The sequence below is a fragment of the Pipistrellus kuhlii genome, unplaced genomic scaffold (assembly GCF_014108245.1).
Source record: "Pipistrellus kuhlii isolate mPipKuh1 unplaced genomic scaffold, mPipKuh1.p scaffold_m20_p_13, whole genome shotgun sequence".
Lineage (NCBI taxonomy): Eukaryota > Metazoa > Chordata > Mammalia > Chiroptera > Vespertilionidae > Pipistrellus > Pipistrellus kuhlii.
This window is the reverse complement of record NW_023425438.1, coordinates 30,104,448-30,222,964: the sequence shown is the minus strand read 5'-3', so window position 1 is coordinate 30,222,964 and position 118,517 is coordinate 30,104,448. Positions and strand designations below refer to the sequence as shown.

The 118,517-nt window shown below is 40.4% G+C and overlaps 3 protein-coding genes and 1 pseudogene across 6 annotated transcripts in view; 3 read left to right on the top strand and 1 right to left on the bottom strand.

The window, feature by feature from the left end:
* Positions 1-34,548: 34,548 nt before the first annotated feature.
* Positions 34,549-71,568, bottom strand: COMMD1 (copper metabolism domain containing 1). Its single transcript, XM_036436116.2, has 2 exons — positions 71,286-71,568; positions 34,549-34,767 (listed from the first exon to the last, which is right to left on the bottom strand). The coding sequence occupies exons 1-2, from the start codon at positions 71,547-71,549 to the stop codon at positions 34,660-34,662; spliced, it is 372 nt and encodes a 123-aa protein (XP_036292009.2). The 5' UTR covers positions 71,550-71,568; the 3' UTR covers positions 34,549-34,659.
* Positions 71,569-74,955: 3,387 nt separating this feature from the next.
* On the top strand, positions 74,956-77,871 carry LOC118717722 (annotated as a pseudogene).
* Positions 77,872-89,006: 11,135 nt separating this feature from the next.
* Positions 89,007-103,837, top strand: CCT4 (chaperonin containing TCP1 subunit 4). 2 transcript variants are annotated; one of them, XM_036435462.2, is made up of 14 exons: positions 89,008-89,272; positions 92,737-92,789; positions 93,570-93,659; positions 95,530-95,638; positions 96,537-96,679; positions 97,683-97,804; positions 98,154-98,286; positions 99,028-99,167; positions 99,751-99,847; positions 99,935-100,045; positions 100,141-100,271; positions 100,408-100,642; positions 103,299-103,412; positions 103,643-103,837. In XM_036435462.2, the coding sequence occupies exons 1-14, from the start codon at positions 89,146-89,148 to the stop codon at positions 103,655-103,657; spliced, it is 1,620 nt and encodes a 539-aa protein (XP_036291355.1). In that variant the 5' UTR covers positions 89,008-89,145; the 3' UTR covers positions 103,658-103,837. The 2 variants fall into 2 exon arrangements, with proteins under 2 accessions (XP_045436745.1, XP_036291355.1); XM_045580789.1 differs by lacking the exon at positions 103,299-103,412 and having other exon boundaries at positions 89,007-89,272.
* Positions 103,838-111,672: 7,835 nt separating this feature from the next.
* Positions 111,673-118,517, top strand: part of FAM161A (FAM161 centrosomal protein A) — a 24,183-nt gene continuing 17,338 nt past the window's right edge. For 2 of the 3 annotated variants that reach the window (XM_036435459.2, XM_045580787.1), the window contains exon 1: positions 111,673-111,942. In XM_036435459.2, coding sequence (XP_036291352.1) covers positions 111,748-111,942 — 195 coding nt within the window. In that variant the 5' untranslated portion in view covers positions 111,673-111,747. The remainder of the gene's footprint in view (positions 111,943-118,517) is intronic. The other variant, XM_045580788.1, reaches the window with a different exon arrangement.

Here is a 118,517-nt window from a genome sequence, read left to right as displayed (position 1 = left end):
CCCCAAAAGCAGACCCTCCAGGAAAAGGGGGGGCAGCTGGAAGTTCAACAGAACTATCGTCCATGTCCTGTCCGACCCAAACCCCCCCAGCGGCAGGGCGCCCCTCCTGGAGTGTGTCTGTCTGATTTGGGGAACTAAACCCATGGCCCGTTTGGGCTGCAGGAACCTTTTTTGGCTAAAACCGGTTTGTGACCCGACCTACGCCGGGCCCGGCCGTACCCCAAGTGCTTGGACGGCTGCGTCCCCGCAAAACGCGAGGTCCCACCGGGGAAGGTGGGGAAAAGGGGGAGCCAGGGCCAAAGCGGGGCTGGACCACCGCTCTCTGCCCACGTTCTTAGGTTCCCAGAGGATGCCCTAGATTCCCAGGCCTGCGGGCGGTGCCCTATTTGCCGCTGCCACCCTATCTTCAGATTTGTGAAGCTGCTTAGGGCATGGTGAGGGAGGAGGGTGGGGAGGGTTTACTTCCCCTTGCAGGTTTCCTCGAGGATTCCCGGGTGTCTCTGGGAATGGTAACACAAAGTTACCCAAGGGGCAGGGCGTACACCTCGGTGCAACCTAAATGGCTGAACTCTAACACACACACACACACACACACACACACACACGCACGCACGCACGCACACGCACGCACACACATGCACACACAGGCTCCCCGCGGATGGTCGGGGCTTGGCGCCAAAGACACTCAGAACTCTGGGGACCGCCAGCGCCCCCGCGGGCTTGCCGGAGCACTGCAGTCTAAACCGAGTCCGAGCCGCTGCTGACACAACCTTGGGGACCCCAGGTGGGCGCAGAGCGATCAGGAGAGGTGGCCCTGGTTTGAAAGGCCCGGAGCAGCCAGCTTGTCCCGAGTGGCCCAGTCGCAAGCGTATTGGAAGGCCGCCTCACCTCCTTTGGTCCTTATCTCTCCGGGAAAAGAGCGGCGTTCCCCTTTTAGATAATGAGACTGAGGAATTAAGGACACTCCACCCTCGACTATTTGCATTTTATAGGAGCCTTTCTGAGGCGGAATTCGCCCAAAATTGCTTCTGTAGGAATCTCAGGCACCTGTGAGCTCAGCAAAAGAAGAGCGTGTGGCTGGATGCGCTGAGCCACGCGGTTCCACTAGAAACAGGAATTCTCAGTCAGATCTAGGGAAGTTTTTATTTGCAGCCTTTTTGCTTTTATGTGGATCACATGATTCTCCTAAGAGTACAGCATGATATCCAAGAAACAAGCTAGATTTTTGCATATTCATAGAAAAAAACATCTTAGGTAACTTGGGGTAATGGTAACCCTCATTAACCCCAGTGTGGGATAGGGGTGTTGGAGGAGGAGAAATGAATTTTATACCTTCGCTGACCTAAAATGTTGTATTTTTCCAGTATGTTAACTGTCATAATTTAGAAAGCTAATACACATTTTAGAGAAATTAAGAGTATCTGTAAGAACTCTACAGAAAGTATTAATATATGAATAAACAAAGTCTAGATCTTTCACTTTGTGTTAAGATAATTAATTCTGAGTCCATGTGCCTTGGTTTAAATAAAGTCTCTGTAAGCTGTTCTTTAATTGCTATGGTTGAACCCCAACATTTGAAGACTTTCTGTGCCATCGGGTTGGTGATATTGTTTCTGTGCATATATGTCTCCCCTTTAACTGTACTCCCACTAGCCACAGACAGACTTTCAGGAACTGCTAGCCAAGGAGTTTTTAGTTAAGGAACTGCTACACTGTCAGCTGGCAGCCAACAAGGAAATCAGCTTGTATCCTTTGCAGCTGCCAAAAGCTGCGCAGGCCCTGAAATTTAAAAAAATAAGGGCATTCTCTCCATTGAGCTATTAATTAATGCGGCCGAAAGTGTACCTGTAACAATTATGCTGTCTTTGGGGACTAAATCCCGCAACCAATTGGCTGTAGTCTTTGCTCTTGAGTTGGGGCTTAAGTCCATCATCATTAGGTATAGATGTGTTATTTAGTTATTTAAATTAAATATTCATATATTTAACAAGTATGTGTTGACCATCTACTAGGTACACAGCGCAGGGCTAGGCACTGGAGTGGTGAACATGGCAGGCAAACCCTTCCTTCTTGGCACTCACAGTCTAGCTGGAGAGAGAGGGCTTAACAAGTAAATGCACTATCAATTATATACCGTATTTTCTGGCATATAAGACGACCCCCTAATTTTGCAGTTAAAACATAGGTTTGGGCCTATATTCGCTGTATAAGACTACCCCCCACTTCCGAGGCAACACCAGTTCTTTTTTTAATAGACCGCCTCTCTGACTCTGGCCAATCTGAGCAGGCTTTTTAAAAACTAGAACACAGCGTAGCTTCGGGAACAGAACATGTATAATTTGCATGCATAAAAAGCCTGCTTGGATTGGCTGAGTTAGAGAGGCAGTCCGAGCAGCCTTGCAGTGATTGGTGTGGGATCGAGTTGGAAAATTCGTTTAGCAGCATATCGAGACGTTTTTCGGGATATACTTGGCGTATAAGACAACCCCAGATTTTCGGTTGACTTTTTTTTGTTTCAAAAGTCGTCTTATTTGCCGGAAAATACGGTAATTACAGCTGTGATGTGGGCCAAAGGGAGTATAAGGTCCCATTTGTCTGAAAAATCCAAGAGGAGGTGACATTTGAGCTGGGTTCTGAAGGCAGCATCAGCAGCACAGATTCCCAAATCTCATATCCTAGTATGCTATGGACTTAGGTTGCTCCAGAAGGATAGCAGTGTTGTGTTAGTCTGTTAATCAGTCTCAGGGGAGGCCATGAAAACTACAGGAAAAAACAGCCACCTCTGTTGATGGTTGAAATATTAATTACTAATGGAAAGATGGAATCATTCTTAGAATCTCAGTCCAAATCCTTTGGAACTTGCAAATGAGAAAAAGAAGGCCCCCAAAGTAGCTTTCTAGAGGCCAAATACCTGATAGTAGAGATAATATCATGAATGTTGAGCAATTGAGTTACAGGCTAAAAATTATCTGGCTCCTACAGCAAACCCTTCCCCTCCCCGGCAAGATTGCTTTGACTTTACAACAAGAGAGAAACATAAAACCTTATTATCAGATGAAGATACCAGAAACCAATATCATGATTCCAAGGGATTTGCTCCATATCCCATGGAGTCTCGATGCTAGAAAAATTCAGAATTCCCAGGTTAATAAAGTCCAGCTTGTGTATGACATTGTGATGGGATATAAGGTCAGCGATTTGAAGGGAACAGTCATCTCTAATTAGGATCATCATGTTATTTTGGTGAATGGAACTTTCATGAAGGAGAAATGCAAAATCATACTCCTAATTGTTATCAAACTGCAAAATTGCATGCTAGCGGAGAGGCCCATAATTGTAGCATCAAGCATGAGACAATGCCATTAATATGATTATCAAGGCATAAGCCTATTAGAGAATCTAATGCCTCTTTGCAAGCATCATCCTTTGTAAAGCTTTCCTGGGTCTGGAAACCATCTCAGTGGTAAACACAACTGTTAAAAAGCAGAGCTTTCCAAAGGGCATAACAAAGATCTGCTGGCCTTCACCAGAGGTCAAAGTTGTCCAACCAAGGAGAGCACAGACTATTTCCGAAAAATTAAGACTTTATCTGCCAGCTCTAGTTGGCTCTAATTGAGAAAGGAAGTACCTCTCGTTCCAAGTCCTCTTTAACCCCTGCAGCAATCCAGTCGTGGTAATGACTGTGAGGTCTAGTGGTCACCAGGAGATGTGCATGAGCCACCTCAGGTGGACACAGTGGGTTAGGTCTTGGCTGCTGTGGTGAAAAATCATGTTATGGAAGTCTACAAACTCAGATTCAAATCCCACTCTAGGAATTAGCCCTGTGTGTGTCCTCATGAGTATAGTAACACCTACTCAAAGAGTTCCCAGGAAGGAGAAATGAGGTCATATGTGACCAAGTGCCTATAGATACTTGGTGCTTAATAAATGTTTGTTTTGCCAAAACTGGTTTGGCTCAGTGGATAGAGCGTCGGCCTGTGGACTGAATGGTCCCGGGTTCGATTCCAGTCAAGGGCATGTACCTGGGTTTCGGGCACATCCCCAGTAGGAGGTGTGCAGGAGGCAGCTGATCGATGATTCTCTCTCATCGATGTTTCTAACTCTCTATCCCTTTCCTTTCCTAAAACATCAATAAAATATATATTTTTTTAAATTTAAAAATAAAAAAATAAATGTTTGTTTCTTCCTTGGCCATGGCAGCAGGACCAAGTCTTCACCAGGATAAAGTACAGGTGGTATCTTGGCATAGAATTTGGGGCATTTGACCTGGCAGTTTATAGGAGGAACTGTTATTCTCTCCTCAGTCCAAAGAGCTCAGACATCATCATCCTCATCATCATCACCACCACGTAGAATGGAAGGATCAGTTGGCTGTCCCTGGGAGAAGCCACTTGCTTGGTCTTTAGGACCCAGTGACTTATAGGAAGGACACTTGCTTAGCAAGTTGTCTCACAGCAAAGCAATCACCAGGATGGGCAGGCTCTCCTCGTCTGTAATAATAAAAGCACAATATGCTAATCAGACTGGACAGCCGAACAACCTTCCAGACAACCTTCTGGATGAAGCCAGGGCTTCGAGGACTGAGGCAAGCCTCCATGACTGCAAGGGCTTAAGCCCCTTGCACGAATTTCATGCATCAAGTCTCTAAACATAACAGTCAGATGACGTCAGAGGGCAACGGACCCCATGATAATCTTAAAAGGGAAGCAGGATAAATGTAATAACATGGATGAATCTCAAAACATGTTGAGTGAAATAAGTCAAACACAAAAGAATATACATGAAGTTCAAGAACAGGTTAAAACTGGTCTATGGTTATAGAAGTCAGAAAAACTGGTCTATGGTTATAGAAGTCAGAACACTAGTGGCTTTGAGGATAATAAGAGAATTAACTGGAAAGAGAAGCATGAAGGAACTTTCTGAGATGAGTGAAACATTACTTCTGTTGACTAGAATGATGGTTACATAAGAGCATACCATTGTCAAAACTTATCACGCTGTGTACTTTGGATTAGTACATTTTATTGTTTATAAGTTAGGGAGCACAGTCTGTAGACAGAGGGGAGTGCTGGCATATGGAAGGAAGAAGTAGGCTCCCCACTACCACGCCAGGCAGTTTCTTCTGCACCAGGCTCTGGGGCAGCTATGAACTGACATTTCAAAACAAACTACAGATAGGAAAGAATGCATTTTTCTAAAAATAAATATTCTATTCTGGGCCAAACAAGAGGTTCAAGACCTTGTTCCTCCATAGTTTGCAAGCCTCTTCATTACCATTTCTTTCTTTTCTTATCTAAAACCATCCCAGAACATGGTTTTCCAAAGTCAGCATCCTTTGGGAGTCACTCTCCCTCCACCCTCAGCTGCGGGTATTATTGCATAACATTAACTCTATAAACTTCCTGCCCATATTGTCCTAGTGTGCTTCCTTCCCATAAGGCCTAGAAAAAGGAAGCAGAGTTTAATTGACAAACCAAAGTCAAATTAATGGTCATAAAATTTCAGAAAAAAGAAAAAGAGAAATTGGGTCACCAAAAAATTTTCAAGAAAAAATCCTGGCAATTAAACATTTCAGAAAGTGTGTACCTCCAGCTTGGCCAGGGTAGCTAAGTGGTTGAGCATTGGCCTATGAACCAGGAGGTCATAATTTGATTCCCGGTAAGGGCACATGCCCAGATTTCAGGCTCCATCCTCAGTGTAGGGTGTGCAGGAGGCAGCCTATCCGTGATTCTCTCTCATCATTAATGTTTCTATCTTTCTCCCCTTCTCCCTTCCTCTCTGAAATCACTATATATATATAAAATAATTTTTTTAAATATATATTTTATTGATTTTACACAGAGAAGAATTGAGAGGGATAGAGAGTTAGAAACGTCGATGAGAGAGAAACATTGACCAGCTGCCTCCTGCACACCCCCCACTGGGATGTGCCTGCAACCAATGTACATGCCCTTGACCGGAATCGAACCCGGGACCCTTCAGTCCCCAGGCTGACGCTCTTCCACTGAGCCAAACCGGCTTTGGCTATAATAATTTTTTTTTTAAGTACAGACTTCCAAAGGGTGGGAAAATGGAATGGGCAACTGGAATTGGAACAAAAATCAGAGATTGTAGATCTGACTCCATCATTAAGGACCCCTGTGACAAACCCCTTCTGTACTGTCAAAGGGGAATTGTCCGATATGACAAAAAGATCACAGGCAAGGTAGGTACTGCTTCCGTTTGATTCCTCTGCTATTCTCTTTGCTCCAGCTTCTTCCCACCTCCGTCCTTTTTTATAGCTATTTCAGGGATCTCAACAGGGCTAACATCGACAGGAAGAGAACTCTTTTCTCCCTTGTCTCTTTCATGACGCAGGAAACCTTTCCTGCAGTTCCCTACCAGATTTCCCTTCCTAGCTCATTGGGGTCACATGACCCCTCCAAAACCAATCACTGGCTAAGTGAATGAGCCCACCTGACTAACTTATAAGCCTTAGACCAATTATGGTTTATTCCTGGGTCATCACATGAAGGTGTGGGCCCCCAAACACAGTCGGTGCAGCACCAACCAGGATAAAGGAAGTTGTTGCAGGTAGGGTTTCCCCAGCCTGAGACAGAGGTTTGCATGTGGGGCTTTTATGGGGAGTACTCAGCACCAGCACCTGGGAGTAGTGAAGTAAGCGGGAATGGATAGAGAAGGTGAACTGCAATGCAGTCACGATAAATGCGAGGATAGCTCAGAGTTGTCCTAAATCAGTGTGGAAGAGCTGAGCTTTTTTAAAAATATATTTTATTGATTTTTCACAGAGAGGAAGAGAGAGGGATAGAGAGTTAGAAACATCGATGAGAGAGAATCATCGATCAGCTGCCTCTTGCACATCCCCTACTGGGGATGTGCCCGCAACGAAGGTACATGCCCTTGCCCGGAATCGAACCAAGGACGTTTCAGTCCGCAGGCCAACGCTCTATCCACTGAGCCAAACCGGTCCCGGCAAGCTGAGCCTTTTTACTCTTGCATCAACCAGATAGTATTTGTGGGTTGCTCTATGGAAAGGAGCATAACCATCAATGAAGTGGCTGCTGTCAGCAGAGGAGAAATCTCAGAGAGGGACAGTCGCTGCTGTTCATATTCCCAGCAGATTGGGAAATGAGTGCTTCCATTTTGGAGGGGGTGTCTGGGGGGCCAGACATGCCATCCCCAATAGGGGGAGGTGATGTTGCTTGGGCAACCCCTAGCTCAATTCACATCTCATAGAAACCACACTCATGTCCCCAGAAAACATGTCAGCCTTTACCAGGACCAGCTCTGGAACCCAATTAAATCACTACTCTTCCACCTAGGAAGAAGTGACAGGAGAGCTGCTATCCTGGTTTGTAAGAGTGAGACAGCTGGGCCCTGGCCGGGTGGCTCAGTTGGTTGAAGCTTCCTCCAATTCACCAGAAGGCGGGGGGTTCCATTTGCCGTCAAGACACACACCTAGGTTTCGAGTTTTGATCCCTGGTTGGGGTGCAAATGGAGGCAACCTATCCATGTTTCTCTCTCACATCAGTATTTCTCCTCCCCTTCTCTTTTTCATCTCTCTCTCTCCCCCCTCCTCTCTCTAATTAAAAAAAAAAAAAGATTTAGACAGCTGGGAGATGGCTGTGTAGACTGAGTTTGGGTGGGACCCAAGCCCTCAGACTTAAGGGGCATGATGCCTACAAGAATGAAAATCCACAGGATTAGTCTTGAACAAGCCGGGAGCCTGCTAAGCCCTGGCATGTGCTGAACTTCCCAAATTACATTAAGCTGTTCAGGTTGGAGTCCAGCTGAGTCTCCAGATGAATGAGTCTCCGGAGGACTTGACAATTTGGTCTGAAAAGATGTACTATGTCGAAAGTGCCAGTTGCCCCTGCAAGGAAAATGGTTGCCTCAGAGATCCCAGGCCAGCCCTAGCTGGTTTGGCTCAGTGGATAGAGCGTTGGTCTGCGGACTCAAGGGTCCCGGGTTCAATTCCGGTCAAGGGAATGTACTTTGGTTGCCGGCAGTAGAGGGTGTGCAGGAGGCAGATAATCGATGTTTCTCTCTCATTGATGTTTCTAACTCTCCCCTCTTCTCTGTAAAAAATCAATAATATATATATATATATATATATATATATATATATATATATATATATATATTTTTATTTTTTTTTTTTTTTTTTTTTAAGAGATCCTAGACCAGAAATGAGCCAGACAGTTCTGCTGGCCACTTGGACTGTAGCTCATATCTTGAGTTTTTAACCAAAAGAATTCTATCCCTCAGACCCACCCAGGAAGAACACATCTCTAGGATACACAGCATGGAGTCCTACGCTCAACATCAGAAAGGCCAGCTCTGCTCTGGGAAGTATCGATGGTGTCAGTCTCCCTGCAATGTCAACACGCTCCTATCACCGACGCGGAATAAGAGAGTTACCGTAGCGGAAAAGCTGTGCCTCCCTTGCTCTCTTGCTACTCACTGTGAGAGGTTTCTTAGTGCAGGAACTGAGCCTAGACCTGGCTTGGCCACATACAGCTGGGAGGCTTTTCCAGGAAAAGGGAGCCATTGTCCCCAGCAGGATGCACACTTTGCCAGCATGTCTCTCCATCGGCCCAACACAGGCTGGCTTCTCTGCCTGTGGACCAACAAAGTCCTTCTCAACAAATGTCCAAGGTCTTTGTGTTTTAAAAGATGCCCAGGAACGGATGTGGTTGAGGTAGATAATTGTTACTTAAGGGTTATTTTACCCGGTCTGATTTGGTAAGTATCAACCCAGTAGGATGCCATGAAAGAAAGGATGGCACTTGCTACTGGAAAGCCACGGTAAGACCCTGGCCCCTGACGCCAGAGCTTATCATCTAGCAGTCGGGGCCAGAGACATGTCGGCTGTGGGCTCTGCCACACCAATTGTCTGCTGTAGAGGAGAACCTGCCTGGAGTTCCCGGCTCAGAGCTGTTCCATGTCCAGGACTTGGCCACTGATTGGGCCAGGACCAAGGACTAGCCTAAGGGTCAACCCCTTCTCCTCAATAGACTATGGGGTGCTCCATGCTCTGGGAGGCTGACCTATCATTACTACCTTCAGGAGTCTCTTTGTCCTCTGGCTTATAGTGGGGTTCAGGCAAGTAAGGAACCCTAGCCAGAGATTAGGAGGAAAGAGGCAAGTGATATTGAGATATCCACTTCTCCACGGAAGGCGACATTCTTATAAGGCGTCCCTCTCCCTATCTCCCCTCCACCTCCTGATTCTCTCACTTCTTCAGGCCTAGACCTGGTAATGACTCCCAACCCAAAGCAACACCAACCTTTGTCAATAATCCCTCCATTAACAGTCCTCGAAGCACCCAGGGTGAACGTACCATCTGTGCCCTGCTGAGACCCTGGCTGATAGAGGTTACAGAGCTCACGTGTGCCCTCTCTGCTGTCTGCCTTTCTCTCTGTGCTGGTACATTCTGCTCAGCCCTGTCAGCGAACACTCATTGCTTCACGGAGACAAGGTGGCCGGGAGGACATTTGCTCAAACTGGCATAATGTGAGGTGAGGTGGGGTGGGGTGGCAGAAGGGGGGCAAGGAGTGCCCTGCCTCAATGCCACCCAATACGTTGCATGAACGCTAAGGGAGAAAGACAGCATGGTAACCTCCTCCCCCAGGGTGAAGTCTGGGTCCGACCTTCCTCTTGGGCAGGAAAGTTTTCCTTTTCAGATCAAATTAGTCTCTTTAGGTAAAAATGCTTTGTGTGTGTTTTTTTGTTACATTTTATTGCACAACCACAAAATAATAACCAAGAAGGTTCTCTTGGTGAGAAGGTCATTGCTCTGCTCTAACCACGCAGTTAATTTACCCAAATTAACGCAGCTAACGGAGGGAAAGGATGAAATCTTCTGTGCCATTTTTGCCTTTTAAATATTGCCACGCTCTCAAAAAGCAAAGGTTCCTTGAGCATATCGAGCTGTATTCCTCGTTCAGCCTTCAGTGTGAGATGAGGGAGAGTGGGTAGGCTTTAGGCAGTAGGGCTGTTTTTATGACAATTTACCTTCTCTGAACTCACTAATGGGGCAAATCACATTGCCAATGTTCTAAAAGAGAGAGAGAGAGAGAGAGGGAGGGAGGGAGGGAGGGAGGGAGAGAGAGGGAGAGAGAGAGAGAGAGAGAGAGAGAGAGAGAGAGAGAGAGAGAGACTAAAAGGAGCTCAAATGATCCAAAGCTGTCTCTCACCTCTAACAAAAATATTCTCTCTCGACTCTTTGGTGCCTATTATCTTGTCTCCTTGGGATCTGGCTTTTCAAGCAGGCCTCCTCCCTGGGCAGACTCGACAGCCGTCTACGATGGAAATGCCTTATTTCCTACCTAAGACTCCAATGGAAAAAACACAGGGTCTGAATTTGTCTGTTTCCTTCCTTGCTCCATCCCTTTCAAAAGGGATATCCTGGTTTCTCGAGTCTCCCGCCTTTCGCCAACAGGCATGTAGAAGAAAGAATCACGCGGCGATTATTAATTTTGCATGGGACCAACGCTGGCCTCGGCTTTCATCTGAGATGCGGTTACATGAAAAACAGACTGCGTTAATTTCATCCCCTCTGGGGTTGCCTGGCAACAAGGCCTTGCTCCAGATCATCTCTTCTCCTTGGCCCAGAGTGATCTCTTCGGGGCATTGCTCATGCTAAGGCAATCATCGCACTGTTGCTATAGCTTCTGAGTGTGTCCCTGCGGTCCTGCTGGCACAGGGGGTTGGTGGCTTTGCTCCAGTCATACTTTCTGGGGTCTCTCTAAGCCCTGAGCTTGTCATCACAGAGAATGAGTTATGACTGGGGAATTTGGAACCTGAGCCATGGAGGTTTGACGAGAGAGAGCGTAAGCAACGTCTGAGGTGTTGCCGGAAGGCAGTGGGACTGAGATGGGATAAATACTGATGTCCCTTTAAAAAAAGAAGAAAAAAAACATAACTATGTTCTGATTTGGAAATTTTTCTAAGCTATACTGCTAAATGATAAATGCAAAGTCCAGAACAGTATAGGATGTTAGCGTTTGGGGGTGGTGGAGAGAGGGGGAGGTATGAAAATATTGTGTTTATGTTTGCATAAAGAAAAATACAGGTGGCCACCCATGGGTGTTTGTGGGGAGTGAGAGAGATGGAGTAGAAAGAGCAGAGGTCAGAACAAGATTTTCACCTGCGGACCTCTTTATGCTGTTTTGCGTTATAAACTAAAAGAATGTGTTACCTAGTAAAAGAAAAAATAAATTTAAAAAAGAAACATTAAACAATTTTTGGCAGTGTTGAGAAAGCCGAGGAAGAGTATATGGGAATTTACTTTTGTAACTTTTTGTAACTTTTTTTTATAAAATTAATTTGTTTTATTTTTTAAACATATTTTATTGTTTTTTTAACATAGAGGAAGGGAGAAGGATAGAGAGTTAGAAACTTCAATGAGAGAGAATCATCGATCAGCTGCCTCTTGCACACATCCTACTGGAGATGTGCCCGCAACCAAGGTACATGCCCTTGACCGGAATCAAACCTGGGGTCCTTCAGTCCGCAGGCAAACGCTTTATCCACTGAGCCAAGCCGGTTTGGGCCTTTTTGTAACTTTTATAGTGAGTCTAGAATGATTTCAAAATTAAAGTTAAAAGAAATGTTTACAATATTAGCAATCCCAACAAATTTTCCAGGCTTTCCTTCATTGTAACATCATGCTTGCTACCTTTACGGAAGGCAGTCAGTCTGCACATTTTGAACATTCTGAGTGAGTTGGTAGGAGATGGGGCATCTTCTTTGAGCATTTTGAGCTGCAGAGAAAAGCCCTCAGCTGGGACCACTGGCCCCCATCAGAGTGTTCTAAATGGCTTCAGCTGCGGTCCCTGCAGATCTGGGAGAAATAAGTGACAGCCTCCTTCGGGACTAGCCTCTCTGAGTATGGAACTCCCATAAGGAGAGCATCATTCTTCAATGCACATAAGTCCTCAGTGGTGTCTTCCTGGCTTTCCTTGGAAACCTTCAGTGTTTTCTCTCATCTCTGCAGCAGCAGCCTTCTCTTCATCTTCTGGATCACTTTATTTGCATTTCTCTAGGGAACTAAGCTCCTTGAGGGTAAGTACAGTGGTTGAGTCATAGACATACACAGCTTCCTAGCATAGCACAGACATACCTTCTTCTTAAGTTTGTTTTATTTTATTATTGATTTTTGGAGAGAGAGAGAGAGAGAGAGAGATAGAGAGAGAGAGAGAGAGAGAGAGAGAGAGAGAGAGAGAGAGAGAGAGAGAGAAAGAGAGAGAAAGAAAGAGAAACATCTATGCATGTCCCCTACCAGGGATCCCACAACCCAGGCATGTGCTGGGGATTGCACTAACACAGTGTTTTTCAACCTTTTTTGGGCAAAGGCACACTTGTTTCATGAAAAAAATCACGAGGCACACCACCATTAGAAAATGTTAAAAAATTTAACTCTGTGCCTATATTGACTATATATAAAGTAATTCTCTTGAATAGGAATCAAATAAACACAAAGAAAGTATTTTATAATTACTTTATTATGAAATATTAAGTAAACAAAATAGTGAAAAATTACAAAATTCTTGTCTTGTCTGCACCTACGGCACACCAGGCAATATCTCGCGGCACACTAGTGTGCCGCGGAACAGCGGTTGAAAAACGCTGCACTAACAACATCCAACCAACTGAGCCACACCATTTAGGACTTAAGTTTTTAAAAAAAATAATTATAGATTCACAGAAAGGTGGAAAAAATATATAGAGAAGCTATGAGTGCTTATACTTTAAAAGAAGAAAAGTCTTAAAATCAATAACCCAACTTTTTACCTGAAGTAACTAGAGAAAGAAGAGCAAACTAAATCCACAGCAAGTAGAAGAAAGGAGGAGATGGGAAAAATTAGAAAGGAAATAAATGAAATAGAGAATAGAAGAAAAAGAAAAAAAAAACAATAGATAAAATCAATAAAACCAAAAGTTGGTTCTTTGAAAAGATCAACAAAATTGACAAGCAGAGGTGGAGAACGGACCTAAACTGGCAGGGGACATCCTTGGCACTGCATGGAGGCGGGAGCAGCTCCCACCACTGCCACTGTGCTCGCCAGCTGTGAGCCCAGCTCAAGGTTTCTGGGTGAGCAGTGCTCCCCTGTGGGAGTGCGCTGACCACCAGGGAGCAGCTCCTGCATTGAGCATCTGCCCCCTGGTGGTCAGTGCATGTCATAGCAACCAGTTGTTCTGCTGTTCAGTCAATTTGCATATTAGCCTTTTATTATATACTATTGGCCTGATACACAAAATTCATGCAAGGGGCTCGGCCCTCACAGCCCTGGCTTCATCATGAAGGTCATCTGGATGGTCATCCGGACGGTCATTCTGCTGTTTAGTCTAATTAGCATATTAGCTCTTTACTATATAGGAGGATAAATTTTTATTTGTAGAACAGCTTGTGATTAACAGAATTACTGTGAAGATAGTACAGAGAGTGCTTATAACACATCATAACCTATTTTCACTGTCATTAGCATTTCACATTAGTATGCTACATTTGACACAATGTACTAATTTTGAAATATTTGTATTAATTAAAGTTCATAACTTAAGATTTCCTGTTTTCACTTGCTGTTCCTTTTCTGTATCAGGAATTCATCTAAGATACCCTATTATGTTTGTAGTTGTATCTCCTTAGGCTCCTCTTGACTGCAGATGACCCTTGAGAATTTTTGAGGAGACCTGGTCTGATATTTTATAGAAGGTCTTTCAATTGTGATCTCTCTGGTGCTTTCCTCATGGTTATACTGGGGTAATGCGTTTTTGGGAAGGAAAATCAGAGAGGTGAAGTCCCATCCTCCTCACATCAAAGGAACATACTACCAATATGACATTATTGCTGATGTCACCTTTGATCAGGGTGAAACAGTGTTGTCAGATTTCTCTACTGTAAAGTTACTACTTTTTATTTTTTTTGCTCTTTCCATACTGTGCTCACATTTAAGGAGTAGGAATTATGCTTCACCCTCTTAAGAGCAGAATGTCTACATCAATTATTTGCAATTCTTCTGCATGGGAGGTATATCTAAAATCCCCGATCTATTGATTTATTCAATCATTTATTAATATCAGTATAGATTCGTGAATATTTATTTTATACTTAGGGTAACAATACAATGCTACTTTATTCATTTTATTGCTCAAATTATTCCAACTTTGGCCATTAGGAGCTCTTCATTTGACTCTTATATCCCTTTGACATATGACCACCATTGTGGGTGTTTTTGAATTTTTTACTTTTACTTTTGCATTTGTTCACTTACTGGCACTAGGAAATAGGCTCAAACCGTATCTTTTCCATCCTATTCCCAGAATCAGCCTTTCTCCATGAAGCCTTGGCTCCTTTTCCTGGATAATGGTATTAGAAACCAAGAGCTGGGCTCTAGGTGTGCTTATTGCTACTCGGGTCTCATTTCTTTTAGGCCCTCCCAGTTGACAGAGAAAATATAAATATATTTATATTTCTATCTTGTACCTAAAGTAACCACTTGTACTTATATTAAGGTAAACATAAGTTCATACTGATATTTCCAACTCTAATCCACTACAACATGGATAATTCTAGCATCTTCCCCTTGCTTAGCCGTTAACTTCCCACTCCAACAACAACCTGGCTCCCATCACCCATAATTCATTTATTTAGTTCTTCAATTCCAGTAAGGTACATGTGTAGTGGTTTCAGAATTGCTAACCATACCCCAGTTGTTCATTGCTGGTATATACCGTGTTTCCCCGAAAATAAGACATCCTCCGAAAATAAGATCTAGCACATGGAAAGATAAGACATCTCCTGAAAATAAGATCTAGCTCAACTTTGGGAGAAAAAATTTATATAAGACACTGTCTTATTTTAGGGGAAACAGGGTAGGAAAGTAATTGACTTTTACATATTAACTTGTTATCCTATGACTTTGCTTTCCTTACAATTAGTTTCAGGAAGGTTTTTGTTTTGTTTGGGATTTTCATGTCATCCTGAGAATAAAGTTCTAGTTCTTCCTTTCTAATCTACATGTGATTTATTTCCTTTTCTTGTCATAATTCACTAGCTAGGAATTTCAGTACAATGTTCAAACAGAAGTAGTGACAGAGACACTCTTGCCTTGTTCTTAATCACAGAGGGAAAGCATTCGGGTTCTCACCGTTAAGTATGATGTTAGCTGTAGGTCTTATGCGGGTGCTCTTTGAGGAACTTCCCTCTACGCCCAGTCTTCTGAGTTGTAATCATGAATGTCTTGACATTTTACTTAACTGTAGCTGTATATGCAGTTGTGAGAAAGACTACAAAGAGATCCACGTATGGTTTACACAGTACCCCCAATGCTAACAGCTTGAAAAACAATATTATAACCAGAATTTTGACATTAATACAATTCACCAAATTTATTCATATTTCTCCAGTTTAATTTATACTTATTTCTATGTGTTTATACAATTTAATCATACGATTAGATATATCCACCACCACAGTCAAAATACACAACAGCCTTACCTGTTTTGGCTCAGTGTCTCTCCAGGCCTGTAGACTGAAGGGTCCTGGGTTCAATTCCGGTCAAGGGCACATGCCTGGATTATGGGTTCGATCCCCAGTGTGGGGCGTGCAGAAAGCAGCCAATCAATGATTCTCCCTCATCATTAATGTTTTTTCTCTTTCTCCCTCTCCCTTCCTCTCTCAAAACAATAAAAATATGTAAAATATATATATATATATATATATATATATTTTTTTTTTTTATTTTTTTTTTTTACAAAATATATATATTTTTTTAATTATTTTTTTTAATACAGAACAGTTACCTAAGTATGAGGATCTCTCTTATGGACTTTTATAACCACATCCATCTCTATCCTGTCCCTTCCTCCTTCATCCCTAGTCCCTGGTATCCACTAATCTGTTCTCCATTTCTACAAATTTGTTATTTTATGAATATTATGTAAATTGAATCATATAGTGTGTATCCTTTGGATGGACTTGAGCTTTTTGGACTCAGATAATTTGAGTTCCATCCAGGCTGTTCTGTGTATCAATAGTTCATTCCTGCCCAGATGGTGTGGCTCAGTGGTTGAGCATCAACCAGTAAGTCATGGTTTGATTCCCCATCAGGATACATGCCTGGGTTGTGGGCTCGATCCCCAGTGGAAGGTGGGGTGCAGGAGGCAGCCAATCAATAATTCTCTCCCATCATTGATGTTTCCATCTCTCTCCCCCTCTCCCTTCCTTTCTGAAAACAATTTTTTAAAAAGTTCATTCCTTTTTATTGTTGCATAACATTCTAGAGCACAGATGTACCAAAGTTTGTTTAACCATTCACCTGTAAAAGGACATCTGGGTTATTTCTGCTTTCTGGCTATTATGAATAAAACTGCTATAAACATTCATGTACAAGTTTTTTTTTTTCCATATAGGTTTTTATTACTCTTTGGTAAATATCCAAGTTGCACGATGGCTGGATCATGTGATAAGTGAGTGTTTAGGTTTGTCAGAAACTACCAAACTGTTTTCCAGAGTGGCTATACCAGTTTGCGTTCTCACCAGCAGTGTAAGAGTGGTTCAGTTTCCCGCATCCTTGTCAGCATTGGGTGTTGTCCCTGATTTGTTTTAGCCAATCTGATAGATGTGTGCATACTTTCTTTTGGAAAGCCACAAATACCTGGTGTGCCTGGCTCCGAGTCAGGCGCTTTGAGTGCAGAGGAGCCCGGCGCCTGCATGCATGAGACGGAAGAGGGAAGACGTGAGAGGAAGCCCGTTCCTCCGGAGTCATCACTGTAAACCCTACGGACTGAACAGCAACAGCATGATGAGCTCTCAGCCCCTATCAGGAACATGTGTCAGGGACCTCTCTGTGGCACCCAGAGGGTGAAAAACAAAACAAAAACCAACAGCTCTGTGGAAGGGATAGGAAGGAAATCATGGACTGGATCCAGCAGAGGCTCAAAGTCAGCCTCAGGTCATAGAAACGGCATTTACTTTCTGGATCTCCAAAAATGGATTCAGATTCTGCCTACGTTTTGCAAAGAAATAGGACAAAGCTAACAACCACCACCACCACCACCCCACCCCACCCCCGACCTACCTCTCCCCTCTGCCCCCTCCCTTGTGGCAAAACGGGATTGATTTTCAACCTGAGAAAGTACCCTACCCTTTTCTAGTTGGTTCTGTTAAAGTAGATTCCTGGGTTATTATCCAAGTTTGGTTCTCTCACTTTTCTCAATTTCTGTTGCATTCAGCCCAGGGAATTTTTGAATCCTATTCACTGACAGTTGTGAATATAGATGAAACCATGCTACTATAGAGTTCCATTGGATCTCAATGACCTAAGGAGGAGGGGCCTTGATGTATCAAAAATATTTGGTTTTTAAAAAAATAACTCTTTTAGACAAAAGTCAGTTGTGTCTGGAGGGACAGAACATTGTGTTCAGGAACTCACAGAGGCACAATGCTCTCAGGGGACTTTCTGTCCTTCCTGGCAGACTTTCTCCACCCGGTCCTCTCTGACCTTCACCACAGGGGACACCTATTGTCTCCACTCAGGTCTCATTTTTCCAAAAACAAAAAACCTACTTATTTACACCCCACCCTACTCCAAGAAAAAGCTTTGAAGAAATTAAAAAATATATATATTATCCTGGATAGAACAAAAAGGAAAATAAAACCAAAACTAGTTAAAAAGGAACTGAAAAATAGATTAACCCAAATTAGCATTTATCATCCTCAATAATTATATTTTGCTTTCAAGAATGTTCTTCACTTCCCATACTCAAATGCAACTACTCTTTTAAAAAGCCATCATTGAAATGTCCCATGTGATATCTTCCAAGTTTTATGTTCAATTTATACATATACAGTTCAATCCATATATTTTCTATTTCACTATTTTGTTCAATTACTGAGCTTTTAGAGGTGTATCCACTTAAACAGGCATCTCAAGACAGGTTTTCCAATAGTCTAAGACTCAAGCTGGTGGCTGTTAACCCTGCTAGAAAATCCAACAGTTGGTCCCTCTGGTGTTCCCATGGACAAACATTGATCTTGAAAACTCTGATGATAATGAACAAGGATAGGATAAAACCACTTCTTCAGAGAGAAACGTCAAATGGTGATTAAATGCACATTAAGGTGTTCCTGTTATATATGAGACCTAAGGTTAAGGACCTTTTCTCTCTTGTCCACTGATATGCCTCATACAGTGCCTGGGATATAATACAGATTCTACTATTTACAGAAATTGCTGAGTGTCCTCTCTGAGCAGGACACTTTCCTCAGACATCCTGGGATTATGCAGAAATAAAAGATTCAGGAGTTCATAATCAGCATCCTACACCCACCAAGACCCATCACGACACATATAACAAATGGTGGGTGGAAGCTCCAACTTCCTATGCAAAGGAAGTTGAGACTCTCAGAAGAGCCCAGACCCCGTGGTTCACCTGCACAGTCCCAGGTGTGAGACTGGGAAGGGCATGTCCACTGAAAGCCTCGACTAGTTGGATGTAGAGATATACTTGTGGCCCCACCCTGCTGAGCTAGGGCTCCTGGCAGAATCTTGGACAGACTAAATGTGTGGCTCTAGGACAGGGGCCATTTTCCTCACACACTGGACTGGTACAGGGCCCTCTCTTCGCACAGCCAAAACTTGATCAATTTGGGCCTGACAAAGTCTTCCAGCCGCATCCTGACCACGCCCTGAGATCCTGCCCCACACAAAGGTCTGCTGGCCCCTGGTGGGTGGCACCTAGCCTTGGTATATACCCTGGGACATTTCTTGAGTTGCCTCAGATCCAGCACTGACATTGGGTTTGAGAACATGGTTCAACTGGTGAACACCACTTGCCTCACCTTGTGACTCACTGAAAACCTACCTCATGCAACTCGAGACTCACCAGAGGCTCTTTCAGGAGCTGAGTCTATCAGGCAGCCAGCAAGCAGTGGCAGGCCAAGGCGGATCTCCGGGTGCCTTAGGACTTTTGCTGACCTGCCCCTGGTACCAGCGCAGGAAAAAGCCAGTCCTCGTGCACAGTTTGGTCCTTGCCACTCGCACCCAGGCCCAGCAGAGGCAGCCACAAACTGTAGATGGCTTTGTAGCTCCAAACAGGTTACTCAGGGCCAGTCACAGGCAGCATCTGACATTGGCCTGCATCTGAGTCCCTCTCCCAAGAAGCTCCAGAACCAACACCCCTCATGGCCAGCTTCAGAAAACACCAAAGCAGGATCTAATTAGCTTTACGAGTGGCATATTCAAAGGGAGATCCCGGCAGGCACCAGACCCTGCCAAGGCAAATTCTGCTCTGTGTGGTCAGCACCTGCACAGCAGCTCATAAACTGTGTTTGGGGGTCGATCCTCACAGTTATCCAGCCTAAGAGCTGACCCCACCCACAACTAGGCCAATAGCAAACAAGACTCGATGACAACAGGAGGGTCTACATAATCCACCCAGGGACGTTCCTGGAGCACCCCACTCAAGTGATCAGGACACCTCCTAATAAGGCCACCCTACCAGGACTGGGAGTCATAGCAGTTTTACCTAATTCATAGAAACAAACACAAAGAGACAGCCAAAAAGGGAAGACAGAGAAACATGGCCCAAATGAAAGAGTATGAGAAATTTCAAAAATAAATAAATAAATAAACAAACAAATTAATTAATTAAAAAAAAAACAAACAAAAAAAAAAACACCACGAGCTAAATGAAAGAGGCAAACAATTTACCAGATATAGAGTAAAAAAATAAATTGTTTTAAGGATGTTCGAGGAACTTAGTGAGAACAAAGAGATAGCAAGCATTAAAAATTATATACAAACCAAAAAAAGAACTAGTCAGAAATTAAGAATCCAATATGCACTCTATGTTCATTGCAATGTCATTTACAATGGCCACGATTTGGAAGCAGCCCAAGTGCCCACCAGTAGATGATTATATGAAAAAGCTATGGCATATTTATACAATGGAATACTACTTGGCTGTAAAAAAAAAAAAGAAGGAAGTCTTATCTTTTGCAACAGTATGGATGGACCTGGAGAGTCTTATTCTAAGTGAAATAAGCCAGTCAAAGAAAGACAAATGCCACATGATTTCACTTATATGTGGAATCCAATGAACAAAACAAACAAACAAATAAAACAGAAACAGACTCATAGATACAGAAATCAGAGTGAAAAAAGTGGAAGGGATTAAGCAAAAACAACAAGAAAAATTCATAGGCCCAGACAACAGTATGGTGATTGCCACATGGGAAGGGGGTTGGGGGGAGGTAGAAGAGAATAAAGGGATAAATGGTGATGAAGAGACCTGACTTTGAATGGTGAGCACGTAATCCAGATAATGTACTATAGAATTGTACACCTGAAACCTATATTTTACTAACCAATGTCACCCCAATAAATTAAGTAAAATTTTTAAAATAAAAATAAATAAAGAGATATCCCACATATAGTAATTCCTTCAACCACTAAGCCTCCAGGAATGGCCACAGTGCACCCAATTCATGGGAAAAGCACACCAGCAAGAAGTTACATGTGAAATGGCCTATTGGAGCCTTTAAGTTCTGTGATTGTGGTCTATCCGTGCCATGACAGGCAGGGCTGCCTCAAACTGGGACCAGATCTCCCCCAGCCACAAGCTTTAATGCCCGCTCCTAGGCTATGTTAATGCTGCCCTCTGATTCCCCAGCTGCTGCCCTATCCTTGTTTCCAAATACTAAGTGCCCTTCAGTTTGCAGCACTGCCAGGATGCTCTAGCACTTTACTTTTGGCTCCTGCCCTCTTAGGCAGCAGGCAGATGTTTAGGGTGGGAGAACCAACCGAAAGACCAACCAATAAATAGCCATATGAGATAAACTCACTCCATGATCCCAAACCCTAATTTAAGAGTAAAATCCCCATCTTGGCCCAGCTGGTGTGGCTCAGTGGTTAAGCATGAACCTATGAACCAGGAGGTCTCTGTTATATGCCTGGGTTGCAGGCTTGATCCCCAATATGGGGCCTGCAGAAGGCAGCTGATCAATGATTCGCTCTCATCATTGATGTTTCTATCTCCCTCTCCCTTCCTCTCTGAAATCAGTAAAAAAAATTTTTAAAACAATGAGAAAATATCTCAGGTGAGGATTAACCAGAAAAAAAAAAAAAATAGGCCTAATTGTCAGTAATTGGGGAACATTACAACTTTCTGTGAACTTGATTTAAAATGTTTTCTGAATAAAGATTTTAAAAATACAAAAGGAAGAGATAGCTTGGATTCAAGCTTGACTCTCTTTTTTTAAAGTCTTTATTGAGATATAATTCATATGCCAGCTACTTACCCAGATAAAAGATAAAAGTCGGTGCTCTTTAGTGAATTTACAGTGTTCTGCAACCATCACCATAATTTGATTTTGGACGTTTTTCATTCTCTCCCAAAGAAATCCTATACCTATTAGCAGTTGCTTGGGGGCAACCACTAAACTACTTTGTCTTGAGATTTGCCTATTCTAGACATTTCATACAAATACAATTGTAAATGTAATGTGTGGTCTTCTGTGACTGGCTTATTTAGAACGTATTCAGGTTCGTTCATTTTGTGGTATGTATTGTTACTCCTTTTTATTGCTGAAAAGGTTTTTGGTGAATGTATATTTTCACTTATCTTGGGTTTATACCTAGGGATAGAATTACTGGGTCCTAGGGTAACTCTGATTATTATTTTGAAGAACTGCCAAACTGTTTTTGAAAGCAACTGCACCGTTTTATATTCCCACCAGCAAAGTGTAAGGACTCCAATTTCTCTACATTCTCCCAACACTTGCTACTGTCTGGCTTTTATTATAGCTTTCCTATTTCATTATGGTTTTGATTTGCGTTTCCCTAATGATTTGTGATGTTAAGCACCTTTCCATGTGTTTATTAGCTCTCTGTATGTCTTATTTGGACAAATTTCTACTCCAATCCTTTCCAATTTTTGTAATCAGATTTATTTTTAAAAATATGTTTTTACTGATTTGAGAGAGAGAGGAAGGGAAAAGGAGGGAGGGAAGAGGGGAGAGAGAGAGACAGAAACAACAATGTGAGAGAGAACCATTGATTGGCTGCCTCCCACATGCACTGCCAGGGATGAACCCACAACCTGGGCATGCGCCCAACCCGGATACCAACCAGAAACCCTTCAGTGCACGAGATGACACTCAACCAACTGAGCCACACTGGCCAGGTCTTTTACAATTTTTTTAAAAAATTAAGCTTTTAATTGTTAGGTGATTGTAGCTTTACATAGAGATGTAAGAAATAATATAGAGAACATCTATGTATCCTTTACTCAGTATTCCCCATGGTAACATTTTGCAAAACTATAGTACAATCTCACAACCAGGATACTGATACTGAGACAGAGAAGATACAGAAATCTCCCATCACAACAAGGGTCCCTCCAGTGCCCTTTTATAGCCACACCTACTCTCCCCCCATCTCCCACCTAGTTACCCCTGCTAACCAGTAATCTGTTCTTCACTTCTGTAATGCTGTCATTTCAAGATTATATGAATGAAATAATATAGTATATAACCTTTTGGGATTGGTTTTCCCCCACTTAGCGAAATTCTCTATCTTCAGCCCGGTTGTTGGCATGATCAATAGTTTGTTTCTTTTTCCTCCTGAAGAGTATCCCATCATATGGATGTACCAGTTTGTTTAAACATTCACCTATTGAAGGACATTTGGGTTGTTTCCAGCTTTGAGCTATTACAAAAAAAGCTGCTATAAACATATGTGTTCAGGTTTTGAGTTAAACATATGTCTTCATTTCCCTTGGATAAATGCCCAGGATTGCAATTGCTGGATTGTATGGTAGTTGTATGGTTAGGTTTTTAAGAAACTGCCAAACTGATTTCCAACATGGCTGTACCATTTTACATTCACTCCGGCAATGTAGGAGTGACTCGCTTTCTATGAATGAAGGCTGAGTAGAGGAAGGGAGACCTGGGCCTCCTTGCTACAGAGCTTTTGCAACTGAACACTGGCAGCCTGCCCCTCTTGGGGGTAAGCCATGATCCCAACCAGGGAGCTCTGAGAAGGAGCCCTATCTTCCAGTGACCCAGTAGATTTTCTTGAATGAAGGACATTTGGGTTGTTTCCAGTTTGAGTGAATGTTTCATTTGCAGTATGCCCTTAGGACAATTTTTTTAAATTCCCAGAGACATTTAAAAAAATAATTTTCATTAAATTGTTTGCTGAGGAAGTCTGTTGCGCTCCTTACTCTGCCATTCTGGAAACAAACTGGATTTCATCAAAATTACAAGCTTCTGCTCCTTGAAAAGTACTGTTTAAAAAAATGAAAGATAAGCTGTAGAATGCATTAAAATATTTTGAAAATCTATCTGATAAAAGACTTGTACCCAAAATATTCAAATAACACACAAAACTCAATAATAAGAAAACAAATTATCTATAAAGTTATATACATGGCAAATAAGCATGTGGAAAGATGCTGAACATAAGTCATTATGGAAATGCATATTAAAATCACAATGAGATACTACTACACATACATTAAAATTACTATAATCAGAAAAGCTGATAATATCCAGTGCTGGTGAGAATGTAGAAGACTGGAACTCTCATACATTGCTGATGGGAATGGAAAATAGTATCATGACTCTGGAAAAGTATCACAGTTTCTTATAGAATTAAATATGCCCTCCTCAATATTTACCTAAGAGAAGTGAAAATTTGTGTTCACACAAAATTCCACATACAAATGTTTAATGTAGTTTTATTCATAATTGCCTAACACTGTAAACAACCCAAATGTCATTCCACTGATAAATGTGTTACAAATAAAATGTGGTACATCCACACAGTTGGACATGGTCGCGGGCACATCCCCAGTCGGGGGTGGGCAAGAGGCAGCTGGTCGGTGTTTCTCTCTCATTGTCGTTTCTAGCTCTCTATCTCTCTCCCTTCCTCTCTGTTAAAAAAAAAAAAAAAAAAAAAAAAAAAAAAAAAAAATTCAATAAAAATATATTTAAAAAAAATAAAAATAAAAAGGAACAAACTACTGATAAATCAACTATGGTGAGGCTGATTTCACAATGAAAATGGATAAATGCCACAAATCAGCCCCTATCCCCTTTATTTGAAGACTGGTTATTAAACATTTATTAAACAATTAAAAAAAATACTAATACCTTATAGTGTATTTGTCTGAGTCTAGAATCTAAAAAAGCATATAGTAACTCAAAATAGAGCAATTCCTGTTTCCTAAGATATGTTTGCACATGTATACAGGGAGGTGTGTGCAAGGATGTTCACTGCAGCATTGTTTGCAATGAGGAAAAACTGGAAACAACCTAAAAAATCCATTGATAGGGAATTTAAAAAAAAAACAAAAAAACATCTAAATTATGTGCCTGGAATACTATGCAGCAGTTGAAAGAAATGAAAAAAAATTATACAATACACACATACTGATGGAAAGAAAATTTTCTTTACCTACTTAGGTGTGACTGGGAAAATAACTGACAATAAACAGATTAACAGGGGGGGAAATATTACCCATGCAGGTCCAACCTATAGGGGAAGGGAGCTTGGGAAATCATAGGCAGAAGGTTCTGGTGATTCCTGCTTCCTCGGTTTGTGTGGAATGTCCCAGATCCATGTTCCCTGACTGAGACATGAGGGGTGAGGGAGGGAGTGCTGGACACCAACTATTTAGTAAAGATCTGTTCTTATCAGATGAGGGACATTCAGATGAGATTTCTTTTAGTATCTTCTATAGCTCAGATATTTTCACTCTAAAGTACTCTCTATGCCAGTTTGGTGGGCTGTACTAATATGCAGTACTAATTTTCCATATATTATTTGTGTCAAGTTAAAACCAAACCAAACAGCCGAAACCGGTTTGGCTCAGTGGAAGAGCGTCGGTCTGCAGACTGAAAGGTCCCGGGTTTGATTCCGGTCAAGGGCATGTACATTGGTTGCGGGCACATCCCTGGTAGGGGGTGTGCAGGAGGCAGCTGGTCAATGTTTCTCCTCATCGACGTTTCTAGCTCTCTATCCCTCTCTCCTCCTCTCTGTAAAAAAATCAATAAAATATATTAAGAACAAACAAACAAACAAACAACCTCTTGAAGACAGAAATGTCCATAAGCTTCCACCCAAAATGCTCCCAGAATGGTAGGCACCCTCTTACTCTGTGCCTCAGGACAGCCCTGGGCCTCCAGGGCAGCCCCACACTTCTCTCTCAGGACACTCTGAGACCTTTGTGGGATATCAGGCCTGATTACAACCTTTAATGGCCCCAGAAAAGTACTGAAAAGATAAAGATTCTCCTTCTTTATCTGTATTTAAATTAAAAAAAAAATACTATGAAAGTTTAAAAAAAATCCTACAAAGTTCTGATTTTTTTCCTATGACCTTAGTGACTTTTTTATATATTTATCTGAACATTCTAAAATCTCTCAAAAACGCTGGCTTAGCTAAAAGCATGTGCTTAATTTTAATTAACTGGGTATTTTACCACCTGGCAGTACAAGAATGAAAAATGGAACAAGTCATCAGCAATCTTCGCAGTCCTTCTCCAAAACAAGGATAAGATAAAAGAAGGAAAGGCAAGGACAAGAATTTAATCACTACTTGTCTCATCAAACCAGCTCCTTAACAAGCCACGCACACAGTTAATTGGCTGAACATCCAGGTGCAAAACTAGGTGTGGCCTTTGATCTGCAAAGAATGGCTCCCGGTTACTCAGCAACCACCTCTCCCAGAGCTCATGCAGACAGCCGGGACTTGCTGGGTCTCGCCCCTCTGGCAATGATTTGAGGGCAGCTTGCCCACAGGGACTTGGCAAGTTGATTCTCCCAGGGTCAGGTCTCCCGAGAGATTTCTCCAGCTCTTTAGGGGACCTTCAGAATCAAATTCCCTTAGCTTTTTAATAACTGCTCCCTGTGTGAAAGAGAAGAGGGAAAGGAACTGTTTGTTAAACGGTTGCATACTCTTGCCCACTTATTAAAATTACAAGCATAAGCTTTGATGAAGAGAAGGATCAGCTTTGATGTGGGCAGGTCTGTTAAATCTCCCACTAGATGCTCTTGGACCCAGATTAGCTGGTTGTTTATTATTGACGTTTTTTTTTTGTTTTTGTTTTTTGTTTTTTACTTTACTTCTTCCTGAGAGTGAGAAAAAATATTTTTCTCTAAATTCCCTATGTACCATATTGAAGGGGGCTACACTATCCATCCAATGGCTACACCTATGGTTTAATGGGTCATACAGGAACGTCCGAAATGATTTGCTTTCTTCAAGCTCAGAAGGGATCTGGAAAAAAGCAACTCCTGAGTCTATGAGGTCCAAAGTCAGGTGGTCCCTCTGTGCCCAAAGGATTTGGCAACCTTACTTCTAGCCCCGACCCTGGCCAGCCAATCCAGGTCAGACTGGGACCCCAGAGGATGGAATGTTACACGGCCCCTCTGCCTTCCTGCGCCATTCTTCGGCTGACATGCTGCTGGTTGCTAGCTAATACCATAAACCCTTTAGGCTGAGTTTAGTTGTGAGTAGAGTAATAACCCTTTAGTGCTCTACACTGAACTCTGTTTTGAGGAAAAGTAGGAGGGAATTTTTTTTTTTTTTAAAGAGTGCTTAGTCCTTTCTGCAAACTGCTTGGAGCATGAGCATGAATTTCACGAGCTAACAAGACAAAGTACACTCACTCTCCCTTCCCTTTCCGGACTGTAGCCCCTAGGGATCTCCTCAGGAGGCAGGTAAGCGGCTCTAGAAAGAACAGCAAGCCCCACCTTCCTCCCCAATCCAGCCAGAACGCCCCCCCCTTCCCCCGCCCCCCGGCTCTGCCAGGGGAGCTGCAGAAACTCTCAGGCCTCACCTCCCCAGGGAAGGAGGCAGCACTGGGGTTTGCTCAGTTGCACAGCTCCACGTCCGTTAGCACTCATAGGTTCTCTTGCTCCAGCTATGTTTAGCTTTGTTTGATTGTCTTCCATGGGAACAGGACTTTTCCCAGCTCTCCGCTCCTAACAATTCATCACCAAGGACTTGAGCCCCAGATGATGAGCCAGATGTCATCTGGGTTTGTAAACATCCACCACGAGGAGAGAGAGGCCCCTTCCACAAAGGGCAACCCCACTCATTTCTGGAAAAGTGTTCCTTTTCTACCTCCAGATCCAAAGACATACCTCTGTCCCCTTCACAAGCTCGTCTGATTTTTAAAAGCTCTGGCTTAAAATACTGTAAAGATGATGGATGGTGTCAGGTGGAGACTAGACCTCTTGGGGGTGTTCCTTCGTAAGAGATGTAAATGTCTAATCATGTTGCACACTTGAAACTAGTATAATATTTTCTGTCAATTGTATTTGGAAAATAAATTCTTTGTAAAAGCTGGAGAGGGGGGAGAAGAAAGAAGCTTTGGCTTAAAACCTTTTCTGATGACTCCTGCCCCTCTGACCTTTGTCTTTGCTGAGACTCTCTCAGCAATGTGGCTTACACCATTCGGTTTAGCAATCTATCTGGCTAGTGACTTGCATTGCTCGTAAACTGCCTCATGGTTACTGGTTTCGGTTTCCTAAGGAGACAGTTCCTAACAGCAGTGATGATGATAATAGCAGCAGCAGCAGCAAACATTTATAAATGGCTAACTCTGTGCAGATATTATTTTCCACATGTTAACTCATTTTATTTCCCCAGTAGCTTACTGTGGAATGCACTACTGCATTATCACGTATTTGTGTGTGTGTGTGTGTGTGTGTGTGTGTGTGTGTGTGTTTTACAACTGAAGAAGCTGAGGCACAAAGATATTCAATAAGTTGACCAAGGTTGCAAACTAGTAAATAACTTAACCCAAGTTGAAGAGCGCTTGCGTCTTTAAAGGATGTCTTCTGGATTATCTCCTAAATCCTACTTACTCCGTCTGTAGTACCTGCCCTGTGAATTAGATTGATCATCCCTATTTTCAGATGAGAAAACTAAACTGAGGTCACACAGCCAGGGCCCTGTGGAGAAGCTGTGAGTCAAATCTAGATCTGATGCTTCCTTTATCCCCCACTGACATGGAAACCATGATTTGATTAATACCCAACTCAATCATTATCTCTGTCTATGCTCGTCTCACGCACAGCGATAGAGACATGTGCAATCAGGGGGGGGAGAAAAGATAAAGGTGTGTGAGCCAAGCTCCCTACCCTCAAGGAGTTCCCAGTCCTGGAGGAAACAGATGGCAGAGAGGAGGCACTTAAAATAACATGTTGTACCTGCTGTGATGGCTGTTGTGAAAGTTCAGCAGCCACAAAGGGATAAGGCCGGAGAATCCCTGGATTGTCACGTAGGAAAGTGAACTTGGACTTTTTGTCAAGTTTTTAACTCAAGGTTTTGTGATAGACTCTGTTGACCAGAAAATCCAACTAAGAGCACCCTGAGTATGTGGGTTCATTAGGTTTTGGCTGTGAATAATAACATCCTCCAAATCCATTACAAAGTGTTGCTATTTCCTAGGTTGCCCCTGATTCCATAAGGAGCAGGAAGAGGTGGTCACAGAATGCTGTCTGGGAATTCTAGAAACTCCTGACACAGTGAAAAATCCAGTGAGTATGTGCATGTTTGTGTGTGTGTGTTTTGGGGTGGGAAACAGAATCCGAGCTTTTATTTGGTTCTTTAAAAATAAAGTGTCATACAAAAGTTAAGAATCACTAAAATGCTACTTTAAAGGTATACTGAACATATAACTATATAACTATATAAATATATATACACACATACACATATTTAAACACACACACACACACACACACACACACTTATTTCTATGTGCACAGAATGTGGAAGGAAACATACCAAACTATTAACAGCAACCATTTGTTGTTTTTTAAGCAGAAGACTCATTTTTGCTCCAAATGTTTTTTTAACATTTTTTATTATAAAGGTGATTCATAGTATTAATAATTCTAATGAGTATGTATCACCTTTATAATTAAAAATGTTTAAAAAAATCTTATCTCTGTATTATAGCATTGTAGGTAGATCATGTTAAGAAAACCATAATAGTGAGGAAGTAGCCGTTACAGACTTTACTAGAAACGTTGTTACAATGAATTAATTGGTAAGAGTGATGCTACATTTAGCAAGCTTGGGTCATGGTTGTCCAAGCTTAGACTGCTGCCTACTTGGGTACTGTGGATGGCCAGGAAGCCCTGTGTGACAGCAGATCCATCTTGCACATGGCACCCAGAGATGGACAGTGAGGCCAAGGCCAGCGGGAACAGCATCAGGCTTCACTAAAATCACCAGCAACCTCTGTACTGAGATAGATTTTCATGAATGCAGGTTGCAAGTAAAAATGGGCCTTCCTGCCCCCCAAGATCACATATGAACACAAAATCATCACTGTAGGAACTGTCATCATCCAAACATAATGAGGTAGTTTTTACAAGTTTTGTGGGACCTGGCGGGTAGAATATGGTACTGGAAGACGGTACCCTGACATCTCTTTCTGATCATGGCTTTGTGCAAGTCCTCTGCCCTGTCGTCCAGATGTTTCTCCATTTTCACAAGACAATAAAATAGCTTCTACCAAAAGCCTGCAAATCAGTCATTCTGAGATCAGTGCCAAATCTTTATCATGGTTCTAAAAATATCCAGAATATGAATCATATGAAGTCCCCAAAATTATTATTTTTAATATAAAGAGTACAATAACAGCATTAAAGATTTTAACTACTTTCACCTTTCAGTCTGAATTTCTTTTAAACAGTTTAATCTCTTATTCTACGTATGCTATCAAATCCTTATTATCCCCTTTTCATTTCTCCCAGCCTTCATCCTATGAATCAACAAAACTTGAAACCCAATACCAGCAGCAAACATAAAACTAGCTAAGAACAGGTTTAAAAAAAAAAAAAAAAAAAAAAAGAGAAGAAAGAAACAGAAGGTCTAATTATAGTCCTTGGTGAGTAAACGATATAAATACCCATATTCTGCTACCTGCTCATAGGTTTAGAATTTTATTCTGATAGGATATGTAGTGAACTTGTAACATGTCACTTGGTACCATTATCTGACAAGAAGCAGGCACAGGCAGCTTCCTTTGTAACAAAGGCTAGCTCTGTCCAGCATACAGTTGTGATGCTATATAAGAGACAATTATGGCCAATCCCCAACAAGGGAGAATTCACTGCACTTAGATAAAAATTGCTATTTCTCAAATTTTGAGGTAAAAACTATATACTTTGCAACTCGAATTAAGCTAATTATGTCCTATTTGGGTTTTCTCTTCTGCTGAATAATTCACCATCTAAAATATTTAAAAACCTTGATTAGGAAGTTGGTCAGCTAAGAATCATTAAGGTGGCCATCCCTTCTAACATCCTGTTCATTTCTGAGCTGATTCTAGAAGGTTTCCTTCTATGTCCTTGTCCCTTTACTGGTCTATAGATATTTATTGTGCACTTCCAAAAAAAAAAAAAATACTTTCTAACATTCTGTTTAACATTTATTTTCATTTAATTTCTATTTATATTTATATTCTGTATTCCAAAGTTTCACCCAGGTCTAAAAAAAGAACATCAGTAACTAATAGCTAGTGACAGGTATTTAAGATTCCAGGTACTCAATGTCATCCTTGGCTTTTCACTGCCTTCTTGCATTTAGGGGAGAATAACTTAAACTAAATTTTAAAATGCTGTCATTCTTTTTAAGAAAATATATTTTATTGATTTTTTTACAGAGAGGAAGGGAGAGGGATAGAGAGTTAGAAACATGGATCAAGCTGCCTTCTGCACACCTCCCACTGGGGATGTGCCCGAAACCAAGGTACATGCCGTTGACTGGAATCGAACCTGGGACCCTTCAGTCCGCAAGCCTATGCTCTATCCACTGAACCAAACTGGTTAGGGCACTGCCATTCTTTTTGAATCATCATTGAAATAAGACTGGGGGAAGAGAGAGTTATATAAAGGAAAGGGGAGGCTAAAATGGTGGAATTTAAGCCTTCACTGAAGAGTTGATAAGAATCAGAGCTCCCAAGAAAAGCCAGCACTGATATCAGGCTAATCCTTTGTTTCTTATCAACATGAAACTACTGAAGTCTGGAGTTTCTGTCGGACTTTATTCTGAGAGCAACTTTTGGCTTTTGACTAGACTTTTTCTGAACAGGCAAGTTAGAGTGCTTATTGCTCAAGCGATGACAATTTCTACAAGGCCTAATTCAGGCTGAGATTATTTTTACTTTGCCCAATATTTCCTGAATTTAAAATAAAGCGGTTTTACCGTAGGATTACAGAGGTAGGAAACCTGGTGGGATCTGCTGGAACCCTTATGCGGTTTTCTTCTTCCTTGGTTTTTCAATGACCTAGTTGGGGGGTATAATAAAAAAGCCAATCCCCAGAGAGATGTCCTGGTTTAAGTATGTGTCCCTTGCAAAAATTTACCAAAACTAGTCCCAGAAAAATACAAAAACAGATAATACCCAATTAGGCAAGAAGAGGAGTGTTTTATTCTCATATTTTCTTAGAGGGAATATAAACTGATATAACCTTTCTGGAAAGAATTTGTCAGCGTTTATTAAAGTCTTAAAAACAGTCTGCTCGACTGTCAAACTATAGCGGGAAGGTGAGGGAGGTTGGGGGTAGGGAGGCTGTAAGAGATCAACTGAAGGACTGTATGCATGCATATAAACATAACCAATGGACACAAGACAGGGGGGAGGGGTTTGAAGGCATATGGGAGGGGGAGGCTGGGGGGAGGGTCAAGGGGGAAAAAGGAGACATATGTACTACTATTTGTAATGCTTCAAACAATAAAAAATAAATTAGAAATAAATAAATAAAAAACAAACAAAGAAGTCTGCTCCACTTCCAGGAATTCATTCAGGGAACTTCAACTCTTCTCCCAGTTCTAGCTTTCTATTATCTCTCTAGATTAGAATGATGAGTCATTTAACTGTTCTTAGAATGTTCTATATTTTCACAATCTGTAATAATAAAAGGGTAATATGCTAATTAGACCAAATGTCCTTCCAGAAGCCTTTCCAGACGAAGCTGGACGAAGCTGAGGTTGCGAGGGTCGAGCCCCTTACATGAATTTTGTGCATCAGGCCTCTAGTAAACTGATAAACATGTACTCCTTCAGTAATCAGAACTAAAACAATCACTGGTGAATATAAAACACAGGCAAACACACCCTGTCCAAAACCACTTGCATTAAAAAATGCTTAGTGTTAGCCCTAGCCCCTTTGGCTCTGTGGAGAGAGCACTGGCCTACGGCCTGAAACATCCCAGGTTCAATTCCGGTCAAGGGCACATGCCCAGGTTTCAGCCTCGATTCCCAGTGGGGGATGTGCAGGAGGCCCAATTCTCTCATCATTGATGTTCCTTTCTTCCTCTCCCTTCCTCTGATTAAAAATACAATTTTTTTAAAATCACGCTTAGCCGAGACCGGTTTGGTTCAATGGATAGAGCATTGGCTTGGCGACTGAAGGGTCCCGGGTTCGATTCCGGTCAAGGGCATGTACCTTGGTTGCGGGTATATCCCCAGTAGGGGGTGTGCAAGAGGCAGCTGATCGATGTTTCTCTCTCATCAATGTTTCTAACTTTCTATCTCTCTCCCTTCCTCTCTGTACAAAAATCAATAAAATATATTTTAAAAAATAAAAAATAAAAATAAAATAAAAACACGCTTAGTGTTAACCTTCAACAACCAGTTTCTTTTATGATAATGATGAAAACTTCAGTGTACATGAACAGTTTTCCCAACGACCTAGTTGGAGGGTATAATAAAAAGCCCATCACTGTGGCTACTGCTTTGGTAGGATGACCTACACCGAGCTTTCCCTGTGGGCCCTTGGACTGGTCCTTCAGACTTCCACAAACTTTGGAATGTAAGTTAATACTTATGTGGTAGCTAGAGTTCTTCCTCCCAGACTTCTGGAATCTCATTATCTAATGAAATATTGTTGACCTCCATTTTACAGCAAGAGACATTATCTAATTCTTCTGGATCACATGACGGTAGCCCTGGGAACAGAGAGCAAATTTTAATAGTTTGCTGGCCAAACCACATTACCCTACTATTTTAAGATGTTTTCCGAAGGGTCCACAGGGGCTGCATTTAAAGCCTTCTGGTTATTGTTTGCTAACTTCTGGGATGGTTTTAATCAGGGAGGAAACCAGTATTTTCAGCTCGGGGGTTGGGAAGGACTCCTAAAACATGTCTCCAAATTGATTTAGGAGAACATGCTTAACAGAAGAGGACTTATTCCTGCCCTGGAATAAACTCATTAGAACTGATATATGATATAAACACAGACCAAGAGAACGACATTTCTTTTTTAACACGTTATATCCCAAAGGCAACTGAGGTTTCTAAAGTTTATCAGTATCAAGTTACAAAACCTGTTCAACAGGGACCGTCACTTTCATATACTGGTTGACAGCTTCCTCCTCTTAGAATAACCTTGGTGTTTCGTACAATTTCTCTATTAGGATCTAGTTTTTACACTAGTTTTTTTTAAGACATTTTATTTCTTTTTTAAAAATATGTATTGATTTTAGAGAGAGAAGGGAGAGGGAAATAGAGATAGAAGCAACATCACTGAGAGAGGAACACTGATTGGCTGCATCCTGCATGCCTCCTACTGAGGGACAAGCCCACAACCCAAGCATGTGTCCTGAATGGGAATCAAACCAGTGACCTCTTGGTACATGGGCCGATGTTCAACCACTGAGCCACATCAGCTGGGCTGAAGACATTCATTTGAAGAGCTTTTATTTGATGACTCAAGTAAAATTTTTCTTTCTTTTTTTTTAAACATATTTTATTGATTTTTTACAGAGAAAAAGGGAGAGGGAGAGAGAGTCAGAAATATCGATGAGAGAGAAACATCAATCAGCTGCCTCCTGCACACACCCCACTGGGGATGTGCCTGAAACCAAGGAACATGCCCTTGACCAGAATTGAACCTGGGACTCTGAGTCTGCAGGCCGACGCTCTATCCACTGAGCCAAACCAGCTAGGGCTCAAGTAAAATTTTCTTAAAGAACCTCACTTCACCTCCAGTGACATTTTTCTCTTCCCACAGTCCTAACTTGAGGTCAGGGAGTCCCTTTGTGATGAGATCAGTTTTTTTCTAGGTTCTAAAAAAGCTCATGTTTCTCAGTAGCTCAGATCAAACCAGATCCCCCAGATTTGGGTAGAATTAATTCAAATTCCAGAAGCATCTCTGGTCTTACTGTCAAGGGTCAGCAAATCTCTAGGCCTCAGCTCAAAATACACAGTATTTGGGCAGCCTTGTATTTGTTTGTACAAAATGTTTTCTAATTCTTGTATAATTTATCATGTACATATTCCTAAAATCCTACTCAGGAACAAACCACCATAATATGGGTTTCTAAAGTTGACCCCCGCCAATCTGAATCCAAGTCTCTGGGGATTGGGTTCTGGACACCTCCTTTAAAAAAAAAAAAAAAATGCTGTTACAAGTGCCTCTACATGCTGAAGTATAAGAGCCTTTGCAGTAAAACAATTATAAGAGTAAATGGAAAAAAATAAGTTCCAGCAAGCAGAGGCAGGCAAATTTGAACTTGAGGATTTAATATTAACGGGTGAATAATATGAAAAGAAAAAAGAAAAAGGAAAAAAAAAAAACAGATCACGAACACCTTTGCTTCAACAAGTCCATTTTCAGCTAGGCTGGCTGCATTAGTGTGCTGATACTTTCTTCTACCTCTGACAGCTTCTTCAGAACTTGGTTGACCTTGGCCTCATCAAATTCCAAAAAAAGAAATTCAGATTCCTGGAAAACATAAAAGGGTGTTTTAGCTACAAGAGACTCTCAAGATAGCCAAGGCTCTGGATCTGGTTTGACCCAATTCCAAAAGCCTGGGGCCCTTACCCAGCAAGCCTGGCTCAAGTCTCTTTATCCCTAAGTGATATGTTACCCAGCACAGCAAATCCAGCACAATGCCCTAAGTCAAACTACTTTCCTGAGATGTTTCATAAGTGGTAAAGAGGTATTCAAATGTCAGGTGTTCTCATTATGAGGCATCTGAGAAGCTCTTATCGTCTACCATCATACTTAACCCCTCTATAATTTTTAAGGTAAGTACTAAATATGGCTGCTTTTCACTAAACAAATCTTAGGTTTACACTTTTCTTGAGAGACAAGGGCAAATCATATATCCAAGAGTAACTATGATCAAGACTTGTAGGAACAATAGTCATGTAATTTTAAAGCTGTATGAATTATTAGAAATCATATCACCCAACTGTCTTGTTTTTTAGATAATGAAATCGAGGCCCCAGGCATGTTAAATGACATGCCTATTGTCTATCTCTCGGTTAACCTTGGGGCACAGAGAGGTTAACCTGCATCACAAAACCAGGAAAAGGCAGAATCAGATTGTGAACTCCAAAGTCCGTGCTGTCTCCACAGCACCTGTCCGGTAGTATAAAACGGAAGAGGACTTGGGTTGGCTCTGTGTTACCCTGGGAATAGGGCTAATTTGGATCTAGTGGTTGTACTAGAGATTGTGACGGGTGGTGAAAAACTCAGTGTATGTGGACAGTTTTCCCAACGACCTAGGTAAACTTAATTAGAAAGTTGGACGGCTAAGAATCATTACTAGACCCAAGTTGGGAAACATCAATCAGATCATTGAAAGATAATCAGATCTTGAAACAGCTATAAATATTTCTAGGGCTTTTCTACTTGCTGCAAGCTGGCTCTCCCCAGATTTCCCTCAAACACATTTCCTTTAATCACTGGTAGGATCAGTCAGTCAACCCTAGATTAGGTAGACATCAAAGACAAAAGCCTCTGAAATATGGTGACAGAAACTTCATGATCACTAAACAAGTCCTAGGTACCCACTGGCTTGAGAGACATGGGCAAATCACATATCCAAGAGTATGTTCAAGACTCTTAGGAACCATAGCCATGTAATTTTAAAGTTGTATGAATTATTAGAAATCATATCATCCAACTGTCTTGTTTTTAGATAATGAAATCGAGGCCCCAGGCTAGTTAAATGACATGCCTATTGTCTATCTCTCGTTAACGGCAGAACCACAGATCAGTGATCTCCACATTTTCCTCTGTAAATACTGTGGCCTTTCCCAAAGTGGCAGGTAGAAGAAGACCACTGCCTCTTCAAAGGGAGAAAGCCATTCTGTCATCACCTAGAAGAATCTTCAGCAATTGATTCTGAAAAAGTACCTTTGCTGCTGCTAAGCTGCTGTGCTGAATCTGTACTGATGGCACTGAACACCCCCAGGAAACATGAATGCAGAGGAAAATGAGAGTTATTTCCAGATGAAAGTCTCCCAAAGGAAGGGAAGGCAGCTTTCCCTGAAACAGGAAACTTTCTCCTCAAACATGTATTTGAATAGGAGAGGGGTATAGTTCATATGTGAGCTTAGAAACTTCCAGGTTTTCATTTAGTTTAAAGCAAAAAACAATTATTAAAAAAAAAAAAAAAAAAAAAAAAAAAAAAAAGGAAGCCAGCTGTGCTTGAGCTTTGGGAGGAGTAAATTTATAGCAAATTAGGCAGTTCAGCTGGCTACATTAAGAACAGGCCTCGGATTTGAAAGCCTCTTATTCTTTTTTTTTTCTTTTACATTTTTTATTAAATTATTATCTGTGTACATATTTTACCATTGCTCCCCCCTCTCATACATACCCTCCCTCCCCAGAGTTTTGTGTCCATTGGTTGTACTTATATGCATGTATACAAGTCCTTCGGTTGATCTATTATCTCCCCCAGATCTCCCTACCCTCCCTGCTGTAATTTGACAGTCTGCTTGTTGTTTTACTGTCTCTATATCTATCTTTTGGTTCATCAGTTTATAATGTTCTTTATTATCCATAAATGAGTGAGGTCATGTGGTGTTTCTCTTTCATTGACTAGGAAAGCCTCTTATTCTTCATTCAGTTTTACTGAGGTCTTGAGCTTGACTTTAAAATGTTTTTTAACATCTGGCTTTTGAACCAATGGTCTAGAAACTAATAACTAGCAGAGTCTAACATATATACTTAGGAAACTGGCAGAAAAGATGATGTATTCCCTGTTTTACCTTGGAGAAAGTTTGTTACAATGATAAATCACCTGGTTTTCCATTTATGTGGGAAGAGATTATCAAAGACAATGATCATAGAGACAGGAATATGTAAGCAGAGTTTATTAACAGCCAGGATCTTTTCTGATCAGGGTCATTATTTGTTGTAGGTTTTAATATTAACATTATTTTTTATTAACCCTCTTAAGTATTACTGAAACTCAGTTTATTTTATTTATTTTAATATATTTTTATTGATTCCAGAGAGGAAGGGAGAGGGAGAGATAGAGAAATACCAGTGGTGAGAGAGAAACATTGATCAGCTGCCTCCTGCACAGCCCACACTGGGGATCGAATCTGCGACCAGGGCACGTGCCCTGACGGGGAATCGAACTGTGACCTCCTCGTTCATAGGTCAACGCTCAACCAATGAGCCACGCTCAGTGTATTTTTAAAGAAAGTCAAATACTGAAGAGAAATAGCAGGCTAGATAAAGAAAAGTGCAAAGTCAGTTTGGCTCGGTGGTTGAGGTCACAGTTTGCTTTCCCGTCAGGGCACATGCCCGGCTTGAGGGCTCGGTCCCCAGTGTGGGGTGTGCAGGAGGCAGACAATCAGCGATTCCCTGGTTAGGGCAAGCCTAAGTCTTTAATGTTTTAGCTGAAACTCATTTCCTATCAGGGTCAAAAAATGTAAATGATTATTAATTTATCTGTACTAATAAAAGGCCTGTAGCCGTGACGCTGTAACTCACAGTGACCCAAGACTGGTCACCAGGAGGCTGTGTGCGCAGTGAGGTGCTCTCGGGTGGGCAGGTGGGAAGGTGACTCTGGGTTTTTCTCCCCCCCACCCCACCCTCGCACCTCCCCGCCTCGCGCACCACGGACTCAGTCTGGGTCCTGCCTGGGTCTGGGTCTCGCTATAATGTACTGAATAGAATTACTCAGTAGAATTATTCAGAATAAATTCAACATAAAACAAACTAGAAATCCTAAAACCTATGCTCTATATTCTTATTTTCCATGCAAAATTTTCACAAAGTTTTATTCCCAATTTATTGGCCATATTTAGCATTATAATACAACGTTGGCGATTTCTAACATGCTGTGGTTTCCTTGAAATTCTAAAGTTGGGGGATGTATGGTGAGAGTGACAAAGGGTGCCTCAGGATCCCGCTAAACTGATACTGACTCAAGTAGACCAGATTTCATAAGGCTTGCTCCTAGTTTTTCTTTTGGTTTTGTTATTGGGAATGTGGCTCTTGGTTCTTGGGTTCAACAAAGAAAGAATTCAGAGCCAAGAACTCTAGTGTATGAAGTTTATTTAGCAAGCAAAGCAAAAGCACACTTGAGGAGAAGGAAAGAGTGGGCTGCTCAGAGCTGCCCTAGCCTTTCAGAAAGAAAGTCACGGAGGCAGAAAAGTGATCCAGATGGTCCGTGTGACTCAGGGAACAAATGACAGGGCCAAAAGAAGGGCCCTTGGAGCGTAGGAGAAAAAAAGCAAAGACACACACCTGAAAGAAGGGGCAGGGGGGGAGGGAGGTTTAAGGCACAGGTGTTCACGAGACAAGAAAAAAAAAGAGAGGGGGGAAGAGAGGAGAGAGGGAGAGAAAGAAATGTTAAAAAGATCTCAGGGGAGGATCTCAATAGAATATTCATCAGCTTATCAGGAATGTTCTTTAATACGCTGATACATCAAAATGAACATACAGCATCGGGGCAGAGGTCATTAGTTGTTGCATCCAATCCTGATGTCAGCCATAGGCATTACTTCACCAGGTGTTGCTGCTTTTCTGGGCCTGGAGCTGAGACACAGCTGAGGACTAGATGTTATCTTTAGTTTGACCAAAACTCTGTTTCTGTGGTTTACAGACCCAAAGCTTTGTTCCTATGAAAGATTACCTGTTGCTGATCAGAACCTCATGGTCCGAAGGGCTTACTGCTTAAGGGAGTGGTTGTACAAGGGAGAAGGAGGCAAGTGAGTCAGGGTGTAAGAATGGGGCCCGTCTCAATCACCTATCTGTCTCAGTTTCCCCATTCCACTTCCCAAGGAATTTTCCTAGCTTCTTACTATCCTGCCTGTTTTATTTATTGATGCAAAGAGACTCTTGGCTGAGAAAAACTTTAGCCATAAGGTCTATCCCACTATTTGGTCTGTCACTTCATAAACCTAAATTAATCCTCTGCCACGGCAGCTCTGGCACTCTGTCTTCTGTGTTTAACAACTGGAGAGAGAACAAGAACATGCAGGAGGTGTCCATAATGTTCTTAGAACAATTGGGACTAAGAGAATTCACTCTAATAAATGAAAAAGCAATGCCCAGGCATTGCTCACTGGTTAGAGGGCCATCACTCAGACCGAAGGGTCTTGGATTTGATTCCCAGTCAAGAGCATATATCTCAGTTGCATGCTTGATCCCCAGCCCTGGTGAGGGATGTACGGAAGGCAGCCAATCGATATGTCTCTCTCACATCGAAGTTCTCTCTCTCTCTCTCTCTCTCTCTCTCTCTCTCTCTCTCTCTCCTTCCCTTCCTTTCACTCTCTCTAAACACCAATGGAAAAATATCTTAAGGTGAGGATTAAAAAAAAAAAAAAAAGGAATTCTTATTCCAAGTATTTCTTTTCCTTTAGTAACAAGGACTACTGTTCTCAACCTAGATGTCTTTAAAACATAAGTACTCTCAGAAGAAGTATTATAAAAAGTTATTAACACCTTTCTATTACTTAAATCAGGAGACATGTGTTCTTCCAGGAAGAATGAACCCAAGTAGCCTGCCTTAAAATACATGGTACCTACCATTAAGAGGTCTAAGTAGGGCACAAAATATAAAAGAACTAGGAAAGTACCAAAGGCAAATCCTTCCCTTACCCCATAACCCATATCAGATGCACAGATCCATAGGTGAACTATATTAAGTAACTCAGATCTCTGATCCATACTCTCCATGCCTTTCAAATCATCTGATCTCAGAAGTTGCCAGGCACCAAGAAAACCTAGGGAATCTTACAAAGGGAGCATTAGCAAGATAATTTCAATGAAAGCCAAAGGTTGAATTTACACACACACACACACACACACACACACACACACACACACACACACATATTCTTCTGCTGCTTTCATTTTTATCTGCAGACTCAGAGCCTGTGAGCCAATAAGGCAATAACAATGAAGAACACAATCCACTCAAAGTTGTTTGAATTTCTAAGACAGAAAGTAGGAGTATGCCAAGAACAGGACCCTGAAATTCTTTTGGTTTAGGTTTCTTAGCTGGAAAAAACCTAGAACCATGACTTAGAAGAAAACTATACATGCCTGTACTGCCAATGTGTGGTTAAAAGGAATATGAATTTTGGCCCAAGCAACCCTGACTTGTTTCTTAAAAGGAGAAAATCGTTTTGATTTTGCAAGAATGAGTGGTTCTTTTGGGGGGCTGAATGATGTACTGCTAAACCAAGACCATGACTATTCTTCTTCTCCCCAACCCCCACCCCGGCCCAAAATTTCCAAACAACCTGATATATACTCTGATTCCCATTACAGCCCAGTGGACAGTAAAAGGTAGAGGACCATCAATCTTCACTTTAACACTAGCAAAGAAAAAAAAGAGAGACCCACAGATTAATCCCAATTATTCGGAGACCAGAATTCCCAGCTCTTTGATTTAATCCACAGCCTGCTAACTATTTACATCTGCCTCTGAATTTGGATAGTTTCAAACATGATTAGTGTAGTACATGTAACAGAGTAGAATGGCAACTAATTAAAAATGCCTGAATTTATGCTGATTTACATAAACACCAGGACTTAAGCATTTAACAAAGGTATTTAGAAACACCCAACAAAAGAAAAGAAAATGGAGCCAAGTTATATAAACACAAAAAGCTCAACAATTAGATCTTTGGCTGTTTCCTATGTTTTTCAAAACATTGTGCTCCAATCCATTTTCCAACTTTTTCGATTTTCAGCAGGATTTAATGTTTAGCTATTAAGATTCCTGTATTTTGAAAAACTTTGGCTAAAAAAACATTTGGGTAGAAAACTATTTTAGGTGCTCTGGTTGGATCTGCAGGAAACCATACTAAGCTTTTGGCTGAGTAGATCTAGTTCCCATGTGAAAATGGACAAAGAACCAGAGGAACAACTGCTAAACAGCTGGAAAGGCAAATCGCACTGAAGGAAGGATAAATTTCACTTAAACCTTAGAGAAACTAAATGACAAAACTCTAACTTAAAAAAAAAAAAAAGTGTTGCTAATATTCAAAGTGGGCCCCTCCTCATTCCTGATGAAGTATATTCCAGAGCAAACTCATTTGCAAACAACTTTGACAAACAAACTAAAATATATTTGAATGACAGAAATAGAGAAAATGAAAGACAAAGCAGAACTCATCCCGAGTTCCTTGTTAAGGCAGCATCATCCGTCAGGCAGGAACAAAGTATGCAATGGCGCCTCCTTTCTAAGGGGTTCTGGGATTGCATTTTTTCTCCAATAAGAGATCACTAACTTGCTCTGCTTACAGCACCACCTCTCAGTTCTCAGCTTTCTCCATGTGGTTTCTTTCAAGTCAATGACAGCATAATTAAGCAGAAACAGGCATAGTGAGAAAGCAGCATTTTCCTTGGCCCTTCTCAAGGAGGAAACAAATAGGTAAATAGGGCAATAATGGAAAGACCAAGGGTAGGACTTTCAAATTAAAAAAAAAACACTATTTGGGGTGGGGGGGGCTTAATAATTTTTTTTCTGCGGTTATGGGGAAAGTGGACTAATTTTGTTGTGTTTCCAACAAATTTCAAATATAAGTTACATTCTGAGGTAATACTAGGGGTTGGAACTTTAATATATTAATTTGCAAAGGACATAATTCAGTCCATACAATCCCCAATGCTTAAGAGGATAGTATGTCAAGCATTTGGTAAGTATTTGCAGATGGTGATGATGATGATGACGAACTCACACATGATTCTAGGCTTGCTGTTCATATCATACAGAAAAGAATTTATAATAGTCCAAAAACAAGAAAGCAGATATATACAAAAACTATCTGAGGATTGCTCAGGTATGCCAGTCCAATTTGGCAGAAGACATATCACTGAACTTGATGTTGCAATGTCATTTAAGCTATGGGGGCTACCAAAATAAAAGCTGCCAGGAAAAGAACTAGAAAATGGTTTAAAAATAAATCTCTCATATGCACCTTGCCTCTTATGCACCTTGCTGCTAACATCCAACCCTGAAGACTGACTCAGGGTCTGGCACAACATTTTGTGATAAAATAAGGGAGGGAAGGAGAAAGGATTTGTAGTCATTGCATAAAGTTATAGTCACTAGTCTCTCTATAACTCTCAATAAACTTCTGGAAGAGACAAAAGGGAGTAGATTGCATCTTTATTATATAGGGTTTAATTCTAATTCACTTACGTTGCTGAGCTTTTGTTCACATGCAATAATCATCCCTCACATTAACCCATGCTTCATAGTTTTAAAGCACGCACCTCACTTGATGACCACATGCATGACCTCACTTGACCCTTAGAACAAACAGCCCTGTGAACTAGAAAGAGTCCAAGGCAGGGATAAGTTCCTTTAGACAACTGTAAAAGTGACAGACCTTTTCAATTTGACCCAAAGCAGATCTTTTTAGCTATATTCGGCAAGAAGACTTTGTCGGATAATGCAATGGATTTTTGTATACTTCTGATACAATTTATATAGGAAAAGAGCCCACAAATCTAGAAACTAGAGATTAAAATTTCAATCATTTGCAAAAGACAGAGCAAGTAGTCAGGTCCTAACTGAAGAAAAAATAGACTTTCTTATTTGTCCACCATTTATTCAACAGAGTTCTGAAGCAGACCCTGGGGGAAAATGACATGCCACAATTTTTTTTAAAATATATTTTATTGACTTTTTACAAAGAGGAAGAGAGAGGGATAGAGTTAGAAACATCGATGAGAGAGAATCATCGATCAGCTGCCTCTTGCACACCCCCTACTGGAGATGTGCCCGCAACCAAGGTACATGCCCTTACCCGGAATCGAACCCAGGACCTTTCAGTCCGCAGACCGACGCTCTACCACTGAGTCAAACCTGTTTCGGCGACATGCCACAATTTTTATAAAGTCAGTTTGGAAAATAGGAGTAAGAGAGACTGGGGAGAAAGTGTGACAAATCTAAAGGCATAAGCAAATTCAGAGGGATACAGAAATTATAATAATGATAATATTAGTAGCAATGATAACTAACAATGGCTAAGGTTTATTGAACACATTAAAAATGCCAAGCATTACTCTAAGTACTTTACATGTACCACTTCATGTTGGTGAGGGCAATTTTATCTCACTTTATAGATAATGGAAGTGAAGAAGGATGATCAACTTGTGTAAGACAACACAGGTGGTAAGTAGTAGAGCCAGTTTTAAACCCAGGCTTGTCTCACTCAAGTTTGGGCCCTTAACCATTTCACAATCCTGATACACATTCATATATAACATAAACATCATCACAGTCACTGAGTACCCACATGTGAAAGTTATTCTAGGATTCAGTTAACTTGAACAAAGACTCAAAGAAAAGCTGAGTGCTGATAGTATGATTACCCCAAGTCAACATAAAGTATCCTATATAAACATTTGGATGGGCAATAATTATATCTTGGTTGCATAGAAAGATTTTCAGCTTTAAGTGTAATGAGATGACAGCACAACTAAGTTAATATGTGCATGTGATCCAGGCAGAGAAGCATATCATAAAGAGACTAAGTCCTTATTCTAAGGCAAGACAGACCCTTTATTCCTTCTCTCTTTCTGTGTGTTGGGGGGTGGGGGGAGATAGTGAGAATTCAGTTACATATATAGTTCATTTCTCCATCACCAGGAGAGGTGGAGGCGAAGTTTACCTTTGTTGTTCTACAGACTAATGTGTGGAGCTCCTTGAACTCTTCTTCCACTAACCCAAATCATAGTCAGCAGAACCAAAATACTTTGCTTAAACTGGGGATTCTTTCCATTAATAATCAGAAGGAATTCCTAATTCTACCTTGTTATCTAACCCAAGAACACCAAGTTATTCACCTTGAGAAAAACTCCATCAGCATTTATAAGAACTTTTGGGATATAAAAAAGATAAATACACTCAATTGTGAGTTTAAATCTTTAATATCCTTCATATTTAGCCCACATCTATTCTCTGGCCAAGTGTAACCGGGAATAGGTGGAGTGAAGGGAAAGAAAGCTCTTGCTAATGCCCAAAATAGCATAGTGTAGTCATACATAATTGCTTGACTAAAACCGTAAAGACAGTGCAGGAAGCATGTACACTGTTATAAGCAAACAAATAATTAGTAAAAATAAATAATGCTAACTCTACTTTGTAGTCCATCCTTTTGTGGAAAAGAACACATTTATCACTCTATCCAGGATTATGTCAATAAACTAGAAATATGAACTATCTAAGAAGCATCAAAATAAATTATAAAAACAGTAAAAACAACTATTTTGAAGAAAAGTGATGTATGTCCCCTAATGAGAGTACAAGAAAAACATCAAGACACTATGACATATATTTCCTCTATGATGCTGCAGTCTATATTTGTCTCCTCAGCATGGTTTGATAAATTCTTTGCCAAAGGAGGAAACATGAGCATAGTCCTTAACTCCTGGCTGAGTTGAGTTTTAACCATGCCTCAGTAGGTTTTGCTAGTTCCTGAATAATTTTAAATTAATGTGTAAAACATAAGGCACTTATCGGTAAATTTTTTTCATAATTTCAAGTGTACAAAAAAAATATGACTCTCCCATACCCTTTCTCCAGATTCACCATTTGTTTAATTGTTCAAATTGTGCCACATTTGCTTTGTCATTCTCTTTCTCTATTACACAACCACTTGAGGGTAAGTATGGAGATGTCATGACCTTTTATCCCTAAAAAACTTTAGTGTACACTTCCTAAAGACAAGGATATTCTCTTATATAGTCACCAGAGGCCCAATGCACGAAATTCATGCATCGGCCCAGCCTGCACCCTCTCCAATCTGGGACCCCTCTCACAATTCAGGACTACTGGCTCCCAACTGCTTGCCTGCCTGCCTTCCTGATTGTCCCTAACTGTTTCTGCCTGCCAGCCTGATCATACCCTAACCACTCCCCTGCCAGCCTGATTGATGTCTAACTGTTCCCCTGCCAGCCTGTTTGCCCCCAACTTCCCTCCCCTGCATGCCTGGTCACCCCTAACTGCCCTCCCTTGCAGACCTGGTCCCTTCCAACTGCTCTCCCCTGCTGGCCATCTTGTGGTGGTCATCTAGTGTCCACATGGAGGCAGGATCTTGGACCACATGGGGGTAGCCATCTTGTGTGTTGGAGTGATGATCAATTTGCATATTTCTCTTTTAATAGGATAAAGACCTAGTGCAGGGGTGGGAGTCAGCTGGTTTGCCCTGAAGGGTGTCCCAGATCAGGGTAGGCATTCCCATGGAGCGTGGAGAGGCCTGGGCAAGGGGCCTGTGCTGGTTTGCAGGCCAGCCACACACCCTGGCAACCCACACACCCTGGCCCTGGTATCTGGAGTTTATTTATCTTCTACAATTGAAACTTTGTAGCCTGGAGCAGAGTCAAGCCTTCTGCTTGCTCTGTGGCAGCAGCCATTTTTGTTGGGATTTATGTATCTTCTATAATTGAAATTTTGTAGCCTTAAGAGGAGGCCTGGGCCAGCAAGGGCAGATGGAAAGCTTGGCTTCCTCCATCACCAGAGGCAACCCTAGCCTCCTACCTACTCCCTGTGGCCATAGCCATCCTGGCTGCATCTATTTGCATATTTGCTCCTGATTGGCCGGTAGGTGTGGCTTGTGTGTGTAGTGGAGTGATGGTTAATTTGCCTATTACTCTTTTATTAAATAGTATGTCATCTAATCCAGTCTCTAATTCTACCAAATATTCCAGTATAAAGTTTTTTCCTGTTCCCAAATCAAATCCGTAATGACACATTGATTACATTTAGATATACCTTTAGTCTCCTTTAATCTGGAAAAGTTTCTCAGTAGGCCTTTCTTAACAATACAAGCTATTTACTTTATAGATGCCAATTTGGGTTTGTCTGATGTTTCCTCATGATTAGATTCTATGTGTGTGCACATGCTTAATCTATTTACTAGTTCCTATCCCATGATTAGTGAACGCGGGCTTTGAAATCATACAAACTTAAATTCCAATCTAAATAAAAACTCTACCACTTTTGAGCTGTGAGACTATCTAGGTGTTAGTTTCCTAATTTGTGAAATAGTGACTTAATAGATTTAACTGGTAAGGTTGCAGAGAAGATTTAATGAATGAGATAATGTATCTAAAGCAACATAGCACAATTTTTTGGGAGTGGATAAAAATATATTTTACATTTTCCTGATTTAACCACAGTATCTCACACCCAGCAACATTAAAATGATATTAGTTAGTTAAGCAGCACCTCTGTTTACTTTCTCAAAGGGAAAAATAAATATTTCATTCTGCCTATAGCAATCCAATCTGGCCAAAGTCCTTCAATGCCAGTCAGAAACTGCCTCCAAGTAATCTGCAGCTGCATGAACTAGCCCAAGAAGAATAGCCACTGGCTAGTGAAAGAATACCAGGTGCTACAGTGAGCATGTTCCTTCCTGCAGAGTCCTCACAGAGACCCTGGCCAGTGCAGTGGGGTGGAAGAGTATGACCAAGGTACCAAACACAAAGAAGACTCCAAGCTACAGCCACCAAGAATGTGAACGTGCCCAGGCAGCATGGCTCAGTGGTTGAGCATTGACCTATGAACCAGAAGGTCATTCATGGTTCAATTCCCGATCAAGGTACATGCCCAGGTTGTGGGCTTGATTCCCAGGGTGGGGCCTGCAGGAGGCAGCCGATGGATGATTGTTCTCTCTCATCATTGATGTTTCTATCTCCCTCTCTCCCTTCCTCTCTGGAATCAATTTTTAAAAAAAAAAATTTTTAAGAATGTGAGTATGTTTCATGGACTGGTGATGAGTACTCTGACTAAAAGCAGGAGCAGAGTCTCAAATGCAAATTGTCCTTCCTGTCAAGCCATCACTGTCAATCTTAAGAAGGAAGCATTTCCAATCTATTGTTTCAATATGATAATATCCTCCTGTTGAACTAAAAACAAAAACAAAAAACACAGGCCCAAAATCATGTCACTCCTGTAAAAGCCTATGACTTAACACCTGATTTAATTCCAGCTTCAACCTCTCCCAGAAATAAAATCTTAATCAACCAGTATAGAACTTTTGGATCAAAAACCAGTACAGAAAGAAAAAAAAAAAACAAAAAAAAACAGTACAGTTCTATAATACATCCCATAAAAATAAAAGGCAATCTGCATAGTAAAAGCCCTCAGAAATCTTTATCCCAAACAAAAGATGTCTGCCAGAAAATAATCCTTTCTTTTCTTTTGTCAATAGCTCCCTAGCCACATCCTTCTTCCCATAAAAATCTTCTATTTTGCACAACCCTCAGAGAGCCCTTCTAGTTGCCTGATGGGATGCTGCAGGATTGATGAATCACTTAATTAAAGTCAATTAATTCTTCAACTTTACTCAGCTGAATTTCATTTTTAAACATTCTTTTAGAATACATCAATAAAATTATTCTAGTTATGTTAAACAAATCCTCTATGTCAGAGATTAAAACAAAACCAAAAAAAAAATCTCCAAAACCGGTTTGGCTCAGTGGATAGAGCATTGACCTGCAGACTGAAGGGTCCCGAGTTCGATTCCGGTCGGGGGCATGTGCCTTGGTTGCGGGCACGTCCCCAGTAGGGGGCGTGCAAGAGGCAGCTGATTGATGACTCTCTCATCGATGTTTCTAACTATCTCTCTCCCTTCCTCTCTGTAAAAAAACAATAAAATATATTTAAAAAAAAGAAAAGAAAGAAAGAAAAGAAACAAAAAAATAAAAATAAAAAGCCCTGGCCAGTTTGGCTCAGTGGATAGAGCATCAGCCTGTGAATGGAAGGATCCCAAGTTGGATTTTGGTCGGGGCATATACCTTGGTTGCAGGCTCCTCAGGCCCTGGCCCTGGTCGGAGGCAACCAACTAATGTGTTTCTCTCGCCTCAGTGTTTCTCTCTGTCTTTCCCTCTCTTCTACTCTCCCTAAAAATCAATAAAAAAATATCCTCTGGTGAGGATTAACAAAACAAACAATTTTTAAAAATTTGCAGTACCAATTCTTCTAAATACAGAAGTACAAACCCACTTTTGAGATTTTTGAATCTAATTTCATCTGGGTTTTCTATGTTATTATTTCAAATATTCTATCACTTTTTCTGTTTCCCCCCTCTATCAATTAGAACTTCAAATGAAAGTCAAATGATCCCTTAAGGTTAATTAATTAATTAATTAAACAGAAAATTCCTGTGTCCCAAATTTCAAACTGTGAAGAGGGGTCTCTAGCAAAGCAAATGGAAAATTATCTATCCTATCTAATAAAAGAGTAATATGCAGATTGACCATCACTCCAAACACAAGATGGCTGCCCCCATGTGGTCAAAGACCCTGCCCCCATGTGGACACAAGATGGCCACCACAAGATGGCAAGCAGGGGAAGGAAGTTGAGAGGGGTCAGACCTGCAAGGGAGGGCAGTGGGAGTGATCAAGCCTGCAGGGGAGGGCAGTTAAGGATGACCAGGCCGACAGAGGAGGGAAGTTAGGGGTGACGGGGCCTGCAGGGAAGGGCAGTTGGGGAGGACCCAGGCCTGCAGGGGAGAGCAGTTGTGAGTGATCAGGCCAGCACTTCCCGCTAGCAAAAAAAAAAAAAAAAGGGGGGGGGATAAGGCTGAATGTGGACTCATGAAACTTGAAGTTCTAAAAAATTCCCAAATGAATGCTGGTTTAACCAACCACGCTGTAAGTCAACTTTGTTGGCGCTGAAGGTCAAGGCTTTCAGAGCAAAAATTAAATGATCTCCAAACGGCTATTTCTTTCTGATCAATAAAGACATTTAGAATTTAAAACCCAGAAAAGGTTACTGGACAGTTTGGCACATTGTCAGGTTCATCATCAGATAGGGCTCTCATCCAACTGCCTGTCAGCTAGCAAGAAGCAGGATGGTGGAAGGCTGGCCTCATAAAAGTCTTCCATCAAGGGCACAAGCCCCAGAATACACCGCTATCCACATTCACCAGGTAGAGACAAGCCACAGAACCATTTCTGTTTTATTCTCCAACAAATGATTCCAGTCCAGATGATATTCTCAGTAAAAGTCATGGAAACAGATAGCCAAGACAATAGAGCTTGTGACTTTCCTCATAACCTGTGATATTAAAATACCAAATTAGATGGACTTTGTTCTTTTAGAGAAAATAGCCCTGGGAGGGTTGGAAAAAGCCAAGCACACAGTTCTAAGGAACTTAGACTTTATTATGGAGGCAATGAGGGAATCATTAAAGATTTTTGGCTAGATAAATGACATGATCAGGGCCTATTTTTAGAAACACTAACTTAGTGGTAATATTCAGAATGGTTTGAAGAGGGGAGAAAGATCAAAAGTAGGGAGACCAATTCAAGCAAATGCACAGAGTTGAAATGAGCATGGTAAGTCTGTACTTGCGGACCTCTCAGGGCCTAGGAAACCGTCAGGAACTGTGTCACTCTTTCAGGAATGTATCTCTCTCTTACATATGCACCAACTATCTTGTGCATGTTTACATCCCACACATGGTGCCTCTAATTCTACTTACTGGTTCTATTCTCCTTTCCAGAAAACTTCTGCACTAAACAGATAGCCAATAATTATTAGCCTACGACAAGTTCCAGGTAACCTCTCAGCTACAGTGCTCATCATTATTTGACAGCTTCCCTATGTTAAAAAGTTGCGAGTCCTAAGAAGAATCTCTTACCAAAATTATTATCTCTGCCTTTGCTAAGACTGTCACACCAAACCATATCACAAATACCTGTTTAGCCTATTGATGGGCTATCCTTGTTCAGGATTCCCTCTGATCTAATTAGCTGGGACCAGTAGGGAAAATAGCTTCTCTTAGGTGAATTGGCAGGACAGGGCAGACAATGACAGACTTCTGAAACATTTTACTTTTTATTTATAGTCGACATACAATATTATATTAGTTTCAGGTGTACAACACAGTGACTAGATATTTATGTACCTTATGAAATGATCACTCTGATAAGTCTAGTACCGATCTGAAACCACACATAGTTATTACAATTACTAGAGGTCCATTGCACGAAAAGATTTGTGCAATAGGCCTTCCTTCCTTTGACTTCCAGCACTGGTTTTCCTCTGGCATCCGGGACCCAGGCCTTCACTCCAGCCATGGTCTGACTTCTTTGTCTTTGCTGCAGTCTTTGCTTCAGACTCCAGCCAGAGTCTGCCATCTTCATCTTTGCTGCAGACTCCAGAGTCTGCAGTCTTCGTCTTCCCTGTGGTCAGAGTGCCGCTCCTGTAGATCCCTTTGCCCCCCACACTCCCTCGCATAGAAGGCATCTTGCCCTGCCCAGCCATTCCACACCTGGAGCAGCTGGGTGGCCGCCATATTTGTCCTTCTAATTTGCATATCCACTCCTGATTGGCTGGTGGGCATAGTGGAATAATGGTTCATTTGCAAGCTCCTCTTTTATTAGTGTAGATTATTGACTATATTCCCTATGCTGTAGTACTTTACATCATTGTGACTATTTTTAAAAAATATATTTTATTGATTTTTTTTACAGAGAGGAAGATAGAGAGCTAGAAACATCGATGAGAATCATAGATCAGCTGCCTCTTGCATACCCCCCACTGGGGATGTGCCCGCAACCAAGGTACATGCTCTTGACTGGAATGGAACCCAGGACCCTTCAAACGTGGGCCAACGCTCTATCCACTGAGCCAAACCAGCTAGGGCTTGGTGAACCTTTGATAACAAAATGTTATTCACATGAAGGACATTGAGGTGATAAATAAAAATAGTGTACATTGTTTTCTGTAAACTTGTAAATATTTTTTATAAAAGGGACCATTATCATTAATTATTAAGCACCCATCAGAAATTTTTAGTTCAGCATAAAATGCAATAATCAGAACAGAATGAAATTACCATTTCATGATTTTATCTTTGAACAAGAAAAAATTTCAAACTACATTATAATAATCCTTATAGTTCTAAAAAGAGCAATTATAAACTTATAGTGATCTAGAAAGATTAAAAAACAGTTTTTAAAATTCATCTCTACTTTTGCTTTTAATTTATGTGAAGCAGCTCTCTAACCTTTTAAAGACCACAAACTACAATTTTAAATTAGGATAATCGTATTTGCCTGCTCACTTCAGAGTCATCTGAGAATTATGAGATAATGTTCTTGTTGCTCTCTGAACCATAAAGACAAAAGGCCTTAATTATCAATGATAAATGGAATTATTCTGGTGTAATTTTTCCTATCTCTGGTTTACCTAAAATTTGTGCTTGGAAGAAACTACAAAATTTAAAATAAAATACTTTAGATATAAATCTTGGCTAGTCTAATCTAGACAACTGTAGAGCCTATATAGACCATTTAAAAGAATATGAATAAGATAAAATGTGTATAAAAATAATGCTTACTCTCTAAAGAATAGAAAACCATTTAGAAAACAACTAATGGTGGTATATGTTCACCTAACTCAAAAAAAGATCAAATAAGCCTTTTTGAGATGTCATAAAACTGAATATTTAAAAATTTTTTTAACAGAGCAGGTATTTAATTATATTCTTTGTAAGAAATTTAGAATACCAGTTTATAAGAATTAATCCTAGATTAAAGGGCTACAAATAAGGCTGGATATTATGTTTTAAAAAATCAATAAAATATATATTTTAAAAAAATAAAATAAAACAAAATAAAAATCAAGTGAGAAAACATATATAAAACTGCCTGGACTGAGTTACACAGATAATTTTTTTCTAATTTTTCATTTAGGAGTCTAATTTTAATTACTCATGAAAAAATAGTTTCCATCCTTTTCTCCACATCTAGGTAGTACCTAGAACTTTAGCAATAACAAACAGCCCATCAAATTTGTATAAATTTGATTGATTTGTATCCCTGATCTGCCATTACAGGAATGAAGCAGCTGTAGTCAAAACTACAGTGTCCCTGGGAATTCAGACATTTGAATAATCACTTTCATGCACATATTTTGCTCCTTTTCCTCCCTTTATCTATAGTAATCTTATAGTATAAGTACTGAAATGCTAAACAAATATTGTAAGAGTTAAGGCACACTAGAAAAGAAAAGAAAAGAAAAGAAGAGAAAAGAGAAAAGAAGAGAAGAGAAGAGAAGAGAAGAGAAGAGAAGAGAAGAGAAGAGAAGAGAAGAGAAGGGAAAAGAAAAGAAAAGAAAAGAAAAGAAAAGAAAAGAAAAGAAAAGAAAAGAAAAGAAAAGAAAGATGAGGTGAGGAGTTTCTTTTCTCTTGGTCATTTCAGAAAACAATCATGAAATTAAGATTCTAGTTCTCCCCTCTCCAACTTTATCTTTAAAAAAAAAAAAATGAGGACAAGAATCCTTAACCAATTCTAATTAAGTCCAAGTAATGTCAATTTTACTGCCTATAACCAGCCAAACTGACAGAGAAACAGCACTTGAAATGAAACTCAGATGCACTTCTAGAATGGTAAATGGAAATACACAACCACTGCACAAACTCAATGGTCACATTCTCCTTCATGGTGACTACTTTCCATTCTTATTTCTCTCTGTTAGTCTCATTTTCTTTCACAGCTTTTCTTATTCTAATATAATAATCAAATTGCATAACAGAATTCAAATAATCACAGAGTTTTCCAGTTAAATGGTTCTTCCTCTTCTGAATTATAAAGAAACATCTAGGTTAATTTTTGCCTTGAGCTATAATCTATCAAAAGTTTTACTCAAAGGACTTTTATTAAACACGAATTAGCAAGGATAATAAGCATCAATCATGTCACATCATCTAAAACGATATAATTCTTGAAAGAGCATTTGAAATAAAAATAACAGGTTCTCTTTAAAGTTAGTGCATACAAAATATCACTTTTGTAATTTCTGTGTCACGGTGGTCTGTTGTTGTAATTAGTTTTGATTCATATATTTGAATCTCTGTATCCTACTAATAGTATTTCAAGTGTCATCACCCATTTACCATATAAAAATAGCACATATTTTTACAATAAAAAATATTGATATAAGGCTGATTGCTTTCCTTTTGAATTATATATTTATATCCATCCAGTACAGAATAACTTTAATAATACTGTATGAGTTAAAGTAACTAGAGACTTCAGTTTCTGAGAACATAGTGACCTTAAGAGACATAAAAATCTCCCTTAAATATATTTAGAAATGTTGGATAAATATAAAACATAAGTTTCTAAATAAACAGCTAAGTTCACACACAAAAAACAAGGGGATTAAAATCAAAGGGAGATGAAAATCAGTGGGTTTTAATTGTTGGGGAACATACGAGACTTTGTTGAAAAGTTTGTAAGGACATTCTGAAAAAAGGGAAGTGTGTGGAAGACCACTCACCCGTTTATCAGATTTCTGACTTAGGGGAGTGCTGAAGATGATATCCCTAGTCATTCCTTGACCTTTACAAGCAAGTCAGTGCATGTGCAGACTCCTGGGTGTTTACTGAAATCCTTATGCTTAATCTTTGAGTGTCCTTGCTTAAAGGAACTACAAAAACATGTGTCCTCCCAATATTACTTACCATAGTGATTGTATATAAAAGATAAATTTTATCTCAAACTGCTACTACAATAAAAGCCTAACGAGGCAGGCAATGGAGGTTGCTGGTTCCTTTAGCCAGGCAGTCCCTTGGCCCTCTCTTTCACAGCAAATGTTGTGTCGGAGTAATCCATTCATCTGTCTCTCAGGGTCTGCTGGTCAACCCTGGCAAGGTGGTGCCCCATGTGAGGACCAAGGAACTCAACAAGACATGGCAGAAATCTCAAAAATGAAGAGTAAGAAAACGAAGAGTAACTGTGCACTAAGTCATTGGAGTCCACTTGGGATTTCTAAGTTCTATTTTTTTCAGCTAAGGTTTCCCAATAGGACAGCAGCTGTCCAACAAGTAACAGATATCATTACTTAAAAAGTTATTAAAAGCAGCCGAAACCAGTTTGGCTCAGTTGACAGAACATCAGCCTGCGGACTGAAGAGTCCTAGGTTCAATTCCAGTCAAGGGCATGTACATTGGTTTGTGGGCACATCCCTGGTGGGGGGGTATGCAAGAGGCAGCTGGTTGATGTTTCTCTCTCATCTATGTTCCTGGCTCTCTATCCCTCTCCCTTCCTCTCTGTAAAAAATCAATAAAGTATATATTTTTTTAAAGTTATTAAAAGTAAAAGGTTCCCCGGTTATAGAAGAATAACTAAAGAGCCTGTTGGCACTATTATAATTTATAATTCTTGGTTCCCTTGGGATTTCCAAGTTTGAGGGAATTGTTTTTCAGCTAAGGTTTCATAATGGGACAGAAGCTGTCCATAAAACAACAACAATATATAACAGTGCTTAAATAATTGTTCAAAGCAAATGGTGCCTCTGTTATAAAGAACCAATTAAAGGGCCTTTTGCAGACTATTATAACTTATAACCCTTAGTTCCCTGTGCTGAAACATTAGGCCTTGATCTCTGGGAACAAGTAGGTAGAAATTTAAAGAGAAATCAGAATTTGTCGTCTTTAACTATGAGGGCTTCTTGATTCTGGATGGGAGGCAGCGCTGTAGAAAACTCGCAGGACATGATCCGGATATCATTCCCCTTCCATTACCTAAAACTCAATTTGAGAACATTATCGACCTCCATGGATTTGCAAATTGCTCTAGCTGATTTCCGTAGGAAAGGTAAAGCATTCTCTCCCTGCAGATAAGACATTACATTTTTTTGTCCCACACTAAGTTAATATACCCCTCTAAGATTGGCACCCGTTTTCCTTCCTCTAAAATCTTTCCCATTGCTTGTAAATGATCGGAAATTGTTTGCTGAGCAACATTTAATCTTTCTGCAAGTATTTTTTTTTTTATATGCATTTTCATCCAATAATGCTTGTAATTGTTGGTCTTCAACTTTTTCGGTTGACCTGGACCTCCTTTGTCTTTTCACATCAAAATCATCACTTTTAAAGCGTTTAAACCAGCATTCACAAGTATCTTGAGGTGGAGCATGTTCACCATAAGCTTCCCGAAATAAACAATAACTTTCAGCAGCACTTTTCTTCAAAATAAATAAATTAAAACTTCCCGCAAATGCTTTTTTTTTTTTTTTGGGCACGAAATTCAACATTTTTAAGCATAAAAATATCTTTGATGTTAACACCTTCAGAAAATTTGACATATGAAGTTTTGAAGTCTGCTGTCAATACAACAAAATAACATACATATCAAAATGCATATATGTAACTCCATCTATTGAAAAAAATCCGTATTATTAACTGGTATACCTTGTACATGTAAACAGACACTTTTTCTGGTATGATCAGTGCCCATGCTCTTCCTGGCAAATCCACACACTATGTGATTAAACATCTCCTACTTACACTTGCCTTTTTAGGAATTCCAACCAAGACAAAAACTGATAATGGACCTGCTTATAGCAGCCATGGCTTTGCCACATTTTGCAGAACTTGGTCCATCCAGCATTCTATGGGAATCCCTTACAATCCACAAGGGCAGGCCTTCATTGAACGTGCCCTTGCTACCATGAAGGGTATACTAGTTAAGGAAAAAGGGGGGAATATGGAACTCAAGGACCCTGCTACAATGCTATCTAAAGCACTCTTTACCTTTTATTTTTTAAATCTGAATGATCATTTACAATCCTCTGTAGAACAGCACTTCATGTCAATAACCCCATCTCAGAAACCACAAGTCTTGCGGTGAAATGTGGACACTAATAACTAGGTGGGACCCAGTGAATTATTAACATGGGGGAGAGGATATGCATGTGTTTCTACCCCCACAGGGCTGCTGTGGATTCCAGCTTGCCAGATTAAATCCTATCATGGAATGGCACAGGACCAATTCTCTTCCAGAAATGAAGAATCTGAACCTAGGGACTCCACAGCACAGAACATCGCTCCTTCCCCAAACGCAGACAGTCCCCAGAATAACCTGGGGAATGATGATGAAGCTGATGGCAGAGGCTGAGCAATTATTGAAGCATTTTCACACTCCACACACTCCAGATAACTAATCATTGTTTTTGGGTTTTTTTTTTGTTTTTCTTAAGTCTGTAAAATCAGAACTGGAGCAGTAAACATGCTTTGCAGACCCTGACATTCCAAAGCAGAAAGTTCACCACCGCCTTCTGTCTTCTACATTAACCAAAACAAAAAAGAGGGAGATATTGGGAGCACACGAGATGTGCTTGGAAAGTTCCCAAGAAAAGGGAAGTGTGTTTATCAAAATTCCAACTTAGGGGCCTGCCAAAGATGGCGCCCCCAATTATTCCTTGACTTTTCCAAACAAGTCAGTGCACATGCAGACTCCCAGATGATTACTGGAATCCTTATGCTTAATCTTTGAGTGTCCTTGCTTAAAGGACACTACAAATACAGTATTACTTACCCTACTGATTGTATCTAAAAGATAAACTTTATCTCAAACTATTGCTACAATAAAAGCCGAACAAGGCAGGCAATCCAGATAGTCTGGTTTCTTTAGCCAGGCAGTCCCTTGGCCCTCTCTTTCACTGCAAATGTTGTGTCGGCGTAATCCATTCATCTGTCACTCAGGGTCTGCTAGTCACCCTCGGCATTTAACAATCACACATTATAAAAGAAAAGCCTTAGCTCCATACAAGGCAGGGCGGGAACTGGATAAAGTTGCAAACTTCAGAGCTCTTTCTCCTCAGCAAAAGGGTATACAGCCAAAAATCTACTTTCCATGAGAGAAGATAACAAAGATCATGTGAGATCTCAATTAAAATTCATAAAGCACAGGAAGAAAAGAGCCACTGCGATGATTAATTTTGTGTGTCAACTTAACTGGGCTAAGAAATACCCAAATAGATGGTAAAATATTATCTTGGGGTGTGTCTGTGAGGGTGTTTTTGGAAAGATTAGCATTTGAATTAGCTAAGTAAAGAAGACGTACTTTCAACAATGTGGGCAGGCAGCATCAAATCCATTGAGGGCCCAAATAGTACAAAAAGAAGGAGAAAAGGTGATATCTCTCTCTCTCTCTCTCTCTCTCTGTCTCTCTGTCTCTCTCTCTCTCCTTGAGCTGGTGGGACATCGATCTTGAATGCTCAGACATGGCAGCACTTGGTTCTCAAGTCTTTGGCCTCAGATTGAGAGTTATATCATTGGCTCCTCTGGTTCTCAGGTCTTCTAATTAGCATTGAATTCTAACACTGGCTTTCCTTGTTCTCCAGCTTATAGATAGCAGAAAATGGGATTTCTATGCCTCCATAACTACATGAACTAATTCCTACAATAATTCTCATCTTGTCTCCCCTAATCTTAGTCTACTCTCATCAAAGTTCTTATCAATAATATCCCAAAGACATAATGTTACCCTTATTGGTTCCATTTCTCTGGAGAACCCTGACTAAACCCTGGGTGAATGTGTGTGTGTGTGTGTGTGTGATACATTTATATATACACATACATACACACACACACACACACACACACACTATGTACATAAAAAATACATCAACCATGATACTTCAATTCACAAAAAGCTTTCTCTGGGGTAAAAGGCATGACATCAATGTGATAGCCATGGACATGCCCATTGTTTCTTGGAATTGGGTCACACGTTTCCAGATGTCCTATTGGACTGCATATGGTCAAGCCAACCAGTTCAGTCATCCCTGAAATTCAAGTGCTAAAGTCAGTCAATCCCACAGGAACTCACTGAGCTCATTTAGACAACTGAAAGAAGAAACTGGTCCTAGTCTTTATTTTTATTTTTTCTCTTTTCAAAATTCCAACCTTAGGTTCAATTTGTTAGCCTAAAAACACAGTTGGATCATAAAGAATTGAGAATATTATTTCTCCATCCCCTGGAAAAGCAAGGTGGAAGTTATCACTCCATTCCTTTTCATCTTACAAAACTCTATTAATCCCATAGCCAGTTTAGTAATCATTTCTTTTCCTGGGATTCCAACTTCTCATGATTTCATGTTCTGTTTCTATGGGTAGTATCCTGTCCCAAATGCCCTACATTACTGGGGGGGAAATTTCTATTTAACAAAGTTTGCGTCACTTTTTTTCTGTTACTGCTCCCATACTCATCTTCCTCTCATTATTTTATGACTCATATTTCAATATTCTGATGCATTAAGGAGCAGCACATGCCTTTCTAAAGTGGTGAGTTAGGCATCAGATTTCTAAAAGATATATTACACTGTTGCATCAGTCTAGGTTTTTTAAGCCCAGGACTTCTTTTGAAGCCTGTAAGGATATTCCATAAACATGACCTCCAGTCAGCTGTTCCTTTAACACAAATGATAAAAGAAACTATAGTACGTAACCAGTGAGAGAATAAACTCCAAACTGACACATGGAAATTCAAAAGGAGAAAAGTTATGTGAATATGCTGGCACACAGATCATGTCAGTTCTCTTTATTTCCCCTAATCTTAGTCTACTCTCATCGAAGTTCTTATCAATTAATAATATCCCAAAGACAGAATGCTAAAATTGGGATAAAACTATTGAAATTTATTCCACTCAATAACTGTAAGAAACAGAAATAATGGTGTGAATGACTCCCATCCCTTCCTTATACATTGTCCCTTCTTCCATAGTAGATCGTAGCTACCCAGAATAAAAACATGTTCCTCCCTCCCTTAGTAGCTAAGTATGGCCATGTGTCTAAGTTCTCTAATCAATGGAGAATAAGTGGGAAAATGGTTGTGGCATCTTCAAAGAATCTTCTGTAAAGGACAAGAGATATGTATCTTTTGCCCCCTTTCTTCTTTGACCTTTTCCTGCATCCTGTTGCCTGACATAGAGATATAATGGCATCTTGGGACCATGAGGACAAGGATCACAGCCAGGGGACAATGGAATGATCTGATGGAAAAGTCTGGGATTCTGACAGCTGTGTGGAACAGAGCCTCTCTCTCAAGTTTCACATAAAAGAGAAATAAACTTCTATCCTTATAAAGCCTTTGTTAATTTGAATCTCTGTGACTTGCAGCTGAACTTAATCCAAACTAATAAAATAAATAAATAAAAACAGGATGGTAAAAAGATTCCTTCTGAATGACCTGCAGTCATCCCAGTAAAGCAGACTGAGAGAGGATGATACATCCTCTGAGAAAGGAAATATAATGAGGCAGGCCTAAGAGTTGTTTCTACAGGATAGTAAGAGTCTTTTGAAAAGTGAACTCAAAAAAAACAAAAAAAGTGAACTCAGCCCAGTTGGTGTTGCTCAGTGGTTGAGCATCAACCCAGGAGATCACTGATTCAATTCCTGGGCAGGGAACATGGCCCGATTGTGGGCACAATCCCCAGTGGTTGCATGCAGGAGGCAGCCAATCAATGTTTCTCTCTCATCAATGTTTCTATCTCTCTCTCCCTTCCCTTCCCCTCTCTCTAAAATCAATAAAAACATATTTTTAAAAATAAAGAGTGAACTCAGCTGAGTGAATGAACTAAGTATTTATCATATTCACAGAAATGCTGACTGATAGCTGCTATGAAACCTAATCACATTGATGACTTGACAAAGTACAAGAGCTTACTAACCATTAGTATGCTTTACTGAACATGTGGCTTTAAAAACCTTTGGACTACCCAGCCAGTGTGGCTCAGTGGTTGAGAATCAACCTTTGAACCAGGAGATCACAGTTCAATTCCCGGTCAGGGCACATGCCCCAGTTGTGGGCTTGATCCATAGTGGGGGGCATGCAGGCAGCAGCCAATCAATGATTCTCTCTCATCTTGATGTTTCTATCTCTCTCCCCCTCTCCCTTCCTCTCTGAAAACAACACACACACACACAGAAACCTTTGGACTGTTTTGCAGTCTGACTCACAATCAATTCCAATTCTGATAAACCATAGGAGACTTAAAAATTGATTTCTTAAACAATTACACCTAAGAAAACCTATAAAACAATCACTCAGAACAGCATAACAAGACTAAAAAACCAATGGGATACGTTGTATCAGTCTCAGAAATTTGTCAATTTAAAGAAAATATCAAGAGGCTTGAATAATATCAATGTTATAGAAGATAAAGACCAAAGATGAGAAAAAAGTTTGTTATAAATCACTGACTAAGACTGTCAATTAAGAAGACAAAAGTCGAGCCGAAACAGGTTTGGCTCAGTGGATAGAGCGTCAGCCTGCAGACTGAAGGGTCCCAGGTTTGATTCCGGTCAAGGGCATGTACATTGGTTGCGGGCACATCCCCACTGGCGGGTGTGCAAGAGGCAGCTGGTCGATGTTTCTCTCTCATCGATGTTTCTAACTCTCTGTCCCTCTTCCTCTCTGTAAAATATCAATAAAATATATATATATAAATATATATATATATATATATATATATATATATATTTTTTTTTTTAGAAGAAGATGACACAATATGAGGGAGGATAAGCAGGGGAAAGAGGAAATGGAAAATATCTGTAATACTATCAACAATAAAAATATATATATTTAAAAATAAAAAATAGACATGAAATGTTACACTTTTCAGCACAGCAATAAAATTTCTTAAAACTCTAATAAAATGACTCAACCATTTAAAAAATTTGATGCTTCCTATACACTATTAGTTAAGATTAGAGAAGTAGTATATATGATTCACTGAAACTTCAGAGACCTCTGGAGTTTTAAGTTACTAAATGGACTAATCAAAAACGCCAGAATATAAACTAATTGCTTGTTGATCTAAAAGCTTATTAGGAAATATACTTAGCCTATCTAAAGTGAGTAGGTAATAAAATAAATAAGCTGCATCAAAAGCATAGAGCAAAGGGTAATTTTTTTCTAACAACCTGTAAATTTCTTTACAACCTCATTAGAGGGCATTTCTGAACCAATAATATAAGCAAATGGAAAATGAGTCACTGTCACAAAGATTCAACTCACCCACAAATTTTTAGTAATTGAATAATCAAGGTGTATTTGTACTTTAATCCCACATTTAATCCCACTTTAATCCCATATTTTCTTAAGAAAAATGAAAGTTCAAATAGCAATGAAATTCCTTGATGAGGTCAAGTTCCAGAATATCTGTTATACATCTCCAAGGAAAAAGAAAATCTAATTTGATTTTTCTCAGCTTCATTTTTTCTCTTATAAGAAATATATTTTTAACTGCCACATGACAATAAGTCAGCTTACACAATGAAATCTTTACAACAAAAGACGTGATCCTTTAATCCTCTCAGCAAGACTCTTCCTAAGTGATACATTCTTCCCCAAAATTGAACTATTCAAAGCTGAACAACAAAATGCAGTGGAGGAGAATAAAAGTGAGAAAAAATAAAATAAATAAAATAAATAAATAAAGGGATATGTTATATTCCTATTTTTCAACAAAAGAAGATACAAAATTGTATAATGCACACATTGTGTTTAAGGATTTATTTTTAAAGGCCCATAGATAACTGAAAGGAAATATACCAAGTATTAGCAACTTCACTGGAGTGGCAGAAATTAGTACTAGAGAGTTCCCTTTTATTCTGCTTTTCAAATTTTCTCCAATATTAGTTTTATCACTTTTATGTCTGAAAAGTGAAATTATAAAAGTAAAAATTGGGAAAGCCTTTTTAAAATTAACCTCCTCTTTGGTGAGAGAATTAATAGCCTCTCATAACAGCTGACCATTCATTTGCTCATTAATGTAATAAGTTTATATTTGGCATCACTATACCTGATACTATCATAAGGACCTGTGATTCTACAATTAGTAAGAATAGGATAATTCCTAGTTTCATGACCCTTAAAGTCTGGTGAAACAGACCGTGGACAATAGACAAGCAACGACAAATAGGGTAGCTTTATAAAAACGGAAAGGGAGAAGCATATATGGGAGGTAGTACAAGAGGGGAAGTATTAAAGGGAAGTCAAGGAGGAAATCTTCATAATTAAGGGACATTCGAGGCAAAGGATGAAAAGAAATAATAAAACGAGGTATTTTAAATGAATTAATTTTTACTTTCTAGATAAAAAATTTTGGATCTCTGGTTTTTTTTACAAAATTAAAAATAATTCTAGTTTTCTTTGATAAGTTACGCTTGTAAAGTTGGTTTGTGTTTTCTTCTGCCTGTTTTATTAATAAAAGAAGTTGAATAATAACTAAATTGTTTTTATGTATTTTATATGCTGGTGCTGAGGTAATGGTGCCACTGGGTAAAAACAACCCTTTAAAATGAATGAAATATCAAACCAGTTAATATTTTTACCTCTCGGGTTATTCATGAGACACTAAAATACCTTGTTTTATTATTAAGGCCAAACAATGCTCCAAACATTTTTTTCTCAAGATTTAGACACTTAAGAAGATTGTTTAACTATCCTCTAAAACTTTGGATTAAGGAACACTAACATGGAGAAACAATTGGCAAAAGTAAAAGATCATGTCAAGGTTTCTGAGCAATTTCTGAAATGTATATAGTGAACACCATATATGCTGTTGATGGACTGACATCTAAAACAGAAGCAGCCAAAACCGGTTTGGCTCAATGGATAGAGCATCGGCCTGCGGACTGGAGGGTCCCAGTTCGATTCCCATCAAGGGCATAGACCTTGATTGCGGGCAAATCCCCAGTGGGGGGTGTGCAAGAGGCAGCTGATCAATGTTTCTCTCTCATCGATGTTTCTAACTCTATCCTTCTCCCTTCCTCTCTGTAAAAAATCAATAAAATATATATTTAAAATAAATTAATAAAAATTAAAAAAATAAAAGATGAAAAAGAAATAAAATAATAATTTTAAAAAGCATAAATAAGTGTACTGAGTAAAGCATAAACTTCCTGCCCACACCCACCAGAGTAAGGCATCATAATATCACTACTCTGTGTGCTTCTGTCAAAGGCCGCATTAAGACCCCAGAAATCATTTGGTCTGGCCCTGCCAAGGCATTAGAGGTAAATTAATGAAATGTTTGAGCACATATAGCAGGCTAATTTTTAAGTTGATAATTTTGTATGGCCCAAGAATAATGTTATAAATATACAAATAGCCGTTGGCAGAAAAATGTTCCCCACCCCTGACATAGGCATACACACAAGGCTCATAAAACAAAGAAGTCTTTTGGGTTTATTAATATGTGGGGTGTTTGTTATTTTTTTTTATTTCAGAGTATGGAGAGTGTGAGAAACATCAGTGATAAGAATCATTAACTGGCTGCCTCCAGCATGCCCCTAACTGGGGATCGAGCCCACAACCTGGGCATGTGCCCGACCAGGAATCAAACCATGAACTCCTGGTTCATAGGTTCACACTCAGCCCCTGAGCTATACCACAGGGCTTTTTTCTTTTTTTTTAAATACTAGCACAAACCTTCCAGGGTTTGAGCAGTAATTAACCAGCAGGTCAAGTTTATTATTCCCACATGCCAAATAGAAAGCAAACTTCAAACTTAATTTACCCTTGAAAATAAACTTTAAATTTGGATGAGAACCAGATTGGAGATGATTAAGAGTGTACAGAGAAAACTACCAAACAATGAGAGATGGCATCTATAAAAAGCATCAGGCCCTGGCCGGGTAGCTCAGTTGTTTATAGAGAGTCCTTCTGATACGCCAAGGTTGATTGTTCTTTCTCCTGCCAGGGTACATACAAAAAGCAGCTAATGAAAGCAAAAATAAGTGGAAAAACAAATAAACAAATCAATCTTTCTCTTTCTCTCACTCTCTCTCTCTAAAATCAATCAACTTTTTAAAGAGTATATAGGTTTCAAGTGTACAATTCTATGATACATTATCTATATATTGCACTGTGTGCCCATCACCCAGTCAAATCTTCCATCACTGCATATTTGACACCTTTTACCCTTTACTAAGCCCCTCCCCAACAATCACTTTTTTGTGAAGTATGCATGACTTGAAGCATATACCATTCCTTTCTTTGGAATTTATTTCTGCATTTAATATACGATGGCCTAAGAGGGCAAACTATATGTAGATATTAGATATATGCTTCAACTTTGCTTCTATGGTGATGTTTTCATCCCCCACCTTAATACAAAGAACAATGTGATAAACTTTGTAATATAAAAGTATTAATGTGTTGGACTCAAAGAGTTTATAATGAAGAGGAAATTGAAAAACTTTCCATCACACCCAGTATATAAAGTAAGTGAGGCGGTTCCACTGTCAATTCTTCTCTGTTCCTTATTCTTCATTTCTCTAATCCACCGCTGACCCCCTTCAACCTTGCCTCCCTCACAGAGTTTTTATTCACTTGCCCATTATAGGCCCACATTTCTCAAAGTTCCATTCTCAGCCTTCTTTCTGCTCCTCAATATCTTGAATCAATGACCACTGAACAAATGCTTACGACTCTTCTTCTTTTTTTTTTTTTAATATATTTTATTGATTTTTTTACAGAGAGGAAGAGAGAGGGATAGAGAGTTAGAAACATCGACGAGAGAGAATCATCGATCAGCTGCCTCTTGCACACCCCCCACTGGGGATATGCCCGCAACCAAGGTACATGCCCTTGACCAGAATCGAACCCGGGACCTTGCAGTCCCCAAGCCGACGCTCTATCCATTGAGCCAAACCGGTCCCAGCTGCTTACGACTCTTCTATCTCTCTTTTTGCCAAGTCTATACAACTGAAATCTAGACCCAAATTTCCAAATACCTAATAAACATCTCAAGAACAATTCATTAAAAAGGAGCCAGAAAGTTTGATTTTGAAAGAGTCTCTGTTTCTACAGAGGCAAACAATATTAAAGCAAGAAATGAATTCTAAGGAAAGGTCAATGCCTTAGAACTTTCCAAGGCATTAGCCATGGAAATGAGGTCTAAAAGATGAGGTTGAGAGCATGCCTATAAAATTTTTTGTTAGAACCTCAGAAAGCTGATGAACAAAATAAAGTGATGGATAAAAATAGAAGGTGGAAACATGGACCAGACTAATGAATCTCAGAGGGAGGGAAGGAAGGAGGAGGGCAGGGAAAGAGATTCACCAAAGATCATATACTAGAGGCTTGGTCAGCCCAACCCAATCGGGGCCCATCGGGCAGGGCCAGTGGGGGGCAGGGGCCACAGGTGGTTGGCCAGCCGGCCCCACCCCTGATCAGGGTGTTGGGGGCTGATCAGGGGCCGGGTTGGCCAGGGGATGGGGAGCAATTAAGGCCCAGATCAGACCGATTGGCTGTCGCAGTGTGCATCCTAGCCACCAATAATTCTGGTCATTCCACTGTTCTAGTCACTGGGCTTTTATATAGATAGATATACATTACCTATGGACACTGACAATAGAGTGATGAAAGCCTGGGGCGGGGCAGGAACCAGGCGGAGGGGGATAAAGCAAGGCATCTGTAATACTTTCAACAATAAAGATATTTTAAAAATAAAAATAAAAAATGTTAAAGGCCAATAAACACATGAAAAGATGCTCAACATCACTAATCATTAGGGAATGTAACTCAAATTCACAATGAGATATCACTTCACACCCATTAGGAATGCAATTTATACAGAGAGAGAAAATAACAAATGTTGATGAAATGTGCAAAAATTAGAACCCTCATGCATTGTCAGAAAAAATGTAAAAAGGCAAAGCCACTGTGAAAAATAATTCGGCAGTTTTTCAAAAAATTAAACATAGAATTACCATATGATCCAACAATTCCATCCCTCGGTATATATGCAAAAAAATGAAAAGCATATACTCAAACAGATATGTGTACATTCGTGTGGACAGTAATATTATTCACAATTGTCAAAAGGTGGAAACAACTCAAATGCCCATCAACATATTTTTAATTTTTTTTAAATATATTTTATTGATTTTTTTACAGAGAGGAGGACAGAGGGATAGAGAGCTAGAAAGTCGATGAGAGAGAAACATCATCGACCAGCTGCCTCTTGCACACCCCCTACTGGGGATGTGCCCGCAACCAATGTACATGCCCTTGACCGCAATCGAACCTGGGACCTTTCAGTCCGCAGACTGACGCTCTACCACTGAGCCAAACCGGTTTCGGCCAAATGCCCATCAACATATTAATGGATAAATAAATATATACTCCTATATAATAAAGAGCTAATGTGCTAATTAGACCGGATGGCTGAACAACCATTCGGACGACCTTTCAGATGACCTTCCGGACGAAACCAGGGTGCGAGGGCCAAGGCAGCCAGGGCTGCAAGGGCCAGCCCCTTGCACGAATTATGTGTATCTGGTATCTAGTATAAACATAACAGAATGTGATTCAGCCTTTCAAAGGAATGAAATTCTGACACATACTACAACATGGATAAATTTTAAGACATTATGCTATGCAAAATAAGCCAGACACAAGAGAGCAAAAACTGTATGAGTCCGCTTATTGGGAAAATTCACAGACACACTAAATAGACAGAAGTTACAAGAGGCCAGAAAAAGGTGGGGATGTGGAGTTACTGGTTAATGGGTACAAGGTTCCTGCTTGGAATGATTAAAAAGTTCTGAAAATTGAGAGCAATGATGTTTACACAACATTGTGAATATACTCAATTCAACTGTACACTTAAAATGATTAAATGTAAATTTTATGTTATATGTATTTTATACACAATAAAGAACAAATGCTAAAAATAGGCTCGAGGCAGAGCCTTCTACGTGCACCTTGGTGGTAGAGCAGTGGCATGGAATGCAGCCCACAGCCAACCAACTAGTACACAAATACTAGACAAACACCAGCAGTTTCAACATTGCTGGGCAAGATACACTGTCACCCTGAGTTTAGCAAAAAGCACTGGCATCCAAAAAATCGCTTCTAAGTCCTCTAAAGGCTTGGTTTCCTGGCTTCCTCTCAATCACCCCCATCTGTCCACAAGAATAGAACCAAAGAGCCAGAACAGTAAAAATCTGAATGAAGTCCAAAACCAGGGGCTGCCTGTTGGCAGGTTACTAGTCAGAAGCTAATAAAGACTTCAGCAGTGAAAAAGCCTTGTTCTCAAAGAGTCAACAAGCTTACAGACACATTATCTTTCTCTCCCTCTTTAAATCTTTTTATTGAAGTACTAGAGGCCCGTACACAAAGTTGTACAGGGGTGGGGTCCCTCGGCCGGGTCAGTGATCAAGACCAATCATGGATATTTCCCAACCCGATCAGGGCCCGGGGTCGATTGGGGCAGGCCAGCCAGGGGGAGGGAATGTGGAAGTTTGGCTGGCTGACCCACCCCAATTGGCCCTGATCGGGGCGACCAGCAGGGGAAGGGGCTGCCCCATCAGAGCAGATTGGGGTGGGCAGACCCAGAGAAGGGGCCATGGAAGGTTGGCCAGCCAGCCCACTCCAGTCAGGACCAATGGGGGCAGGCCTGGGGAGGAGGGGCTGCGCTAAGTTGGCGGTTGGCCAGGAGGAGGTGCCTCGGGCTAGCCAGGGGGAGGGGCTGCAGGAGGTTGGCCGGCCACAGGAGGTTGGCTGTGGGAGAGCACTGACCACCAGGGGGCAGCTCCTGCATTGAGCATCTGCCCCCAGTGGTCAGTGCATGTCATAGCTACTGGTCATAACAGTCAGGCTTTGATAGATAGATAGACAGATAGATAGATAGATAGATAGATAGATAGATAGATAGATAGATGGATGATGTAGAACAATGTCCATAGTCCTTCACATACAAAGAATCCCAATCACAAATGCAAAACCCAGGGATATGAAAGCTGACTGTAAATTTACTGGGGGGGGGGGGGGGGGGGGGGGGGGGGAAATCCATGTGTAAGTGGACCCACACAGTTCAAATCTGCTGCTCAAAGGTCAACTGTATATAGCAAGCAAGGTAGTAATAAATGACATACAGAAAAAATAAAGCAGAAAAAAATGAATCTAGATTAGTGGTTGCAAAGGAATTAGAGTGAAGAGAGGACATAAAGAAACTTTCAGGGGGTGACAGACACTGTCTCTTGACTGTTGCAGTGATTTCACATTGGACAATTAAAAGGGATACAGTTTACTGTATGAAAAATATAGCTCAATAATGTGTTTTTCTTAAATAAAGCAGTAAGTGGAGAACTAAACCTTTATAGAGAGGTGGTCAGTGAAAACCTTATTATGTGATCTCAGGAAAGTGGAAAATCTATACCAATATCTGGGGGAAGACCAATTAGGAGAAAGGAATACCAAATGGACAGATTCTAAGAGGAAGCATGCCTGGCATGATCTAGAATAAATAAGCCATGAGAATATGTGCCCAGCTAAAGGAGACTGAGTAAGGAAGAGCACTGGTAACCCGATTGAGATAGAAAGCCACTAGAGTGAGATGAGAACCATGAATACATTTTCTGATTTATGCTTTAACAGAATTACTCTACTGATACACTTCCATGGGCTGAGAGTAAGCTAAAAAGCGATGCAGAGTGATCAGTAAGGAGAATGTTATTATAGTAACTTAGAAGTGATAGTGATCTAAACATAATGAGCCATGGTAAGAGGTAGTCAAATTTTATATATTTTAAAATTAAACCCAGCAATATTTAATGATGAATTGGATGTGGAAGTGATAAAAAGAGAGGAGGATATAAACTGGAAGAATGGAGGTGCCACTAACTGAGATGAGGAAAAATGCAGATGAGGAAACAGGTTTGGAAGGCATATGAGGAACTTAGTTTGGAGCATATTCCATTTTTTTATTTCTTTCCACACTTAAGTAATTTTTCATATATATATTTATGTTATAAATATATAAATGAAATTTAGAAGAGAAATCCAGTTTGGAAATATAAATTTGTTAGGAGCTAGCCAACACATTATTTATAGTGGTTTAAATGTACTAATTTGATGAAAATCATTTTGATGAAAAAGAAACATTTTGTCACTTTGGCTAACAAGGTCAAAGAAAAACCATAGAGATTTAAAATTAGATTTAAAAATATCTGTGACAATATATCCAACATTCAGATGGTGTGTAAATTACTTAACTCAAAAGGCATATATTATTTATAAAACCCAGTTCAAAAAATATTAGGAATTACTATAAAAGTTTTCTAGAAATGTCTTAAATATGTATATTTTCATAATCCTATCCAAATGATAAATACTTAAGACAAAAAATAATCACTACTGCTATAATAAAAAATGAATAGTCTGGCCCTGGCTAGTGTGGCTCAGTTAATTGGGCATCATCTTGTATACCAAAACTTCACCAGTTCAATTCCCAGTCAGGGCACATACCCAAGTTGTTGTGGGTTCGATCCCCAGTTGGGGTGCAGACAGAAGGCAGCCAATTGTTTTTTTCTCACATTGATGTTTTTCTCTCTCTCCCCTCGTGTCCCGTGTCCCTTCCTCTCTCTCTAAAATCAATAAAAACATGTTTTTTAAATGAATAGCCTGTACAAATTACTGGTGAAATATCTAAGTTTATTTATCAAACCTTGCTAATCTATCAGATTTTTTATCTAGGAACAAAAGGAGGAAGCCCATATAACAAAATGGTTAAGAGAATGGACTTTAAGGTCAGACACACCAGTCAACAAAGGCAAACGCATTATTTTATAATAACTGAATAAAAGATCCCCCAAATATATGTATTTTTAAAAAAGAATTACATTTTTTAAAGGAATTATATTTTAAATTAAAAACAAAGTCATTATGGAACTACAAACAATGAAAAATCCTAAGAAATTCAAGAAGGGAATATAAGAGAAAACCTGACAGCTAAAAAATATCCTCATTGCCGAAACCAGTTTGGCTCAGTAGTAGAGCATCAGTCTGTGGACTGAAAGGTCCCAGGTTTGATTCCGGTCAAGGGCATGTACCTGGGTTGCGGGCACACTCCCAGTGGGGGGTGTGCAAGAGGCAGCTGGTCGATGTATCTCTCTCATCGACATTTCTAACTCTCTATCTCTCTCAATTCCTCTCTGTGTAAAATCAATAAAATATTTTTTTTAAAAAAGATCAAATAAAAAAAATTAATGGTGGGCTCAATGACAGTGATAGCACATTAGGATCTTTAGGAATAATAAATACATTACAGTATTTAAGATACATTTTCTTCTATGCCTGATTACATATAAATACAACTTGATGAGACAGTTTTGTTCTTTGTTGTTTAATCTCAATTCCTGGTCTTTATTTAGCATCTCTAAATAGAGATGCTAAATAAAGATTCTGACCAAATGCCAAGAATTCTGAGAGTTAACCAGCCGGGACCGGTTTGGCTCAGTGGATAGAGCGTCGGCTTGGGGACTTGAAGGGACCCCGGTTCAATTCTGATCAAGGGCATGTGCCTTGGTTGCGGGCATATCCCCAGTAGGGGGTGTGCAAGAGGCGGCTGATCGATGACTCTCATCGATGTTTCTAACTCTCTATCTCTCTCCCTTCCTCTCTGTACAAAATCAATAAAATATATTTTTAAAAAAAGAATTCTGAAAGCTAACTAAAATGGAGTAGTGAGCCAAAACCGGTGTAGCTCAGTGGATAGAGTGTCAGCCTGGGGACTGAAGGGTCCCGGGTTCGACCCTGGTCAAGGGCATATAGCTTGGTTGTGGACACATCCCCAATGGGGAGTATGCAGGAGGCAGCTGGTTGATGTTTCTAACTTTCTATCCCTCTACCTTCCTCTCTGTAAAAAATCAATAAAAATATATTTTAAAAATTAATAAATAAAAGGGAGTAGTGGGCAACTTCGGTACAATCAACTTATTGCCCCATTTCAAAAAAATTTTTTGGTTAATCCTCACTGGGGGATATTTTTTCCTTTGATTTTAGAGAGAGTTGGAAGGGAGAAGGAGGGGGAAAGAAGGGAGAGAGAGATAGAGAAACATGGATGTGAAAGAGCCACATCAATCGGTTGTCTCCTGCATACACCCCAATCAGGGCAGCGAACCTACAACCCAGAAACAAACCCAAGACCTGTTGGTTCACAGCCGACAAGGCCAACACTTCAACCACTGAGCTACGCCGGCCAGGGCTTATTGCCCCATTGTGTTCTTCTGCCGTAGCTGCCAGAACGCCGAGGCTGGTTTCCAGACTCTATGCACAATTGGAAGGATCTAAATATTTAGGTGATTCCCTCTCTGAAGGTTCTTTTACTATTTCTGCAAACAAAAGTATTGCATAAAATAAATTTGAATGTATTGCTAATATGTAAGAGAAAATATAGTTCAACATGGGAAATTAATTGAAGTTGAACTCACCTGTCCACTTTTCCCTATTTCCAGCTCCATTATAGCAACAGGGTTGTGTATCTGAGCAGAGTGCCTCGACTGTGATTTGCCATCAATTCTCCAGCTTAGGCCCCGAAGCCCACTGTCCCAGCGGCTCTGGTTCATCAGGCTCTCTCGGATCTTTGTCTTATGACTCTTCCAGAATTTCGAAATAACAGCAGCTTGATCAGATGTGATCCCTCCTTGCTTTTTAGTTTGAGCAGTCAAGAATGCTTCCAGCTGATTGAAATCCATGTCTGCAGATGCAACAGACTGTAATGACAGAAAAGGTAATAATTTTGAATTTGATAGATAACTAGAAAATGGTAGCTTCTTAACTATAGATCATATTTTGAGTGATTCATAATCAATGAATAAGATTCACAAAAGGGTCATCAAGTGACAATAATGAGAATAAACTCTTCAGAAGTATAAAAATACCGGGCCCGGAACAGCCGGGTCAGGAGCAGCCAGGCCCAGAGCAGCAGCAGCCAGGCCCAGAGCAGCTGGCTCCGAAGCAGCAGCATCCAGGCCCGAAGCAGCCAGGCTGGGAGCGGCCAGGCCTGGAGCGACAGCAGCCAGGCCCAGAGCAGCAGCAGCCAGGCCCAGAGCAGCCAGGGCGGGAGCATCCAGGCCTGGAGCTGCCTGGCCCGGAACAGCTGTGCCCAAAGCAGCCAGGCCTAGAGCAGCTGGGCACGGAGCAACAGAGGCCAGGCCTGGAGCAGCCAGGCCCAGAACAGCTCACCCACCTGCCCATGCCCCAGGGCTGCCTCTCAGACATGGCTGGAAACTTTTGGAGGAACTTGAGGGTCTGCTGAATCAAGTGATGAAGGCTTAGGTCTGGATGTGTTGAGTTGTTGTAGCACTGGGATGATGATCTGTGCCTTGTGTGGGGTCTGGATGAGATTGGTTGATCTATTTGGATGTGTCTTTTGTTTGAAGTGTATCCTTGGGAATGTGGAGGTATTATTGAGAAAATGCTAAGTAACTGATTTGCTACCTGAAAAATTTAAAGTTCTGAAAGTTTAAGGTCTCTTGCCAAAAAGAGGTTTTAAAGCTAACACCTTAATTTTAATGGAGAAAGGGGAGGACAAGCCCTTCCCACCCAGAACAGGTAATCCAATTCCAGCCAGCAGCTATCTTTAAACAATGTGTTCATTTACATTTGAATGGCTACGCCTTTTGATAGCCCAAGGGCAAGTTTACATGTAAACAAGTTTGCTTCTCTGTTCCCAGGGCAGAAAAAACAAGGTTTAAAATTATTAGATTTTAAAATTTATTCTTAAAAATATAAGTTTATTAATTTAAAAAAAAAAAAGGAAATTAAAAAACCTGATGAACAATATTAACTGTTGATTATAACAGAATCAGAGATACGGGAGGGGAGTGGACTGACAACTCTTGGGGAAAAGGGGAGTGGTGGAAGCGGGAAGAGACTGAACATAAACTGTGCACCTATGGATGAGGACAGTGGGGGGTGGGGAAAGGGCAGAGGGTGGGGTGGGAACCTGGTGGGGGGGGGGGGGGAAATGAGGAACTTTTGTTATATAAACAATAAAGACTGATTTAAAATAAAATAAATAAATAAATAAAAATATTCCCTTTGCAAATATCAAATATCAGAAAAACTACTGTTAAAAATTTCATGCAATTTAAATTCTAGGTCAATAACTATAAACTAATTTTAAAAATCTAGTACTATAATGGTGCAATATAATAATAAAATAAAAATCCTATATAATAAAAGCCTAATATGCTAAGTGTCTGATCATTCATTTGACTGTTTGACCAGTCATTATGATGCACACTGACCACCAGGGGACAGATGCTCCAACTGATAGGTTAGCTTGCTGCTGGGGGCTGGGTGAAACGGGCCAGACACACCCTGGAGCCCTCCCATGTCCTTCCCTGGCACAGATCAAGCACCAGTGGAGACCGTTGGCCTGGCATGTGGGGATTGGGCCAAAACCGGCTCTCTGGCATCCCCCAAGGAGTACCGGATTGCAAGAGGATGCAGGCAAGCCAAGTGACACCACCAGTGCATGAATCAGTGCACTGGGCCTCTAATTTTAAAATAAGAGAGTAAAATTAATTAGCTCTCTGATGAAATATGACTTAATTTCAGTGCCTAGATAACTAGGCTTGGTTTAACATATTAAAACTGTACAATGCGTTGGCCATAATAAGCACTAATTAAATTTCATTAAATGAATCATTATTTTAGCTTTGTAGTCTATCTTCAGCCAAATAGCTCATTCATAATAACATTACTCTGAAATTGTATACTACTTTATGCTTTTCCATAAATTTCAAAACTTAATGCCATTGCTGCTCTGAGAGCAGTCAGCAGCTAAACTGCAGTGGAAAGTCATTACAGGGCTGAGGCAATAGAGCTTTGAAGAGGACAGTGATGATCAATGATTTGGTCTCAGAACGAGCTCTCCCCTGCATCTTCTTGGGTATGTCCGTACCCTCTCCTGACCATTGGGGCTGGCATGAGCTCCAAACCACACAAATCAGAGTGCTCTCCTTTCTTTGGGAATAATGATTGATTCAAATAAACCTCCCAATTTCGAGCAGAAAGAGAAATGGTCTTGCCTCTAGTTGTCATGGTACCAGAAGGATATAAGGTTAGGATGCAGACAGCCACCACTGATCTTTTGGCAAAGGCCTGATTGCAAAATATAAAGAATGAAGCCAAGTAGAGATGAAAGTAGGTTCCAATGGAGCAATATTCCTGTTCTATAATCCCCTACTTCCTGCAGACTTCCTTCAATTCTATGTGTTATTTCAGCATTCTTTCTATAGCACCAAAAGTCTCCTTTCACTGTTCAAGATAGTTTAAACTGTTTTCCTATTATTTGGAACCAAAAATATTGACTAAACTTGAGCAATAGCAGTAAGAACAGAGAAATTATAAAAGCAGACAGCATACAGGTAGACTATAGGTACAGGAAGTGGGACTGTGGCTGAAAAACAAACATGCTGCCTTTTATTCCTCCATTAATATAGAGAAATTTTATAATCAGTATCTTTCTGATTAAAGATATTTCATATTTCAATTCAATAAATATTTATTGGATAACTGCCTATATAGCAGGTATGAGGACCCAAAATCTCTAGCTATGCTACTCAATAGAAATATTAATTTATATAACATACAATAAATTAAGTCAAATTATTTCCTCTGACACTTTGCTTCACAGTATTACAATTCAGGTGACTTGTATCATTCTTTTCCTCAAATCGTATCAAAATATCCATTCTGATATAACTTCACTTGCGACAGATGTTATTTTGGTTGGCTTCCAGTCAATAATATCTTAAACTGGGATCAATTCACCCAAATTTTTTTAAAAATCAAAAATTAAATGAGGAACTGATTTTGGTTTGAGTTCAAAGTCAACAATTTTCATCTAATTCAAGAAATGCTTGAATAGCTACCATGGAACAGAAACTGTTCAAGGTATCCGCTGTTCAAGAAACATTCATCTAATTCAAGAAATGCTTGAATAGCTACCACGGAACAGAAACTGTTCGAGGCATCCACCTCCATATACTGGGAGCCAAAGCTTGCAACCTGATGCTTACTTATCCTTGATTCTTCCCTCTCCTCCAAACTTGAATTAGTGGCTCTCAATACTGGTTGCACATTAAAAGCATGAAGTACATTTAAGAAAATATTAATGCCCAGACTCCATTTCAGAAATTCTAAAGTGAGGCCCAGATATTGGTATTGTTAAAAAGCTTTCCAAATTATTCTAATGGGCAACAAGGCCAGAAATTGATGCCTATAACCTTTTAATCACCAAATTCTGTTATAAATCTGAAATAATGTCTAATAATATGTCCTCTCTGCTCTGTCCCTACTACCTCAGTAACATGAACCTGAACCAAACTTGTAGCTCCTCAAGTCTATCTTCTATACCCCATCTAAGTGATCTATATAAAATAACAATAGGATCCTGTCACTTCTCAATTTAAAGCTTTCTAACAGCTGGCTATTACCTATTGCAGTAATTTATCAGCATGTTATGAAACATTCTATGAGGTATAAATTATAAGTAATGTTATTTGTAATAGTAAAAATATTGGAGTTTGTAAAGACTTATTTTTATAAGCATAAACTGAAGGTTTTTCAAAGTTATCCTTATATTAACAACTTCCTCCCTTGTTTTAATTGTTCCCTCGAATGGGAGGTGAAAAATACAAACACAAGATCATGCATGTATCTGTTAAGTGTGTCACAGAGGAATAAAATATTGAAAACTGATCATCTAGGCTTTGAGTTCTCAACAACATAGCAATCCTCCCCATCCTCCATCCACCCTCCCCATCAAGGCACTTGAGAAATGTTTGAGAGCTATGCTTGGTTTCATGGTGATTAGAGTGCTTCTGGCTTCTAGTAAGCAGGAACTAGGGCTGATAGACATCATCCTACAATGCTCAAGAAAACAGGGGCTGGCAAGTTTTCTGTAAAGGTACTACCATTTCTGTTACATATTTAAAAGGGTAAAAGCTGCCCTGGCTGGTTTGGCTCAGTTGATAGAGCGTCGGCCTGCAAAATAAAAGGTTCCAGGTTCGATTCCGGGCAAGGGTACATGCCCAGGTTGTAGGCTCGATCCCCAGTGGGGGACTTGCAGAAGGCAGCTGATCCATGATGGATGTTTCTATCTCTCTCTCCCTCTTCCTCTTTAAAATCAATAAAAATATATTTTTTAAAATAAATAATTTTAAAACTGTTCTTGGCTCCTGGGTTTTACAAAAATAGGCAGTGTGGCCTGCAAGATGTAGTTTGCCAACCCCTGCTCAAGTACAACCTGAATTATGCCCAGCCAGCATGGTTCAGTGGTTGAGCATCGACCTATGAACCAGGAGGTCACGGTTCAATTCTCGGTCAGGGCACATGCTCAGGTTGCAAGCTCAATCCCCAGTGTGGGGTATGCAGGAGGCAGCCCATCAATGATTCTTTCTCATCGCTGATGTTTCTATCTCTCTCTCCTTTCCTCTCTGAAATCAATAAATATGTATTTTTTAAATTTTATTTTATTTGTTTTAAAGAACAACCTGAATTATAGACCAATGGGTATGGTAATTTAGGCATCATTAATGTCTTAAAAATTCAAAGTCATTAAAATCCATGGTAAGCTACATTCCATTTCTTCTCAAATTGTCATATTTCTGAAATATAAACAAACACAGAGTAAAAAAATGACTAAGTTTAAAAAAAGATTTTATAAATGTGTATCTAACAAAAACAAATGTCACAAAGACTTCACCAATGGTCTGGATTATAACTAAAATCAACTCAAATATTAAATATTTAAAACATCCTGGCAGACCAGGCTGGTTGTAGCTACCACTGCCGTCACTGTGCCAGCCCTCTGGTCTCAACAAGGCCGGCAATGCTCTGCAGGAAGCTAATTCCAGCAAGTCATAAATGCAAGAAGTTTCATCAAAAGGTTGATGGAATCTTGAGGATTGCCTGCTGGAAATGGCTAAGGGCATGTCCCCACACCTAAAGATTTGCATAGATGATTGCTTGTTGCCAGACAGCTGAGGGCATTTCAATCTGCATGTTATTGCCTCCTACTGGCCAAACACCTGAACAGCCGTAGGCAGTTTCCCCAATCGGAATGGATTCTGTATACTAAACCTTGCCTTTGATGTATATCTACTTTGCTTTTGGACAATTTGTGTTAATAAAAAGCAAGAGGTCCAGAAAGACAGAAGAAATTGGTTCCTTTAGGTAAGTCTCCTCTGCCCCCCTCCAAAATGCCTTCCAAAATTATGTTTCGTCTCTAGACTCTTTAAGAATTTATAGCCGAAACTAATTTGGCTCAGTGGATAAAGCGTCGGCCTGCAGACTCAGGGGTCCCAGGTTCGATTCCGATCAGGGGTATGTACATTGGTTGCAGGCACATCCCCAGTGGGGGGTGTGCAGGAGGCAGCTGGTCGATGTTTCTCTCATTGATGTTTCTAGCTCTCTATCCTTCTCCCTTCCTCTCTGTGAAAAATCGACTAAAAATATATTATTAAAAAAAAAAAAAAAAGAATTTACAGCACTCCCTTCTCCAGATTCCTGAACCTTCTACAATAGATGCTCCAGAATAGGAGACAAGCCAATATGTGAGCCAATATCCAGCTTCATTCAACATGACTACCAATTATTTGATAGTATAAAAAAAAAAACAACTAGGCACAATTTACTTTGATGCATCATGCCTTACATGGGAAGGACAGCAATTCCAGGGTAAAGCTGCCTTGCATTCCAGAAAATCCAGCACAGCATCACAATGCAGGACCATCAGCCCATCCCAGATAGCTGCATCATCAGCATGGTTTTGGGCCAACTTAAAGCCAAAGAAGACCATCATGGGGTCCCAGCAAATGTTTCTGAAAGAACACCAAGGATGCTTGGGTTGGCACCAATGACGTGTTTCAGGCTTGCACAACTTCTGCTGACCTCCTCCCAGCCAGGCACTCATGCTGTTTCCTCCACCCTTCCTTTCTGAGTACCATTCATGCTCCTCCAGACACTCCAAATATCCTACACAACAGAGCAGGTTCGCAATAGGAATGGGTGCAGTGCACAGTATGCATGATGCTTGCATGCTAGACTAGCTACATTTAACAGGAGAGGTTTGTACTGTACCAGTGCATGCTTTGGAAAGATTTAAGTAATGCAAAAAGTTGTTTGGTATTTTAATCTACTGACAAGCTGCTCTAATAACCCAACAAAGTGAAGGAGAAAGCAACTACCTCACAGCTCAGATATTAATTTGTTCAGATGTTTCAATACCTCAGCTGTAATAATAAAAGCATAATATGCTAATTAGGCTGGACATCCTTCTGGACGAAACCAGGGCTGAGCTGCAGGATTGAGGAAGCTGCCACTGCTTCGAGGGAGGGATCCAGGCAGCCCCTGTGGCTGTGAAGGCCTACTCTTGCATGCATTTCATGCATAGGGCCTCTAGTGATATAGTAAAACCATAAAAATTTTAACAGCTTAAATAAATAAATAATAACATATCGCTTTTTAAATTTTCCTTCTAGCTCTTGTATATATGCATGTGATTTGTGATCATGGTTTTTCATCATATAGGTATATTTTAAAGAAATATAAACTTTTGCCCAGCCAGTGTGGTTCAGTGGTTTAGTGTCATCCAATGAACCAAGAGGTCACCAGTCCAATTCCCACTCAAGGAACATGCCCAGGTTTCAGGCTCAATCCCCAGTAGGACTGATGTTCCTCTCTCATCAATGTTTCTAACTCTATCCTTCTCCCTTCCTCTCTGTAAAAAAATCAATAAAATAGCCCTAGCTGGTTTGTCTCAATGGATAGAGTGTCGGCCTGCGGACTGAAGGGTCCCAGGCTCAATTGCAGCCAAGCGTTGCGGGCTCAATCCCCAGTAGGGGGCATGCAAGGGCAGCCAATCAATGATTCTCTCTCATCATTGATGTTTCTATCTCTCCCTCTACCTTCCTCTCTAAAATCAATAAAATATATTTTTTACAAATCAATAAAATATATTTTAAAAAATAAAATCATATTAAAAATAAGAACATATTTTTAACAAAAATAAATATAAACATTTAGACACAACTCAAGACTGGCAATTGCAACTAGGTTCTATCCTTGGGTAAATATAGTGTCTACTAGAGGCCTGGTGCACGAAATTCGTGCACGGAGGGGTGGGGTGTCCTTCAGCCCAGCCTGCACCCTCTCCAATCTGGGACCCTTCGAGGGATGTCCAACTGCCCGCCTGATACCCCTAACTGCTCTCCCTGCTGGCCTGATTGCCCCTAACCACCTCTGCCTGCCAGCCTGATGCCCCTAACTGCTCTCCCTGCTGGCCTGATTGCCCCTAACCGCCTCTGCCTGCCAGCCTGATGCCCCTAACTGCTCTCCCTGCTGGCCTGATCACCCCCTAACTGTTCTTCCCTGCCAACCTGGTTGTACCTAACTGCCATTGCCTCTGCCTCGGCCCCACCACTGTAGCTTTGTCCAGAAGGACATCTGGAAGGACACCTAGAAGACATCTGGTCTATCCAGTCTAATTAGCCTATTATCCTTTTATTAGAATAGATAATCTACATATAAAAAGCCAGTGACCAGAATGCTGGAACAACCAGAATGACCGGACACTATGACACCCCCTGTGGCCAGCGAACTGGACTGATCAGGGGATTGGAGCTGGCTGGTCAATCTCCCTCGGCCCCTCTCCCCAACCAGCCCCACCTCTGATCACCCCATACCCACTTCAATCCCCCTTCAATCCAAGTCAAGTTTCTAGACCCAGAATAGTTACTTTGAGAAAAGGAGAACCAAAAATAGATTTTCAATGAATAGGGGTTCTGCCCTAAACTAAGAGAAAAATGAAAAAACTTACAGAATACCTCATTACAGGCCATTTGAGCTTATAAAAATATTTCGCAAACTCCAGCTGATAACCTATAATTGCTACTTTATCATGTGATGTCCAGTGATATTAAAAAGTAACATCAGCCGAAACCAGTTTGGCTCAGTGGATAGAGCGTCGGCCTATGGACTCAAGGGTCCCAGGTTCGATTCCGGTCAAGGGCATGTACCTTGGTTGCGGGCACATCCCCAGTAGGGGGTGTGCAAGAGGCAGCTGATCGATGACTCTCTCTCATCGATGTTTCTAACTCTCTATCTCCCTTCCTCTCTGTACAAAATCAATAAAATATATATATTTTTTAAACTAGAGAAGTATAGGAAAGGAATCTGTTTTACAGAGCCAGAAATGGTATTTCTAAATTCAAATTAACAAACAAAATATTTAGACTTCTTTTGGGTAAGAAATTCTTATTGTTTTTTAGCCAACTTTGTTTTCTGAACTAGTACATTAAACAGAAATAACACTTTTAACATTATGTTACTTCCAGCATATTTTATCAGTGTATTGCAAGCCAATATTCTACTGCCACCTAAAGTAGAAAAAAAAAATTACTGCTTATAGTTAAGCTAATGCTAGACAGAAGACAAATGAATCCTCAATGTATGACAGAATAAGTCAAATGTTTTCAGTATCTTCTATTCATGTCTCCTAATCTAAACATTTTAAGACCAGATATTTTGCATCCATTTTCTATAATCAAGTTAATTTTTATTACTTAATATTTGCTGTCCAAAATGTATAAGGATGAAATTCATTCTTAAATTAAGTCAAGTATTGAAAAGAATCTGCTGAACAGTAATTCTTCATTTGTAAAGGGAGACCAATAATAGATTTAGAAGCATCTTACATAATAAAATCTTTCTACATTATATAATAAATACAAAAATGCTACTATGAAGATAAGTAAGTTCAACATTAAAAAGCATTCTGGCCCTTGCTGGTTTGGCTCAGTGGATCAAGGGCTGGCCTGGGGGCTGAAGGGTCCTGGGTTTGATTCCGGTCAAGGGCACATGCCAGGGCTGCAGGCTCCATCCCCAGCAGGGAGTGTGCCTGGGGCAACTGACCAGAGACTCTCATCATTGATGTTTCTGTCTCTCCTTCTCCTTCCCTCTCTGAAATCAATAAAAATATATAGTATATATTTTTTTAAAATCTGGCTTTTTCACAAAAATGATACTAGATATATTCCATAAGACAAATCCCAAAACACAAGCTGAAAATACCATTCTTTGATGATCCCAATCATTAACAATTTTTTAAAATTCATCAATAAAGGTAAGTCAACGCAGGTCACTTTAAAAATGATACAAAATGCATTTTTAAGCCTCTATTTTTACTGTAAATACTTTCCACAAAATTGACCAGGTTATTTGGAAACTAGGATAAAATTATGCTTTTAAATAATAAATACATATGGATAATAAAAATAAAATATACACCAAAGTTTGCAAAACATTAAACTATTGGAATATTAAAAAGATTAAGTGGGGTATCCCTCAATAGAATCATACCCAAAAGCACCTTAGCAATATGTTCATCAAAAGCCTCTTAAGGGAGGGGGTGAGGGGGACTGGAGGAGGTCAATGGGGGGAAAATGGAAACATATGTAATACTTTCAATAATAAAGAATTATTTAAAAATAAATAATAATAATTAATAAATAGCCTCTTAAAAAAAGGTTTCACCAATGTTCAGTACAAATGTACTAAATTCCTAATATTGAAGAATAGCATAAAAATTCAGGGTCAAGGTGCAGAATATTATGTATTCTATGCTCCCCACTGTGTTTTACAAAAGAGAGGAAAGACTGTTGGTGATGGGGTTCAGGACATGCCACTCCAAAATATAGCACTTGGGCACATTGATCACTTTAAGCTAAAGGAGTTTAAAAAAGGCAGAGCAGGAAGGTCACTTACCCTCTCCCACAACCCTTTTGTCCTGAAAAAGGTCATAAAACCTTCATGAGATGTTCCTCCCTAAACCCAGAAGAAAGGAGCACCCTTATGGACAGAGTCACCAAGAAGCCCACAAATAGGCCTTGCTAAGTTTCCCTTATTTACTACAAATTACCTCACACTCTTCAACCTATCCTATTTCTCGTGAACTGTCCACTCTTCATCGAACAGTATAAAATATTCAGGTCCTCATTTTCTTAAGAAGGATCCTACATCACATTAAACTTAAATAAATGTGTATGTGTTCTCCTGTTAATCTTTGTCAGCTTAATTTTCAGAACTGGCCAAAGACCCTAAAAGTGTCAAGAAAAAACCTTTTCTTCCCCTACATTGGCTAAAATAAACATAGTATATTGTCTGTGTCAAAAGAAAACTCTTGGGAAATTTCAATTAAAAGGCTAGAAGAGAATGTTAAGGAAATCTATCAAAAAGTAAAAGAAAAAGCAAAGATATAAAAAAAATAGAAAAAATAAAATTTGAGGATACAGCCTAGAAAGTTTAACATTTGAAAAATCAGAGTAGAAACAGAATAGAGGAAAAAAAGAGTTAAGAAAATAATCTAGGTAGTAATAAATTCCCCAGAACTGAAAGTCATATGTCTGCAGATTGAAGGCCCACAGTGACCTAAAGTGAAACAAAAGAAAACCACACATCAAGAATATTCAAGAAAACAGCCGAAACCAGTTTGGCTCAGCGGTAGAGCGTAAGTCTGCAGACTGAAAGATCCCGGGTTCGATTCTGGTCAAGGGCATGTACATTGGTTGCGGGCACATCCCCGGTGGGAGGTGTGCAAGATGCAGCTGGTCGATGTTTCTCTCTCATCAACGTTTCTAGCTCTCTATCTCTCTCTTTTCCTCTCTGTAAAAAATCAATAAAATATATATTTTTAAAAAATAAATATTCAAGAAAATAAAGGATAAAGAGAAAATCCTAAAAGTTTCCAGAGAGAGAGAAAGATCACATTAAATTAAACAATGCCTTTAAAATTGTGAGTCAATTATTTTACAATCTAGAAATATATTCTCAGCCAAATTAGCAATTAAATGTGACACTCAAAGACACTAAGACTTAAAGAAAAAAAAAATACCTTTTTTACAGAGCTACGTAAGAACATACTTTCAAGATCTGACAAAAGACAAAATAAGCTGAATCTCAATGAGATGGAGCTACTACAATGCACATCTGGGCCTTGTAGTGATAATTTAACAGCTGATTTGGCTTTAAAGATCAAGAAATTTGCCCTACCCCAGTGGTCGGCAAAGTCATTAGTCAACAGAGCCAAATATCAACAATACGACGATTGAAATTTCTTTTGAGAGCCAAATTTTTTTAAACTTAAACTTCTTCTAACACCACTTCTTCAAAATAGATTCACCCAGGCATTATTTTGTGGAAAAGTATTTTGTGGAAAAGCCACACTCAAGGGCCAAAGAGCTGAATGTGGCTCTTGAGCCGCAGTTTGCCGACCAAGGCCCTAGCGGGTTTGGCTCAATGGATCCTATGGACTGAAGGGTCTTGGGTTTGATTCTGATCTTGGCATGTATCTTAGTTGTAGGCTTGACCCTGGCCCTGGTCGGGTGCATGCAGAAGGCAACCAATCGAAGCACTATCCATTCATTCATTTATTCTATACGTTTTTACCAAGTTCCCACTATGTACCAGAAACAGTAGTAAGTGTTAGACATAAAGAAAAAGAAAAAATAAAATCCCACCCTCTTAATACTTACATTCCAATAGGGAAATCAATAAATAAACAAGCTAACAAGTACATAATATAATTCCAAGTAGTGCTAAATATGAAGAAAACTAAAGCAAAGTAAAAAAAAAAAAAAAAAATGGGGAAGGAAAGGAGACTCTTTGGATAGGTCAGGGAGACCTAATAGGAAATCACTTTTAAGTAGAGAATGAATGAAGCAAGTGAACAACGCATATACTATCTGAGGGAAGAGCATTACGGGCATATGGAACAGCATCTGCAAGGGCCCTAAAGAGATTCAGGAAGCTAAGATGTTTGAATAAAGACAAGATAAACCTGGGGGATAAAAGGATCACTGGTAGCTGTGCTGAGAATAGACTGCAGGGGGCAGAAGTGAAACAGGAAGACCAATCAGTAAGCTGTTGCATGCATTTCTAAACTTCTAAATTGGATATATAGATACATATATTTTTTAATATGTTTTTAGAGAGGAAGAGGAGGAGGGAATCGGGAGAGGGAGAGGAAAACATCCATGAGAAAGAAACATCCATCAGTTGCCTCTCTACACGCCCCAAAAGGGGATGAAAACCTCCAACTTAGATTAGTGCCCTGACCAGGAATCGAACTGGTAACCTTTTGGTATAGGAAGAACGCTCCAACCAAATGAGCACCCAGCCAGAGCTAAGCAGTTTTGAAACACAACTAACAAACGTAAAAGCATAGCAGATGAAATTTTAACATTGACTTTCATCAAAGTAAGTGTGACTTCAGGCTAACTGCTTAAGACTCCATAAGCCTGTTTCCTAATTTTTAAAATGGAAGCCCACCATAAAGGTTTTTGCAAGGAAGAAATTAAATGTAAAACATCTATGGTAGTACAGTTCCTAACACACAGGAGGCCCACAAAAATAAAAAATCATAAATCATTTTTACAGTCCTGACCGGTTTGGCTCAGAGGATAGAGCATCGGCTTGCAGACTGGAGGGTCCCAGGTTCGATTCCAGTCAAGGGCATGTACCTTAGTTGCAGGCACATCACCAGTAGGAGATGTGCAAAGGACAGCTGATCAATGTTTCTCTCCCATCGATATTCCTAACTCTCTATACCTCTCCCTTCCTCTCTGTAAAAAAAAAAAAAAAATCAATATAATATATTTTTTAATCATTTTTAAAATCTTATTTCTACACTAGAGTCATTCCTATGACTAGAACTCAGTCTAAAACAGTGTTGTCCAATACATGTGATTACTGAGCATTTGAAGTGTGGCTACTCCAAACAGATAAGTGTTTTAAATGTAAAATACAGACTTAGTGAAAAAATAATAAAAACTATCTTACTTTTTAAATATTTTTATTGATTTTTAGAGAGAGAGGAAGGAAGATGAAGAAAGAAACATCAATGATGAGAGAGAATCACTGATCAGGTGCCTCCTGCACATCCCCCTTACTGGAGATCAAACCCGGGACCCTTCAGTCCGCAGGCCGAATCTCTCTCCACTGAGCCAAACCAGCTAGGGCTAAAACACCTTATTAATACTGTACACTAACTACATGTAAGGGGATAATACTTTGAATATACTGGATTAAAGGTTTTCAATTAACTTCCCCCCCCCCTTTTTTTAATTTGACTTATGTGGCTTGACTAAGTACATTTTTAAGTATGTGCTTATAGCTCTCATTACACTTCTCTCAGACAGGCTTCTTGTCCTTTGCCTTCCAGCTGGTAGATACGGTCTCTTAACCGTTATATGTGGTCGCAAACTCATTCGTCAACAGAGCCAACTAACAACAGTACGATGATTGAAATTTCTTTGGAGAGCCACATTTTTTAAACTTAAACTTCTTCTAACGCGACTTCTTCAACATAGACTCGCCCAGGCCGTGGTATTTTGTGGAAGAGCCACACTCCAGAGGCCAAAGAGCCGCAGTTGCGGTGAACTATCTGACAGGGAGGGGTTCAATCAGGCCAAGGCCTCCACCCCCCCCCCCCCCCACACACACACACACACCACCAATCCCCCGACTCGGGGAAGCCTGACAATTTAATCGCTCTTGATTTTTTAAGTATGAAGCCCACAGATCCCCCAAGACAACTGGAAATTGTTACCTACAAAAGAGAAGTATCTACAGAGAAAAACCCAGCGTCCACTCCCGGGGGCGCCGGTCAGCACCGCTTGAGGGGCTGAGCAGAAGGGGGGTCACCTTAAGAAAGTGAGAGGAGCCGAAACCGGTTTGGCTCAGTGGATAGAGCGTCGGCCTGGGGACTCAGGGATCCAGGGTTCGATTCCGGTCAAGGGCATGTACACTGGTTGCGGGCACGTCCCCGATGAGGGGTGTGCAGGAGGCAGCTGATTGATGTTTCTCTCTCACTGATGTTTCTGATTCTCTATCCCTCTCTCTTCCTCTCTGTATTTAAAGGGGAAAAAAGAAAGTTAGAGGAGACGACGGAGCCCGCGCCCCGATTCTTTAGGGGCCATGTGACCCCCATGGAGAAGTCTAAAGAGGAAAACCTTTTCGGCTTAGGGCTGGGGAGGGGGAGAAGACGAGTCCGAAAGGAGGGAGAGGGGCCGGGCTCTAAGCGGAGGCTGCAGGGAGGAGCGGTACCTTAAGGATCCCCCTCATCTTCGCCAGAAAAGGCCGGAACTCCTCGGGGGGCACCTCCGGGTAGAGCTGGCTCCGCAGCAGCTCCTTGGTAATGCCCGGGTGCCCGTGGAAATCCCTCTGAGCCAGGCCGCTCAGCAGCCCGCTCAGGGACTTGGAGCTCTCCAGCTCGCCCGCCATGGCCACGGAGGCCCCGCCCCCAACAGCTGAGCGCAGCCCCGCGGGCGGACGGCGGCCTGGACGGGCCAAAATAGCTCCCGCGGAGCCGGGGGCGGGCGGGGGCGGGCGGGAGCGGGCGGGGGCGGGCGGGGGCGGGCGGGGGCGGGCGGGGGCGTGGGAGCCAAGTTCTAGCAGGAGCCGGTGAGGGCAGCGGCCAGCTCTGCTCCGCAAAAACCCATCCCCTTAGAGTTTTGCAACCCATTCAGTTCCAGAAGGATCACTTTGCTCCGGCTGATTGTCTTCATTACGCCAAGGCCCACGCAAAGGCAAGAACACTTGGCGATCACTTGAGATAGGGTTGCATGGCTGCATCTCATCCAGACCTTATCAGCCTACTAACTGAGTAGAAGCTATCACTCAGATCTAATCTCTGCCTAATCCTTACCTGTCCAAGAAAACTTAACTATCCCCTGATAATAATGCCTTTACTTGAATGGTTACTTGCCTTTTTATGTAATTAATCTTCCCAGCTACATCAGCGCCTCTGATCCAATGCTCCTTTCCATAACAGATATTTTGCCAACATCTTTACTGGCCTGAAATGACATGCATAATAATTTAGTTATCTAACCATATAATTTCAAAAATTCAATGTATTATCCTATATAATAAAAGGTTAAGATGCAAATTGAAGTGGAACAACGCTATGACGTGCACTGACCACCAGGGGGCAGACGCTCCCACAGGGGGAGTGCTGCTCAGCCAGAAGCCAGGCTCAGGATTGCACAGAGCAGCGGCAGTGGTGAGAGCTTCTCAGGCCTTCAAGGCAGTGCTAAGGACATCCCCTGAGAGGGCGCAGGCCAGGCTGAAGTGATGAATGATGTACACCAGGCCTCTAGTTCAATCATAAAAAGGAATGCAATACTGATACGTGCAACAACATGGATGCGCCTTTAAAACATGCTAAGTAGCTCTAGCCAGTTTGGCTCAGTGGACAGAGCCTCGGCCCGAGGACCAGAGTCCCTGTTGGAACCGGGTCAAGGCACTTTGGTTGCAGGCTCCTCCCTGCCCTGGCTCTGGTTGGAGCTCCTGCTGGAAGTAACCAATCCATGTGTTTCTCTCACAGTGATGTTTTTCTTTGTCTTTCCCTCTCTCTTCCACTCTCTCTAAAAAAATCAATGAAAAAATATCCTCAGGTTTGGATTAACAAAAAATAAATAAATAAAATAAAAATAAATCATGCTTAGTAAAAGAAGACAGGCACAAAATGATAGCAATCATATAATCCCATTATATGAAATGTCTGGATTAGGCAAATCCATACAGAAAGTAGTTCAATGGTTGCCAGAGGCTAGAGAAAAGGAGAATAACATTAATGGGTACTGGATTTCTTATAGGGAGGTGATGAAAATGGTCTAGATTAGAATTATAGGCAGTGGTTATGATTGTGCAACATTGTAAATATAATAAAATTCACTGAATTGTACACTTTAAGGGATGACTTTCACAGTATGTGAATTATATCTCAATTTAAGAATCAATATAATAACCTAATTGTTATTTAGAATAAAAATAAAAGGAGATTAAAATATATTTTTCAATGTGTATTTGGGCACAACTACACTTAGGTGACTAAGAAACATGAGGTAGCTCGATGCCTGCATCTTTTTTTTTAATTGATTTTTCACAGGGAGGAAGGGAGAGAGATAGAGTGCTAGAAGCATCGACGAGAGATACATCTACCAGCTGCCTCCTGCACACCCCCCACCGGGAATGTGCTCGCAATCAATGTACATGCCCTTGACCGGAATCGAATCTGGGACCTTTCAGTCCGCAGGCCGATGCTCTATCCATTGAGCCAAACCGGTTTCAGCACGATGCCTGCATCTTTATGTAGAACCTCCTGTGACTTCCAAAAATATGCGTACAGGTATGTGTTAGGTGACACATTCCTGCTTCAGAGACTTCACAGTGTACTGTGTTGGTGACTACAAAGAGAAAGAGAAAGAGAGCTGAAACCGGTTTGGCTCAGTGGATAGAGCGTCAGACTGCAGATTGAAAGGTCCCGGGTTCGATTCCGGTAAATGGCTTGTACCTGGGTTGTGGGCACATCCCCAGTAGGGAGTGTGCAAGATGTAGCTGATGTTTCTCTCTCACAGATGTTTCTAGCTTTCTGTCCCTCTCTCTTCCTCTCTGTAAAAACTCAATAAAATTATATATACGGGTTTATCACTGGGCAAGACTGAGTGATCATTATTAAAATGACTCCCTGAGAACCAGTGTCTATGTTATGCGATAAAAACTGGTGTAAAACGAGGGCGTTGTACTGACTAGCGAAGCAGTCCTGACCTGGCAGGCGATCACAGCTTCCAAACCTTTAAGATTCTCTAGCCTTTAACGAGGGTGAATTTAGATCTGTAAGTACCACCCAGTATCAATCAGCAGGAGACAATCAACCCTAACACTTCAAGCAAAGGGAACCAGACGCACATCTCAATCTCTCTCCTCCGATTCCCTTTCAGAATGAGTACAATACAAAAACACGCGGCGGGACAAAACCCAGCTGAGCCCAAAGCGGCAGGGAGCGACCCAGGAGTGAACTACACCCCCAGTTAAGGGACCTCACAGCCGAGGACCGGAAGTGGGAGACAGGGGTGTCCCAACGCCCGCCTTTAAAACAGAGGGTTGTCCTTTCTACCACACAAGAGTTCGCCCCGCCGCGGCCCCAACCCGACCTCCGAACCCCCAGCGTCGGAGGCCGACATCCCTTGCAAGCCCGGAAGTAGCCGGTGCATCCCGTCATCGGGCGCGCGGCGGGCAGCCTGCTACGTCACGCCGGCGCCGCGCCGCCAGGAAGGCCCCTTGCTCCGTCTCCGCCCCCTCCGCTCTCTCCTCCCTCCTCCAGGCGCTGCATTCTGGAAGGTTCGTGAAGGCGTTGGGCGCGTTCTCTTCGCCGCCGGCTGTAATCCGCGTCCATCCGTCCTTCCTGAGCCCCACGCAGACCCAGCACAGCTCGCCATGCCCGAGAACGTGGCCCCCCGGAGCGGGGCGCCCGCCGGAGCTGCCGGCGGCCGCTACAAAAGCGCCTATCAGGACCGGGATAAGCCGGCCCAGATCCGCTTCAGCAACATCTCCGCGGCCAAAGGTATCGCTCCCCGGGCCTAGCCCCGCGGCCCTGCGGGGCCGAGCTCTTGCGTTCTCACCCTGCTTTTGGGTGGTCATGGATCCCCATCTGTCCTTAAGTAGAACCAGCCCTGTGAGAGGATCCTTTTGCTTCTTGCCGATAGTAATCCACCCGGGGTATGGAGGCTTTTGGGCTCTGCCCATTCTGCAACCTGGACACCCATCGTGTTCCAGCCTGTTCACTCAGGCTTGTAGCGGTCCCTTGGGTTCTGACAGTTAAGCCCTGTCGCTTATCTGCCTCTTGGTTCCGTTAGTAAAATGTTTGCATCATACTTAAAAGTCCTCTTGTTATTATAAAAATAACGTAAATAAGTTGGCCTCGCTCTGCTGTTGAATGGAATTGGGTCAACTCTGGGTGCTTATAAGTTGGGGCGTGACCCTTCATATTGGGGTGTGGGGGACAGATTGACCCGTTTTGTTTGAGAATAATTGTGGAAAGCTGCATTGTGCTTTTAAGTTCTCTATGCATGTGCAACCAAACACAAGCAAATCAAGAAACATGAGCAGTTTGCTAGAGTTGGGTTTTTTGGCAGAACACTGGCAATCAAGACCCGAGTTTCATGCTTTGTTGCCATTACTTCGTGGCTTTGTAATCTTCAATTTCTAGGCGAGTCTTTCTTACCTATAACATTAAAGGGAAATGTTTCTTATTAGAGTTGTGAGGATTAAAAGAAATTAATTCAGATAGATTCCGGAAGGAAAGATGAGAACAAGGCTTAAAAAATTGTGTGTGATGTGTATTGAGTATAATGAGTATTTCATTCGGGCATGAGAAAAGAGGGGGACGAGGGGGATGATCAGGAAAGTGAGATTGGAAGAATAGGGTTGGGCCAAATCTTGAAGGGCCTGGTATCCTGGAGAGGATTTGACAAACTGCCCTGGCTAGAAATCATTTTTCAGTAGAATCGAGTTAATAGCTAACTTGTAGGGTTGCTGTGGGCATAAAGTCAGAAAGCATATGAAGAGCCCCCTATATATAAAATACAGCCTTACAAATACCTGTTTGAGGTCCTCATCTGAGGTGACTGAGGATGTGATGATTGCTTAAGAAACAGATTCAGCAGGTCCTCGAATAATGCTTTGTTCAATGTGGTTTCTTTATATCGTTGATAAGATGCCCTAGTAACTGTTGCATTTATCAGTTAGCCAATGGTAAAACTGGTTTCCTTATATGTCATTTGGCTGTAATTCCAAGAACCTATCAATGACAAGTGAGGGCTTACTATACACTGGAAGAAGGATGATGGAATAAGAATAGGCTCAGATATGGGCCTAGTGAGCTCAGAAAGCTCAGAATGTCCAGAATGACAGCAGAGTTAGAGAGTCATTTGGAAATTCAGGAGAGAATATACCTGGAAATAAAGATGGGGTGGGTAGTTATCTAGGGGGCATAGTGCAAGTTTAGATTTATTACGTTAGAAATAAGATGTTAAATTTTTGGGCCATGTGGAGGGTCAAAAGAGCTATATGATAGATTTTAAACAAGCAAGATACAGCATGGAAGGTTTACTTAGATGACCTTTGAAACAGCAGTGAACAGAGAATTGAAACTGGACAAGGGAAATATGCATGTGGGAAAGAAATGCCACCTAGAATCTAGGTCCTAGATTATGTAAGGAGAGCTCAGAGCGAAATGGCACTAGTCTTTCCAAGTCAGACAAAACTTACAAACTAATTGAGAAAAGCTGCTGCAATATGCATCTTTAGTTTAATTCAGGGAGCCAGTTTTTTTTGTTTTGTTTTTTTAATGTTATGTCTAGTATTATTCTGTATGAATCATGTAACAGACAGTACAGTGTGCCACTTGGTGTATGTTAAACTTCAGACACTGTGGGAGATGTTAAGCAGTCTAAAATATATCCTATGTAATCCTGCGTAATAATCCTATGTAATAAAGAGCTAATATTTAGACCAAACAGCGGGGGAACAACCTTCTGGAAAGACCAGTGCGTGAGGCTCGGGGGCTGTGAGAGCCCCTTGCATGAATTTCATGCATCAGGCCGTGTGTGTGTGTGTGTGTGTGTGTGTTTTGATAATGTATGTTTTTCTAGTGTCTTCAAGTAGATGAATTAAGGGCATTCTTTTTTTAAAATTGATTTTAAAGAGAGTAGGGGAGAGAGAAAAACATGTGCAAGAGAAACATTGATCAATTGCCTCCCATGCACACCCAGACTGGAGATCCAGGCCACCACCTTTTCTTTGTCTTTTTTTTTTTTTTTTTTTTTTTTTTTTTTTATTTATTTCAGAGAGGAAGGGAGAAGGAAAGAGAGATAGAAATATCAATGATGAGAGAGAATCATTGATCAGCTGCCTTTTGCACACACCCCACTGGGAACCAAGCCCACCCCCCACTGGGAACTTAGCCCACAACCCAGGCCTGTACCCTTGCTTGGAATCAAATCTGATGGGTCCTTAAGTCAATAGTAGGCTCTGTCATTGAGCAAACCAGCTAGGGCTAACCCACCGCCTTATGATGTATGGGATGATTCCAACCAACTGTGCCACCCAGCCAGTGAATTGGTTGTTCTGCTTGTCGAATTATGGCCGTGAGAGGCCTCTAAAATTGCTTGGAAGGGTAATAATATTGACTGGGCAATTAGGAACAGCAGCCTCAATAATTAGGTAAAAAAAATAATTTTTAAATTACACCAAACATTTTCTCTTAAGCTCTTTAAGGTTATCTATTATTGTTCACGTGAGGGGGCGGGGTGGGGGACTTAATGCTAGTTGTGGAGTACACAGAAACTGTTAATGCATAATTTCAACCCTGTGTATATGGAGTGAGATGGTATGTGAGAAAAGGAAATTTTTAATCAGTTGTCCAGACCTTGTCAAAGAAAAGGGTCAAGTATTATTCATCAATTCCAATTTCTCTTAGAAGATGGTAAGAGGACTAATGAAATAGGAAAAAGAATCATGAACAGATAATTATAAATAACTTTTGTCATGGTAGACTGTATATCTAGAGATGTTTCATAACATTGATAATGACGGAAAGCTATGATTTTAGTTTTGTGTTTGTTTCTCATTTTTTGGAAGGAGGGGGTCAAACAAATAAGGTACATACTATGGTAGGAGATCTAGCCTGTCTTATTACTGCTTGTCTTATTTTGAAAGAAAAGAATACAGTCCATGTTTAGAGATATCATTTTGACATTTAAAGTAAGATTAGAGAAATCCTCAAAATTTATTCTGTCATAGAGCATAAGGACTATGTATAGTGATTTTAACAACAAAGCATGAAGTGTGTGTCCTACAATTAAAGGAGTAAGTTACCTTGTTTCCAGTAGATTGTTATTAAACAATGAGTTTTCTTTAGTGAACATGGTAAAATGTTCTGCACAATATCCTTATAATGACAAAAAGATCATTTGAGAAGAAAAGTAATTTGCTCTTTTAGAGTCTTGATTTTGTCTTCCTTTGCAGCTGTTGCTGATGCTATTAGAACAAGCCTTGGACCAAAAGGAATGGATAAAATGGTAAAAACGAAATCATTCATTACTTATTGAATGCTGTTGTGTACTCTGAAAGATTTTATTTTTAGGGAGACAGAAACACATTGATTTGTTGTTCCACTTATTTATGCATTCATTGGTTGCAGCTTGTACTAGTATGTGCCCTAACCAGAGTTCAAACCCAAAACCTTGGCATAACAGCAGAATGACCGGTTGCTATGATGCGCACTGACCACCAGGGGGCAGACGCTCAATGCAGGAGTTGCCCCCTGGTTGTCAGTGCACTCCCACAGGCCAGCGGAGCAGTGGTGGTGGGAGCCTCTCCTGTCTCCGCGGCCACTCCAAGGATGCCCTACTGCCAGCTTGGTGTCTAAGCCGGCAGTCATTCATCCCCCAACGGCTCCTGGGCTGAGGGACCCCATCCTCGACTGCACAAATTTTGTGCACCAGGTTTCTAGTTTTAAAAATAATAGCTAATTAATGGAAAAAGGGAATTGTGTTCACATTCATGGTGCTATATTTTGGGGCATCCATGGTATCAGTTCTCTTTCACAAATAAAAAAGTAATTGGAACAAAGCCAGCTGTTTTACTTGTAAAGTTAGACTATTATGCATACTTTTAGTACAATGATTTATATTAGTATACAGTTTGAAATTAAGCACAGTTGTAAGCTATGTAAACATAAATTAATTTCTCTACCAAATTAATAGAGCTTTTAGGTTGTCCTATTAATACTGATAAATTATGATAAGTAAAATAACTTGAAATCACAGCTTATTAAAAAAATAATGAAAACTTTTCAGATTCAAGATGGAAAAGGCGATGTGACCATTACCAATGATGGTGCCACCATTCTGAAACAAATGCAAGTGTTACATCCAGCAGCCAGAATGGTAAGTATAATTTTAGATGAGGTTTTTTTTAAGTGTATGGTTTGATATTTGGTAAACGGTTAAATTTGTTTTATTTCATCACATGATATAATTTAAGCATTGTGAATTAAAAAAATATATATTATTATTTTTTTTTTTTTTTTACAGAAAGGGAGGGAGAGGGATAGAGAGTTAGAAACATCGATGAGAGAGAAACATCAATCAGCTGCCTCCTAACACACCTCCTACTGGGGATGTTCCCGCAACCAAGGTACATGCTCTTGACTGGAATCATACCTGAGACCCTTGAGTCCGCAGGCCGACGCTCTATCCACTGAGCCAAACCTGTTAGGGCAGCATTGTGAATTTTAAAAATTTTATTATTTTTTTGTGTGTGTTGAATCCTCATCCAAGGTTATTTTTCTTTTTCTTTTTTAAAAAAAATTTTTTAATATATATATTTTATTGATTTTTTTTTTTTTTTTTTTTTTTTTTTTTTTTTTTTTTTTTTTACAGAGAGGAAGGGAGAGGAATAGAGAGTTAGAAACATCTATGAGAGAGAAACATCGACCAGCTGCCTCCTGCATACCCCCCTACTGGGGATGTGCCCACAACCAATGCACATGTCTCTAACCTGAATCGAACCTGGGACCTTTCAGTCCGCAGACCAACGCTCTTATCCACTGAGCCAAACCGGTTTCGGCAAGGTTATTTTTCCATTGTTTTTTTTTTTCTTTTTAGAGCAAGTGGAAGGGAGGGAGAGAGACATTGATTGGTTGCCTCCCACATGCGCCCCACCAGGACTGGGGATTGACCCTACAACTGAGGTGTGTGCCCTTGACTGGAATTGAACCCAGGACCCTTCAGTCTTCAGGCCAGCAATGTGTCCATTGAGTCAAAAAGCTAGGGCAAGCATTGTGAGTTTTTAAATTATGTAATGATGACTTTTTAAAAATATATATTTTACTGATTTTAAATATATATATATTATTGATTTTTTTTTACAGAGAGGGAGAGGGATAGAGAGCTAGAAACATCGATGAGAGAGAAACATGAATCGGCTGCCTCTTGCACACCCCCTACTGGGGATGTGCCTGCAACCAAGGTGCATGCCCTTGACTGGAATCGAACCCGGGACCTTTCAGTCCACAGGCTGATGCTCTATCCACTGAGCCAAACCAGTCTCAGCGAGCTTATTGATTTTTTTTTTACAGAGAAGACGAGAGTGATAGAGAGTTAGAAACATCAGATGAGAGAGAAACACCCATCAGCACATCTGCTGTGGATGTGCCTGCAACCAAGGAACATGCTCTTGACTGGAATGGAACCTGGAACCCTTCAGTCCACAGGCCAATGCTCTATCAACTGAGTCAAACCAGTCAGGGCTAACGATGACTTTTTAAGTGAATCAAATTATGCTAATGCAGGGGTCAGTTCAGATACACTTGGCAAAGGACTCCAAAATGACACTGTAACCTCATCTGAAATTCCCATATCATAGCTTCCAAGATTACAAAGTACCTATGGTATAACATTATGCTGTCTGACAGAAACTTTTTAAGTAGCTGGGAAGTAAATATTTACAATCCACAGTCTGAACCAAAAATCATAATGTATTTTTTATACATATAAGTAGAATTTTGTATGCTATAAATATGTGGGTTATCATTTTCTTTTTTTGGGGGGGAGGGTAGGAGGGATTATCATTTTATAATGAAAACCATGGTAGACAACAAATCCAAAGTCGTGAGTTAAATGGAATTTTATAGTATTGATAATAATCAAATTGTGACACTGATGTGAAAGCCATTTCTATTTTTTTATATTTGAATTAGATGTTACTAGATTCTCACATTTCTTATTGAACAACTTAAATGTTCTATTCACTTAGTTGGTAGAGTTGTCTAAGGCACAAGATATAGAAGCAGGCGATGGCACTACATCGGTGGTCATTATTGCTGGCTCTCTCTTAGATTCCTGTACCAAGCTTCTTCAGAAAGGTAGGTAGAACATAGGACATACTTTTATTCAAGTTAAGTAATGTCTGATTTAAGTTTTAATTTGGAATAACCTTTACTAGGATTTTTAAGATTAAATTTTGCTAGGTTTATTATATGAAGTAGAAATGTTTTTCTTTTTGCTTCTCCTTTTTGCCAAACTTTTTAATTATTATTGAATTTATTGGGGTGACATTGGTTAATAAAGTATATGGGTTTCAGTGTACAATTCTGTAATACATCATCTGTACATTGTATTGTGTGTTCAACACCCCCAAGTCAAGTCTGTTTCCATCACTTTTTATTCCCTCTATAGCATCTTTAGCCAAGCTTCTTTTTTTAAGTGATTTTTGGAGAGAGAAGCCTCAGTTGGTTGCCTCCCGCAAGCACAAAAACTGGGAATTGAACCTGCCACCCTTATGTGTAACCAGTGGGGCACATCAAACAAATCTATCCAAACTTCTTTGTGATGGAACTTTATAGAATTTTGCTTCTCAAAAATAAGTGGTAGTGCTGTTACTAACCTTAGGCTCTAGATGTGATTTGGGAGAGAAAGTATGGGTTCTTGTTCTAGTAAATAGTGCTTAATCATAGTGGTGACTCTCCAGTCATTTATCCTATTTATGTGGATTTATGCTGTTTTTAAAAATATTAACTTTGGTTTTCCTTTTAAATATCACATGTGTGTAATTGAACTATTCCAAATTAAATGGAAATAAATTATTACCCATAGTTAACAGTTAAAGTTATGCAAACCATTATAGTAACTGAAGTATAAGCTAATCTATAGATAATTTAAAACTTATGGTTGTTTTGAAATTTTAACGAATAGAAAATTGTTAAGTGTGTCAAATATTTAGCTTATTTGTTATATAATTAACTGGATTTTCACAAATGACAGGAATTCATCCAACTATCATTTCGGAGTCATTCCAGAAAGCTTTGGTAAAAGGTATTGAAGTATTGGTTGACATGTCTCGACCTGTGGAACTGAGTGACAGAGAAACTTTGTTAAATAGTGCAGCCACTTCATTGAACTCAAAGGTGAGATGAATGCTAAGGGATCATAAAATTACAATGTACGGTTTTGTTAAGAACCACAACTCCTGTGCTTTGATTTTTGTTTGTTGCTATACAGTTCATATGTGTTAAGTCTCAATGTGAATTAACAGAGGCTAGACATAGTAATTTGTATAACTGAATTCAAGTAAAGTTTACTCCAAGATTGTCAGATAATTTGTATCCCGATTTTACAGATGGAAAATAGGTCTAGTGAAGTTAAATAACTCATCCAAGACCCACAATAAGGGATAGAACTGAAATTTGAACCAGGACAAAGATCCGTAGTCCATCTCTTAACTAATGTCTGTGCTGCTTTTTTTAGTTATCAAATTTAAAACAATGATTTTTTTTTTTTTTAATTTCTTGGGAAATTATGTCACCTCTTTTCTGTCGTGTTCAGTGTCACATTTGTTTTTTCTTTTTCATCAGCATTATATAATATGTTCTTTTCTTCTAATATTAAATTGACATTTGAAGATTAAATGATTATAGAAATGTAAAGTACTAAGACCACTGGCATATAGTGCTCAATAAATGTTAGCCACTAGCTATTTTTACCAGCACCCTCAGTATTAGAGGTACACATATACATAAATTCATTTTAAATAAGAAACTTCCACATTAAAAAAAAGAATAAAGGCAGAAAATAACCAACTTACCCAGGCATGTGCTGGGGAGGAGGGGCACACGGATGGCTAGTTTATAAAGTTTGTTATTCATTTTTAAAATAAATAAATGGTTAACGGCTAGTAAAAAATAAAAGAAAGAAACTTCCACATAAAATTAACTTTGTTTTAGATTTCCTATAGATTTTTATTTCATGCTCTTGGTGACTGACAATCTGAATTGAAAAAAGACAGTTTGTATGGAATGTTTCTCATATATTCTCACTTTCCCTCTCCCACCATCCAAAAAAAAGTGCTATGTCAGTAAAGAACTAGGACTTTTTCTGTTGTGAAACTGACTTTTTTTTTTTTAATTCTAGGTTGTCTCTCAGTATTCAAGTCTTCTTTCTCCAATGAGTGTAGATGCAGTTATGAAAGTGATTGACCCAGCCACAGCTACAAGTGTAGATCTTAGAGATATCAAAATAGTTAAGAAACTTGGGTAAGCAGACCTATTTATAACTAATGAGTAAAAATTAATTTTGAAAGTAAGCTTAAGTTATTTCCAAAAATAAATAACTTTTAAATGAAAAATAGGTGAAAGTCACAAAGCTTTTTTTTGTATTTTCATGAGAATTTGTACTATTATTAATCTGAGAATCTCAAGAATTTGTTTACATTCCCTTATCATGGCGGGGTAATAGTGTGATCAAAGAGGTTCAGGAATGGGACACTAATAAATGTGAGTGAGGCTGATGCACATTTTATTGGATTGATGATTTTTAATCTGTTACAAATCTAAACTTACAGATTTCTGCTCCTTCTTAACTATTCCCTTCCTTTTTTCTTAGTGGGACAATTGATGATTGTGAGTTGGTGGAAGGGCTGGTTCTCACTCAGAAGGTGGCAAATTCTGGTATAACCAGAGTCGAAAAGGCTAAAATTGGGCTTATTCAGTTTTGCTTATCTGCTCCCAAAACAGACGTAAGTAGAACCAAATAAAATTGATTTATATATATGTTTAACTTTCTAATAACTTTATTTTTATTGTCATAAAAATTGAAAATATTGATACTAGTGATAAGTATTTGTCTCAAAAGAATTAATAAAATTGAAATAAAGGCAGAAATTGTTGGACACCACAGAACATGACAAAGTAACAAGGATGCAAGTGAAATTATTTCAGTAAAATATTTGTATAAAGAGAATGGGCATATTCAGTAAATAACAGTCATTTTACATTTTATTAAACTGTACTTTTATGTATATAGACACATATGACAGCATAAAAAAATCTCTGCAATAAGGTTGATGTACATTCATCTTTCCAGACCTTTTCTTTTTTTCTAATATATATATATTTCACCAATTTTTTTTTTTTTTTTTCAGAGAGGAAATGAGAGAGAGAGAGAAACATCAATGATGAGAGAGATTCATTCATTGATTGGCTGCCTCCTGCACGCCCCCTACTGTGAGTCAAGCCCACAACTTGGGCATGTGCCCTGACCATGGGGAGTGGAACTGTGACTTCCTGATTCATAGCTCAAAGCTCAACCACTGAGCCATGCCACCTGGATTTTCCAGACTTTTTCTATGCATGTTTATGTATAATATTTGGTATGATTTTGCTTGAATTTATACTATAATAATATTTTCATTAAGAAAATTTTTCATTTCAAAACTCCTATATGTAAATTTTTAATATGTTGTTTCTTTTCTAAACAGATGGATAATCAGATAGTAGTTTCTGACTATGTCCAGATGGACCGAGTGCTTCGAGAGGAGAGAGCCTATATTCTGAACTTAGTGAAGCAAATTAAAAAAACAGGATGTAATGTTCTTCTCATACAAAAATCTATTCTAAGGTATGCAGCTGTTATGTTTACTTCTTAATAATAATTGATTTTGGATACCCTCTAGCAATTTTTACAGAACCATTTGAAGTAGATAAACCACTAGACAGCTAATGAATCTGCATTTTGGGACATTCTGATGAATACTCTAAAATAGGTTCTTTTCCCATTGTAATAATTTAAATGTGGGGTGTATAATCTTTCTAGCCAATATCCTAGATGTTAAGTTTTTAACATTTATTTTAGAGAGAGAAACATCTATTTATTGTTCCATTTATTTATGTATTCATTGGTTGCTGCTTTTATGTGCTGGCAACCTTAGTGTATCAGGACAATGCACTAATCGTTCTTCTCAATCAGAAAGTATCAAAGTTTTAATTATCAGAGATACACTTACTTAGTATTTTTAAAAAACAATGACATAGTTATCTTGTGTGTTTTCCAAGTGTCATTGGGGTACATTTTAATATCCATTGGAAATCACCACACATTGTTTATTTAAACAACAGTAAAAGAATGAAAACCTTAAAAAATGGTGGAACAGCAAATATCTTTAACCTAGCATTGACATAATGACTGATTTTTTTTATTGTAGAGATGCTTTAAGTGATCTTGCATTACATTTCCTAAACAAAATGAAGATTATGGTGGTTAAGGATATTGAAAGAGAAGATATTGAATTCATTTGCAAGGTAAAATATTCTAATATATATGTGTGTGTGTGTAAAAGTGTCCAATAATCACATGTTTTAATTTGAGGATTTGATCATTTTTCCCAGACTATTGGAACCAAGCCAGTTGCTCATATTGACCAGTTCACTGCTGACATGCTGGGGTCAGCTGAGTTAGCTGAGGAGGTCAATTTAAATGGTTCTGGCAAGCTGATCAAGGTAACAGTATTATAATTAAGCTTTATTTGCCTGGAGTTTTTTTGTTTATTTTAATCTTTATCCCAAATACCTAATTTGGAATATATTTACTGAAGATTACAGGCTGTTCAAGCCCTGGAAAAACAGTTACAATTGTTGTTCGTGGATCTAACAAGTTGGTTATTGAAGAAGCTGAGCGCTCCATTCACGATGCCCTATGTGTCATCCGCTGTTTAGTGAAGAACAGGTAATATGAATTGCTAAGTAACATTTAGAACATTAAAACTTCCGTATTTTGACTATTTTAAAGGTGTAAATGGTAAATTATTTGAAATAGCTTTCTCTTAGATAAAATAGGCTAAAAGTATGTTTGTGAATTTCAGAGCTCTTATTGCAGGAGGTGGTGCTCCAGAAATAGAGTTGGCTCTGCGGTTAACTGAATATTCACGAACATTGAGTGGCATGGAATCCTACTGCGTTCGTGCTTTTGCAGATGCTATGGAAGTAATTCCATCTACACTTGCTGAAAATGCTGGCCTGAATCCCATCTCTACAGTTACAGAACTAAGAAACCGGCATGCCCATGGAGAAAAAACGACCGGCATTAATGTCCGAAAGGTAATAATTTAACCTTTAATTATTGCATAAAATATTAATATAACTTTTTAAAATATATATTTATTGACATCAAAAAGGAAGGAAAAGGGCCAAAACCGGTTTGGCTCAGTGGTAGAGCGTCGGTCTGCAGACTGAAGGGTCCCGGGTTCGATTCCGGTCAAGGGCATGTACATTGGTTGCGGGCACATCCCCAGTGGGGGGTGTGCAGGAGGCCAGCTGGTCAATGTTTCTCTCTTGTCTATGTTGCTAGCTCTCTATCTCTCTCCCTTCCCCCCCCCCTGTAAAATATCAATAAAATATGTGTGTGTGTGTATATATATATAATATATATATTATATATATAATATATATATATATATATATTTTCTTTTTTTTAAAGGAGGGAAAAGGGAGAGAGAGATAAAAACATCAGTGATGAGAGAGAACCACCAACTGGCTGCCTCCTGTACGCCCCCCCACTGGGGATCAAGACCACAACCTGGGCAATATGCCCTTGGCTGGAATCGAACCAGGGACCTTCAGTCTGCAGGCTGACACTCTATCCACGTGGCCAAAGTGGCCAGGGCAATTAATATAACATTTTTAAAGCTTTGTAATTACCTGTTTAATGAAAAGCTTTGTAATTAAAAGTAAAATAGGATTTGAATATTAGGCTTTATGGATAATTTATGTTAATGAGTGAGAATGAAGATGAATTATGCCTTAAGTGAAAAGTATTATCAGTTCATTAGCTCTGCCAATTTATTGGCTGATTTTTTGGCATATTCCATAGTCTGCTTCAGTTTTCTCAATTGTAAAAACAGAGACTAATAGGTCCTTTGTAGTCTAATTGTGAGAATTAAATATATTACTAACAAGAATGCTCTTATAAAAATGCCTGGCAAAGAGGAAACACTAAGTATTTACCATTGCTGCTGTTGTGACCACCAGCCTAATGAAATCAGTCACTAGGGTAAATACAGAGAACAGTAATAATTTCCCCTTTTTATTGAAGAGACAAATAATACTTGGGGGTTGGTGGGGGGGGGGTCTAACAATCCAAGGTTACATTTCTTTAATAGAAGAGAATTCCTAAGGAGGTTATATTATGAAGATGTAGCTTTCATTTGTAGGGTATGAGGAAATTTCAGAAGGGGGAGCAAAGGGTTTACAGGTGAGAGAGCCTGAGAAGTTTCTAATTGTTTAGAGTGGAAGTTATATATTGGTAACACACTGGACTTTAAGCTTGGAAAGATGAGATAAAAGCTAACATGAGGTATGGTTTTCTTTTGTTTTTACTCCAGTAGTTGGAAGCTGTTAACGTTTTGTTAACCAATAGGCTAAGATGATGAAATGAGATTTTAAGGAGGGAACACAGGAGATAGGGTTGCTTGTGACGGCCATCAGCAGTAATCCTTGGGAGAATGGGACTGTGATAGTGGTAATAAGAATTTATAAGTGAGATTTGAGAGAGATGTAAAGGTAGAGCAGGATACATAGGAGGAAGGTTTTATATACATACATACATATATATGTATATATGTATATGTATATGTGTATACACACACACACACACACACACACACACACGTACACTAGGGGCCCAGTGCACAAATTTATGCACCTTGAAAGGAATGGGGCCAGGAAGCTGCTGTAGGCACAGGGGCAGGTCTCGGCCTGTCCTCTGCATCCCCGCCCAGGCCCTCCCACCGTGGACCCCGGTTCCCTGTCTGCCTGTGGCCCCACTCCTGCCGCTGATCCCATGTGCTGATGGTTCCAGCCCCACTCACAACCGCTGTCAGCATGGAGTGATTGGGGCCGGTGCCAGCAGTGGCGGCTGCTGCCCTGATCGCCCCTCGGGAGCAAGGGTTGTGGAGAAGTCCTCAAGGCCAGCATCCGCTGTTCACATCCACTGGCAGTGCTGAGTGATTGGGCCTGGAGCAGGTGTAAGCAGCAGCTCCAGCATTGGCAGCGGGTGAGAGAGGGGTCAGCGCCAGCAGCAGGCACAGTACCAGGCAGGATTGCAGCGTGCAGGAGCAAAGAATTTTCAGTAACCACCAGAGTCTGGCTCCGAAGACAGTGATCGGCACTCTGTCTTGGTTTGGTGCCCCCACTCAGCTGTTCCAGCATCCTGCCAGAGCCAATGCCCGCCATGTTCCACACATGCCCGGTGGTGGTCAGCACACATCATAGCGACTGGTTGTTTTGGTGTATTTGCATATTAGCCTTTTATTCTATAGGATATCTTAACGATTTCAGAGAGAAAGGGAGAGATAGAAACATCAGTGATGAGAGATCATTGATTGGCTGCATTGTAATTGCTGTACGCCCACTACTGGGGATCGAGCCTGCAACCCAGGCATGTGTCCTTTACTGGAATCAAACCCAGGACCCCTTTAGTCTGTAGGCTAACACGGTATATACTGAGCTAAACTATCTAGGGCCATAGGAGGAGTTTTGAAGTTAGGATTTGGGGGATCCAGCATTAATTTTTTTCTAAATTTTAGTTGAAATACAACTTATAGTGTAGAAAAGACCTTACTTAGAGAGTGTGTTCTTCTTAACTAGAGTAAGGGAAAACTACATTTGAGAAGGTCTTGATTCATACTGATAACTGTAGCTGGTGATGGGCATACTTACAAACACTAAAAGCAACTTGTGCTAATTTAATTTGCAGGGTGGTATTTCCAACATTTTGGAGGAACTGGTTGTCCAGCCTTTGTTGGTTTCAGTTAGTGCACTGACTCTAGCGACTGAAACTGTCCGGAGCATCCTGAAAATTGATGATGTGGTATGTATAGGGTGGGAATTTTCCTACAAGGTCAAAGGTTTATGTTTTAAGAGATTTTTGGGGGAGTTTGTAACTAATAGTTTGCTAGTCATCAAAGTGATAACAGTTCATACTCTTGCATTCTTTTCTTACTTGTAATAATAGGGGGGATTTGGATAACTGCTTAAATGTCTTCCATCTTTAAAATTCTATTATTACAGGTTTTGAAACTCAGGTTTTTCTTTTGCCAGGTAAACACTCGGTAATCTGGCTGAGTGGCACCATCATGGCCACTAATAGTGCAGCTGGAGTGGAAGATCACTGGTGTTTCTTATTTGGAATATTGTTCCCCCTGTGAATTCCTGGGCCTGGTCTTCCAGTTTGCATTTACTTGACATTGTATTGACACAGTTTAATGAAAATATTAAAGATTTGGTTTCAAAAGGTAAATTAATTTATTGTTGCTGTGCCCTCCCCTCCAATATTGTTATTTCAGAAACTTGAAAAACCTATGGAACAAAAGGGGCAGTGGATTCACAAAGAAATAATACTGTTTGAAAAATTAACAGTACAGAAAGATACAAAGTGAAAAATGAAAGGCTTCCTCTACCCTATAATCCTAATCCCTTTATTCAAGAATAAGCACTGTTGTGTTCATTGAGATTCCTTGTACACATTAAGTAGCAAATATTATTTATACAAAAACTAGAGGTTCAGTGCGTGACATTTGTGCACTGGGCAGGGTCCCTCAGCCTGGCCTGCACCCTTTGGCGGTCTGGGACCCCTGGAGGAATGTCTGCCTGCCTTGGAGGCAGGAGCAGCTCTCAGCACCACCACTGCGCTCTCCAGCTGTAACCCCGGCTTCTGGCTGAGCACTGCTCCCTCGCGGGAACACACTGACTACCAGGGGACAGCTCCTGTGTTGAGCGCCTGCCCCTGGTGGTTAGTGTACCTCATAGAGGCAGGTCATTTTGCCGGTCGATTTGCATATTAGGGTTTTATTATAAAGGATATTTCATTTTTTACATGTTGAGTGCCAAGCCTGTTTTTTCTTCCTTTCCATTTAACCCACAATATCCAATTTCACCAATATGCTGGCGGCACCAGTGACTGACCGGTCCAAACAGAAAGTATAGTGTCAGTCACCAGTGACTGACATGGCACTTAACATGTTAACTAAATTTATTGGGGTGACTAAGAGTATCATTAACTAGACTAATGGAAAACTACATTTGAAAAGGTTGATAGTATCATACAGGTTTCAAGTGTATAATTCTATGTTACATAATTTATATATTGCATTCTATACCTACCACTCAAAATCATAATCTCCCATCACATGTATTTGACCCTTTTTCTCCTTTACTGCCCTCCCACTCCTTCCCTCTGGTAACAACCAATACTATTGTCTGTGTCTTTGAGTTTGTTTTGTATCTCCCATATGATTGAAATCATATGGTGGTTAGCTTTTTCTGACCGACTGACTTCACTTAGCATAATCTCAAGATTCATCCATCTCACAATGGCAGTAATTCTTATTTATTTTAATATATTTTTTATTGATTTCAGAGAGGAAGGGAGAGAGAAACATCAATGATGAAAATCATTGATCAGCTGCCTCCTGCACTTCCCACACTGGGGATCAGCTCACAACCTGGGCATGAGCCCTCACTGGGGATTGAACCATGACCTGGTTCATAGGTTATCTTTCAGTCACTGACCTATGCCAGCTGTGCCAAAAAGAATTTTTTTAAATGGTCTTTATTTGGGACAATTGGTGATATAAGGACAAACTGTTTAATGGCTGAAGGATAATAGTATATGTCACCCTACAATATACAATTTAGGAATATTTTGAGCTGAGAGCGATCAAGAATCGCAGAGGAAGAGCTCTCCTTAAAAGCCCTTGGGCAAGGTCATAAGTCTCTCCCCTATACCAGGTAAAGAGCACTCTTGTTGGTAGAAATTAAGAGCCCATACTGAGAATTGACATAAATAAGGAGGACTCTTAATTGATGTCTTGTTTTAGTGGCTTTAAACATCTTAATTGCACCTTGATCAAGCATCATCTCTCACCATGAATAATGTAAAATCAAAATAATCTCTGCTCTCACTTTAGCCTCTTTCTGCACGCACTGTAGTTGGTCATTTAAAAAAAAAAAAAAAAACGTCAGGCACTCCCCATTAGGAAGCTTTCATGGTTTCTATTGACTTTGGATAATGGCCAGGCCTTTGAAGTAGACCACAAATTGGGCCTACACAATTTCTTTTGTATTTCACAAGGAGTGTTATAAAAACAACTAGGACATCTTCTGCATTTGTGGAGAATTACAATCAGCCTGAAGCTTCCTTTGTGTCTGATAACTAAATTAGTTAACAAATAATTTGTTAAATGATGTCTTTATCTATTTAGAAATCTGTTTCAGGGTTTTCTAAAATTTAGTAATTCAGTTTTAATGGCTAATGGTTCATAGTAAAGCAAGCTTTTTCTTGCTGCCATGAAAATGAGGTATGTCCTGAAATCTTTTTTTTTTTAATATATTTTATTGATTTTTCACGGAGAGGAAGGGAGAGGGATAGAAACATCGATGAGAGAGATACTTGGACCAGTTGCCTCTTGCACCTCCCCCCCCCCCCAGGGATGTGCCTGCAACCAATGTACATACCCTTGACCGGAATCGAACCTGGGACCCTTGAGTCCACAGACCGACACTCTATCCACTGAGCCAAACCGGTTTTGGCCTGAAATCTTTTAAGTCAAAATACTTCTCTACTTGCCCAGCCAGTGTATTTCAGTAGTTGAGCATTAACCTATGAACCAAGAGATCCCAGTTCTATTCCCAGTCAGGACACATGGGCTCAAACCCCAGAAGGGCATGTAGGAGGCAGCCAATGAATGATTATCATCATTGATGTTTCTCTCCCTCTGAGATAAAAAATATATTGAAAACATTCCTTTAAAATCTCAACACTATCAGACCTACAGCTCGTTTGACTGGGATAAAAGCCAAGTTCTCATTAGTGGGCACATCCTAGATCTGTCCCGTCCCCTCAGCTCTGCCTCAGCTCTCCTTGCTCTCTACCCCTCTCGCACCTGCCCCCTTGAATCCAGCACACTCCTTTTGTAGGGATTTCGCTCATGCTGTGCCCTTCACCTGAAACCCAGATAAGAGCTCAGCTCATCGTTTACCTCCCCATAAACGCCCTGCTCAGTTGTTCCCTTCTCAGCCAGATCTTTTCTGCCACCCTGTTTTAAACTGCAATCCTACCCCAACCCTCAGGCACTTTTTAAAAACGTTTTTATTGATTTTAGAGGGAGAGTAAGAAACATTGGTTGTCTCCCATATGCACCCTGACCAGGGATCAAACCCATAACCTGGGTATGTGCCCTGACTGGAACTTGAACTGGCAATCTTCCAGTGCACGGGACATTGTTCAATCCACAGCTACACCAGCCCAGGTCCCAGGCACTTGTATGCCTCTCTGCTTTTATTTTTCTTCATGGCGCTTTCTCAGTGTTTGTTTCTTGTCTGTCTCCCTCCAATAGAACATAAGCTATTTATTGAAGGCAAAAGTATTAGCTTCTTTGTTCCACTAATGACCTAGGACAGTGGTTGGCAAACTCATTAGTCAACAGAACCAAATACCAACAGTACAACAATTGAAATTTCTTTTGAGAGCCAAATTTTTTTAACTTAAACTTCTAACACCACTTCTTCAAAATAGTCTCGCCCAGGCCGTGGTATTTTGTGGAAGAGTCACACTCAAGGGGCCAAAGAGCCACATGTGGCTCAAGAGCCGCAGTTTGCTGACCACAGACTAGGACAAAGAATAATGTCTGGTATTTAATAGGTGTTTAAAATACACTTGCTGAATGTAAAAGATTTCTTGAATAATGGATTTTTTTTTTTTTTGCACACCTGGAATTGATTCCCATTTCACTATGGGAGACACTATGTAACAAAATTAAAAGCATAGACCAGAAAAACAAAAGTGTGAGATTAAAAGCAAAGAAAAACTAAAAGGAAGTAAGGTGTTCTCTACCAGCTCTTGTGGTATGTATTAAAAAAGAGTTCAATGATTAGATGTTCAAATGAGCTTTGCCAGAGAAAGAGGGAAAGAGCAGATGAAGAGGAAATTATCCAAAGCATCTACAGATTAAAAGCAATTCCTATCAAAATCCCAATAACATTTTTTTACAGAAATAGAAAACCCATCCTAAAAATTATAGAATCTCAAGGGAACTGACATCCAAAACAACCTTGAAAAAGTAACTGGAAGATTCACACTTCCTTTTTTCAAAACTTACTACAAAGCTATAGTAATCAAAACTGGTACTGGCATAAAGACATTTAGATCAATGGACTAGAAACTTCTTTTCTGCCAAGTATCATTTGGATAGTTATAACATCATTTCCAGGCCACACAAAATTATCAACTTAAAAATTAGCTTGCTATATTAATTCATCTCTAATCCCCTGCCAGGGCCAGACCGAATGATTTTGTGTGCCTTATATGGCTTGGGGGCTAGACATTCCTCACTCCTGGAGTAGAGTCCAGAAATAAACTCTCCTACATAAGGTCAAATGATGGGGTGTTTTTGTGTGTATGTGTGTTGTGAATCCTCGAGGATATTTTCCCACTGCTTTTCAGTGAGAGTGGGAGGGATGAGAGACATCCACTGGTTGCTTCCTGCACTCATCCTTGAGGGGATGAGAAAGGGAGGTGGGAGCAAACCGCAACCCAGATACATGCCCTTCGCCAGGAATCCTGAAATCCTTCAGTGCCACGGGCCGATGGTCTAACCAGTGAGTCACACCGAGCAAGCCTGTTCAAATAATTTTTGGCAGCTGAATTAGGACCATTCAGTAGGGAAAGGTCAGTCTTCAACAAATGATGCAGGAAAAACTGGATATCCACATGCAAAAGGGTGAATCCTTAGCTTAACACTGTATGACAAAATAAAAGTGGATAAAGACCTACATGTAAGACCTAAAACAGAACTCTTACAAGACAGCAGAATGAAAGCTTCATGACATTGGATTTAGCAGTGATTTCTTGGATATGTCACTAAAGGGATAGTTAACAAAAGGGAAAAGACAAATTTAACTTCATGAAATTTTTGTGCATCAAAATTTCTGAGTACCTTAGAAAGGGAGAAAATATTTTCAAATCCCATATGTGATAAGGGATTAAAATCCAGAATATATAAAGAACTCCCAAAACTTAAACAAACAAACAAAACCCTATCAAATTTGCCACAATCTGCATGATGGGTTTCAGGATGACCTGTAGGAGGGCCGATACACAATAACGATACTAAACAAGAAATAAATTTTAAGGCATGGGAGGCCAAGTGGAGCCTCTTGCAAGAAAAGGAATCCACAAGTCCAGGTCCTGCCTGTTTTATTCGGTTTGGTTACACATTTGCCATTTAGGAATGCATGTAGGCAGTGCAGATAGAATCAAAGCTCAGCCGAAACCGGTTTGGCTCAGTGGATAGAGCATCGGCCTGTGGACTCAAGGGTCCCAGGTTCTATTCCAGTCAAGGGCATGTACCTTGGTTGCAGGCACATCCTCAGTAAGGGGTGTGCAGGAGGCAGCTGATTGATGTTTCTAACTCTCTATCCCTCTCCCTCTCTGTAAAAAAATAATAAAACATTTTTAAAAAAAGAAAAAAGAAAGCTCAGTAAAGTTTAGTAAACAATGTAAAGATTATCAGGTCAGGAAATCAGATCAAGGTCCATTGGGTCTTCCAGTGTCTCCTTTGCACTTTCATGGTAATGCTGCTATGCTGTGGTCTCTGGCACCAATTTAAAAAAATGGGCATAATGTTTGAATAGACATTTCTCCAAAGATATACAAATAGCTAATAAGCACATGAAGAGATGCTTGATATTACTAAATATTAGGGACATACAAATGAGAGCACCTCACACCAAGAGGATGGCTACTATAAAACAGTGTTGGCCAGAATGTAAAGAAACTGGAATCCTGTGTACTGTCAGGAATGTAAAGTGATACAGCTGCTGTTGAACAATTACTAAAAAAAATAAGAATATAATTACCAAATGACCCAATAATTCCACTTCTGGATATATAGCAAAAAATAAAAATAAAAAAATTGAAAATGGTCTCAGAAATATTGTACACCCATATTCATGGTGGCATAAGTCACAATAGCTAAACTATGGAAGCAACCAAAGTGTTCAATGATGGATGAATGGATAAGCAAAATGTGATAAATAGCCGAAACCGGTTTGGCTCAGTGGTAGAGCATCGGTCTGTGGACTGAAAAGTCCCAGGTTCGATTCCAGTCAAGGGCATGTACCTTGGTTGCAGGCACATCCCCAGTAGGGGTTATGCAAGAGGCAGCTGGTTGATGCTTCTCTCTCATTGACATTTCTAGCTCTAAAATGTGATAAATATAATGGAATATTATCCAGCCTTAAAAAGGAAGGAATGTTTGGTGTACTACAACATGGAAGAAACTTGAGAATACTATGCTGAGCAAAATAAGTTAATTACATAAAAGACAAATATTGTATGATTACACTTACATGAGATACTTAGTCAAAATCATGACAGAAAGCTGAATAGTGATTGCAAGGCCTGAGAGGAGGGGAAAATGGGAATTTATCATTTAATGGATATGGAGTTTCAGTTTTACAAAATGAAAAACTCGGGATGGATAGTGGTGATGGTTGTACAACCACGATAATGTATTTAATACCACTGAACTGTATATTTAAAAATGGTTAAAATGGTAAATGTTATTTGTATTTTACCACTAACAAGAACAAATTGATCATGCAAAGAAGTAGGAAATTATGACTCATAATGGAGAAAAATCAACCAGGAGGAAAAAACAAACAACCAAATGACATATGACTGCATTATCAGAGACTTAAATGCAGCTTTTATAAATCTTCCATATATGTTCAAGGATGCAAAAGAAAATTTGAACATAACAGAAATGGGAGATAAAAGACTCAAATGTCTATCAATGAAAAATTCATTATTTTTTTGCCGAAACCGGTTTGGCTCAATGGATGGAGCGTCAGCTTGGGGACTGAGAGGTCCCGGGTTCGATTCCGGTCAAGGGCATGTACCTTGGTTGCGGGCATGTCCCCAGGAGGGGGTGTGCAAGAGGCAGCTGATCGATGACTCTCTCTCATCGATGTTTCTAGTTCTCTGTCTCTCTCCCTTCCTCTCTGTACAAAATCAATAAAAATATATTTTTTTAAAAAAAAGAAAAATTAATTATCTTTTTAGAAAAGTACTCTGAATAGGATTAGTATCAGATTATCATTGTCCAAGAAAAGAACACCAACTTTGAAGACATGACCTCAGAAACTATTTAAAATGAAGCACAGAGCCCTGCCAGCGTGGCTCAACGATGGAGCCTCCACCTATGAACGAGCAGGTCACGGTGGGATTCCCGGTGAGGGCATATACCCCGGGTGGCCGGCTCAATCCCCAGGGTGGGGCGTGCATTCTCATCATTGATGTTTCTGGCCCTCGTCCTTCTCTGAAACCAATAAAAATACCTATAATAGCTAGGATTTGGAAACAGCCTAGATGCCCATCAGCAGATGATTGGATCCAAAAACTATGGTACATTTACACAATGGAATATTATGCAGCCATAAAAAAGAAAAAATTCTCAACGTTTGCAGCAACCTGGATGGAATTGGAGAACATCATGCTGAGTGAAACAAGTCAGTCAATGAAAGAGAGACACCACATGACCTCACTCATTTATGGATGATAAAGAACATTATAAACTAAAGAACCAAAAGATAGATATAGAGACAGTAAAGCAACTGTCAAATTACAGAGGGGAGGCTGGGGAGATCTGGGGGTGATAAGAGATCAACTGAAGGACTGGTATACATGCATGTAAGTACAACCAATGGACACAAAACTCTGGGGAGGGAGGGTATGTACGGGAGGGGGGGGCATTGGTATATGTACAAAAATAATAATTTAATAAAAAATATATTTTAAAAAATACCTATCAAAAAGGTAACAAATGCCCTCTTTTTTTCTTCTTTCCGCAAAAAGAGTAGTTTCATTAGTATAATGTGAGATGTCTGAAATTGGGTGGTGAGGCGTGAAGCTGGGGAAGAGATACCTTGTTCCCCCCAGGCTCAGTACTACTGACTGCCAGAATACAAGAAGCGCCCACTTTGGGTATCCCGCAGCGTTCAAGGATTCGAGTGACTTTGGCCCCTTACGGCCCCTGTAGCGTCCCTAGTTACCGTGCCCCTAGTAACCGCCCGCCACAGGCAGGGAGCCCCGCCTGCGTCGCCACCCGGGCGGGCGCGGGCGCTCAGGCCTCGGCGGCGCGGTGATGGCCGCCTCGCCGCGCGCGGAGCTGGCGGCCTCCGGTGTCCCAGCCCCGGTAAATCCCAGCTCCCCAGCGCGGGCCGCCCGGGACGCGGACCCCTTAGAGGACCTGGCGGCCGCGGTGAGGGCCTTGGAGGACGAAGAGGAGGAGGAGGAACAGGAAGATGCTAACAAGGCAGTGCGCCGGGCGCGGGCGTTGGTAATGTGGGGGCGGGACGGGGTGCTGGCTGGCTGGGGGCTGGCCCGCGTCCCCGCCGGGCTGAGCGACAGGCTGGCCAACGCTGCCCCCTGTCCAGATCGTCGGTAATACTGACCCGCCACCTTCTCTGTGTTCCCATAGAAAACAATCAAACCCAGGCGTTAAAAAAAAGTCGTCATTTTCACCAAAGCGATTGTTGTAAGAATTTCTTGGAGAGAAATTTTACTTTAGTTAGTCTAGACGAGTGCAGGAACAGAACCTTACTCTTTATGCTCCAGTATGTCAGAAGTAGATATTCACTTCCCCCCCCCCTTTTTTTTTTTTAGCTTGGGGAAGACTGATTTACCCACCCCACAGAGGATAACCCCTAAGATTCAGGTGAATCAACTGTGCTCTCAGATGTGTGTTTTATTGTCATCTTAAGGTCTTGGTTATTAGTGCATCTTAGCACGATACATGAGAAGCGATGTTTAAAACCATCGAGGTCAGTGGCTAGATCAGTTATAGTTAAGCATCCAGAGAAACAAATTACTGAGGACCCATTATTTCCTAAAGGGCACTTTTCAGTGTTACATGTGTCCTGAACACCTGTCCACCAGGTAGAGGGCCGAGTCTGCCATCTGCTCTATTCCTTTAAAAGTTAGAAACCTTGACTCCGCAGATATAAACCTCCTTATCTCCCTTTAAAGAGTCTTAATACCATTTTTTTCCAAGCCTCTCAGATACAAAAAGAAAAATATTGTGGCCTAGGGCTAATAGAAATCACTGAATATTCTGGAATTGTAATCTCTTTAATCTACACTAACACTGTTAATGAGAAAATCTGTAGCAACACCTTTTATGGTCATAGCAACCACTAAGCCATATTTAAGTTAGTTAACATTTAAGCTGATGCCTCATAGATGAAAGAGTAACCATTTGAAGAGTGGGTGTAGGAAAACATTCCAGGCAGAGAGAACAAGCATATGCAGAGGTCCTAAGATAGGAAAATGAAGAGCTTTGGGTGGTTAAGAATCTGAAAGAAAGCCAGCAAGACTGGAAAAGAGAGGGGAGGAATGAGTGAGGGGAGGAGTGAACTTGGAGAGGTAAGCAGGGCCTAAACATTCAGGGCCATGAGGACCTAGGTAAGGAGTTGAGGGCTTATTATAGGTAACATTGGGAGGTCCTTGAAGACATTGACAAGATCTGACATGCTCCTATTTACTTTTTTTTTTTTTAAATGACTCTGATGACTCTGGACAACTTCTGACAAGGCAGAAGGAAGGGACCAGTTAGGAGGCTGTGCAGTAATTCAGAAGCCATTGGTGATGGCTGGACCTAGAGTCTAGGGGAGATGGCAAGAAGTGGACAGATTTCTCTAGAATGGATAGAAATTACTGTTAAAGAATGAAAGAGAAGACCAAGAAGGAGGAAGAAATAAAGAATGCTTACTCTCAGGTTTCTGGTTTGAGCAGCTGCACGGAAGGTAGTGCCATTTACTGAACTGGGGGACAGCTTGGGGAGGAATGGATGTAGAGGCTGGGTGGTTTTCAGTGTGTGTGTGTGTGTGTGTGTGTGTGTGTGTTTCATTCTTGATACTATTACAGATCCTCCTCCCCCATTTCTCCCTCTTTGCCCCTCTCCAAGGTTTTAGTGTTGAACATGGTAACTTGAGATATCTGTGAAACTACCAAGTAGAAATATGTAGGAAGCAGTTGAGCCTGTGAAACTGTTGTTCTGTAGGGTCTGAGCTGGAGATATCTATCGGGGAGTCTTCAGCATTTTTGAAACAATGGGAATGGATAAAGTCGCTTAAGGAGAGTGCAGAAATAGAAGAGGTTTTGTACAGAACTCTTTTTTATTATTATTTAATAATAAAAGGGAGAGAGGCACAGAAACAATGATGAGAGAATCACTGATTGGCTGCCTCCTGCGTGCCCCCTACCGGGGACCGAGCCCACAACCTGAGCATGTGCTCTGACCGGGAATCGAACCGTGACTTCCTGGTTCACAGGTTGACATTCAACCATGAGCCAGGCTAGAACTTTAAAAACCTCATTTAACAGGTAGATAAAAAGGAGGCAAAAGAGATTAAGGACCAGCTACAGTGGTAGGATCACCATAAGAGTGTGGAAGTCCCCGTTTATTGGTTTTAGTGATGAAGGAAAGTGTCAGATATTGGTAGCTGAAACTGGATTGGCTCAGTGGATAGAGCGTCGGCCTGTGGACTGAAAGGTCCCAGCTTCGATTCCAGTCAAGGGCACGTACCTTGGTTGTGGGCATATCCCAGTAGGGGGTGTGCAAGAGGCAGCTGATCGATGTTTCTCTCTCATCAATGTTTCTATTGTAGCTTTCTATCCCTCTCTCTTCCTCTCTGTAAAAACTCAATAAAAATGCCGAAGCTGGTTTGGCTCAGTGGTAGAGCGTCGGTCTGCGGACTGAAAGGTCCCAGGTTCGATTCCGGTCAAGGGCATGTACGTTGGTTGTGGGCACATCCCCAGCAAGGGGTGCGCAAGAGGCAGCTGGCCAATGTTTCTCTCTCATCGACGTTTCTAGCTCTATCTCTCTCCCTTCCTCTCTGTTAAAAAAATAAAATATATTTTTTTAAAAACTCAATAAAAATATATTTTAAAAAATATTGCTAAAGAGAAGGGACATTTCATCCTGGAGAAGGAGGAAAAGAGAAAAGTGGCACAAAAGCGGGAAGTTTTATAGATGGGAAGATGAGGGAACTTTCCTCTGACAGTTTCTGGTTTCTTAAAGAAATAAAAACGTTCAGGAGCGGGAGTGGGAGCAGGTAGAAGAGCAAGGGAAAGGTAAGCAGTATTGCTAGGGGAGTGTGAGAGGGAGGTGCCAGACAGATCAAGTAGTCAATAGAGATTGCTCAGTTTTTAATTTAGTATTAGCACTCACAAAGCACTTTTTAAAGTTATATTTTAATTAGATAATACATGAGGACTTTCTCCTTTTTAAAATTTCAAATGTTACAAATAAGGCTTAGGCCCTTTTACTCTCTCATCCCAAAGAAAGTCTGGGTTCCTCCTCCCTACCCATTGATAGCCACTGTTTTGAAACTTATTATGTGTATTCTTCTGGGCTTTTCCCTGCTTCCTGTCTCCTTGAAGCATTTGGTGGCATTTTATGTATACAAATTGTTCCGAAACTTGCTTTTTACTCTTCTCATTTATTTTGTGGTTTACCCAGGTTACTATGAGATCTGCCTCATTCCTTACAAATCCTTTCAGTGAAAAAAAAAAAGTTTAATAAAAATTCCAGAATTGCAGATGATACTATAATAGATAGACTATACTACAAATAATTATGAGTGCTGGTCACTAATGAAGCACATGTGCATGTGTTGGGAGGAGCATCATCTAAATGGGTCAAGCCAACCTGGGGAAGATTATCCTCTAATCTAGTGGCTGCATGCACAACGTTCACAAAAAGCTGAACAATTAAAGGGAAAGGTGCTATTTTAGGCTCTTGGAAAATAAGGTTCTTGGCCTAGGTCCATGGTGGGCAAACTGTGGCTCGTGAGCCACATGAGACTCTTTCGCCCCTAGAGTGTGGCTTTTCCACAAAATACCACGGCTTGGGCGAGTCTATTTGGAAGAAGTGGTGTTAGAAGTTTAAGTTTAAAAAATTTGGCTCTCAAAAGAAATTTCAATCGTTGTACTGTTGATATTTGGCTCTGTTGACCAATGAGTTTGCCGACCACTGGTCTAGAGGAAAAGCACTTATGGCAGTTGTTTGAGTTGCAGTCTAACCTAGTTGGCTTTTCTAAAAATTGAAAACTGTTTGTTTGAGAGAATGACTGACAGGCAAATTATGGTTACTCAGACTTGGGCATTTGGCAGATATTGTCTTGAAAATGAATTAAGCCCTAGCTGATTTGGCTCAGTGGATAGTGCTTTAGCCTGTAGACTGAAGTGTCCGGGTTCAGTTCCCCCCAAGGGCATGTATCTCAGTTGCCGGCTCCTTCCCAGGCCAGCCCCTGGTCAGGGCTTGTACAGGAGGCAACCAATTGATGTGTTTTTCTCACATCCATATTTCTGTTTTCCCCTCCCTTTCCACTCTCCCTAAAAAAAATCAATGAAAAAATATCCTTTTGGAGTTACTTTACAAACTCAAACCAAACAAAAGCTCTCTTCATTTGAATACCCTTATCACTTGATATTTGTATTTCTAATGACCACTTTCTACTTCATATTAGTTCTCCTCTCACTGCTTATTTAAATGTTGCCAACATTTCCATCCTCGGATTTTTGTCTTACTGCCTACACTCTCCTCAGGCAGCCTCATTCGTATGCAAGGCTGCACCTGCCGCTGCTGTGATATTGGTGGCTCCCAGATCTTCATCTCCACCCCTGCCTCCTTATCAAGTCTCCAAATAAACTTACCCGCATGTTTCCTGGACATTCACCTGCCCTACTATCCCTTAAACTCAGTGTGTCTTAAGAGAGAGATTAGGGCCGAAACCGTTTTAGCTCAATGGATAGAGCTTCGGCTTGGGGACTGAAAGGACCCGGGTTCGATTCCGGTCAAGGGCATGTACCTTGGTTGCGGGCATATCCCCAGTAGGGGGTGTGCAAGAGGCAACTGATCGATGACTCTCTCTCATCGATGTTTCTCTCTATCTCTCTCCCTTCCTCTCTGTACAATCAATAAAATATATTTAAAAAAAAAAAAAAAGAACATTCTCTCTCTCTAAAAAAAAAAAAAAAAAAAAGAGAGAGATTAGGTTTCTTTTCCTAAAACACTCTCTTCCTCAGTATTCCCTTTATTGATTGTTGCCCACAACACAGGCCATTACTACTGAGTTGCTGATTCAGCCTTCTAAATCTACCAAGGCAGCTGCCGTGGCGCTGCTTTCTTAATTCTGCCCTTAATATCTCTAACTTGGGCCTTTGCATTACCTCATTAACTGCTGCTAATCTTTCTTCCTTCATTTTCACTCTTGGCTACCAGAAGAATCCTTCTGAGCACTGCTGATCAGGGGCACTCCTCTGCTCACATCCTTCAAGGTCCCTGCTGCCTGGTTGAAGCTCTTGACTTGCTTTTTTCACCTTGTTCCCCACCCTCCCCCGTGCTCCATCCCACTCTCACTAGCCCCTGACTGTTTACCTCTCTCTGAGCATACCATGCCTGTCCCTTCCTCCTGTGGCTAAAAATCCCTTCCTATGGGGTGTCTTTGCAGCCTAACACTTGGGATTTGGATTTAAATCCCAGCTCTACTACTTACTGGTATGTGGTTGCAGGCAGGTCACCTAAATCCTCTGAGTCTCAGTTTCCTTATCAAGAACAGAGTAGCTGCCAGTTACATCATCTTGCAGTAGCGGATGATTAATGTTCTGGCACTGTGCCTCGGACTTCTTTGTTTCTCACTGCTTCCCTAATCTGACAAGCTTTGTCCTCATCTAACATTGTCTCTGTCTGGTGTACCCTTTAACTTCTGCCTCTTCTTTCCCCATGGTTGAATTAGGTATTACTTCTCTGAGCTCTTATGCTAACTGATATTGTGACATAGATGGGAGCAGCTCACAGGCAGGAATCAGGAGTTCTGTCTTCTTCAAGATCTGCTGCCCATTATTCATGTACACTCACTGAAGCTTCTCGAAGGTGAAGTGTTTATTTGATTTGTATCTTTAAGCAGCTAGAGAATGCTGGGGGTGTCATTTAGAATTTAATGAATGAGGAAGTTAACAAAGACTCATTTCCCAAGAAGGTAATGGTGAAGAGCTCATATAGAAACAGGAGAAGATATCAGAAAATTCTCTTGAGTTGTATGACAATAAAGCACTGTGCTTTTGAGTTGTTGAGTCATAGATTTGTTGGTAAATTTCTGCACACCAGCTCTACTAATAAACATTTGTTTTCCTTCATTCATTTTTCTCTAAGTTAGCCCAAGTAGTACAATACTGGTCTCCTGTACACTGTTTAAAAACTCATATTTGTAACTTTTATATACAAGTAACTCTTCTGCATTTTCCCATTGGGAGAAGCTACTCAGATTTATTTCCTAGTGTCTTATCAGATTGGGTCTGTAATTTTAGGCAAATATTCTTTTTTCATTCTGAGTATATTTCAGGCAATAGACTAAATTTAAGACCATGGTCAGCAGCCTTTTATGCTTACTATCATAAATAACTATTTCTCAACTGAGAAAATATTAAATTTCTATATTTATGGAGAAAGTGGAGTTTTACCTCTATAATTGCTTCAATTAAAAGAACTATGAGATGTATATGAAAAGAGTTAGGGGAGCCCTAGCTGGTTTGGCTCAGTGAATAGAGCATTGGTCTGAGAACTGAAGGGTCCCAGGTTCGATTCCAGTCAAGGTTATGTGCATGAGTTGTGGGCTTGATCCCCAGTAGGGGGCGTGCAGGATCAGTGATTCTCTCATTATTGATGTTTCTATCTCTCTCTCCTTCTCCCATCCTCTCTGAAATCAATAAAAAAAATATTAAAAAAAAAAAAAGAGGGGAAAGATCTATCAAACTCTTCCAGGTGTGACCTATATATATAGAATAACTACAGTCTGTGTAGTTACAATGCTATACTGTACTATTCTTGTTCTCTTTCACTCCCAAAGTCTA

What these genes read in the sequence shown, in the direction of transcription:
- COMMD1 (XM_036436116.2), bottom strand. Translation starts at nt 71,549, where the DNA reads ATGGATTTCAATCAGCTGGAAGCATTCTTGACTGCTCAAACTAAAAAG. An exon ending in AAATAGGGAAAAGTGGACAG is followed by an intron (nt 34,768 to 71,285) that starts GTGAGTTCAACT and finishes TATGTTTTCCAG; the next exon opens with GAATCTGAATTTCTTTTTTT.
- CCT4 (XM_036435462.2), top strand. Translation starts at nt 89,146, where the DNA reads ATGCCCGAGAACGTGGCCCCCCGGAGCGGGGCGCCCGCCGGAGCTGCC. An exon ending in CAACATCTCCGCGGCCAAAG is followed by an intron (nt 89,273 to 92,736) that starts GTATCGCTCCCC and finishes CTTCCTTTGCAG; the next exon opens with CTGTTGCTGATGCTATTAGA. An exon ending in CGCTGTTTAGTGAAGAACAG is followed by an intron (nt 100,272 to 100,407) that starts GTAATATGAATT and finishes TGTGAATTTCAG; the next exon opens with AGCTCTTATTGCAGGAGGTG.